Consider the following 123,060-nt stretch of genomic DNA (forward strand, 5'->3'; position numbering starts at 1 on the left):
CATTTCAGGTTGATAGTTTCCAGTACTGGGAAGGGGGGAGGAAGAGAGAGGCAGAGGAGACATTCAGCTGCAAAGCATCTTCCAAGGAAGCAAAGTGAAGCCTGGATAGGGTCAGCCTGATACAGCAGGCCACACTTGAGGTATTCAAAAATCCAGGCCTCAGTGCCTCCAGACTGGAAGTCTGGAGCTGAACTCTCTCTAGAGTTCTCTAGCATATATAGCCCCAAAAGGCAATCAAAGGAGCATTGGCAGTACCAGCCCATGTACCTAATCCCTAATCTTTTTTTTTTTCATTTACCTAATTCCTAATCTTTTTTTTTTTTCCCCTTTGGAGAGGGGAAGGCAGGGCAATTGGGATTAGGTGACTTGCCCAAGCTCACACAGTAAGTGTGTCAAGTCTCTGAGGTCGCATTTGAACTCAGATCCTCCTGACTCCAGGGTCAGTGTTCTACTCACTGCACCACCTAGCTGCTCCCCCCCAATTCCTCATCTTTATCAATGTTTACATATTGAAGGAATCTTTAATCAAAGTATGGGAAGGGACCAGGCAAGTTTTCATAAATAATTCTCTATAACAAACCACATCTTTATAGTCACACAATTGACTGAAAAGTACTGAGAAAACAAAATCCCATTGTTTATTTTCTGTCAATTAACAACAACAACAAAAAGCGACAAAAGAACAAAACAGAGTCTTAAAGGCGCTCCACCAACAAAGAGTCTCTCATGGGTATGTTAATATCACAGCTTTCTTGACTGTTCATTTGCTCTTTGATTAATAACATCCAGTGAGACATAAAACAAGGAGATACACGCCTATGAATATGCCTGTCATGATCATGGACGATGTCTTTGCCAAAGTCCAAAAAGAAGACGGATTCTTGATATAGAGTAAGATCCACTGGATGCTCTCTGGCTCATGAATGATATTGTGCTGATTATATAAAGGCCCAGAACACTGCAAGGCTTCCTTAGCAATGTCCATAATTATTCCAAGGAGATTGGCCTGACGATTCAAACAAGAAAAAAAAATCCACCAGATACAATATGCCTATTGTCTAGATTATAACATGCAGCTGAATGACTAGTCCTCCAAGTCATACATCATTATACATAATTGGAACAGGAACTGCAGATGGATTTTGAGTTGTATCTAGACCCAAACAGGGGCAAGAAAGTTATGTTACTGTTTTTGTCCTTGGTTTTCGAAAAGGACCAATGACATCATGGAGTGATATCTTGACTTGCGAATGAATTGAATTTAAGTGAGGTAGAGGTGCGCATAAGTCACCAGCCTCACCCTCTCCTCCAGAGTCATCTCCAGTCAAGTGCAGTGGCAAGACAAAAGTCAGGACAGCTGGCAATGGCCCAGAGGGGCAAAAAAGTGGATATATTTGGAAAACCATGCAGTACTTTTAGTGGCCAAGATGCTTCTTTGGAGCAAAGTCTCATCATTTCAGCACCAATGTCATCCTGGTGATTCTGAATGGTTGTGGATTTTAACCTTAGAGATATTAAAATTGCCAGTGGCCCAAAAGGCAATGCCAAGATGCATGGTGGGTAGAAATAATAATAACAGCTGCTATTTGAAAGTGCTCTAATGTTTGTACAGTACCTTGTATGTTTCATCTCATTTGAGTCTCACGACAAACCTGCAAGGTGGAGGCTACTCACGTTATGATTTTTATTTTATAGACGAGGAAACTGAGATAGTGAGAAGATCAGACAAGTGGCACCTAAGGTAGAATTTGAAACCAGGTCTTCCATTCTCCAAGGCTTCTATTCACTGCACAACATTGCCTCTCCAGTAAACTGCGCCATATTTATTTCCATTAGTCTTTGTTCAGTCAGTTTTTAGTTGTGTCTGACTCTTCATGACCCCATTTGGAGTTTTCTTGTCAAAGATACTGGTGCAGCTTGCCATTTCTTTCTCCAACTCATCTTACAGATGAGGAGACTGAGGCAAACAGGGTGAAGTGACTTGCCCAGGATCATACAGCTAGTAACTGTCTGAAGACAGATTTGAAGTCAAGAAGATGTCATCCTAACTCCAGGCTGGGTGCTCTATCCACTGCACCACCTACCTGCCCCCTTTCTATTTATGACCAAGGCTCAAGAAGTGGCATAAGGAATATCATTTTAAAAATGTGATTGGAAAAGAGGTGGGTAGATCATAAGGCAAAAGTAATGAAGAGACAGATGGATAGCCTGAGACCTCCACAGGTACCCTTGAAAGGTGAACACACCAAAAGGAAGGTTTCCTACATACTCAGTGCATCCATTGTGAAGAATCAACAGGAAACATGGATAAGAATCATACGGAAAGTATGAACGAGTTGTGATCTGCACCAATGGATGGAATACCCACATTCATGAGATCATAGATTTATTGAGGTATCATTTTTATTATTGTAATTATTTTAGTTTTTACCTTCATGGGGTTGTTATTGGGAAAACTCTCTGTAAACCACACCTTGCTACATAAAGCCTATTACTTTCTCATTTTAATTCTTAGTTCAATAATAATATCTTTTGAACTATCTTTCTTCCAAGAAGCCTAAAGTATTTCCTAGTAATTTTCTTATGTCGTAAAAATCAAATAAATAAAAGTAGAGTTTATTATTCCCACTTGACATGTGTGGAAACTGGAACATAGAGAGAATAAGAGGTCCAAGTTCATAAACAGCTGACGTTAAGACAAGTAACTGGACTCTTCTAATATGCTTATTTTTGCCTTCTGTATCTGTGGGATTAGTCTTTATTTTCTTTTGTCCTGGTTTTCATGGAAGCACACCATCAAAACATCAACTGATAATGAGGAAGATTTGGGAAACCTATAGGGCCCCGGAAGAAAAGAAAGAGGAATAACAAGGAAGGAGAATAGTTTGTGGGTAGATTCACCCCAGGCAGAGCTAAATGGTACTGAATCAGCCCCAGCAATAACAAAAGGGCAAACTGGGACATTGAAAGGACTACTTCCCTTCCAGACGAATTCACAAAGAAGCTTATGCCCTCGTTACCATCTGAAAAATGCTAGTTGTATGTCATGTGTGCCTTTGTGGCTTATGACCTAGTTATCAGTTCAAGCCTATCTTCACATTCCATCTCATTCTCAACATCAGTTTTTATACGGGCAAATGTCATTCCTATCAGAACTTGCCCTAGTCGAAGACCGAACAGGTGGTTGGCTAAATTGTGCAATTTCAGGGTCAAAGGGAAGCATTCCTTTTGTCTGTCAAATACAGGCTCTCTATTACTCACCAGTTTATACTTGAAATGCTTCATTCCTCTAGGCAAGGGTTCTTAACCTGGGTTCTGGAAACTTAAAAAAAATTTTTTTGGATAACTGTATTTCAATGTAATTGATTTCCTTTGTAATCCTATCTGTTTTATTTTGTGCATTTAAAAACCAGCTCTATTGAAGCAACCACCAAAGCTATCTGTGACACAAAAAAAGACTGATGATCCCTTGTTCTAGGGTAAACCAAACAAGGATTTTGCCCTCTTAAAATCACTGGATCAAAATTGAAATCACAGGGTGATATCTTAACTTGCACATGAATTGGATTTAAGTGAAGTGGTTGCACAAAGTCATAAGCCTCACTCTCTCTTCCAGAGTCATTGGAGTCCAGTGGCAAGACAAAAGTCAAGATGACTGGAGATGGCCAGGGATGCAGTGGATGACCTTGAGTCTTCAATGTCTGACCAAGCTCTAAGCACCTCACAGTGCCTGCTTCAGCTGCCTTCATAGGTGTTGGAATGAATTGTTCTCATCTACCTGTTCTACCAGGGAAGTCTTCACATGCTTGAGGCAGACATTTTCTTAACTCACTGACAGGTTTGAGGTCTGTTGGTTACCCTCAACTGGTTGAGGGGTACATGGGGTGTTCAGGGAGGACTAGCACCTCTAGCATGAGGGCTGCTGAGCCCTTTTCAGTAATACTCATCCATTTTTGGTGTTGACTTTCACCCAACTCTCACCTGTTGCACCAAGAGGCTGTAGCATGTGCAGCAGCCACACCCTGGCAAAACCATCTTCCCAGACAGGCTAAACCAAGCCTTGCATGTAGAGTTTGGGGTTCTCCTTCCCCCCAAAATGACAAAAAAATTAGATGGAACTTGATCATATCTTCTTTAAACCAAATTTCTCTTGTTTTTAATCTACACCCTATTCTGGTCCAAATCAGCTTTGGACCATGACTATGAACTTATTTATTTACCCCTTCTACTAAGACCTTTAGATTTATTTATCCTGGTTCATCCCCAGCAAGCATTTTGTTTGTTCATGATTCAGACTATGCTCTTTCCCTCCAGGAAGGTTCTCTCCCTTTGGGTCTATTCCTTTAGTCATTTTAAGGGGACAAATGTCTGATGGTTTTTTTTACTTCATAAAACAAAACAAACTACACCTGAAACTTAGAAATGGCAAAGCTTCCTACTGTCTCGCAGGTCTTCCATGTGGGAATTTCCAGATGCAAAGCTATCCCATAGTATAGCATTCCAGCAATGGTGAGACCAGACCTCTTAGAATCCAGGCTACCCCCAAGACTAGCAAAACCTTTGCAGCCCCGAAGGAAGAAAAAGAAAACAGGTTTTTAAAAAGGCTCCTGAAATAATTGGCATCAGCTTCCCTTGCTTCCAAAAGCAAGGTGGAGTCCTCCACATCATTTTACTACATTCTTTCATTCATCCAACAAACATTTATTAAGCACCTACTCTGTGCCAGGCACTGTGCTAAGTGCTGGAAATGCAAAAAGAAGCAAAAGGTGGTCCCTGCTCTCAAGCAGCTTACAGTCTAATTGGAGAGACAAAGGACCTTTCTGGTGTGGGTATTCTGGAGCCAGTTGAAGACTGTTAAATTTCCAGTGTGAATATTCACACCTCAGACATGGGCAAATTTTTTTTAAAAAATATTTTATTATTTATTTAATATTTTTAGTTTTCAGCATTGATTTCCACAAGATTTTGAGTTACAAATTTTCTCCGCATTTCTACCCTCCCCCCCACTCCAAGATAGCATATATTCTGATTGCCCTATTCCCCAGTCAGCCCTCCCTTCTGTCACCACATCCCCCCCCATCGCCTTTTCCCTTACTTTCTTGAAGGGCAAGATAGATTTCTATGCCCCATTGCCTGTATATCTTATTTCCCAGTTGCATGCAAAAACAATTTTTTCTTTTTGTACATCTGCTTTTAAAACTTGAAGTTCCAAATTCTCTCCCCTCTTCCCTCCCCACCCACTTTCCCTAAGAAGGCAAGCAATTCAATAGGCCACACATGTATCATTATGCAAAACACTCCCACAATACTCATGTTGTGAAAGACTAACTATATTTTGCTCCCTCCTGTCCTGTCCCCCTTTATTCAATTTTCTCCCTTGACCCTGTCCCTTTTCAAAAGAGTTTGCTTTTGATTACCTCCTCCCCCTATCTGCCCTCCCTTCTATTGTCCCTCCTTTTTTATCTCCTTCCCCCTTCTTTCCTGTGGGGTAAGATACCCAATTAAGTGTATATGTTATTCCCTCCTCAAGTCAAATCCAATGAGAACATGATTCACTCATTCTCCCTCACCTGCCCCCTCTTCCCTTCCTACAGAACTGCTTTTTCTTGCTACTTTTATGTGAGATAATTTACCCCATTCTATCTTTCCCTTTCTCCCCCTCTCAATATATTCCTCTCTCACCCCTTAATTTGATTTTATTTTTTTAGATATCATCCCTTCATATTCAAGTCACCCTGTGCCCTCTGTCTGTCTGTCTGTCTCTCTCTCTCTGTATATATATATATATATATATATATATATATATATATGTGTGTGTGTGTGTGTGTGTGTGTGTATATATATATATATATACCCTTCAACTACCCTAATACTGAGGTCTAATGAATTACACACATCATCTTTCCATGTAGGAATGTAAACAAAACATTTCCACTTTAGTAAGTCCCTTATGATTTCTCTTTCTTGTTTACCTTTTCATGCTTCTCTTGATTCTTGTGTTTGAAAGTCAAATTTTCTATTCAGCTCTGGTCTTTTCACTGAGAAAGCTTGAAAGTCCTCTACTTTATTGAAAATCCATATTTTGCCTTGGAGCATGATACTTGGTTTTAATCCTAGCTCCATTGACGTCTGAAATATCGTATTCCAAGCCCTTCAGTCCCTTAATGTAGAAGCTGCTAGATCTTGTATTATTCTGATTGTGTTTCCACAATACTCAAATTATTTCTTTCTGGCTGCTTGCAATATTTTCTCCTTGATCTGGGAGCTCTGGAATTTGGTGACAATATTCCTAGGAGTCTTCTTTTTGGGATCTTTTTCAGGAGGTGATCTGTGGATTCTTTCCATTTCTATTTTACCCTCTGGCTCTAGAATATCAAGGCAGTTCTCTTTGATAATTTCTTGAAAGATGATATCTAGGCTCTTTTTTTGCTCATGGCTTTCAGGTAGTCCAGCAATTTTTAAATTATCTCTCCTGGATCTATTTTCCAGGTCAGTGGTTTTTCCAATGAGATATTTGACATTGTCTTCTGCTTTTTTATTCCTGTGGTTCTGTTTCATAATATCTTGATTTCCCATAAAGTCACTGGCTTCCACTTGCTCCAATCTAATTTTTAAAGTAGTATTTTCTTCAGTGGTCTTTTGGACCTCCTTTTCCATTTGGCTAATTCTACCTTTCAAGACATTCTTCTCCTCATTGGCTTTTTGGAGCTCTTTTGCCATTTGAGTTAGTCTATTTTTTAAGGCGTTATTTCCTTCAGTATTTTTTGGGGGTCTCCTTTAGCATGTCATGACTTGTTTTTCATGGTTTTCTCGCATCCTTCTCATTTCTCCTCCCAATTCTTCCTCTACTTCTCTTACTTGCTCTTCCAAATCCTTTCTGAGCTCCTCCATGGCCTGAGACCAATTCATATTTTTCTTGGAGGCTTTTGATGTAGGCTCTTTGACTTTGTTGACTTCTTCTGGCTGTGTGTGTTGGTCTTCTTTGTCACCAAAAAAAGATTCCAAAGTCTGAGTCTGAATCTGAGTCCATTTTTGTTGCCTGTTCATGTTCGCAGCCAACTACTTGACCCTTGAGCTTTTCGTTGGGGTATGACTGCTTGTAGAGTAGAGAGTACTTTGTCCCAAGTTTGAGGGGCTGCGCTGCTATTTTCAGAGCTACTTCTACGTAGCAAGCTCTGCCACACCCTCGTTCCTTCTCCCCCAAGAACTGCCCACCAGGATTGAGGCCCAGATCCAGGCAGGGCAAAGCAGGTTTGCACTTCCACTCTAATCCACTGCTTAATTCCTCCTACTGGGTGGGCCTTGGGCCAGAAGCAACTGCAGCTGTAGCTCTGGAAGCAGCCTCAGAGCTGCCCCCAGGGCAGTGGCTGACCACAAACTCCTTTCACTCTGTCCCCACAGTTTTTCCCACTAACCTGCTCTGTTGTCTTTGGCGTTTGTGAATTGAGAAGTCTGGTAACTGCCACAGCTCAATGATTCAGGTCCCTATGGCCTGTTCCGCCCATCTGGTTGGTCCTGGCGCAGCCCACATTGGGCTCTGCTCTGCGATAGACCCTTTCCAGTGACCATCCATGCTGTCCTGGACTGGAGCCCTGCTTCCCTCTGCTATTTCGTGGGTTCTGCAGCTCTAGAATTTGTTCAGAACCATTTTTATAGGTATTTGGAGGGATTTGGGGGAGAGCTTAAGCAAGTTCCTGCTTTCCAGCCACCATCTTGGCTCTGCCCCTCCAGACTTGGGCAAATGTTACAAACCAGGACTTGCTTTTTGTTGATTGTCTAGACTTTTTATAGTGAGGAGGAAAATGTTAATAATGCAAATTAAACATAAAACTATGTCATGTACATGCATAAATATACATATATGTATGTAAATATATACCTATACATGTGTGTATATACTACACACATATGTATATATAAGTATTTAAATATATGTATATGTAAGTATATATACTCTAATATACTTTATATGTGTATATGTACACATACACTATATTGTACATATGTGTGTATGTATATATTATATATGTCTCTGTGTGTATGTGTGTGTGTGTGCATTTTTTTAAGGGACCCAGTAGTTAAACATTTATCAGCATATCCTTGTTTTCAGGGCTCCTAACCTAATACACAATCTATTTAGACCTCCACCCTCAAGGATTCCTCAGCTTGGACAAGTAAACCTTGACTGTCATCTGTCATACAAAACAGGCTGCTTCAGGGCCACATCCTACCTCACAGACAGAAGCTCTTTAGTGTATAATAGGAAGAGATTTCTTTAGGAAGTCAAGAAGAAACTTCTGACTCTTGTTTTTGATCTGTACTTGCTAAGTACAGCAATTTACTTGCTTAATTCAGTGTAAGGGACAAACCATAGCATGGTAGGCTATGCCAGCTTCTTCTGACCCTTCAGCAGAGATCAGAGGTTAATAGATTGAGAGTTAAGAAGGACCTTAAAGGCTAGCTGGCCTAACCCCATCATTCCATAGAGGAAGAACTGAGTCCAGAGGAATGCAAAAATTTGTCCAAGGTCACCCCATTAACAAGTGGCAAAGCTGCATTTTCAACCTCAGGCCTATGATCTTTTCATTCTCTCGACTTATGGAATAGCACTGAACCAGTAGATTAATTTGAGGAAAGCTTTTTTGTGATGAATTAGCCCAAGTGAGCTAACTTGGTTAAACTCATCCAGCAATATGCCTATACTGAGTTCTTCCTTTCCTAGTTCCCTTTTGCCTCTGGAATAAAATTTAAAAAACAAACAAACAATTTGACCTAGTATTTAAGGCCCTCTACAATTTGACTATAATTTACCTTCCAGATTTATTTCTTAATCCTCTGCCCACTTTTACACATTCTATATTCCAGCTAAATTGGACTACTCTTGCTCTCCAGACTAAATTCCATCTCCTATCTTCAGGTATTTGCATGAGCTATTCCCCACCTCAAACATACTCCCTCCTCATCAGAATCCTTTCAGAATCCTTATCTGCCTTCAAGGATCAGCATAGATACCACCTCCTCCATGAAGCCCTCCCTGATCTACTCTCATTATTAATGTTTTCTCCTTGCTTACATTTTTTTCCAGGGTACTTTTTTTCTCACACATGACATTCCATCTTCTATCTCCATGACTTTGCATAGGTTGTCCTCCATGTCTAAAATCCACTCCTTCAACATCATGTTGTTGTTGTTGTTCAGTTGTTTTCAGTCATGTCTGACCCTCTGTGACACCATTTGGCATTTTCTTGGCAAAATACTTGATTGGTTGGTCATTTCCTTCTCCAGTTCATTTTACAGATGAGGAACTGAACCAGACAGGGTTAAGTGATTTGCTCAGGGTTACACAGCTAGTAAGTGTCTGAGGCCAGATTTGAACTCACGAAGATGAGTCTTCCTGACTGCAGGCCTGGTAGGTACTGTATCCACTGCACCACCTAGCTGCCCCTTCTATTTCACAGAACCCCTGTTTTCCTGCAAAACTCACTTCAAACGCTACCTCCTACGTAAGGCCTTGCCTGGTCCCCCAGATGCTACTGCTACCCCCTTCAAAAAAATTATCTTGTATTTATTTTGCATATATTTTCCATATGTTTATATAGTACTCTCTCCCAGTTCAGACTCACACTTACAGGTTGGGGCCCCTCTGAAGGGTGGCTTCTATCCAAGGTTCTAAAAGTAACCTTTGTTGGTGACTATAACCCTAAAAACTATCATCATTAGTAATAATATTCCTCATGGTAGTGGGAGGAGCATTGAAATTGGAGTCTGGAGTCCTGCATCCAAATAATAATTCTGCCACTCAATGGCTAGGACAAGTTACTTACTCAAACTCTCCTTTGCAAGATGGGAATAATAAGTGAGGACTGTATAGCACCATCTAAATGTAAATTATTATTATTATTAGTTATAGTTTACCAAGTGCTTTATACACATCACTATTTGATTTCCACAAAAATCCCGGGCAAGAGGCGGGAAGGAATTAGTATTCTCCATCTAGTGGAAAAAGAACCTGAGGTTAAGAGAAATCAGTGAACTTGCCTAAGGCCAAGTGACTCTTAAGTGGACTAGGCTAGGATTAGAATCCATGGCTCAGGTCTCCTCTGTCTCTTAGGTAGTCCCACACTTGTAAGTACCTAAACTGACCCACCTCAAGAGCTCCCAGGTTAAGGAGAAAACATTGCAAGTAACCAGAAAGAAACCATTCAAATATCATGGAGCCACAAGCAATCAGGGTCACACAAGATTAAGTAGTAGCAGCAGTAGTAGCAGTAGTAGCAGCAGAATTGGCTAAATGGCAAAGAACTGCAAAAGCCCACTGAAGAAAATAATTCCTTAAAAATTAGAATTGGACAAGTAACAATCAAGAAACAATAAAACAAAGTCAAAAGAACGAAAAAAAATAGAAGAAAATGTGAAATATCTCATCAGAAGAACAACTGTCCTGGAAAATAGATTGATGAGAAATAATTTAAAAATAATTGAACTACCTGAATGCCATGATAAAAAAAAGAGCCTAGACATCATATTCCAAACAGTTATAAAAGGAAAACTGTCCTGATATCTTAGAACCAGAGGGTAAAATAAAAATTGGAAGAATCCACCAATCCCCTCCTGAAAGAGATTCCCAAATGAAAACTCCCAGGCATATTATAGCCAAATTTCAGAGCTCCCAGGCCAAGGAGAAAATATGGCAAGTAACCAGAAAGAAACCATTCAAATATCATGGAGCCACACACAGTCAGGGTCCTACAAAATTTAACAGCTTCAACATTAGAGTGAAGGACTTGGATCATGATATTAGAGAAGGCAAAGGAGCTAGAATCACAATGAAGAGTAACCTCCCCAGTGTAATCTTTCAGGGGAAAAAATAGATATTTAATGAAATAGAAGAATTTCAAGCTTTCTTGATGAAAAGACCAGAGCTAAATAGAAAATTTGACATTCAAACACAAGACTCAAAAAAAGCACAAAAAGGTAAACATGAAAGAGTATCATAAGATACTTAATAAAGTCAAACTGTATATATTCCTATAAGGGAATATGATACATGCAAGTCCTAAGAACTTTGTCATTATTAGGGCAGTTAGACGAGAGGGCATGTTGATTATGTTGAGATGATTTTTTAAAAAATGAAGGGGTGAGAAAAAGAGAGGTACTTGGAGAAAGGGGAAGGGAGAGGCAGAATGGAGGAAATTATCTCACATAAAAGAGGCACATAAGGAAGAGCTTATACAGTGGGGGTTGGGGGGAATGGAGGGGTAGAGGGTAATGTTTGAATTTCACTTGTATTGGAGTTAGTTCAAAGAGGGGGAAATATATATACATATATATATATATATATATATATATATATATATATATATATGTACACACACACACACACACACACACTCAGCTGGGTAAAGAAATCTATCTTATCCTACAGGGAAGTAAGAGGGGAAGGGGAAATGAGAAAGTGAAGGTGATAAAAAGGCAGGTGAAGGGATGCAGTGATCAGAAGCAAAACAGATGTTTGAGGAGGGGTAGGATAAAAAGAGAGAGAGAAAGATAAATAGAAGAAAGGATGGAGGGACTACACAGTAATCATAACTAGGAGGAGGAGCAGGAGAAGGAGGAGAAGCAGAAGGAAGAAGAAGAGGAGAAGAAAAAGGAGGAGAAAGAGGAGAAGGAGATAAAGAAGATAGAGGAGGAAGAGGAGAAGAAAAAGGAAGAGGAGGAGGAAGAGGAGAAGGAGAAAAAGAAGGAGGAGGAGGAAGAAAAGGAGAAGAAGGTGTTTCCTTAATAATGACAAAGGTCTTAGGAGTTGCATGTATTATATTCCCATATAGGAATACACACAGCTTAACTTTGTTAAGTTTCTCATGATACTCTTTCATATTTATATTTTTATGCTTTTTTGAGTCTTGTGTTTGACTGTCAAATTTTCTATTTAGCTCTGGTCTTTTCATCAAGAAAACTTGAAAGTTCTCTATTTCATGCTTTAAGATTTACGAAGCAATTTACTTACAGGGTATCCCAAAAGTCTTAGTGCATTTCTAAGCAAAGTGTCTCATTTTATCCTCACAACAAGCCTCTAAAATATTATCCCCATTTCAAAAATTAGGAAACTTAGGTTGAGAGAAGTTTAGTGATTTGCACAGTCATTCAATTAAGTGTGTGACACAGAATTTGAACTAAGGCCTTCCTGACTATACATCCAGCACTCTATTCACTGTGCTTCTACTGTGCCTTCCAACTTTTTCAAAAGTCTGAGTGCTATCTGTCCCTATGACAGACAACATGTCAGTGCCCTGAGGATCAGGCTAGATCAGTCTAGTTCAGGGATGCTTATCATTGAGAGACTGTCCTTGAGGGTTTGATTTGTTTTTATTTTACTTTTTTTTTTTTTGTTAGAAAAGCTCATGAAGAACCATCCTTGATTGATCTATTAAGACCTGGAGGGGTTGTGATCTGATGTCCTGGAGAAAATATCCAAGATGAAATCACAGCTCTTTCTGATCTCCTCAGCCAGACTGTGAGTTCCATGAGAGAAGAGACAGGGGATAGGGTTTTGTACTTGGAATCAGGAAGACCTAAATTCAAATCCCACCTCTAACATTAGCTAGTTATGTGACCATAGACAAATTACCACTCTGAGCTTCATTTTCCTCATTTGTAAAATGAGGAGAATGGTACTTCAAATGAAATCACATAAAACACTTTGCAAGCTTTAAGGCATAAATGTCAGCTAGTATTCTTTGGTTTTCTTCCAAGTAAATAATAAATGCCCAATAAATAGTTACTGATGGAAAGTCTTGCTTCCTTCTCAAAGTCATCAATTTGCATTAGTCTTAGCTCCCCAACTAGCCAAGAGAAAGTTTCCTATAGTGTCTTTAGGCATCTTTTGATAAGTCAATAATAAAATTCTCTATTGTGTATATCTTTGCAATCATTTCATGATTCATTGAAGGGAAGAAAATTTGGCAGTAAACGGTAATTTTAGACAATATTGTCCTGTCCACATCCACTTCGTGACTACCATCTAGTCAGGAAAGAAATCCTCTTTGTGTCATTTTAATATTGTAATTTGACTGATTTTTCCACCATTAATGAGATTACTATGACATTAAAAAAAAACCTCTTAGCTATGTTTTACATAAAGATATTCTACCAAGTGTTTTGGTTGCATCAAAGCTTTGTTTTTCCAGGACTGTAATCCACTGAGGTATGAATAAAAAGATATAAAATTGCACTGCAAAGAGTTTATGAAGGGTAAGCAAAAATACATAGGGGAAAACATGTGCAGAAATATCTTACCTGGGTAGCATTCAACTACCAGAAAACTTGAGAATCTTTCAAAGCCAAGGAAATTAAAAAAAATTCCAGTGAACCAAAACAGACTTCAAGTTTATGTATTTTACCCATAGGAGAGATCCCCAAGGCCTTACTCATAGCCTTTTTACTATTATTTTATATATAACTTAAACAGATTTAGCTATCTAGTCTCTAACTCCACAGAAGGGTAGAAGCTTCAAATTAGATGGTAAGGAGAGATTTCCATACTTTGATGAATCTATGATCTCTTAAATGTGGGTACTCCTTCCGACTGTGCAGAGTTCAAGACATCTGGTCATGCTCTGTTCTGTACCTCCTGTCTGTCTACCCCTTGGTCCTCCACTGAGGTACTGCCCTTGAGAGTGAAAGATTTGGGTTTGTACCTTAGATGATCTGTTGAAGGCTATGGAGGTATTTAGCCTGGAAAAGAGAAGTCTAAGCAGGGATGTGATCCTTCTTTTCAAGCCCTGGAAAAGAGGCACTGTGGGAGAGAGATTAGCTTTGTTGTTTGTAGCCTGAAGGCAGAACTAGGAAGAATGGATGGAAGTCACCAAAAGGCAAATTTAGGCTGGCTGTCAGGAAAAATAAAACCCAGCTGGCAGTTAGGCATGCCTCAGGATTGTCTGAACTGGAGGTCTTCAAGGAAAGGCTGGATGACAAACTGGGTATGCAAAAGGATTCTTTCAGGGAAGTGTTGTTCAGTTGTGTCTGACTCTTTGTGACCCCGTGGACCATACTGTCCTTGGGGTTTTCTTGGTAAAGATACTAGAGAGGTATGCCATTTCCTTCTCTAGTGGGTCTCCATTTTATAGATGAGGAACTGAGGCAAACAGGATTAAGTAACTTACCCAGGGGCACACAGCTAGTAAATCTCAGAGACCAAATTTGAATGCAACTGTTTCTGACTCCAGGCCTTACACTCTATCTGCTGTACCACCTAGCTGCCTCCAACAGGTGGTGGCGGCGGTGGTGGTGGTGGTGGTGGTGGTTGAGTCATCTTCAATTTTTCCGGACCTGTCCTGTAGTGTCAATATATAACCAACAGGCCTCTTTTTTTCCAGTCATGCATCTCTCCAACAATACTCTTGATCCCTCTCTGCTTGCTTATTTCATTGTAAAATATTGCAGCAATTTCAGCCCATATATTTTTCTCTGTTACCCTTTTTGATGACTCACAGCTTTTATTCTTTGGAGGCTGTAGTATTTCTTCACTTAAAATGATATCTCTTCACTGGAAGTATATTAATGTTCAAAAGGTGAGTCTTTGTTTTGTGGAGAAATTTGAGGTAATTAAAAGTACCACACGATGTACAAAAGACAATCAACCAAACCTTCTCCCCCTCCTCCTATTCAATTTTGGGCCCAGTTCATTGTTCAGTTCTTTCCCGCGATATATGTAACAATGGACAACCTCTATAGGTTCCTATATAACTACATACCATAGTCTGCAGAATAGGAATTCTTCATATGTTAGTTTCTTCTTATGGGACTAGATAAGCTGAACTTTTTTGAGTGATTATAAATTTCATTTAGGAAGTTCTATAGTGTTCTGAGTGTTGATGCAATCAGTAAACCATCATTCACAAATGGGAGAATCTGGGGGATCTCATTAACCATAGGGAATTGCTCTTCCATTTAGAATCTGTGTTAGACATGCTCTGTGGTGCTGTTTATTTATCTTTGTAGCTCACTTGGCATCTAAAATCAGAGAATCAGCAAACAACCTCTGTTGTAACATCTTTCAAGGAATTTTGTATGCTTTTAATAAATACATGGGAGATACTATGCCAGAGGAAAGCCCTTCAGACAGTATTTTGCTGTACAGAATCAAAAAACATTTTAATAGTCAACAAATGATGAGTATGGTGGAATCTCGTAAGTATCATCACCCTTGGTCAATTGTGTGATTGCAAAGTTGTGGTGTGCTGTAGAATGTCCTTTGCAAAAGCCAGCCTATTTCCTTCCTATACCTTCACCAATGACTTACGCATTGATTATTTTCAACAAATATTTTATAGACATGGGAAAGGGAAAGTAGGCATAGAGATCAAGTTATTAATATTTTCTTGGTGACTATTTGATTTAAGAATTTGTTAATATTTGATAATAATGTTGTAATATTTTTCCCCAAAAGTATGTTAACTGCTTCACTTTCAGATAACTTGAAAGTCATTCCTTCAATGTCCTCGAAAATTGTGTTTCTCTGACACAGACCTTCTTTGTATACTTGCTCTAGGTCAGATGCTCTTCCCCTTTTATTCCCTACAATGCCCTTTCTAATATTCCTTGTACAGCTCATTGGGGCCAGTTGTGTTAGCATGCAGATTTGGTAGCTCCCCGATTATTAAGAAGGAACAGAATTTAAGAATACCTAGAAAGACCATGCTGTGTCAGTAGATACAAAATATATTTTTAAAAATTCACAAGGCAAAGAAAATAGAGACAGGATGAAAATTTTTATTCCAAAATAAAATTGTAATAATTTTTTCATCAATTGATGTGCCTGATCTTTCTAGTGTTAAAGAAAAAAAGTTTCTTTAAAAAATTTGTCACATTTTGATTTTTTTTTAAATCTATGTGTTGTTCTTTCCAATTTCCTCCTTAAAAGTTCTTCACATGCTTTGACTTAAGTGGGTCTCTCACCAAACTATCTGTGAAACTGTTTTTCACTTCATTGTGTCTCATTGTTTATGAAGTGGTAATATTTGTATTCTTCCACCATAATCCTCTGCCACACTTTATGAATGAGTTTATATTCTTATGTAGTGTATGTGTGTGTGGCCTCTGTCAAATAGAGACATACAGTTGGCCCATATGCAGCATGGATAGATATCTGATCTGAGATCTAACCCATCTGTCTCCAAGGGAGTCTGCAATTTCCACCTTTGTGAAGAGTAATGGAAGAGTTATAGGCCTGGAGATTAGAGAGGGGAGGGTTAGGAACAATCCAGGACCTATCTCCATAGCTACATCATGTCCACTTCAGTTTCTTATCTCCAAGAAACACATCAGGCTGGATTATATCTATCTACCATATAGCAAACATATGTTGTATGAGGTAAAACAAGGGTTCAAAATAAAAGTCACTTTCTCTGATCTCTCTCAAAGAGAAGGTAATAGTTAACTTATTCTCAGAGTTCCCTCTCCCCAAACAATACTTATACAAAAGACCACCACAAATAGCTTTTGTTGCTCAGTCATGTCAGACTCTTCATGACCCCTCTTGGGGTAGGTTTCCATGGTAAAGATACGGGAGTGATTTGTCATTTTCTTCTCCAGCTCATTTTACATATGAGGTCCTGAGGCAAACAGGATTAAGTGACTTGCCCAGGGTCACAGAGCTAGTAAATATCTGAGGCCAGGTCAGAACTCATGAAAATGATTTTTCCTGATTCCAAGCCTAGTACTCTATCCACTCTACCACTTAACTGCCCCTTCACAAATAGCTAGTAAATTTCTTTATCAAAGTAAATAGTAAATAAAAATCAGATCAGGGTTGATAATAGAGGATATCACAATAAATGAGCTCTTTGACTTGAGAATGATAAAAAATGACAGGTCATTTAGGGAAAGAATGTCATCATCAAGGTAGTCCATTTTTAGCAGTATCTAGGGTTGTGGGTTCTGGGAATCAAGGGACATGTTGGGGGTTAGCTTCCCCAGGTATCTGTCACTCCAAAGAGGTCTCTAGTCTACTATTCAAAAGTCCAAGCTTGCCTCTCTAAAGCAATGGTTGGCAAAATCCAGCTCACAGACCAAATCCCTCCCACAACCTAGGAGCTTAAGAGGGGTGTTCTAGAGCAGGGGTCTGCCAACTATGGATTGAGGGCCAAAGCAGGCAAAGGGCCAAATTTAAATTTTAAATGTATTAAATTTTAAAATATTTTAAATAGAAGTAGATAAGGTTTTATTGTAATAAAATTTATTTTGAAATATATAAAAATGAGCTAGAGAAGGAAAGGGCAATGCACTTCAGTATTTTTGCCATGTAGAGTCAGACACAATGGAATGACAGTAAACCATTTTTAGCTTACTGGCCATACAAAAGTGTGCAGAGGGCCAAATCTGGTTTATAGGCCATAGTTGGTTGACCTCTGCTCTAAAACACCTCTCTTGAACTTTTCAAGATATTTGGAGACTCCCTGTTTTCCAGACCTAAGGCTGAGCATGCGGGCTATGTCCTGAGCTTGGCATAACAACAATCCTTTGTACTCACCCTCTGGATAATCTTAGCCACAGCAATATACCAAAATTGTTTCTGATCATGAAGCCCTGCTATAAATCAAACTTGTTACATTGTTGCTGTTACCCCTCATTGTCAGGGCTACATCTTACTGTGTAGCCATAGGTATAAATATCAAGATCCCCGCACACTGCCTTGGGTTCCTTCCATTAGGAGTGGGGCTCCACCACAAGCATCCTTGCTTGCAAACTGTTTCCCTCACTTCGAAATTAAATTTCTGTTTGATTCCTGACTCTCTGGTCTCTAGTCTGCCTTGTCTTCAATTACCCATAGTTTAAAAGTCAGCTCTATCCGGTTGACAAACTCTTTCTTTGAAGTGTCTGCTCCCTAATGCAGCTGAGAGCCATCTCTCAGGCAGGAATTAATGCGCAGTTGTCCCTCAGGAAAATCACACCAGGCTTGGGTTGGAAGGGGGTGCTATATTCAGGACCATAGATTTTGAACTGGAAGGAACCTTAAAGGTCATGTAGTAATCATTTTACAAATAAAGAAACTAAAACCTAGATTAAAATATGACCATCATATCTCTCTATTTGGCAAGAAAATAAACGATTTGCTGGCTGATGTGATTTTCAAGCTCTTTGGATCTCTGCCTTATGGTAATTGATTTACATTGATTCAACTTCCTGAGGGTAAAAACAAAAATGATAGTCTGTGTCAATGTCTGGTCTTTTATCCATTACCCAAGGCCAAGTTGAAGTTGTCTAAATTATGTATCTTATCTCTTCATTTTAGTTATTTCTTATGTGGTAATTTTTACTATTTCCTATAATTCATTTATTTTAATCTTTGCTCTAATAAAGCAATGGCCAGACTGTACTCAGTTCAGAAATCACTCTCACAACAATGACCAGTTGTTTTCTGCTGATTATAAAAATAATCAATTTCATTTTTTTGTATTGCTATTTAGTGATTACTATGTAGAGTAACTCCTAACATGGATGTGGTACAGTGGAAAGAACAATGGATATGGAGTCAGAGGACCTGGATTCAGGTCCCAGCTCTACCACTAACCTCCAATGTGACCTTAGGAAAATCACTTTCACACTCTGGGCCTCAATTGTTTCATCTGTAAAATGAGGGGGTTTGACTGGATAATTTCTAAGGTCAGTTCCAGTTCTGATGTGATTTTATGCTACCCCTAAAAAATATTCATGATATATAGTCATGAGGTTTCTGTCTGATCTACAAGTCTTCGGCTCTCTCATTTCTTATTCCTCGATCATCTTTCCCTATGTACATATACAGATGCATACTATCCTTCCCTTAGTATTGAAGTCAACAGACGTTAAAGTATGTGTTGATTCATTTTGGAAAGTCTTAATAGAATTTTTCTATATCCTCATCTTTTTCAATAGATACTGGCATGTGAACTGTGATTATCTTTATGGTACTCTTTTTCACTGCAGTCCAAGATGGCCAAGCATCTATGAGATTCTTTTCCTGTTATCTTTGGACACATTGTAAAACCAACAACCATGACCTCCTTTACTTGCCTATTTAAAGAGAATCTTTGAGCCATTCTTCCATTTAGGTGTAACTTCTTTTTTACTCTAATATCATTTATAATTATTCCCTTCTCCATTGCAACTTTCCCCATCAAGGTTTTACCATATTACAGTTTTGATATAAGCTGGGTTGGCATAAGAAATTAAATAGGAATTTGGGGGGAGTTTGCAGAAGCCATAGGTGACATGCAAAGGCCAGCAGATGACACAGAGAAATAGTTAACCCAAATCTTATAATAAGGTACTATAAACACCCCATGAAAGAAAAAGAAAAAATTTAGACTTCTTCTCTGATAGGAAGGGAGGGCCAAAATACTTTATACAGATTTTCTAGATCCCAGGAGTACCACACCCCTAACCTCATGATGTAGAAGGGTAACTATATGGTAAAAATGTCAAGATTGGGATAACTTGAGTCCTCCAGTAGTGAGCCCTTGGTCACTGGCCAATATCTCACACTTAGAGTACCAACTGTTTAGATAATATTTATAACCTCATGGCAGCTAGGTGGCACAGTAGAAATAACCAGGCCTGGAGTCAAAAAGACCTGAGTTCCAATGTGGCCTCAGACACTCACTTGCTGTGTAACCCTAGGCAAGTCACTTAACCCTGTTTGCCTCAGTTTCTTCACCTGTAAAATGAGCTGGAGAAGAAAATGGCAACCCACTTCAGTATCTTTGTCAAGAAATCCCCCAAATGGGGTCATGAAGAGTTGGACACAACTGAAAGATGGCTGAGCAACCATAGCCTTGTGATATTTACCACCTCTTGAATTTTTTTAAAAAATGTCATTATTGGGGCAGCTAGGTGGCACAGTGAGTAGAGCACCAGCCCTGAAGTCAAGAGGACCTGAGTTCAAATCCAGCCTCAGACACTTGACACACTAGCTGTGTGACCTTGGGCAAGTCACTTAACCCCAATTACCCTGCCTTCCCCCCTCCAAACATACACACATACATACACCCCATTATTCCAGTGCAGAAGTACAAGGGACTGCACAGGACTGTGAGTCATATTGTATTTTTATTTGTTTCATGCGTTACTATGGCCAAAAGTTCATTTCCAAGTGGCCAGATTACTGGTGATGAGCCTTTATGTACTTAGTATTGAAAGTAGATATAATTTGTTTCTGGGCCACTATTTGTTTTTCCTAAGAAAACCAAACAAAGTCAGAAGTAGGGAAATGATGCAAAGCAAAAATTTTTTTTGTTGTTAATTCATTTGTTTGTAGTTTGTAAAATGCTAAATGTTTTATGGGCTGAACTTGGTGACCTCTGAACTCCCTTTAAGCTCTCAATCTATGCTCCTACGACTGGATATAAGATTTTACTCCTTATTTTGCGTATTTGGTTGTCTTTTTTAAAATGTTTCCTAGGGTTATAATAATTTTTTAAGGTATGGAGAATAGGTATGACATCAGTGAGAAGTAGTAGATAGCAAAGGGGAAAATGGAAAAAAAAATTTTAAAGCAGATGGATGAACTAAAAAAACCCAGACATTTATATTTAACAGCCTTTAAAATCTGAAGTCCTTAAGTATAAGAGCTAACAAATTGCCCTATATAGCCATACACCTTAAGAGGTGATGAGAACACTGCATAGCATTACAACACAGTCAAACAACCAGTATTCATAATGGTGACCTTGCATCATCAAGGCAAGGTTAAAATTACATTCAGTATCTTCTATTTAGTAAGACAAGTGTCAGAGCCTGACCATAAGGCATCCTGAGTTAAGGAGTTAACTAAGGCAGCTGAGTCCTGGTCAATCTGATCATAACTAACATGGCAGCTGAGTCCTGGTCAATCTGATTATAACTAACATGGCATAAATAGGACTTTTCCCCAGGGTGCTAAAATCCAGAAGGCACCTTTTCTTCCCTCTGTCATCATCCCTGTGCCTCCTAATGTGGACAACCAGTGGTGTAGGAGATATCCATCCTCAGGCCATCACACCTAAAGTCCTATCACAGAATCTTAGAATTGGCTGGAGCCTGAGCAGCTATCTAGTCCTCCCTATACCCAAATAAGGATTTAAGCCATCTGTGTTGTAGGCCCACTACAACATGCCCATAAAAGTAATATTTCATAGGACCCTGTCATATTGACTAGCTTTATCCTGTCCCTGGTGGGTGAGTCTAGTTTTTCCTTCAAAAGCATTTAAACTGTCCTTGAGACTTAATTGGCTAAGTCAACTAAGGTTTGGGACATTAATATAACTTCCTAGTCACCTGACTACAAAAAGGGATGTGAAGATCTCCAAGTGCTTCCTCAGGCTTCTGACAATGAGCCATCTCGGGCAATTCAGAGGCAGGGAAGCTGCTTTTTAAATGAATCAAGTCAGTATCCTTGTGGAATATCCTTTACATGCTAAGTGAATTTCCTTTTGTTAACTGCCTAATATTCCACGTGTGGCTCATTTTATTTCAATTTTAAACTTGAGGTACCTGGCTGGATTGGCCAGTCTTGGTTTGTTACCAGTACATATTCCCTACCTCCTTTTAGCATATGGATTCTATCTGAAGTCCCCCAATGAAGAAGAACCCAACATCTCACATTCCATTTTTTGGATAGCTCTAATTGTCAAGAAATTTTCCATGACATCAAGCCTACATTTTCCCTTAAAATTAAATCTGCCATGTCACCCATCCTCTGGGGCCTGCCTTCCAACTCAAAACTAGGTGTTCCATTTATGCTCCATTCTACCCTGTTGCCAGAAATTAATTTGCCCTGGTTATATTTATGTCTAGTTAGGGCTTTTGCCCCAGGTGCATTTGTGGCTAGTTATGTCTCCCTGGTCCACCCAGAGTTGAGAAAACAATTTGGGAAGCTGGAGAAGTCCTAACACCTTGTAAGTCTTCTTGAGTTGTGTGTCAAATTCAGGCAAGACAGGGAATTAAAATTCTGAGGGAACAAACATCAAACAAAACCAACTACCAGAGTCTATGAAATTTTAAATGTAGAACTAAGAAAAGACAAACTGAGAAAGCTAAATGAAAAAGGAAAGTAGAACCATAGATCAATCACAGTGAAACTAGATGGGCTTCTCAAGGATGGGTCACTTGATGAGACAAGTTGTTGTAGGGTCAGTCTGTTTTTGATGGAATTATGGATGCCCTACACACTCCAACATCTTAAAAGGTCCATGGTTCTCTTAAAATTGAATGCTGATAAATGGAAGCTTGCGACTCATTTTAGAAAGGGTTGCATCCAAAACTGTTTTTCAAAATGTTCTTAAATGTCAGTTCTTAAAGTAGCATCTACTCAACTATTCAGAAACCTTGACTCTCCTGAATAATTTCTTCCCTCAAGGCTTCTAAATCACTAAGGTTTGATAGAAATGGTACAATATCTTGCAATATCTCTAAACTGTAATCTCTATAGAATTAATGTTATAAAAGATGTTGAAGGGGTCCAAATGAATTACCCTAAGGGTAAGGAGAGTATTTTAAACCTTTGCTGAAAACTATGGGGCTTGTAGTCCCTTTGCTTAGCCTGGGACAAGATGGAAAGAATATCACAGTATTTGGACTGTATTGGGAGGCATTACACAAACCTGTGAGAAACTTGAATTGGTCTGGAGTAGAGAGAGTCCAAGTAGAGAGAACCAAGGAGTCCAGATAGCTGAGCAACAGAGGTAGTAGAGGTAACCAACATATTCCCCCTCCATGTCTCCTGAGGAGCAGAAGAAAAAACGGTGTTGGAGGATTAGCAAAATAGCAACTGCCTCTGCTCACAGAAGCTTATCCTTTGTGGCTTGAGCTTCTGATTAGGGGGAAATAACCTCTTTGGGGAAGGTGTATGAACTGAACTCATTCTCCTGGGCAACTGAGAAAACTCAAGTGTTTTTCTCTATCCAACTCTGCTCAAACCTGCTTGGTCATGATCAGGCATCCATTTGTGATTCTGTTCGTTGTTATGTCCTAAGCTCCTCCTTTATGCTGAATTTGCTCTCTCTCCACATAAATTTGTGGTTGACCTAGAAATGTGTATTTCCTGTGCGTATTTTAATCACCTCCAAAGAGTTCAAATGAGGGAAGCCTTTGGCTCTTTGGCTTCATAGAATTTAACTGTCTGGGAAGATTCTTTTCCAGTTTGGCAGCTAGATGCAAGCTAGGGGCAGGAAAAAGTATTATTTTATTTTATCAATAATTCTATAAACTTCCCATAGGCGGGACTTTGAACCTGGGATTCTTCTTTGTTCCTCTAGAGAATTTATCCTTTTGTTATAATATGGGTACAGCTAAGTCTCCGAATCCCAAGGATGGTCCAGAGAGGAAGAGAACATGGTGCTTTTAGGCAAAAATTATCTGCCCCTCAACTGAAAGGAAGGAGTTTAAGAAAGAGGGGTAGATAACAGAAAGGAAGGTGCTACCTCCACTCAGCCCATAAGTGGCCACAGATGGGATCTGGAAGAATTCAATTCTTCCTACTCCCAGAAAGGAAGAGAAGCAAACACTCCTTAGCCTTCCAACTTTGACTTCCAAAGCAACACCTGCAGCTTACAATACAATTGCTATCGTACACTTACAGGGTATTTCACCTCATCACTCACAATCCTGCTACAAGATAAAGGTTTATCTTACAAATAAAGAGAGCTCTACAAAGACTGAAATCGATACATATAGGTTTTTATTAATATGACTTTGACATTACAGTGGTAATTTTCATATAATAGTCTGTCTTCCAGTAAATCAAATCATAAAGAAAAACTAGAAATCAAAATTGTCCACACAGAGGGATACAAATATAGCCCACTATAAAATTGTCTGGACTGAGGACCTTACTTTCATACTGTAACATTCAAAGTTCCAAAGTAATATTCCAGTTGCTAGAGATCAGCACAGTGCTTACCACTCCCTATTCTAATTCAGACCTGTATGTGCCCCTGTCTCGGGTCTCTCCCTCCTTCCAAAACCTCAGATACTTTACTTCCCCTGTTCTCCACAAATATTCCCGATGTTTGTCTCTTTCCAAGGACCTAGAGACCCCCTTCCACTCCTGAGCCAGAATTCACAGAGCTGCCATCCCTGGCTTCACTGAGTACTTAGCTCAGGCCTTCCTTTCAGTTCTATTCCTCAGGGCTGCCCTAAACTTTCTGCTCAGGTGCATACCAACTTCCCCTCCAGACCTAAGGAACTTATTGCCCCTTTATAACATTCTTCCTGTAGAATTAGTAATTATGTTCCTTCCTCTCCAGGCTGTACTCCACTAATGTCTCTCCCCAGGACTTTGTCTACCATTCCATGACACCTCTTCACCCTAGAAGCTCACTATACTACCCTCTACCCCTGTGGCCTCTCCTTCCGATTGGCTGGTTCCTCCCAGAACCTCCACTTTAAAAAGGAGGCCCAGGGCCACCATGTCTCCTTTCTTCTCTACGTTTCCCTCCTGACTCTCCCCAGGATGTTGTCTCCCATGCCTCATGTTGGGGAGCTTCATCTCCACCTCCCACCCTTTACAGCTCCCTTGTATGTGTTGTCTTCCACCCCTCAGAATGGGGGCAGGAACTGCTTCTATTTGTATTGTCTTTCTTTCTGCTTCTATTTGTATTCCTAGGCCTAGCAAAGTGCCTGGCATGAATAAAGTACTTAATAAATGTTTACTTGCTTGCCTTGTGTTCATCTAAAGTTATGGTCTTTTGGAACCATTCGATGACGTTATTCACAGAGTGCCTGCCATGTACTTTTCCAGACATATATCAATAGTGCTTTAATAGATATGTTTTTAATCTGGACTGTTGTTGGTGTTCTATTCATCCATGTATTCTGATGCAGGAACGGGAGCAGCACATACACGACACTCTTCAGTACAGACACAGAAGCAGACATCTGTCAAGTCAAAATTGATCACCTTTGGAAAACAACAAAGCAAACACCAGATGGTAAAAGCCTTGGCCTGTGAGGTGTCCAACACCGTCACTTTTCATGTCGAAGATCAGCACTTGGAGTTGACTACAGCGGTAACTAATCACTTCCTGTAAACAACAAAGACAGCTGGAACAGGAGTGGAATGGGAGAGGAAAGAGATGGGTGGGAGGGCCTGAGAGGAGCAAGTTGCAGCTAACTAAACCGATATTCAAAAGGAATAGGGGAGAGGTGCTGAGAACACATAAATAAGTCTATAGCTCTTGGGGGAGGGACAGGAGATCCAAATGTATTATCTATCCCTTTTCTCCTACTGCCACTAGAGAGGGAGTAGAAGACATTTTATAATAACCTATTCACCACAACAAAGAGGGAACTGATGGGATTAAGCAGTCAATCAGATATTTATTGGGTATCTATTAGATTATGTGAGATATATCACCTGACCGGCATGGTAATAGACACTGTGTGGAATACAGTAGATGACATATTCCTTGCCTTCATAGAACTTCCAGTATAGTTGAGGTTATTAAACTAATACACATGAAGGAATTTTTTTGTTGTTGTTAGGCATTTTCAGTTGTGTCCGACTTTACTTGTCTGATCCCATTTGGGGTTTTCTTGGCAAAGATACTGGAGTGGTTTGCTATTTCCTTCTCCAGTTCATTTTACGGATGAGGAAATAGAGGCAAACAGGGTTAAGTGACTTGACCAGGGTCACACAGCTTGTAAGTGTCTGAGGCCAGATTTGAACTCAGGTAGATGAGGATTCCTGACTCCAGGCCTGGCCCTGTGCCATGTAGCTACCTTATAATGGAATTTGGAGAATAATTTAGTATAATACTGATTATAAGTGGGAGGAAAAACAGTGCTCCGCACAGGGAGAATAGAAGTGTGGATTATGGTCATTCGAATTTGTAGGAGACTAGGATTTGAGGGGTTAACTGAAGGGCTCTAACAGCTGGGGTCCAGGTGGGGACAGCAGAGATCCATAGCTAGAAGGTCCTGAGAGCTTCAGTCCTTTTCAGCTTTATGGTGTCCACGGTGGGAAAGGGAACTGATTGTTACCAGATGTTGATGTGGCCAGACTAAGCAGGATCCATGTGAGTCAAAGTTGCTCTTGGGGAACTGGGAGATCAGGCTCTGAGAAAGGAGAAAGACTCTGAGTCATCAAATTCAAGAGAAGTCTAAAGAGGGAAATGTGAGTCAGCAGGTCAGAAGTCAATATGAACATGCTGGAGGAAGAGATCTGGGCTCCTGAAGCAAGAGCAGTCAGAAGCAATTGACACTGTGAAAACCACATATGGCAACCAGCTATTGCCCTCAGGTGAATAAGTCGGGAGAACAGGAGTGAAAATGGAGGATGTATGCTCCAATAAGGGCCTATTCATCAGTGGAAGATGGATAGTTGGTGCCATATGATGACAGCCCATATGGAGAAGATCTGAATCATGATTTAAATGATATGGAAAGTGCATAGTAGTACCCGTTTGGGTTTTGTGGAGCTATTTAGGAACTCCCCAATTAGAGGGAGATGACTATCCAGACTGGTGGTGGGGAGGCCAACTTCAATTTAATAGTCTATCTGCGGAGCTTCCAAGGAAAGTGGCCATGTGCAGAACTCACTAGAGGCTAAAGATAGCAATCAGCCCTGGCCTGTCTATAAACCCAGATTTGAAACTGACTGCAAACCACTGGGTCTGAGGAAACTGAGGGTACAGAACCAAGAATGGTTCACGGCAGAAGTGCTAGGCCTGTTGGTCAGGGTGACATCATGTTCCATGGGTAATGAGTGAATAAATTAGATGTAGCACTGCATCATACCCACAGTTCCTCATCTGTAAAATGGGGACACATTGAAGAAGGAAATGGTGAACTAGTCCAGTATCTTTGCCAAGAAAATCCCATGGACAAGTCCATGGGGTCATAAAGAGTCAGACAACCGAACAACTACAAATGTTGGTTCAGGGTAGACTCAAAAGAAAGTAATAGTAAGAGTTCCCCCAAGCAAGAAGCAGCCATAGCCTCAGCAGAGGGCCTCTTCAGCAGTAGTGAAGTACATATATGTAATTTGTTTGACATTCCAGAAAATGGTGTTATATGCAGCATATGAACTCTATGTTTAGCCTATTGTATGCAATTCTGCTATGGGATGCTACGTGCTACATGTTTGCTTGTGACCTCTGCTTTTGGTCTACTATGTGCAACTTTGCTATACAATTCTCTGTATTAAGTCTATGTGTGTCACCTATGTTTCTATTATACTGACTGAAACACTAATATTGAGTGTTATATACCATGAACTTGTCTGTAGCCTTTGTAGCCATAGGATCATAGAATTAGAAATGGAAGGGATCTTCAAGATCATTGAATCCAAACCCCTCTTTTTATAGATAAGGAAATTGATAATTTCCTGTGACTATATTTTACTTGCATACCTGGTATAATTTACTGATACTGTAGTTTTTTTACTCAGGGAAGATTTTTAAAAGGTGAGAGTTTTTGGTTTATTTTTGTTCACTACGGTGGTAGGTATGCTGAGTAATGGTCACCCGTTCCAACCCTCTCTCACCAGGGAAGGTTTAAGGTAATTTGCACAGCCAAGTTGCAAGCTGCCAGAAGCATGATGGGAATTGAAAAGTAAGAAAAGCCACATGTGTATTCATCACCAGTCTAAGGAGGATTCAAAAGAAGGTCCAGGGGTGGGGAACCTGCAGCCTCAAGGCCACATGTGGCCCTCCAGGTCCTCAAGTGCAGCCTTTTGACTGATTCCAAGTTTTATTGAAGGGGATTTGTTCGGTAAAGTTTGGATTCAGCCAAAGGCCCTCACCTGAGGAGCAAGAGAGTCACATGTGTACTTGAGGCTGCAGGTTCCTCACCCCTGGTATATATAGCCTGTGTCCTGAGGTATATAGCCTATACTCTGGGAGGTGGGGGGTGGGGGTGGGGAAGAGGTGAAAGTAATTCACCCTCACCCAGATAAGAGTGAGTACTTGGGAACTTTCTGCAAGGAAGAAAGGGAGTGTTGCAGGACATGGAATTAAGATCTTAACAACCACTTGGTGATGCTTTTGTATATCAGCCAAGTATGGTAGAGGCCTGGTGAGTTAAGAGTTAAAAGTGTAGCCCTGAGGTATGTTGACTCAGTGCCCCTAAGTGGTACGGTGGGTAGAGTATTGGGCCCGGAGTTGGGAAGATCTGAGTTTAAATCCAGCTTCAGACACTTACTAGCTGTATGACCCTGGGCAAGTCACTTAATCCCTATTTGCCTCAGTTCCTCATCTGTAAAATGGGGACACATTGAAGAAGGAAATGGTGAACTAGTCCAGTATCTTTGCCAAGAAAATCCCATGGACAAGTTCATGGGGTCATAAAGAGTCAGACAACCGAACAACTACAAATGTTGGTTCAGGGTAGACTCAAAAGAAAGTAATAGTAAGAGTTCCCCCAAGCAAGAAGCAGCCATAGCCTCAGCAGAGGGCCTCTTCAGCAGATGGTAGCTGCAGCTTGTCAGAAAAGCTGTGAAACCACCTTTCTGAAGCAGAAAGCAGTGAGATGGATCTGCAGAATCTGGACGTCAGAGATTATAAGATCTTCACATTAGAGACCTCTTTGCAGGACTGTGATGATAAGGTCGCAGGAATGGTCATGCATAGTCACGGGTGGCTGATGGAAAAAATGTACGTGTAGATTGTACATGCACTAGGGCATCGAAGCTGGTGAACGACTGTGAAATTGTGGATATTGTTGCATCATCAATAGGTATGGTGAAGTTCTGAGGATGTTAGGGACTGAAACAGAGCAGAAAAACCATGAACTGTATGTTAAAAGTCAGTATCAAAGTGGAAATGAGTTCTGGGATATAGTGATGATGTCAGGAGTAATAGAAAACTGAAGGAATGATTTAAGAGGGTTGTAGAGATGTCATGGATCTCAAGTGAGAAGTAAAAAATAAAGGATGGAAATCCAATAGTCTAGAAATAGCACTAGGGAACAAATGCAGAAGAAAGTGAGGCCTCTTTGGGAAAGATCTTAATTCAAATTAATTCCACCAGCATTTGTTAGTCACCTACTATGTGCCAGGCACTATACAAGGTGCTAGGGATCCAAAGACAAAAATGAAATTGATCCTGCCCTCAAGGAGCTTATGTTCTAGCAGGGATAGGTAAGACGTAGAGAGATAACTATGAGAAAAATAAAGATATGGTTAATACATTAGAGCAATTTCGTTTAAAGCCCTTGACCTTGGGTAACTACGTGGTACAATACATAAGATGCCAGGCCTGGAATCAGGAAGACTCATCTTTCTGACTTCAGAACAACTGAATAACAATGAAATTTGACCTTTCAATTTATTTAAGGAAGAAATAAATAAGTGAGTAAAATTCAGGGTTGGGGAACCTGCAGCCTCGAGGCCACATGTGGCCCTCTAGATCCTCAGGTGTGGCCCTTTGATTGAATCCAAACTTCACATAAAAGGATTTGTTCTGGAAGTTTGGATTCAGTCAAAGGGTTGCACTTGAGGACCCAGAGGGCCACATGTGACCTCATAGCCACAGGTTCCCCACCCTTGGGTAAATCATCATCACCACAGTAGAGGCCCACTTGCTAGCAGGGGATTTGGAATTTTTCAGGGGAAATTCAGGCTTCACTTATGGCCAAGAGGTAGAGAGAAGTAAGAAATGGGAGTAAGCTAAAACTGATTCTGCTCCTAAGAGAGTGGGAACTGGACAGGATACAGTAACAGGGTGTAAGGGTCGAGAAGACAAAAAGAATAGTAGATCAGATAGGAGTTGGTGTGAATGGAATGAGTAGATGTAGAGGGGAATCATGCGAAAACAGCAAGAGTGTAAAGTATGGATAATGGGAAAGAAGGCTGCATTCATGTGGGAACCAAATTAGAGCTCCATCAGAGCAGCGAGGAACTGAGCAACGAGACTGACCAAAGTTGCTTCAGTGACAGGCTTATTAACAGGAGGATGTGTCAGAGCCCACTAACTAAACAAGGATTGCGGCAATTCATTTCACAATGCTAGTTCATGGCTGCTGGGACCCTGCCCTTTAAGACAGATTTGCTTCTTAGGATTTTTGTAATTTCGGGTAAATGTAAATATGGCGACACATCTTTCCAGTAAATATACACACATACATATATATGTATGTATATATATGTATATATATACATATATATATATACACACACACATTAGCAATTGCTCACTGGCGCATCTCATTAATATGGAACACCCCAATACATGAAGCACTAAACACAAGGCCACTAATGAATGTCAGTCTCTTCACTACACCTTGTTGTTGTTGTTGGGTCATTTCAATTACGTTCTAGTCTTCATAACCCCACTTTGGGTTGGTTTATTTGTTTTTTTGGCAAAGAGACAAATAAAATAGCAAAATGGTTTGCCATTTCCTTCTCCAGCTCATTGTATAGATGAAGAACTAAGGCAAACAGGGTTAAGTGAGTTGCCCAGGGTCACACAGCTAATCAGTGTCAGAGACCAGATTTGAACTCAGGTCCTCCTGACTCCAAGGCCATCACTTTATCCACTGTGCCACATTGGATTAGATGACCTCTAAATTACCCTCTAGCTCTAAGTCTATTATTTTAGGTGAGCGTTTCTGATTTAGATGACCTATAATAATTAATATAGTCTCACAACCATTTCCTTCTCTAGCTCATTTTACAAATGAGGAAACTGAGGCAAATGGGGTTAAATGACTTGTTCAGGGACACACAGCTAGTAAACGTCTGATACTGGATTTTTTTGAGAGAGATCTCAGATGTGAGCTCTTTATAAAATTGTTCCTGGAGGCACCAAGGCAGGGACTTAACATTTTAAGAAGAAAAAATCTTGCAAACTCAGAAAAATAGCAACAATTCAGAAAGCTGTGTGTGTAGGGAGTAGTGAATCTACCTCCAGAATGTTGGACTTTCTTCCACAGCAATGAACTGTTTTGCCTTTTTTTTTTGTCTAGACTTCTGATTTCATCAGTGTAGGAACTAATGTAGCTCAGGGTCACATTTGTAACTTACAGCAGGGCCTCTGAACCTGGGGTCCATTGATTTTTTTTAAAAAAATATTTTGATAACTGTATTTAAATATAATTGGTAACCTTTGTAATCCTATGTATTTTATTTAATGCATTTTAAAACATTCGGTCAAGGGGTTCATAGGGTTTTCTAGATTACCAGAACAATCCATGACACAAAAAAAGATCAAGGATCCCTGATTTAAAGTCTTAGAAAGTTGCCTCGGGGTACTGAGAAATTAAGAAGCGACTTGCTCAGAGCCACACAGCTGATTTATTCCAGGGGTTATACATGAATCCAGGTCTTTCTGCCCTCAAGGTCAGGATGCCTATTTATTGCATCACACTGCCTCTCCCTACCTCTTCTAACCCCCAGCTTATACCCTAATGATATAGACCAGTCAGAAACAGGCCCCATTTTGCTGAGAGGAGGGATGGAGATTTTTGTTGTTGTTCAGTCATTTTCCAGTTCTGTCCATCTCTTTGTGACCCCATTTGGGATCTTCTTGGCAGAGATACAAGAGTGGTTTGCCATTTCCTTCTCCAGCTCATTTTACAGAGAGAGGGAGATAGGTACATAAATATAGTTAGAGTGACAAATGACTGACTCCAAAGTAATTCTGCCAACTCCCTTGTTTAGCCTTATCTGACAGTGGTCAGGCCATGTCTGGAGAGTCCACTTTTTGTACCCATGTAGCTTCATCTCCCATGGCTAGACGAGGAGAGAGCCCAGAAATTAGCAGCAAAGCAGATGGGCTTATGTCCTCCTATAGGTTGCCAAAATTATAATATGTCTACATAATCTCTATATTATTTCATATACCTTCTAATTAGAACCCTTTAGTGTGAAGCTTTGTCTGTGTTTCTTGTTTCTAATCACACTAACACAAGTTGGCATTAAAGGTGGCAACAAGTGGCTCAGCATAAAGTAGAACCTTTTTGTGGGAGCTTGCTCACGGCCTTGAAAGAATGTTTAACATTCCAGGGTTAAGGTTACCGTCCTCCTGCCCTGACTCAGATACTGCAGCTGAAAAACAAGGGAGCCACCACCACCAACATGAAGGACACTGGAAATTAGCTCCTCATAACCCTGGAGAACTGGCTCTGACCCTCTCCACTGCACAGATTCCAACTCATCCTGACTCCCTAGGTGGATCTAAGGCAGTGATAAAAACAGATCAATTAATTGGTGATGCTATTGTCATCTTTCTGAATTTGTTTGGCCTTCAGTCCATTTTGGTTGCTTAAAAAAGAGAAATCAGATGCTTTCCCTGAGGGAGATATTTGCCAACATACTCTCTCTGAAATGAAACTACTAAGAGATTATAAACTCTGCTTAAGATTTTGCAGAGATTATGACCACAATAAAATAATGATTGACACTGACATATTAGAGAAGGCTGATGAAGAACTGGTGCTGCAAATAATATGCAAGAAGTGCTAGAAAGAACAAGAAAACACATCCCAGTACCTCACCCAATCAGTATAAATTCAGTGGTTTCAGTGATTTAAAAAAACAACAATTTATTTTTCATATACCTTAACCAGTCTGAGTGTAAAGATGGACAATGGAAGGCTGGATGTGTGGAACTGTTTCATTGCAAATGTCTGGAAAACAGTCCAAAATAAAAGAAAAAGTCCAAATAAAACATGCAAGCAGAAGAAATGCTGGCTTACCTACTGTAGAAGTTTAAATCATATGCAGAGATGTCAAATGCATTGGCTCCAATGATGATTATTTTGGGACAGAATAAGAATTTTAATAGGAAAGAAATAAGATGTCAACCCACAGAAGCTCTGCCAATACTGGATTTAAACAACCCATGGCCTAGAGCAAGTACCCCAAACCAAAATTATATTAAAGATTTATTCAGCATTTCTTTCTTAAGAGAGAATGTCAAAACTTAGCTTTGTGTTTGCAATCAGACTCAGAATTTATGTTTCAAATAACAATTTTTTAAAGAATATAGAATACTTATTTGAACTACTAGGTAGTAGGGTCCTGGAAGAAGGAGGAAGTGATTGGGTCAAGGGCCCAGGGACAGAAGTTAGCTTTGGAAATGAAGATGGAAATCTTGTCTTTTTATCCCCAACCCCAGAGCAGTGCCTAGCCCCATGCTGGTTGAATTGAATTGAATGGAGTTGTCAAAAGAAGAGGAGTTTGGTGAAAAAATAATATTGAGATAGAAGGGAAGGAAAGTGAAGGAGCCGACATCCAATAGCCTTGATCTCAATAAAGTAAGAGTCAAGGTCATTTCCTGAGAGTGAGAAGGACTAGAGTAGGAATGGGGGCTGGAAAAGAATGGGAAAGATGTGGAATACTCATCATAGGGAATATACAAAGGAATGATCAAGAGATCAATAATTGAAATTCTAAGTAGCAGTGAGGGCCCATTTGAAATTAGAAAGCATGTACTTGTAGTGGGATAGGTCAGTAAAATACCCTGACATTTTCTAGCAATGCTCTTTGTCCCAGAAGAAAGAAGACAGAAAATAGATGATTGGAGTGATCCAGTTTTGGATATTGGCACAAGCTGGAAGTTTAATCTTTATCCCTAACATGGAAGAAGCTGCAAAACATGATGATGTATCAAGGCAAGTCAACAAGCATTTATTAAGTTCTTTCTCAGTACTCTCAGCACAGTATTAGGTACTAGGAATATAAAAGAAAGACAGTCCCTGCCCTTGAGAAGCGTACATTCCTCTAGAGGCAATCTGTGGATTCTTTCAATTGGCATTTTGTTTTCTATCTTCAGAAGTTCTAAGGGGTTTTCTTGTATTATTTCTTGATTATGGATTTTTGACAGGTTTTTTGACCTGCCATGTCTTTTTGGGAGACCTATAATCCTTAACCTGTCTTTATACATCCTGTCTTCAAGATTAGTATGTTTTGCCTGTATGAAAATCATATTTTTCTTTTAAAGTTGTTGCCTTTTGTTTCTCTTCTTCCAGATTGTCCTTAACTTCTGTATATTTCCATTCCCAATAAGTTATTCTCTCTTTTGTTCCTTCGATGACATTTGCTACTATGGATTCAGGTTTTTCTATTCTGCCAATTATTTTTGCTGTGCAGGAGATAAATTCTGTTTTCACAATGAATCAACCTCCAGAATGTTGGACCTTCTTTCCCAGAAATTAATTATTTTGCCTTTTTTTTTTGGTCTATACTTGTGGTTTCATCAGTGCAGGGACTAATGTAGCTCAGCATCTCATAGCTGGTATATTCCAGAATTTAGACTTGAATACAGGTCTTTCTGACTCCAAAGCCAGGCTGTATATTTATTGCACCATGCTGCCTCTCCCTACCTCTTCTAATCCCTAGTTTATGCTCTAGTGATGAAGGTCAGTCAGAAACAGGATTGCTGTCTTCAAATATTTGAAGAGTTGTTCTGTGGAAGAGGGCCTTTCTTTTTAGTTGCAGAGAATAGAACCAGGATGGAATGAGTAGTGGGTGCTTAATAAATACTTGTTGTATGAAATGGAATAGAATTGAAATTTGCATAGAGAAATGATTTTGGTTCAATGTGAAGAAAACAAGTTTTCCTGAGGGGAGGATGGATATATATATATATATATACACACACAGATAGAGCTAGAGTGACAAATGACTATCTATGATTCTAGCCCCTGACTCCAAAGTAATTCTGCCAACTCTCTTGTTTAGCCTTATCTGACAGTGGTCAGACAGTCTGGACAGAACTGGCTCCAGCTCAGTGCTGGGCTCTTTCCCTCAGGCTTAGTGGAGCACTGCCCAGCCACACACAGATGTCCTGCCTCAGGTCTCTCTGTTCCTCAGTTCTGTGATTGAGCTCAGATATAGCACAGAGTGACACCACATCACCTCTGAGGCAGGTCAAGTTTCTGCCTTTTCATTTTCTCTAGCAATGGAAATAGGGTGGGTTAGAGTTGTGATCTGTTGCAAGCAGGTAGGTCCACCTATGCAGCTCTGTCCATGGGGGTGAGGGAGCTGAGGGTGCAAGTTAGAGGTTAAGAATAGCCTTCTTTACTATTAGTCCATTAAATTATTACCTTATTTGGTTCTTGTTGCACTAGACCATGGAGACTGCTGAAATAGGTTTCTATCTTGCAGGTGATTCCTATTTTGGATAGGTATAAGATGTAAAGATGAGAGAAACTGTCTGGTCCTCTATTTTGTTGGTCATGTAAGGAAGTTACATTCTGATAGAGAAAGACAACACATAAAATTAAGTAGAAAAGCAGGAGTGGTGGGTGGGAGGGAAAGAAGGTGCCCAAGTAGGGATATGGTGGAGAAAGAAGTCTAGAGAGTCAGGAATGGAGCCTCTTGGAAGGAAGGAAGGAGTGAACATAGCTGACCTGGGCACTTTCCATAAATGGTGTTTTCAGGATGACCAATTAGAGGAACGAAGTGTAGGGGCAGAGGGATCTTCCAGGATGAGCAGATTTTTGTGGCATGGTAGAGAAAGAAGTCCTGGAGAGCCAGAAATGGAGCCTAGAGACAAATGCAGGAATGGAAGTTTATGTGGAGAACATAGGAGTGGAAGAGTAATATATAGTGTAAGGGTTTTGCTCCCCACTTTGAGCATGACAAACATCCAATAGCTGGCTCCAGTCTGCTAGCTACACAATAAAGAGGAGCCTTTTTGAATGGCTGTGTAGCTAAAATGGAGGTGCATTCAAAAGGTACCAGTTAGTAAGGACAGTCTCTTCCCAGATTCATTGGCATTGGAGAAGGATCAGCTGCTGAAGGTTTATGGTTATGGAGGGGAGGGGAGGTCCAGAGGGCCTCTTTCATTTTGAGCTGTCATAAAGCAAAAGAGTACAGGGTTCTGCTATTGCTTCTGTCACTGTTGTGTCTATCTTCTTATTTTTAAGCGAAAGAGACTGGAGATGTCTACAACTTGTAATCTTCAAAAGAGAGTGGGGATAGGAGAAAATAAGGAGAGACAGAGAGAGACTCAGAGAGAGACAGAGACAGAGAGACAGAGACAGAGAGCACTACCAGGAAGTCTACAAGCATAATCCATGTCAGGTTTAATGGCCAGCCAGTCCCTCATTGATGCCCTGAGGAACAATGTTTAGGACCCGGTCTAGGAGTGTTGGGACACAGACTCATCTAAGCAGCTCTCCCTTATTTGGAAGTGAACTTGGTGGGGCAAATGCTATGTAGAAAACTAGTTAAATTTGAGCCCTCTCTGCCCAGAAACTAAGGTGATATAGGGGATAGTGTGCCCTGTGGTTTTGAGGAGAAATGTGTTGTATTTGATTCTTGCTATATCTTCAAAGTAAATATCCCTTTATAAAAGCTAACTGTTATTAACTGGTTATGTGATACTGGCTAGTTAATCTCTGGCACTTAAGAGTGGGTAGAATAGACCAGAAAAGAATCTCAAGCCAATAGCTTAGAAAAAGATACCCATGGTCTTTTGGGGGTACTTAGAACCCCAAGGGGAGAGATATAACCAGCCTTACTTTGGGAGAGCCAAATCACAATATTAGTAAAAAATAAAAAAATCAGTGTACTCCAGAGACCAATGTTAAAGTGGGTGAATATGAAAACAGTCCAGTTGCCAAAAAGTGGGCTAATGGCCTAGTTAAATTATTAAATATAGAATCCCAGAGTTATGAAGGACTTTAGAGATCAACAGGTCCAACTGTACCTGAAGCGTGAATTCCCCTTGAGAAGATCCCCAGCAAGCTGTGGACCAACAGGCTTTTGAATAACTCCAGAGATAGCGAACTCATTTCCTTTTGAAGCACATTTCATTATGTGATAGCTCCAATTTTTATACTTGTTTTCTTCACATTGAACCAAAATCATTTCTCTATGCAAATTTCAATTCTATTCTATTTCATACAACAAATATTTATTAAGCATCCACCACTCATCCCATGCTGCTTCTATCCTCTGCAACTAAACAGAACAAGTCAAGGCCCTCTTCTGCAGAACAACCCTTCTAATATTTGAAGACAGCAATCCAAAATTTCCCCTGAGTTTCCTGTTTTCCAGGCTAAACACCTTCAGTTCTTTTAATTGATCCTTAAAAGGCATATTCTTGAAGGTTTAGATTGTAGTGGTTGAGCAGTTAGATATCCTAGTGATGGGGAAGGAATCAGTTTGTGGGATAAAGATTATAGGTATAGAGCTAGAAGAGACCTTAGGGGCTATCTGGTTCTGAGGCCTAGAGTTAAGTCAGAGGTAGGTTTGGAACACAGATCCTCTGACTTCAGAGTCAATATTCTTTCCACTGCTCTACAGGTAAAGGGTTTCTATCATCCTTTTATAATCACAGAAGATAAGAAAATACCTATGAGATAATTTCCCATTATATCAAGTTTTTACTGTATATAATTTTTTAAAGGAAAAGCAATGGAATTAGACATGAGTTGAACTATGCTATAGTCATATCCCTAGAATAATTAAATGATCAGATTTTCAATTTAGGCCAAGTGCAGAATATTTAATCTGCATTAGTAGAATACTTGAGAAAAAGAAATCACATGAGATTTCTTCTATTTAAATTCCCCTCTGGGGCAGCGAGGTGGCATAGTGCATAGAGCACTGGGTCTGGAGTCTGGGAGACTCATCTTCCTGAGTTCAAATCTGGCCTCAGACACTTATTAGCTGTGTGACCCTGGACAAGTCATTTAACCCTGTTTGCCTTAGTTCCTCAACTGTAAGACAATGGCGAATTAATCCAGCATCTTTGCCACGAAAACCCCAAATGGGATCACAAAGAGTTGGACATGACTGAAAAAAATGACTAAACAACAAATTCTCTTATAAAAAGATAGCATTTTGTCCTGCTTCTCCAAATGTTCTTTTTCAATTACTCTTTGTGAGTTTTATTATATACATATAGTAGGGTCTGGGGTTGGAGGTGCTTAGGTAAAGAAGAAAATCTTCTCTTTGGCTTCCACTCTTGTGGGAATAGAGCCAATTCCTTCCCAAGTCCTCCCTTCAGATTTCTCCTATGAGGGTGACTTTCCCTAAGTTGATGCCTTTGTTCTGCCCCTCCAGGAGGAGAATTTCTTTGACTTTGCTGTGGGAGTAGACAACAGAAGGAAAATTTGCCTGAGGGCTGCTACTTGCAAGGAAACTTCCTCCCACTTCTAATCATCAAACCTCCCTACCACTTAAAACTGCTTTCTCTTGGTTCAAGTTTTGCCTAGGGTAACAGGTACAGATTCACTCAATCTTTCTCCTGCTATGGGGAAGTTATATAATATAAATAAGATTCTCTTTCATTTAGCTCCAAAGCTCCCAGTCGGGAAGATCTTTCTAATTTCCAACAAAGTCTATTTTCTGTTTCCTTCTCTCTGAATAATAAACTAGTTACTTGCCCTCCTCTCATACACACTATTCCCAATAATGAGACATATACAGATCAGAAATTGAGATGGCGGATCATACTTTTATGTTGTAGCTTAATACTATATGAACAGAAATGTAAAAAAATATTAAGGCATAGTTAAATTTCGGACCTAACATAAGCTCTTCTAGGCAGGGAGAGGGGGGAGGAGAGATGGCTATCAGTACCATGGAAAGTTCAGCAATGACTAGTCTACCCAAACATATCTCTCATTATTGACCTCAGGCTGTTCTCCCACCAGTTGAAGTGGTCAAGCTACAATGGATGGATCAAATAGATCGAAACAAACTGAATTTCTATCCCAATCATGAGGCTTCATCAAATGTTCCAAATCTTTTGATAGAGGGTGCAAAAGGGAAATGCATTCAGAACAAGTGAGAATAATTAGGTTCCTCAGAGGAAAATACTTTATAGGAGAAAAAGTATGAAAAGATCCATTGAAGACTGTGTTAAAGACAATACCTTCTTATTGTATAAGCAGGTTGAAATAGAACTGAAAGAAACTGCCTAGATTTCCTAACCTGTCATCATAAATTGCAAGATAATTTAATACTAATTTTAGAGAACAAAAATGCCACATTCCTTTTCTTGCAAGGAATGTAATTCAGTAGAATGTTGAGAAGGTTCAAGAATCATCTATTCATGACTGATTATCTACTTAAGACATCTGAATTCTTTAATTTCATTATATTGCAGTTTTCTTCTATTCAAAGTACACTGGTTCAAATATACATACTTTCAGTCCCAAAATGCTTGCTATTAAATGATTTCACTGAAGGTTTAAACAGGGTAGATAGGCCAGAAAACTAAAAATGATTTTTATATACCCTCACTGTCCTGACTGTAGGTACAGTGGATTCCTCTCTCTCATGAAAACTATAGTATTGATGTTTACTGCATATGAATTTTTAATTCCATAAAACCCAGGGAGTCTTTGTGATCATGTGATGAAAGCACCTTGGTAAGAATTGAAATTTTCCTAGTCTTCTTGATACGTCACTTGAAAACTAAAAGCTTTTTTTTAATTTCAGAATAAGAATCTAGTCATTTAAAATAGAAATATATCTTGAATGGAATTGTTTAGGAGCTTTATATTCTAGGAGACACCTTCTAGTTAGTGCTTAACTACTTGGCTTGATGTATGACTCTGGACTAGTCATTTAAAACTTTCTGAACCTCAGATGATTTTTAAGTCTCCTTCCAGAAATAAAATTCTATTATTCTAATAATAATAGTATTTATATAGCATTTTAGGTTTATGTATTAGCAAGGCAATAATCACAATACAGATGATAATTGTCAAAAAGCCTATGTGGTTCAGTATCGCAAAATACAAGAGACTCTCCATGTAGAAGGTAGAAGTAAACCATTTATCCAGACACCAGAGAACCAGATCCCAAAACCAATAAGCCCAATCCATCATGGCAGCAAAGAATTCAATACACAATATCACAGCAGAGAACCACTCCATCTCACAACCTTCCCGCCCCCTGCTGGGGCCTTGCCACCGACAGTCACTCACAGCACTGCTAGGACACAGCTGCTCTCTACCACATTTCCTGTGACACACTTTCTTTTTCCTCTCAACAGGCTCCTTCTACCACATGTGACTTAGGCTGCGTGTGATGTAAGCAGGTCACATGGCCTGTTAATGGGTGGGAAAGATCTTCAAATCTAAATTGTCATTACACTCAGCCCGAAGATCTTTCTTATCCATTCATTACATAGGTCAATGGGGAAATCAATGAGAGTTTTAGGATAACTGGTGTCAACAGAACTTTACAATAATATAACAGGGATAACACAAGATCAGCATATAAAATAATATCATCATTCCCCCCTCAACGAATGGGGCTCAAAATCTTGAAACAACAATGTTGCTTGCAGCTGCTGTGGGGGTGTAAGACCAATAACACCAGCACACAGGAGGGCTGCTAGCACAGGTTGTTTGATCTGCTTTTCTAAAGGAAAGCAACTTTAAAGGGGTCAACAATCTTACTTTAATCAAACATATATATGTATATATGTATGCATGTATGTATATACATATGTATATCATTCACTTATTTCAGAGGAAGTGTCAGCACCCTAAACTTCAGAGCAAATGCAAACAGAAATTACAAGCAGAAATTATATAAACAGAGCAAATAACACAAATCAACAGACAGGCTTCTAACTGTCTGTCCATAGCAATACATACATAGTTACTGGAGAGAAAAGCAACAACATCTGGGTTTTCAAAGTTGGGTGGCTCCTTAACAGCTGCCCAGAGTCTCATCTGGCTACATCACAGGAACACTCTTCCCATGAGTGAGCTCCAAAGCAATATGCTAACCTCCAAGTATATATACCCTTTTTCAGGTCAGAGGGCATTACAACCCTCGTGATCCAGGTTCATGTGACTTAGCTTCTATGTGACTTAAGAAGGTCATATGGGCCAATTAATGCATGGGAAAGATCTTCCCATCAAGCAAAAAAATACATTAACAATACAGTTTAGAATATTATTTTATCTTCACAACCACCCTGGGAAGTAGATGCTACTATTATCCCTATTCGACACACAGAGAAGCTGAGATTAAGCGACTTACCCAGGGTTCACACAACTAGTAAGTGTCTGAGGTTTGATTTAAACTTCCTGACTCCAAACTGTGCTCTATCTACTATGCTGCCTAGCTGCCTCATAAATGAGATTCCTGATGTGGTTTTTCCCCCTTATACAATTATCTAGCTATTTTAACATCTTGCTCTCTTTGATCATCGATAACCTTATCGGCTTAACGCACTGCTGTTTTTTTGTTCCACACTGGTGATGCTTTTCTGTAACTATCAAATCTGGATTTCCCCCAAGTCTACACAGGACTGTAAATTCTCTATTCTAATACTGAATGTATCTATTGTTGTACCTACAGTATTTGTCATCTTCTGCCTATTTTTTTTAATTTCATGAAGACCTTCAACGTACTATTTTGAGACCTGGCCACATTTGCTGGGAAGTGACTACTTAAATATTTCTTCCCTAAAGACATTTATAATGGGATTCCCCTGGCAAAAGTAGATGGGATTTTTTAAAAATTGGAACCATCTTAGAAATGGAATTACTTTTGGTAATTGCAGATGAATTTTCCTGAATGGTATGGATGGGGAACAAAGTGGCAATCAAAATGAAGAGGGAAAGATGTTATCTTTTGAAAACACACTCTATTGTAGCACTTCTGAGTATGTTCTCAGTTGCATTTTTCTTTCCTACATTCCTCTTTCTGCTTAAATATTTCATAGCTTCTCTGTTTCACCCCAGTGATTGATGCTACAACAGTTGTATATATCATAAAATAAAAAGGAGAGAATAAAAATGATGTGAGAATACATTTGGAGCTGTAACAATAATTCACAGGGCTTTAAGGTTTGCAAAGCACTTTACAGACTATCTCATTATATCCTTATCTACCTGGGAAGGGAGGGGGGTACTTTTATTTTCCCCATTTTATAGACAAGGAAACAGATGGACAGAGGTTAAGTGACTTGCTAAACTAACAAATATCTTAGGTCACATTTGAACTACGGTCTTCCTGACTCCAGGCCCAGCTTTCTGACCAATGGGCTGCCTCCTAGGCTCTCTAGGGAATTCTCTCTCACTGGGTATTCACAAATGGGGTGTATGTTTGACACTGTAGTGCTAGGCTATCTCTAGAAAACTTTCATTATGGAAGATAGTCTAACATGGGTTTATTTCTGTTATATAACTGAAAAATATTAAAACTGGTATTTAAAATTCACTCTATAAACTATTTGTCTCATATAGAAACAAAGTTATTTTTAAAAACTATCATTTCATAAAAATTTAAGTTTTGCAAAATGCTTACATAAATTAACTCATTTCATCTTTAGAGCAATCCTTTGAAGTAGATACTTGTAAGTATTATGACCATTTTACAGATGAGGAAAGAGGCTCAGGAAAGTTGAATTGTATAATTGGCAATTGGCACCTGAATTTAATTTTTTCTTTTGCTTTTAAAGCAAGATGGAACAAAACTTTTCCAACCTGCACCAAAGGTTTCATGAATATGGCAAATAATGACTACGCCTCCAAATTTATGGGGAAAATGCCTTAAAGTAAATAATACTAATACATAGTAGTAGTAAATGCCTTTACTTTGAGCTAATTGTATTTATTAGCCAAAAATTAAAGAAAAGGTACTGCTAGGTGGCGCAGTGAGTAGAGCACTGGCTCTTGAGTGAGGAGGACCTGAGTTCAAATCCAACCTCAGACACTTGACATACTTACTAGCTGTGTGACCTTGGGTAAGTTATTTAACCCCAATTACTTTGCCTTCCCCTCCAAAATAAAATTAAAGAAAAGTTCATCAGTGGGAACTTCAAGAAGTATGACTTTGGGAATACAGACCATAAAGTACCTTGAACCTGAGAGTCGTCACCTCTTGGAGAACCAAACTCATATAACTCGTATAAGTGCTGAATTGGAGATGTAGCCATTGGGGAAGTGTTACAGTTACTACAGTTACATCCATCCCCTCTTTGCTACTTACACAGCTACCACTCTAATTCAGGCCCTAATCCTCTCTTGCCTGGACTATTGAATAGACCTCCTAATAGGTCATCCTCTTACCAGTTTCTTTCTTTGATAATCCATCACAGCTGCCAAATTGTCCCTGGTATCACATACAAACTCTGCTGTCTAGCATTTAAAGCCTTCCACATTCCAACTCTAAGTTACCCTTTTGGGCTCATTACATATTGTTCCATGTTGTAGCCAAACATGCTTACTTGCATTTTCCTGTACATGGCATCCTGTATCCCATCTCCATGCCTTTGCACAGGTGCCTGAAAAGCACCTTCTCCCTCCTCACCACTACCTCAAAGAATCCTTAGCTTAACTTCCAAGTTCAGTCCAAGTCACCTCCCAAAAGGCAACCTTTTCTGATTCCCCAATTTATTATTAGTGTCCTTGGAAATTACTTGGAATGTGTTTTATATTTAATTTTTCTAAGTACACGTTGGTTTCCCTCTAATGGAGTATAAATTGTTTCATTTCTGCATTATTATACCCAGCTTTTAGCATAGTTCCTAACTACACACTTGTGGAATGAATAGACATAGAAGAAAATCCAAATTCTTCATAGTGGCATTTAAGGCTCTACATGAGCTTGCCTACTGAATTTCTCATTATTGCCTAACAAAACTTCCATTCCAGCCAGATGAATGTCTTTCCTGCATCCCTTCATACCATGTTCATTCATAGCTCTAAACATTTTTGCTCATGCTATGTACCTTGTCAAGAATGCACCCTATCTATCTAAATCTCACCCATCTGTAATGGTAATGTAAGTTTGAAGATCTTCCCATCCATTAATAGGCCCATGTGACCTGCTTAAGTCACATAGAAGCCCAAGTTACATGAAGCCTGTGGTGGGAGGAGTTTGCTTGAACTGGTAGAACAGGCAGGGTGGAGCAGAATGCAGTTGGTCAGAACAGTTAGAGCTGAGGGTGAGAGAGGAAGCAGCTAGCTGTGAGTTTTTGTTTGTGGGAAGGCCTTGGTAATGGCAGTGCCCCCTGCATTGTTATTGTGTGTGGATTTCTTTGTTGCTGTGATGGATTTGGCTTTCTGGTGTTTGAATAAATGTTTTGGTTCTGTCTTCCATATAGAGAGTCTGTTATATTTTGCAATTCAGAACTATGCCAGCATATTCATGATTGCCATCAGTTCTGTGACTATTTCATTGGCAACATATTATCTTTTATTCCAATCCTAGCTTCCCCATGAAACTTTCCCTGACTTGTGGATCTCCTCCCTGGAACTTACATAGCATTTGTTCTATAGCACTCATTTGGCCAATTAATCATTTTCATTGCAACTTTTTTCCAAGTGTGTATGACAATACAAGCTGCCATGTATCTAGCATTTTAAAGCTTGCAAAGTGATTTACTTATATCATCTCATTTGAATGTTATGTTATCCTCATTTTGTAAATGAGGAAGGCTTAAGGACATTAAATGACTTTATCATAATACCACAGATAATAATGATTGGAGATAGAATTTGAAACCAGGTCTTCCTCATCCACAAGTCCAATATTTTATCCATCCTATCTTTAGTGATTTCTAAACTACATCATAAACACCTGAGAGACTGGGATAACATCTTATACTTCTTTTATATTTTACTCAGTACCAGTATAATATTGTGAACATAGTAGGGCACCTCATACTTACAGAATTATTGAATATTTAGTGAGATTGCAAAGAGATGTGAGCAATAAAGGTCAAATTTCCCTTATCTAGGGCTTAAGTAAATATGATCTCATTCACATTATAACATGGGGGAGGGGGAGGGAGGATTGTTCACTTCCTTTAAAACTGGCCACAAATTGTTTTCCTGATGAATTTATAATTTAAAAAATTTAAAAAAAAATCATACTGTGTTACAAAATCAGTCATCCTGTAAGTATGGAATGATACTTCTCCTTTTCTAATTTGTGTGTGTGTGTGTGTGTGTGTATTTATGTGTTTTAATTTTAGCTTTAGAGGATCTGTTACTATCAATTCAGGTACCTGAGTTCATTTCAGTCAAGTTGATCTCAGTATCCTTTAAGAAGGAATAAAACATTCCTATTCGGAGCTAAAGTTTTCACTAGTGGTGCCAAAGCTATGGTTGTATGGCAAGTTTCTGACAAGTTTTGGAAATTAAGTTGTGAGGGCAAAAATCATGTTATCGAATGAACCCCCCATAAGAATAGAAAAGCTCTTTAGTGCTCTGGGAAGTAGAGGGAAAAAAACAGTCATCTGGAAGTTTAGTTAATAATTTTTATAACATTTCTATATTTTAATGTAATTAAAGAAATAAATTTAGAAAATATCCATAACTCTCCAATACTATTTAATTTTACAAGAAAGTTAATATAGTCAATAGTTTGAGATCTTCCTATATGTAAAAGTAGGCATTACACTATTAATTTTAAGAATCACCAGAGATGTTCAACAATTACTTCATACAATAATGGAAGTATAATGAAGGAAACATTGGCTTTGAAGTCAGAGGACTTAGGTTCGAATCTTCTGACATAGCCTTGGGAAAATCACTTTAGCTTGCCTGGACCTGTTTACAAATCTTTAAAATGAGGGGGGTTGGACTAATTGGCCTCTGAGGTCCCTTCCAGCTTTAAATCTACTACTACACTAAAAATCTTCCTCAATAGCTTGATTCTTTTAATTCAGTTTCCAAAAAATGGGGAAAATAATGGCGGCTACATTCCGGGATCATTGTGAAGATAAAATGAGATAATATTTGTAAGGGTCTTTGCAAACCTTAAAGTGCCATATAAAAGCAGTTATTGGCAGGTAGGTAGCATAGTAGATAGAGTACCAAACCTGGAGTCAGGAAGATCTGCGTTCAAATGTGGTCTCAGACACTTACTAGCTGGGTGTCCCTGGGCAAGTCATTTCACCCTGTTTGCCTCAGTTTCCTCATCTGTAAAATGAGCTGGAGAAGGAAATGGCAAACCACTCTGGTATTTCTGTCAAGAAAACCCCAAATGGGGTCCTGAAGAATGGGACATGACTGAACAACAATGAAGATGCCAGGCAGAAACAGAAAACACAAAGTTAGAAAAGCAATAAATTGCTTTAAATAAGGGACAAGTGGCCATCCTGGCATTTAGCTAGTAATACAGTGAAAGGGAGTGCCAGATTTAAAGCTGTTGCACCAAATTCAAATCCCAGGCTCTGATGCCTACAACCTCTCCAGGACTCAGTTTTCTTATCCATAAATTAAGGGTTTGAGTCAAATCAGTAAACATTTATTAAAGCAGGGACTGCAGGAAGTACTGATTAAGCCATATGACCCTTAAGGTTTGGAAGTAAAGTGGTTCCGTGGTTAGACTTAAGAAACAGGAAGACCTGAGTTCAACTTCTGCCTTTTAACATTTATTAGCTGTGAAACCTGATGCAAGTTATCCTGCTTCCTCATCTATAAAATGAGAAAAATTGGGCTTGATGGTCTCTAAGTCCCTTTCAGCTCTAAAATCTATTACCTCCCTGTTCTTAATTTTGCATCTATAAATATGTATATAATACATAATGCACATGCACATGCATAGATAGATGTGAAATTAAGACTAGGATTTTAGATACTTAGATGTGTGAGTATATGTATGTATGTATGTACATATGTATATAAAAATCCTGTGTGGGTTTGTTCTTAATCCTGGTGATTTTAATGTTATGCGTATGATGTATGACTATATAATGTGTATATGTGCCATGCAGGTTATATATGTCTACATGGGTTATCAAACTATATAAAGACATGGCTCTTAGATGACAGAGGTAAATGTGACCTGAGGTCTAGGCTGTCTCTGAAGAGTGGAGGAAAGGCAGGGTAGCCCTTTTACCACCACCAGCATGCTGGCTGGCAGAAGGTGGGGGGTGGCAAGGGGCAGAGAGGCCCTCACAGTGCCCTTAGCCTGGGGACTTTTTCCTCCAGTCTCCAAGAAGGGTACAGGACTAGAATTATTTAAAGTATTTATTTATTGCCACCCCAAATATTGCTGGTCTAGGGGTATAATTTTAGGTATTCAAAACAAGAACCACTCTCTAGTTAGCTCTTAAAGGGTTTGCTTGGCCTTTTTCTACTATGTACCTATTGATCTATTTGGCATACCTCTAGTTTTTGGAGGAAAGACTAAATGAATAAAAGCTTACACTTGGAGGACTTTGAAAAAATAGGGTAAAGATGCACGGACCTTCTTGTTACTTCCAGTTATTAACACTCTCTTGAAGTTACTTTTTATTATTTTACATTTATTTTCATGTGTACATGTATTTTTGGCAGTATCACAAACTCCTTGGGAGCTGGGACTTTCATTTTTCTTTGTCTTGAACAAAGAAATTTAATGGAGAGGGGGAGGAACCTTAAAGACGATCCAATCTGGCCCAATCCCTTCCTTTTACAGATGAAGCCAAGACTTGGGCTTAGTGACTGTCCAAGGTCACATGGGTGGGTAATAGCCGAACTTGGGATTCGAACCCAGATGCTTAGACCCTAGAGCTAGTACTCGGACGCAGGAACGAAAAGATGCACTGAAAAGGAACTCCCCACCCCCACCCCGCCCCCAGACAGCTTGAAGCCCAGGAAGTCCAGAAGCATTTATTAAGCACCTACTAGGCCCTGCGTTTAGCGCCGGGGATAAGAAAGCGAAAAGACAGACACTGTCTCAAGAAGCTCGTAGTCTAATGGGGGAAGACATTCACGTACAACCAAGATATACTCAGGATAAATTGGAGGTAATTTCGGAAGAAAGATATTGAATAAGATTAGGGAATAAAGTTGAGGATATAAGTTAAAGATGCAAAATGGAATGAAAACGACTGAAAAGGGCACACAGGATGGATTTTACTAAAGCGGGGGCTCAACCTGGAATCGATGAACTTAAAAAACCGTGGTAAGTGGATTTCAATAGAATTGGTTTCCGTTGCCGTCCTATGCATTTATTCTGGCTTAGGCTTCCCGGGACTGCTCCGGGCACCTCTTCTGGCCGCTCGGACTCGGCCCCCCGCAGGCGCTGCCTCGTCGGGCTTCTCCCCTGATGCGGGTCCACCAGAAGACTAGTATCTCCTTGGGCCGCAGCCCGCAGCGGGCGGACTACGTTGGGGAGTGGTTCCAACGGGCTCCCCCTGGTGAGGAGTCAAACGCGCCAGCCCAGCTCCCGGACAGCCGGCGGGGCGAGGCTGGAGCTGCCCCGAGCACCTGCCCAGCGGCGGCAGGTCCGGAGGGTCCCAGCCCAAAGCCCGGAAGCCAGCGGCGTTCGTCCGTAAAGAACGAGGTATGGAAAGACAGATAAAGAAAGGCCAGAGCCGGTTCATAAGTTACCCAGCGGCGGCCGACCTGCAGCACCCCGAGACTGCGAAGCTGCTGAGGCCGGCGCCGCCAGGTGGGGGCGAGGCTTCCAAGGCGTCCACGGTCTCGAGGCAGGACCGCAGGGTGGGGGAGGGGAAAAAGGAGGGGGCGTGGGGTAGAGCAGAGGCGGCGCCCCGAGATGCACCGCTGGGGAGCGTTAACGGCGCTAACTGTGCTTCAGGACAGCGCGGGCGGGGGCCGGGGAAGGGAGAGCCGTAGAGGTGCACGCGAGGACTGGAGAGCGGCACCCCGGGCAACCGACGCCTTCTGGAAGCTCCGAGGCACCGGGCCGAGGGGGCGTGACTCCGCCGTGACGCAGCGGCGGAGCACGCGGGGCGGAGGCTGGAAGGAGGAGGAGGAGGAGGCGGAGGCTGGAGAATGGCAGTAGTCGGGAGGAGCCGCCGAGGTCGGGCCGAGGAGGAGGAGTCCGGGAAACTGGCTGCCTGGACCCCTCCTCCACACCCACCCCCCTGCCCCATCTGAGAGGCGCCTCCGCCCGTCGGACCCCTCCCCCCGTACTTCCTCCTGCCGCCGCTGCCGCCGCCGCCGCCGCTGGGAGATGGGCCTGGCCGCCAGCAGACAGCGGTTCCCCGGCCCCTGCCGCTGTCGCCTCCGCGCTTGAGTTGAAGGTATCGGGCCTCCGGGAGGGGACGGCAAGGGAAGGGAGGGGAACCCAAAGAAGGGCGTCCCTGGCGCTGCGGCTCCCTCTCCAGAGCTGAGGCCGCGGATCTTCCTCTCTCCGGGACGCCCTCGGGGAGGGAGAGGCCGGGGAGTGCCCGGCCGGCCTCGGGTTTTCTGTTTGGTTTGGTTTTTTCTGGGTCGGCTCTCCTCGGACCGGGCCGACGCCCTGCCGAACCGGGGGGAACCGCCCCAGGAGTCCCATCGGCCCTCCCCGCCCGTGCTCGCCCAAGGGGTCACCCCCCGGCAGTATTGTGACGGGAAGGGGGGCAGCGTCTCCCCTTGAAGCGCTTTCCCCAATCTCCGGAGGGAGGGGAGACCTGAGCGGCGGCCGCCGCGGGGAGGCGGCGGGGGCGGAGCACATTCCTGGTGGGTGAAATCGGCTCTAACGGGACCGCTTTCCGGGTCTCGTCGTAAATTCGCAGAGCCGGGTCCACCCCTCTCCCCTTGCTTCTCCCCCCACCCCAGCTGTCGGGTCACCCCAAGGAAGGAAGGCGGGGGTCAGAAGGGGAGAGTGCTGCGGGAGATGCCGGCGGCCACGGAGGTGTTCCACTGGGGTCTTGGAGTGCCGGCCCCCCACCCGGCCCAGGGCCCAGTGGACATCACGCCTCTACCTGGGCGATTCTCGTTTTTCCTACCAGCTGCCCTAACGTCGCTTTCGTTTCCTAGCTCCTTAAGGGAAGAAAAGGCCAGTTCAGTAATTCTGGGACAGGGTCAGTCACTGGGGAGAGGAAGTAGCTTAGGCTCTCTATATATGGGAGAAGCGTTTACTTTTCTCCATTGAGATTCAGAGCTGGAAATAGGTAGGAAAGACGCCTTATTCGGTTTTTCCCTCTTACTACTCGGAATTTCTCCTATGTTCTACGAAGTGTTAACCCTTGAGAGTGCGGAGAGTGCTCCCGCACTGTTCAAACATAGATTTTCACTGGCAATACGAGTTGCAAATGCTGGTAAGCGATAGAGGCATATCAGATCAAACCTTCTTAGCCTTTCCGGTTGTCTTAGATTGATTGTAAAGGTTCCTCCCCGTGACATTTTTCTGTGGGAAAGTTACAAACCATTTTTTTTTGTCTTTCAGCATTCATGTAGATGTACAGTTCTACTGGTATCCATTTACATTTTTTAGTTTTTGAACGAGGATGTTGTCGAAGTTTTGTTCCCAACTTTTCCATTCACTTACACTAGGATCACAAACTGGGCCTTGCCTTTCTTGCAGAAGTAGAAACAACACTATGTTGGTGAGCTCACCAGGAAAAGACTTTCATGCCTAGCTGGTGACTTCGAAATAAACATTATTATTAAGCTATTCATTACTCTTTCTATGTGAAATTTTGTTATTCAGTACTTAGGAGTCTGAGTTGAATTAAAGTTTAAAGACATACCTACCTGTTTAAAAAGGGGGGAGATTACCTTAGGTTGAACTCGTTTTCAAAAGCTCATTTTTATAAAGCAATCCATGAATAGCTCCTTTTAAGAATATAAAAAGGGTGAAAATTTTTGTTTGAGGATAGCTTATTTTTTATGAATATGATAGAATTGGAAAGCTTGCTAAAAAAGAAAACAACAAAAATCTCCACTCCCTCCAGAAAAACACATCAGAAGAATGTAAGAATTCTTTTGGTGATTAAAGTGAAATATTTAGGCGGCAGCTTATTTTCTTTTTTGTTTATCTTTTATTAGTCTACCCCCATTTAAACTTTGTTCTGTCCTCCTCAACCCATCTTGAAGAGAGGGCTCTCTGGACTCAGCTTCATGATACATCTTCTTATTGGGATTAACCCATAGTTAATCCATAAAAATGTTTAAATTTTAAAATCTTCATGTAGATCATTCATAAGGATTATGAAAATATGCTTTGTTTTAAAAATCTCCCTGTCTAAAAATCTTTACATTTGGAAATTGATGTTAGTGTCATAAATATTTCTGAATTCATACTAGACCTTAGTCATATTAACTTTACCCTGTGACTTTTTAAAGACTTAAAAAAATTAGATCTGAAACAGGCAAATTAATTATTTTATTTTTGGTTGCTTCAACTGGGTATTAATTTTAGTACAGAGGTGGTATTCTTTTGTTTTACCACGCATTGAAATATTTAGTATTGAAGTTGTTTGCCTGACTTTGGTGCTGAATGTGAGCTTAGCAAATCACTTAACTTTTGAGTGGTTTTTCATTTTACTGAGCAGGATTATATTATTTCCCCCAGAGCATATGAAATAAGTCTTAATAAATGTCTTGTTTTTTATAAGATACTTAAAGAAGAAAAACATGAAAAGAAAAGTAGTTTATAAAATTTCAGTGTACTTGGTTGGAATCATATAGTGACATTTTTGTTGTTGACAAGCCAACCCCTTGGGGCCTTCTCCTTTTTATGTGACTAAATTTAAAGAGTCTAATGTTTGTATTGTAGAGTTGCTGGATGGATTTGGAATAGGGCATTTAAAGGAAACATTCTTAGGGCTCGTGTCATATTATTTTAATTTTTTCTGGTAGCTCATTCTTTGATCTTGAAAATTTAGGCTTAACACTGAATACCAGTTTTGCTTCTAATCATATTTTGGTTTTGTAGCAAAGAACGTTGAGTTCAAAAATTGAATATTGGTTCATTTTTCTGTGTCTTTCATAAAATTGATAGACTATTTAAAAGGTTTCATTCATGTAGCTTAAATTTTCTTAGTATCTCTGTGCTGTGACTTATAGAACAGCTTTGTCACTTCTTTTCTCAAATAAAGTTCCCCAAAACCTAGTATAATGTTTTGTACATATTAGGCACTGTATAAAGTGGCAGTGGGATGAATAAATGAATTCCATTTCTTTCTGCAGGCTATTAAGAACATAGTGAGTGACTCTTTATATTTTTTATATATCTCTGAAGCCACTCACAAGGGCCTTTTCATTTGTCAAATATACTCTGGTTTCTTCCAGACAAAGCATATGCTTTCATATCTTTAAGGTCTGGAGACAAAATCAGGCCACTTCTGAGTATAAGCAGAGTAAACTAATCATTTCTGAATTTATCTTCAGCAACATAATGCTCTGTGTTTTGCAAACTACCAGGTCAAGCAGAAATACTTTAATAATTGACTAAAAAGAGAGTACTCTCATATATGGAACACTTTAGTGCTTAGAAGCTTTGGTTTGACTCCTGTTCAGCAAAATGTTAATCTGATTACTGATAAACCCTTCTCTACAACAGCTAAATTTTCCATACTTAATTAAGCTGATGGTTTGGTGAGGGCTTTGTCCCCTTTCACAAGCTAATTTTACCTTCATTATGTTTATATTTTCAGTTTTAAGATGTCACTTCTTTGTTAGCTGAAAGAAGATGCATAAGATCAAAACAATACACATATATAACTACACCTGCGCAGCTGAAAACAAGAGGGATGATATTGCTTTGCTAGATACATCTATCTATTCCAGATGGTGGTAGACTTCAACCAAAAAAGGTAATGAGATATTTTGAATGCCTGTCAACTTGGTTGTTTCACTTTCCTTTTGATAACTTCCATATTTATATTTTCTGCATTTAAAGTATGAAAAACTTGTGGTTTTTCAAGTACACTAAGATTAGTATTTGGGTTTGCTTTCTTCATAGCTTAGATAACTAAGGAATAATCAGTTTGTTCTCTTGGTGGCAACAGTGTTCTATGACATTGGCCTTGAAAGTGTTCTGGAAACCTTGGTGCTACCGATAACAATTAGTCTTTTGCTTTAAAAAGTATTCAGTGAAATAATGGTTAATTATAACTATTGTATGTATTTGGAGAAGTTTATATGGGAGAGTTTGAGACGCATAAGTAGCATAACTTGAGTGTTTAATGCGTTTGCATATTGATTTATTGTGAAGCAAAAAGCTGCTATCTCATTAATAGAATCATAGAATGTTAAATCACAAAGAAGCCTTAGACAATCTTGTCTAAGCTTTTTGATTTAATAGATAGGAAGCTGAGACTCAGAGAGATTAACCAATTTATCCATAGCCACAGCTGGAACTAGAATTCAGGTCTCTAGATGGGCTTTGGGGCCTAAAAGGTAGTATGTACATTATGCCAAATTGCTGTTTTTGGGCTCTCCCTTGTTCCAAAGACCCCTGGATTATATATAGCCCCAACTGACTGCTTGAGCAGAAGAGGCAGTCTGATGGAGATAAGCCATAGAGAAGGAAATACATGTTAGGGATGGTATAAAAGGGAGTGTAAAGAAGTTAGAGAAGAACAATAGGAGAAGCTTGCCGTATTAGGCTTCTAGATAAATACTATCTTGTATTTGTACATCAGATCTCTCCATCTGCATATAAGGCATCTCTAAGTTAGATCATGCCTATGTGTTCCCGAGGCATGTCCCTTCAGATACCAAAGTTGTTACTCAGTTAATCTGATTTTGATGCTTCTTTTCATTCTCTGGACTTTGGAGCTTCACCACCATGCCTCAGCTGCCTCCTCCTCTCTTTGTTCTTGAGGCTCTCTTCTCCCATTGGTGAGTTCTTCCAAAGGACCTCTATTTTGAGGGAGGGCCCAGACCAGCTATTTTCGTTATTCAGACCTTGTCACGATTCCTCCCTTACTTTCTGTGCATGGATACCTTCCGCCTTTTCTTTTCGTATATGTAGTCTTCTCCCATCAGTATGTAAGTTCCTTAATGGCAGGGACTGCTTTTCTTTTTGATATTTTTTGTATTCAACAACGATAGCAACACTCATTAGCATGGTGTCTGGCATATAAGAAGTACTTAATAAATGTTTCTTGACTTGAGTGTGACACATTTCCAAATAGAGAAAAGTAGCAATACCAAAGTACTTTCATTCTTAATAATTTTATTTTAAGATGCATTATAAAAATATGAGAAAATCCAAATGAGGCCAAACAATATGCAGTGTTACTTATATTGCACATAAGTACCAATTAACAGTTGGCAATAGGAATTCAGGAGGGCATGTTTAGTCAGCCTGAGCATTGGTTTTTAACCATCTATCCCAGAGGTCTTAACTATGTTTTGTGGGATGGATCTTTTTGGCAGTCTGGTGAAACCTATGGGTCTCTTTTCAGAATGTTTGTTGCTTATATTCATAATAGAAGGAAATGCTAAATTTTAATTAGTGATTAGTGAAAATAAAGATAATGTTTTTACCTGACCAAGATCATGGGCCCCCTGAAATTTGTCCACAAACCCTAGTTAAAGAATTCTTGATCTAGCCTGATCTTTCTAGTTGAAGGATTTGTGGTAAATAAGTAGCTTGAGTTTTTTCATCTGAAACCTTAAGATTCAGAATCTTAGTGGGAAGATCCAGTTTCTAACTGCCTTTCTTGCTGCCAAATAAAATACTGTTCAAAGGTGTGTGGTACTGATATGAATAAAAATATGTCTCCCTTCTAAACCAAGGGTGCCATTTGAAAGAATCCTGTTGATACTGGAACTAGATGGGCAGGTATAGCTAGGCAGGTAGGTGGTGAAGTGATACATGATTCATCATATCGTATTACATACAATACAGTACGTACATGATACATCTTCTGCTCGTTGGGATTGACCCATAGTTAATTTAGAGTAGATAAACTAGACCTAGAGTCAGGAAGACCTGAGTTCAAATGCAGCCACAGACACTTAGGACCCTGGGCAAATCTCTTAATGTTTATTAGCCTCAGCTTCCTCAACTATAAAATGAGGATTATAATAGCACCTATCTCGTAGGATTCTTAGACTCAGTGCTCACAATGATTATTCATCAATTGAGTTATTTTCACTAACACTGTGCCAGCACATAGTAAGAACTTCATGAATACATATTCCCTTCTACATTCTTTTTTATGTCAAAAATATATAAATAAATGCTGGCTGTTATTTTTAAAATTTTTATTATTAAAAATAGGTCTTTTTTATTGTTTGTACATTACGATAAATGCCAGAGGAATCTTTAAGCTGGCCTGATATAGTTTGCCGAAATTTCTGGAGCTATACCAAAAAATCCTCAGTAAACCAAAAGAATTTATCCTTGTGTGTTGCTGATGGTATCCAATTATGTTTATGGTAGGTATCAGAGACAAAAATCTTTTTGAATCTTAGTATTCTACTAGGACTACCAGAGGAAGTGCTGCAAGGATAAGCAGGATTGGGAAGTAAAGATTATATATACTAGTATTATTAATTTTCTCCCTCTCTTTCCCTCTGGCCTCGCTACTACTATCTTAATATTTAGAGTATATATTTGTACTTACACTTTCATTATTTTGGAAGTGAAATCCTCACAGAAGGGTTGAGAAAAGCGTTAGTTTGGATTTTTGTACTTTTTAAAATTCCCGGCATTAAAAAGATCAGTGGAATTACTTTACCCTTGCACATTCACAAAAAATCTCATAGGGCCCAAGAAGGTTTTTTGTTTATTTTCTTTTAATTAAATATGAATGTGAATTGAGGTTCAAGGAAACTCTCTTTCAGTCCCTAGGACCAATATGTGACAAGGCACAGAGGAAGGACTGGGAGAAAATAGGAAAAAGTAAAAATGTTAGCCTAGTTAGAAATAATTTTCTAGGTGGATGTGAAAGGCCTTAGTCTAGGACAGTCTGATCAGTTAAGTATAGCTTGATAATAGTGTCTTTCAAAGACACTGCAAGAGTCCAAGAGGTGATCTCCTTTCAGTAGGTTAACACGGACTTGGGGATTTTTTTTCCCATACTGTATTTGGAAGATGATGAACATTTCCAAAAACCAAGAGACATTTATGTTAACTAAAACATCTGGTTTATTTATGTATTCTGTGTATTTTTCTAACAAATACACATAAACATGTACTTTTAAACAAAACAAATATACTTTTAAATTTTAACTAATTTTGTTTATGTGAAAAATGTTTGGTGTAAAAAATAATTTCAGCAAAATTAATCTGGAAAGATGAAGATATAGTAACTAAAATGCTTAGGGAAAGGGTAGGGTGTTTTGGATGATTGGATAGTCTGAATAATGTAGGGTTAACCACTTTTAATCCTTGAAGATACTAAGTCTTTCAGATGTAGTGATATAGTATACTAAAAACAAATTTTTGGGTAGAGGATATTTTTTCTCAATTATAGAAAACGGTTTTGTATATGAGAGGCCAGACTTTGATCCCAGATGCCTTTTTAAATTTTTTTTTTATTTTTTAGACTTGGTGCCATGAATAGAGTGGTAACCTTGGAGTCAGGAACACCCAAGTTCAGATCCTTCCATAGACATTAGCTGTGTGATCTTGGGCAAGTCACTGAAATGTTTTTCACTCTCAGTTTCCTAATCCGTAAAATGAGAAGGATGCATTTAGTGGGCATCTCATTTCCAGCAGATAGCCCCTTTTACATCCCCCCATCCCCCACCTTCTCCCTCTCTCTCTTTCTCATTTTCAGTCTCTCCTTATCTCCTGGATGCTTCCCTACTATCTATACACATCCACGTCTTCCCTCATTCTCAGAAAACCCTCATTCAATTCATCCATCCCTACTAGCTATTGTCCCATATGCCCTCTTCCCTCTAAACTACGTGAGAAGGCCATCTGCAATCATGGTTTCCACTCTTCCTTTTTTCCTCTCTTCTTAACTCTCTACATCCTGACTTCCTACCTCATTGTTCAATTGAAACTGTTCACTCCAGATTCAATGGTATTTTCCTCAGTCTTCATCCTTCTTGGCCTCTGCAGCATTGGTACTGTCAGTTACTCCCTTCCTGACGCTCTTTTCTCTCTAGGTTTTTGTGACACTACTCATTGAGGTTCACCTACCTGTCTTGACAGCTTCAACTCATTTTCCTTTGCTAGATCTTTATCCAAGTCATGTCCTGTAACCCCGAGTGTCCCCCAGGGCTCTGCCTTGGCTCCTTTTCTCTTCTCCCTCTATATTGTTTTCTTAGTAATCTCATCTGCACTCATGGATTCAGCTGTCTTCTCTATGCCTACCTCCAGTCTCACATCTCTAAGTGCCTATCAGACATCTTGAACGCTATCCAAAACTGAACTCATTCTTTCCCCCAAAACTTTCCCCTCCTTCTAATTTCCCTATTACTATCAAGGGTATCACTGTCCTCCCAGTCACTTATGCTTGCAGGCTAGGTTGACTCCTCATTCTCACCCACATATCCAATCTGTTGCCAAAGACTGCCAATTTTACCTTTATAACATTTCTTGTATATACCCCCTTTTCTCCTCTGATACTGAAACCACCCTGAGGTTCAGGCCTTCTCATCTCTATTCTCATCATCTCATGCTTGGACTATTGGCAATAGCCTGTTGTTGATCTGCCACAAGTCTCTCTCCACTCCAGTCCATTTTCCATCTAGCTGCCAAATGCCTTTGGCATAGATCTGGCACCCTCATCCCTCCCTCTCCCCACCAAATACATAGTCAGTAAACTGCAGTGGCTCCCTGTCACCTACAGAATCAAATATGAAATCCTGTTTAGCATTCGGAGACTTTCATAACCTGCTCCCATGCCCCCTTTGCCATCTCCTCCCTTTACCCCCCACATATTTAGCTTTCCAGTGACAGTGGCCTCCTTCCTGTTACTTGAACAAGACAATTCAATGTCTTCTGACTCCAAGCATTTTCACTGACTGTTCTTCATGCTTGGAATACTCCCCCTCCTTATTTCCACCTCCTAGATTCCCTGACTTCCTTCCAGTCCCAGCTAAAATCCTGTCAGGAAGCTCCCTTAATTCTAGCTCCTTTATCCTCTGTTGAATATTTCTGCTTGATCTTTTATATAGTTTGTACATAGCTTTTTGCAGGTTGTCTCTCAAATCAACTGTGTGTTCTTCCAGGGCAGGGACTGTCTTTTACTTTTCTTTGCATCCCTAGTGTTTAGCAAAGTTCTTGGCACATAGTAGGTACTTAATAAGTATGTGTTGACTGACTGACTCTAAGATCACTCCCAACTCTAAATCTGTAGACCTATAATCTGTGAGAGTATCAAATTAATTTTTAGTCTTTTTAGAAGGAATTGGACCAAAGGAAGACCATTGTGTTTACATTGAAAAAAGCTAGGGCTATTAAATTGAAAGCTAGATAATCATAACTAGTATTTAGCATTACTATCTTAATCATCCTCATTTTTGTCCTAGTATCCCTGGCACCTAGCACAATGCCTGGCACGTGGTGCGTGCTTAACATAGCTGCTTATTGATCCTTAACAGACCTTGTATAGCTTGCCTACTCTGGGCAAAGGACCATGCTAGGCCCTGGACATACAGAGAGACATAAGACATGATCTCTGCCTTGTGAATCTTTTATAGTACAGCTAGAATATAAGTGCCAGGTGAATGAAGGTGCTTTAAGAGTTGAGAGAAAGAAAAGAATCCTAGTGAGCTTCAGCATTTAAGGGAGGTTGTTTGTTTTTTTTTTTTAATTTTTTGGAGGAAAGGAGATTTGACCCAAGTATTGAAGGTTAGGACTTAGATAAGCAGAAGGAAGGGGAGACCAGAGCAGGGCCAGGGTAATGGAGCATCAGGTGCTGAGAACATTAAGTAGTCCAGTTTTAATGGACTATAAAGTAGGAAAGAGGGGGGTAGTCTTCTGAAAAGAGGTTGGAATTCACTTGTGAAGTATTTAAAATGCTGTAGAAGTTTGTATTTTATCCTAACAGCAATAGGGAACCACTTGAAACTTCTTGAGTAGACTAATAACATTGCTACCCATGCTTTAGAAATGTCTATTTGTAAGATGTTGTTGGAGAGTGGATTGGACAAGGGAAGAGATTGGAGTCAGGGAGACCAATTAAGAAGTTATTGTAAGACATGATGAAAATCTGAAGTAGGAAGCTTTTGAAAGGGGTGGATAGCTATTTTGGAGGTAGAATTAACTGATTAGTTATTGGGGAGGAGGGTTAGTGAGGGAGAGTGAAAGATTAAGGCTAACTTGAAGGTTGTAAATATTGGTGGCTGGAAGGAGGATAGTGCCTTGTATAATACTAGGGAAGATCAGAAGAGAGGTGGGTTTGGGGTAGAAGATTTGAAGTTCTATTTTGCATATGTTGAATTTGAAATGCATATGAGACATTCAAGTAGTGATGTCCAGCAGACTGGGGTGCGTGAAATGAGGATTGAATATGTCGATTTAATAGCCATCTACATAGGGCTAGATAGTAATTGAATCTACAAGAGCCGATGATATCGCCAAGGAAAAAGTATATATAGAGAAAAGGGTATAGGACAGAGCCCTAGGGTATAGCTAGCTGCACATAGAGCAGGGCATGGATAATGAGCCAGCAAAGGAGAGGGTGTCTTAGAAATCTAGTTTAGCCTATACCTGCATAGGAGTCTCTTTCACAGCACATCTGGTGTGATCATTGGGCCTGTGCTTGAAAACTTGAGAGTGATAGGGAATTCACAACTTTCCAAGGTAGCCTATTCCACTTGGGGTCAGATCAATTGAAAATTTTTCCTTTCCATATATGGTGTGGAAATTGCTGTTCAACTTGTTACCTGTTGCTTTTCATTTTGCCCTTTAATCATTCTTCTACCTGATGGCCCTTCAGATCTTTAAAAACAGCTATCGAGATACACACACGCACACACACACACACGCGCGCACACACACACTCTCTCTCTCTCCTCCTCTCCCCCCCCCCCCATCAGGAGGGACAGATGTTTAGTCTTTTTCCTTTTAAACAGTCTAGACATCCTTAGACGGCATGCTTTCAAGTCCCCTCACTGTCCTTGTTGCCCTCTTCTGGACATTTGGCAGTATTCTTCCTAAAATATTTACAAAATATTAAGAAATCAATATTTCTTGTACTTGTACCACTATGAGTTACTATTTAGAATTTAAGTTAATACAGATTCTGTAAACCAGACTTTTCATTAATGTGCTCCCAACTTAGGTTTTATAGCATCATTGGCTCTAGGGCTGGAAGGATCAGTTGAAGTTCTGTCATAAAGGGGCACTCTTATATTTTCTAATAAAACTGGATTTCTGACTCTAGTAGTTTACTTTTCCCCCCTTTATTCGGTTTCTCCTCTTCAGAGATCTTCAGTTTTATGGCTGTGAGATAACTTTTACTTCTTTCTGGAGGAATTGCCAAGTGGAAGCTTATTGTGCTGCTGATATAAGCTAGGTTATGGAATAATACAAATATCTCAAATGAGTGATTTGGATGCAATAGACCTAAAAATCTACCCCTTCTTGGGTAGTAGAACTCTAATTGGATAGGAAAAGTAAGGTTTTTCCATTTCAGAAATCGTTTAAGTATTTATTGTGTTAGGTCTCTAAGGTCCCAAAAAAAAATATTAATAGCTCACATTTTATAGTGCTTTACGGTTCATAAAGTACTTTCCTCATAACAACTGTGTAAGATAGACTATGAAATATGAAGATATACATGCATCCATTATTTAGGAAATAGACTATGAAATATGAAGATACACATGCATATAACATTTAGGAAATAAAATTGTGTTTGTTATATTGACTCTGTGGGCTTGTGTGTGTGTGTGTGTTGTACCTACGTACATACATGTTGTACACTACTTCAGTTCTTCTGGGACTCAAGATTTCCTCAGTATAGTACTCTTCACTCATGAGATTATAATTTATCTTTATCTTAGTGATCTGCTTTCATAAGTTTGCTGCGTGTAGAAAAAAATAATGAAACTCTTGTGGCTGACCTCGTGATGAGTCACTCCGAACTTAGCCTGGTCCTCAGTCAGTTTCCAGTCCTTTTATTGGTAGTCTTTCTAGTTTTCAGGACCTTGTTAGATGTTATGCTTTGCTGCTGTAATCCTTGAGAGTCTAGGGTTACTCCCAAGAAATGATCTGGAAACATCTGCGGGGAGTACTGTAGTAGATGATATAATTATAATAGTAACCAGTTCTCCTTTTCTCGAGTCTCTCTCCACTTTGGTCTATCTTACACACTCTTGCCACAGCTATTTTCCTTAAGCATAGATCTAAACATGTCACTCCCCTACTGAATCAACACCACTGCTTTCATATTGCTTCTAGAATAAAATACAAATTCCTTATTTTATCTTTTAAAGCCTTTTACAACTGTGCCCCAGCCTGTCTTTCATTTTATATTACTGCTGCTTCCACACTCTGCAGTCCTACCAAACTGGCCTTCTTTCCAGACCTCTATTCCTGTTTCTATTTCTTTGCCCTGTAGTGCCTAGACTGTACTGCCTCCTCACCTCTCTGTCTCATGGAATGTTCTATATCTTCAAATTGCAACTCAAGCACCTCCTTCTTTATGAAGACTTTTCCTAACACCCTCAAATGTTAGTGTCCTCCTTTTCTAACTACTTTGTATTTAATCTCTTTATATTCATTCCATATGTGTGTATACACACGTGTGTGTGTTGTAAGCTCTATATGAGTAGGGGTTGCTTTGTTTATTGCATTTGTATCACACGTTTACTGTTGTTCAGACATGTCCAACTCTGCATGACCTCATGGACTTTTTAAGGTTCCATTAGGCTTTTCTTTGCGGTTACAGAAAGCCCAACCACTTTTAGAGTATTTCATGAATATCCTTTGTTCACAAGGCAAAAGTGGGGAGCTTTTGCAGGCTTAAAATGAAGAATGAGATTGGTGATAGCCCGTTTTTGTTTATTTGTACCACTTGGGAACAGAGGTCCCCCGAAATGCAAAATTATATAATCCAGACATTTTTTGGCTTCCAAATGTTTTTAAATTTACTTGTAAACATTTGGGTACATCAAATGTAATATTTCATTTTAATCATTAAAATTTATTGTTACAACTTATTTCAATACAGATTCCCGATGAACAGCTAAGCAAATTGCCTTATAAGGAATATTCCCTGAAAGTATTTGGTTTCACCATTGTTAACAGAAAAGAAAAATGTCTTTTAGTTTTGACAGTGATATTGTATTTGAGCAGTGGGACATGTTTGGAGTTTTTTTGGGTTTTTGTTTTTGTGTTTTTGGCAACTCTATGTTGATTTTGTTTACATTATTATAATGATTATGTGTATTATTCCTTTTAACTCGGTTTTTATAACTCTGTATCCCCTCACACAAGTCTTCTTATAATTTCTCTGAATTCTTCATATTTACAATTCCTTAAAGTGTAGTTGTGTTTCATTATATAATGTGCTCATACATTTTCCAGTTGTTGTACGTATATATTTTATTTCCAGATTTTTATTATAAATAATGCACTATGAACATTTTACACATAGGAGTCTTTTCTTGCTACCAGTAGCTTCTTTGGAATATAGCATCAGTTGTATTAGACAGTAGGGACGATCTGAAAACTTTTCACAGCTCCATTGGCAGTAAATGAGCACGTCAGTCTCCCCACAGCTCCTGCAGAAATGAGCATTCCCACCTTGTGACATTTTTGATTGCTTAGTCAGTCTGAGGTGATACCTCAGGGCTCTTTTAGTTTGCATTTCTCTAATTATTAGTGGTTTTGAACATTTTTTTTTCAGGTGGACATTGTATTGTTTTGAAAACTGTTCTGTGCTTTTCGAATGGTAATTTAAGTACATTTTATTGATGTTTTTTGTCATTATGTCACAGTTGAATGAACTCTTCCTTGTGACAAAAGGAAAACAAGCAAGCAAAACATCAGATATTTGTCACAAGCAAGGATGCGTACAATATGTTCTAGAGTCCCCTGCCTTTCTGCTTTGAGGGAGATTTCCAAATCTGTACCTCTACCGCTGACTTCTTATAATTTCCATACCTGAATCTCCATTTACCTATATCTGTGTTGATTTCCATAAACATTTTCACGCTTAGCATGTCTGAACTTTTTCTTAAAACCTTTTCCTCTGACTGTTCACAATTTTTCTTCCCAAGATAGCACCATCGATGGTTAGGTGGTACAGTTAGGTAGACCCAAAATCAGAAAGATTTGACCTCAGCCACCTTTAGACACTTAACCTCTATCTGCCTTAGTTCCTTCTTCTGTAAATGGGGATAATAATGGCACCTACTCCCAGAGTTGTTATATAAATGCTAGATGTGATCATCACCATCATCACTTGTAGGCATCATCCAGTTTCCCATGTTTAACTCAACAAACACTGTGTACCTACTAGGTTTAAGATACTGTATGTTTATAACCTGAAAGTGATCTTTGACATTTCTTTCTTCTCATCTCTTACGTGTAGTCAGTTAGCTAGCATTTATTATGTGCCTACTGTGTGCTAGGCATTATACTAAGCGTTGGAGATGCAGAGAAATGCAAAAGAAAGTACCTTTTGTCGGGGAGCTCATAGTCTAATGGAGGAGACAGCATGTAAACAACTGTACAAACAAGATACACCAGATAAATTGGACTTGTTTTAGTAGATGAAAGTGCTACACGTGGACTCAGGAAAACCTTGGATTCATATATTGCCTCAGGCATTTAACTGGCTGTGTGACTATCAGTAAGTCATAATCTCCCTAAGCCTCAGTTTCCTCCTTTGTAAAATGGGATAATAATGCCTCCTATCTACCTTGTGGTGTTAGGAAAATCACATGAGGTATACGTAAGTAACAGCTTTTGCAAACCTTGAAATGCCTTATAATAAGTACCATGATCTGTCATGTTTTGAAAGCTTAGAGTTCCAATTTTGCCTATTAATTTTGATGTGAAATATCACAGTATCTTAGGTATTTGTCTTATAGATATGGAATTGGTTAGGGAATATTTTAATATTTTTTAAAAGTGAGCTTCAGTATGTTTCTTAAAATTTAATAGTATTTTAACACTCATTTTGTGAAGACAACTTTTAACACTGTCTTTTAAAATATTTTGAGTTCCAAATTTTTCTCCCCCACCTTCCTAAAAATGGCAAGCAATCTGATACAGGTTATACCTGCGCTGTACAAACATGTAAAATGTTTCCATGTTGGCCATGTTGTGAAAGAAGAAAAAACCGAAGTGAAAATAGTATGCTTTGATCTATACTCATACTCCATCAGTTCTTTCTCTGTATGTGTATAGCATTTTCCATCATAATTTTTTTTGGAATTGTCTTGAATCATCATATTGCTGAGAAGAACTAAGTCAGTCATAGTTGGTCCTTGCAAAATGTTACTGTTAGCGCATACAGTGTTCTCCTGATTTTGCTCACTTCACTCAGCATCAGTTTATGTAAGTCTTTCCAGGTTTTTCTGAAATCTGCCTGCTCATCATTTCTCATAACACAATAATATTACCTGGATAGCATTTTCCATTATGAGTCCTTTGGAATTGTCTCGGATCATTGTATTTCTGAGAAGAACCGAGTTCTTCATAGTTGATCATTGTACAATGTTGTTGTTGTTACTGTGTACATTATTTTCCTGGTTCTGCTCAATTTACTTTGCATCAATTCATGTAAGTCTTTCTAGGCTTTTCTGAAATCTGCTCATCATTTCTTATATCACAGTAATATTCCATTATATTTATATACCACAACTTGTTCAGCCATTCCCCAATTGATAGGCATCCCCTCTATTTCCAATCCTTTGCCACCATGAAAAGAGCCGCTGTAAATATTTTTATACGTATAGGTCCTTTTCCCTTTTTTATGATCTCTTTAGGATACAGACCTGGCAGTGTTATTACTGGATCAAAGGGTATGTACAATTTTGTAGCTCTTTGGGCATAGTTCCAAATTATTCTCCAAAACAGTTGGATCAGTTCACAACTCTACCAACAATGCATCAGTGTCCCAGTTTTCCCATATCTTCTCCAACATTTATCATTTTCCTTTTTTGTCATATTAGCCAATTCTGTGAGGTGTGAGGTGATACCTCAGAGTTGTTTTAATTTGTATTTATCTAATCAGTGGTGATTTAGTACATTTTTTTTTACATGACTCTAGATAGCTTTGGTTTCTTCATCTGAAAACTGCCTGTTCATGTCCTTTGACCATTTGTCAATTGGAAAATGACTTGTATTCTTATAAATTTGATTCAGTTCTCTTCACATTTGAGAAATGAGGCCTCTAACAGAGAGGCTTGCTGTAAAAATTGTTTCCCAGCTTTTCCTTCCCTTCTATTATTGATTGCATTGGTTCTGTTTGTGAGAAAACTTTATAGTTTAATATAATCAAAATTATTCATTGTGCATTTCATAGTGTTGAGCTCCAATTTGTGAAGGCATTAGGTGATAGCATGCTTTCTGCAGTGTTGCTCCACGTTAGTTATCAGTATTCCCCGCCAGGAATCCTTCTGTGCTTGTGTGTAGGTTTAATCTGTTTGAAATTCACTTCTTAGACTAACATCAGTAAACTTTAAAAACAGTGAGCTTTTATCAAAGTTCCTAACTTTGTTTTCACTCTGCCTTTTGAACTTCCTTGGTTTACCTGTATTTGCCAACAAGAACACACTTAATAAACAACCTTTCTGTTGATCTGTAGCATCAGGTTATTGAGTTTTAAGTTGTCTGACTTGTTTAATCCATAAACTTTTGTATATTGTAAGTATTAGACGATAGAAAGTTTTAATTCTGTTTCATCAACACAATACAAATGTTTTCTTAACCCCAAATGACCGTGTTTTAGGAGTAAAGCATGATGTCAGAGGTTGAAATAAAGAAAGGAGAAAAAGAATCTGAGAAAAGAAAAGATAGAGGGCCTCTGCTCAACTTAGCTTTGTAAATAGACTGTCACTGCTAATTTGGGCATAACTGAATTTGGTGTTCTAGAATTGATTGACAGGTGTGATTGATGTTCCTGGAAACTTATTCTTTAGGAAGGGTTAATATTTACTGCTAAAGTTTGTTCTGAAGGTCCTAATCAGGGTTATTGTGTAATGATTTATCAATTACTAGGGATCAAGGAATTGGGATGGGGGAAATAGGGGAAAGGAATAATCATTGGTTAAACATCTGTGTGTCAGGAAGGCACCGTGCAACTATCATTTCATTTGATCTTCAAAACAACCCTATAAGGTTAGGCGCTATTATTATCCCCGTTTTAGACTTGAGTATATGGAGGCAGAGGGTAAATGACTTGTCCAGGGTCATACGGCTAGTAAGTGTCTGAGGTCAGATTTGAACTCATCTTTTCCTGACTCCAGGCTATCTACCCTGCCATCTAGCTGCCTCAAAGAATTGTAAAGCCTCTTTTTAAAAATGTGATGGAGGAATTCAAGTGGGGGATTACCACAAAAGTAAGCTTGTGTTTTGTGTCTTTTGGTATGAGGCTAAATTTTGGACCTCAAGCACAACTCTTTTGCAATTTTAGGGACTTAATTCAGTGTTTAATTCTTAGATGGAAGACTTTACATTTCATCGTGACAACCTGATGAGATTCTTTGAGATCTTGTCATCTGCAAAATTGATAAAATATGCTGTTTGCCTTTATCAAGTCATTCATAAATGTGTTAAAAAAGAATAGGTCCAAGTATCAGAGCCCTGGGGCATTTTACTAGAGGACTCCCCCCCACCTTGAGCTGGCATCAATCACTGCTTTTTAGATCTCATTCCATTAAGTATTGTGATGTGAGATCGTATTTACCTTGCTAAGCTAATATTTCTAAGTTCGATTTGTATTGATACCTATGGTGGTACCAATCATGGGTATCATTTCTCCTCCTCTTTGCTACCATTGCCCCTTGTAGAATACTGAGTACCTTTATTGGTAGTTTCTATGTCTTGCCGGTAGGCCCTCTAAGCTTTTTGATTTAATTGCTGTGATATCTGGGCACTCTTCTTCCTCACATATTTATCATTTAAAGTTTTCTAAATATATTTAATAAAACCTTAGTTTTGAAAGGGTAACATAAATATATTACCATAAAACATTCTATGCTTCTGTCCCAAACTGTCTCTTTGTTAATGACTCTCAAATTGAGCCCTGATACCTTAACCTGCTCTATATTTATATATTTGGTTCAGGCTATAGCTAATACTCTGTTTCTAATCGACTACATAGGGTGCATCAATTTGGCTGTCCTGACACAGGACTATCATATCTATGAAGAAATTGAATTTTTGTTCTAAAACCTATCTTATCTGATGGTATTTAAAAAGATTCAAAGAAAAAAATAAATAGCTGCTCCTTTAAAAAAAAGAAGAAGAAGGTTGTATAATGTGCAGGGCCAGGAGGGAGAGTCAGGGGACACCATTATCCTAAAAAAAAAATTAAACTATGTATGTGAAGGCAGAACCTTCTCCATTTTCTACTTACATTTGTAGAGCAATTTGAGGTTTTGGAGGTTTATCATGAAGAACTTTTCTCACAAAAACTCTGAAATTAGATAATATAAATATTTCCTTAAATGTAAAAAGGTTTACATTTGAGAAAATTGAATCTTAGTGGATATGACTTGCCCAGGATCACATCCCACCAATGGTGTGGTTTTGTTTTTTTTATTTTTGGTTGCATTTGGAGTTTCAAGCTCTGCCTCTCCCTCCCAGTCCCAAACTAGAGAAGGCTAACATTTGACACAGATATATATGTGAAATCATACAGACTTCCATATATCAGTTCTTTCTCTGGAGGTGGAAAACATTTTCCTTCATAAGTCTTTTGTAATTACTTTGAATGTTCACATTGCTCAGAATGGCTTAGTCATTCACAGCTACTCTTTGAACAGTATGGCTTTTATTGTGTACAATATTCTCTTGGTCCTGTTCATTTCACTCTTCATTATTTCAAGCAAGTCTTTCCATGCTTTTTCTAAGATCAGCCTGTTCATCATTTCTTGCAACACAGTAGTATTCCTTCACAATCACATACCACAACTTAGCCATTCCCCTATTGATGGGCATCCTCCTCACTATCCACTTCTTTACTACCATAAAGAGAATTGCTATAAATAAGTTCTTTTCCTTTTTCCCTGATCACCTTGGGAAACAGACGTAATAGTGGCCTTGCTAGGTCAAATGGTGGACACAATTTTATAACTCTTTGGGCACAATTCCAGATTGCTCTCTAAAATGAGTGGATCAGTTCACAGTTTCACCCAAGAGTATATCAGTGTTTCATTTTTTCCACATCCTCTCCAACATTTGTCATTTTCCTCTTCTATCATTTTAGCCAATTTGATGGTGATGAGTTGTTTTAATTTGCAGTTGTCTAATCAGTAATGATTTAGAGCATTTTTCATATGACTAGATAGCTTTGATTTCTTCTTCAAAAAACTGCCTTCATGTCTTTTGACCATTTATCAATTGGGGAATGACTCATATTCTTGTAAATTTGACTCAGTTCTCTATATATTTGAGATATGAGGCCTTCATCCAAGAAACTCTACATTTTTTTTCCCAATTTTCTGCTTTCCTTCTAATCTTGGCTACATTGGTTTTATTTGTACAAATCTTTTTGATTTAATGTAATCAAAATTATTCATTTTACATCCCGCAGTGTTCTCTATCTCTTATTTATTCATGGATTCTTCTCCTGTCCATAAATCTGATAGGTAATATATTCCATGTTCTTCTAATTTGCTTATGATATCTCCATTTATTTCTAGGTCATATGTCCATTTGACCGTATCTTGATAAACGATGTAACTGTTAGAGGTGTTAGAGCCAGGGTAACCAGCCAAATTCTTTTTTTCCCCTACTGTTATCATGTTGCTTTTACCTTATATCTCCACCTCTTAAAAAAGAGGTGGTTTAACTGGAAAGGTATTTTTGGAGGGGGGAGGATAAGGCAGATATATGTCTATATCACTGTCTTTGGGCAGAAGCCTTTGGCACTTGAAGCAGTTCTGGGCAGCCACAGAAATGGGTATATCTGTGTCCTTTTGCCTCTCAGGATACCTTTTTTTTTTTAAACTCTTTTTCCCCCTCCCACTGCACCTGCATCTGGCATAGACTTAACAGCAGGACAACACCTTACTCAGCCTCAGGGCCAGAAGGGGAAGGGTTATTAGCCAATGTGTTGAAGACTTTAAAATCCCTAAGATTATGATATAAATAAAAGTATTCTCTACTTTCTTCTATATGTGATCATTTTGGGCCAAACTGTAAATTGGGGATATTATTGAATATTTTAAAAAATGGCTGCTAGTTGAAACTGATACTGTTTATAATTTAAATTCAAGATCTGGCTGTCATATTCTGTTGAACGTAACATTTTAAAAGCTATCAAAGCCTCAAACTGATAGAAACCACATTTATTGCCACTGTAATTCGGGATAAATGTCCAGACTGAGAGAATAAAATTATTTATAAGTGGTTAAAATCCATAGATATCCAGCAGCATTTTGAAGAAAACCCAAGTTTATAGTTAAATTCCTTTTATGTTCTAATTGGTTTTCTGAACTTCGTGTATATTGGTATTTTTTATATTGTATGTGCTAAATTTATGCTAAGTTTGTGTGTTTTTTAACTTCATATATTGTTGTGATTAAAAATGGTTCCTCTTCTAAGTGAGGAATAACTGAGGGAGAGGATAGTATTTTATTGATTTATATATCCCCTCCCAAGCCCCTTTCCCACTGTAAGAAAGAAAAATTAAACCTTTGTGTAACTAATATGTCAAGCAAAACAAATTCCCACATTGACCCTGTCCATTTTTCTGCCTCTTGAGTCCATTTCCCTACCAGGAGGTGGGTAGTATGTGTCTTTGGGAATTGTGATTTGTCAGAGTTCTTAAGTTTTTCAAAGTTAAATGTGTCTTTAAAATGTTCTTGTTATACAAATTGTTCTCCTGGTTTTTCTCACTTCATCCTTCATCAATTATGTAAGTCTTTTCAGGTTTCTCTAAAACTGCCCGTTTTGTCATTTCATACAGCTAGTTAGTTGTCATTTCATACAATGGTTAGAGTCCTGGGCCTGTAGTCAGGAAATACCTAAATTCACATCTGGTATCAGGCATTACTAACTATTGTGACCTTGGGCAAGTCTCTTAACCTTTGTTGGCCTCAGTTTCCTAAACTCTAAAATGGAAATAATGATAGCACCTGCCTCACAGGAATGTTGTGAGGCACGAATGAGATGTTTGTTAAAAAAACGCTTAAGCACAGTGCCTGGCTCATAAAGTACTAAATTAAATTCTTACTATCTTCCCTTTTCTTTCTTCCTTCCCTCCTACTGCCTGTATGCATATTTAAGTCTTTTCTAGCCTTAAAAAAGAACCCCAGAACTTCCTAGATCCAACTATACCTTCTAGATATCATCCTTGTTCTTCTCTCCTGAGTCTCAAACTCCTTAAAAAGCCATCTATATTCAGTGCTACCAGTTACTCCTCTCTTCTGAGCTGAAGAGAGCTAAAACAGCTCTCTAAAACACCAGTGATCTTTTAATTGTCAGATTTAATGGCCTCTTCTTAGTCTTTATTTTTTCTGCCTCAATTTCCTCAACTGTTTTACAGTTGGAGGTAAAAATAGCACCTACTTCTTGTGGTGGTTGTGGGGATCAAATGAGATAAATAATTGTAAAATGCTTAGCACAGTATCTGGCACTAAAGTAAGTAGCATATAGATGTTAGGTGGTGTTAGTATTATTAGTATTTCCATCTCTTCTCTTTCTCTTTGTTGACCACCTTGTGGTCACTCTGCCTGCGCTCGTGCTCTCTGTCTTCTCTCTCTCTCTCTGTCTCTCGCGCGCGCACACACACACACCCCTACCTCCTACTTCTTTTACTGGTCAGACCTTTGCTCATTCATCATTCACATCATACCCATTAACTGTGGATATACCCCCAAGGCTCTGTCCTATTTTTTCATTCCCTCCCAAGTTCAATTACCATTTCTATACAGATAGCTCCTAGATCTAGATATTGAGCCCTGGTCTCTCCAGAAGTCTAGTTCTTCATCATAAGCCGCTTGTTAGACATTCCTAATTACATGTTCCATTGGCATCTCAACTTTACTATATCCAAAGCAGAAACCCATTATTTCTTTGTCTCCCCGCCCCCCAACTCACACCTCTTCCAAGCTTATATCAAGGACATAGTCATCTTTCCAGTTATTTATGTTCACAACTTTATTGTCATCCTCAATTCCTTTCATCCACCTCACATATCTAAGAGTTGTCAAGTCTTGTTATTTTTAACTCTATGACATCTTTTGGATATACCCACTCGTTCTTCACTACTTATGTGTACACTACCCTGGTTCAGACCCCTCATCACCTCTTACCTAGAATATTTAATTAGCTTCTTATCTGTCTCTGCCTCGAGCTTCTCTCAGCTCTTGACCAACCTTATGCCTTGTTCTAAGACCCAAGCATTGTTACATCCTACTCTATCTCTTTCTGCCGTTTTGAGTCTCTTTTGCTCCATCTATGTGCATGCCCAGGATTCACATGTGGTCCATACACCTTATTGTATTTATGTAGCCTAGGATTCATTTTTAGAAATTATTCTTTTTGCCTTGTCAAACAAAATTTCACAGAGATTGTTGTCAGTATTATCAGTAGATCCTTTCTTGATGGTGACCCTCTACCTCTCCTCCTCTAGCTTTTAATATTCTCTCCTTCCCCTGGTACTCTTAAAGTTCTTTTTAGTTTTTCTTCTTTGTCCACTTTTAGTCCTTAACCTCTTGTTGTACTCTTTTCTTTATATGGAGTTCACATTTCTTTACCTTGTCTGTCAATCAACAGGTATTTTATTTATTAATACTTATTTGTCAGGCACTGGTAAGATCTCCAGGGATACAAAGTAAGGCAAATCACACAGTTCCTGCTCTCAAAGTGCTCACATTCTAATGGTGGAGGTAACACGTAATACATACATACAAAATAAACATACACGACACAGTGTATTAGGGGTAATCTGAGGGGGAAAACAGCAGAGGAGAGGATCAAGTAAGGCCTAGCAACTTGCAGATGTTGGGATTTGAAGAGAGACTTGAAGGAAGCCACGAAAGCCAGAGACTGGAGGTGAGGAGTGGAGAGCATTCCACATATAGGAGGCAGCTCAAAAGCACAGAGACAGGAAATGGAGTATCACATATGAGGAACAGCAAGTAGGAGTCCTTGGCAACCTCATTTCCAGCATTCCTTCTCCTAGCTTTTCTAACCTTATTTTATGTTACTGTAGTTTACATACTTTTACCAAATTGGACCAATTTTTATTCTCAAAATATACCCTGTACTTTTTCTGCATCTTTGTTCTTTGCCTATGGGTCCTGTGTTCCTTTAGTTAGAAGGTATACGTGGACTGTACTCTTTTTCTTTATTCTCTTGAAATTTCTCCTGCCTTGCCCAAGCTCTTCTGGCACACTCCAGGAAGGCATCCTCTCTGGCCACCTACAACTTTACAGGGTCTGCCTTTCTTGTGCCCTTCCCTCTGTCAGTCTCCAGGAACTGTCCTTTATCACCACCACCACCCCTTTTCCAGCCAAAACACAGCTGCCTGATGTCCTGGGACAAGTTCACTTGAGAACAGATTCCTATAGATAGCTCTTATAGAGTTCATTCTTCAATGATAAACCTGCTTGTACCCTGTCATACTCTCCCCATCCCCATGATTCTGAACCACTGATTACCACTGTCCAAAACCCATTCTCCATCCCCCACTAACTGCACCCTTATCCCCATCCCCCTTGATTCCCTTTTCAGTCCACCCCACCCCCAAGCTCCCTATCCCCTTCCCTGTGTTCTCTGGAATGCCTGCTCTGTCAAGTGAAGTAATTTACCTGTGGTCATATACTAGCAGAGGCAGAATTTGGATTCAACTTTTCTAACTCCAAAGCCATTGTTCTTTTCATTATACCATGCGTTTAAAGTTCCTGTTCACATTCTTCTTACAGTCTTACAGGGGAAATACAACATTTATATAAATAAACATGATGTAAGTAAAATGTAGTAGCAAAGGAGAGATCCTGACAAAGTGCTCTAGGATAATTTGAGGAGAATAATTACTTTCAGCCTTAGGGGATCAGGGAAATCTTCCTGAGGTGCTATCTGAACTAAGACTGCAAGGAAGATAATTCCTATGGGTGGAAATGACAGGGAAAGGGGTATTTTCCCAGCTTGGGGATTGACCCCAGACATAGGCCTGGAGTTTCCAGTACCTTCCAGGACCTGAATATAAGTAAATATACCTTAAATATACTCCATTTCATCTTCACTTCTTGTAATTCTTAGTTTCTTTACATATCTCCTGCACAAAGTCTTTCTTGCTACCACCTCTATTTATGTAAATTACTTCTTTCTCTTCAAATTACCTTATATTTGATTGTCTCTATGTTGTATCCTTGGTGCCTGGCACTGTACATTTTTGTGTTTTCGTCTTTGTTTTTATGTAGACCTGTGATTTCATACGTAGGTAACTTTGTGTAAGTAACTCCCAGTGAGATAATGTACTCTCTGCAATTTATAGCCTTAAAGGAAAGTTGTCTGGGACACTGATTTTAAATGGCAAGTCACTCAAGTCGATATGGGTCGGAAGAATGACTTGAGCCCAAGTTTCCCTAACTGTCCTCTCTATCTTCTGCTCTACCCTGACTCTTTTACAGATAAGGCTGTAAAGTTGGAGCTATATTATAGAAGGCTTAACATGCCAGACCAAGGGTTTTTTCCCCCCATAGGCAAGAGGAAATAACTGAAGGTTTTTGAGTGGGGGAGTAATATGATCAGACCTGTACTTTAGGAAAATTATTTTGGCAGTTTTGTGAAAGATTTATTTGAAGAGAAAAGAGATGGGAAATTGGAAGGCCATTATAGTAACATAGACAAAAGATTGAGGTGAGAGTTCCTGAGCTATGGTTGTGGCAGCATGATTTGAGAGGAAAAAGGTTGATAGGAGAGAGTGTAAAGATATAATTAATTTATAGGATTTGGCAAGTAATTGAAATTTGGGTAATGAGGGAGAGCATAAAGTTTCAAGTCTGGGTCACTGGGAATTGCATCATGCATAGAAATACAGAAATAAGGACAGTTTTATGGGTTGAGTTGTAGACATGTTGAGGTGTTGAACTACTCAGATGAATGTAGATCTTATCCGCTGAGGACTTCGCTCCAGTGATGCAGCTCACTTGATGGCGGATGGTTAAGAGATTTAGGGTTGTAACTGAGGGCAGAAAATACATAGATTTGGGGTTTGCAGAGAAGCCGCAAAGCCATAGGGATAGGATGAGATTCAAGGGAGGAAACATAGAATGCTATCAATGTGAAAATTATTTGAAAAACCTAAGTTATATGCATCAAATAATGAGACATAGCATACAAGCTAGTTTTCCTAATAACTAAAGCTTATACCTTACTATATAAAACTTTAGTTTTAACCATTTTTGGTAGAAATATTTCCAAATTTGTTATGCTTTCCCCTGGCTTCTTAAACAATGTACTTCCATCCTATAATTCATCTGTGATCTCATCATTTGTAGGTTCTTCCTCCAGTGGTACAGATCACAGTCTATCCCTGCTATACATAACTCTTGCTCATGCCCTATAAACCATCCAGAGGAATTCCACTTAACATCCTGGGGGCTTTGTTCTTGATCTCTTGACATTATGTAGGAAACTAGTGCAGCACACAGATGTGTTGTTATCCTTCCCTTTGCTATAGAACCAGTCCATCTCCTTTTCCAGTCATATATCTCTGTGAACTTTTACCAGGATTCTTATGTATTATTATTCATTGGAAATATGGTGCAGGTTACCCATTCTCAACGTATATTTCTCCATTGCTCTTTGAGTGACGTGAAATTTTGATTTTTCAGAAGCTGTGGGTATTCCATGACTCAAAATCACAGCATAACTGCTAAAATATTGGTGTTAAGAGTTAGTTTTTATTTCAGGCAAAAGCTTAAGTTTATTAAAAGCACTATACAATTTCCCAAAGGCAGTCTAACCCATGAGTTTCCACCTCTTCAGTTTTGGGCCTAGCTCATTGTCCTTGTGTGATGTCTATCCAAGATATAGGTACTGATGGACCAGTTCTGTGGTCTCTCCATTCAACTGTATGTAATAGTTTGGACAATAAACATCCTCCATCCACTTGCTTTTTCCTGTCTGGATAGTTAGGCTGAACTCTTGAGTGATTGTGAATCTCATTTAGGAGGCTCAGCAGTGTTCCCGGGCTTGATGTAATCAGCACAATGTCACCTGCAAACAGGAGCATCTGGAGGACCTCACCATCCATAGGGAATTCCTTTCCATTTGGACTCTGTGCTGGACATCCTCCATGACAGTGACAAACACCTTTGGTGAGCATATGTCTCCCTGTTTTATGCCTCTTTTAATAATCAGAGGATTGTTAAATATGCTTATTTGTTGCATCTTTCAAGGAATCTTGTTTGACTAACATATGGGAGACACTTTGGAGGAAAGCCTTTAAAGTCTGCATTCTGTTCTCTTGAATCAGATGCTATTTTTTTTAAATTGCCAGTGAATGTTAAACACAGTAGAGATACTATTTGTACCTTTTAGTCAGTTGTATGACTGTGAAGATGTCAACTACTGTATAGCATTTATTTTTGAAAGTCTGTCTCTTCCCTTGTCGTATTTTCATCAGAGATAATCTCAGAGTATGTTTCTGTGTGTGTGTGTGTGTGTGTGTAGATCATCCTCATTAAGATTTTATAGGGATGAGAAGGTAGGCGTATATAATCATTGATGTCTTCTGTATCACTCTTGCAGTTATATTGCCATATGTGATTTTTCCCCCCAATCATCTGGTATCGATCTTCTCCTCTTTCAGTTATTCTGAAAAATGTACTCAGTGCTTTCAAAAATCTCACTTCCAGCATAGATTTGTTCTTTGTGTACTTGGTATGGTTCAGTTTTTCTTTCTGAGTTTTTTGTACCATTTCCACTTCCTCATATGGTATTTTGGGCACTGAGGTATTAGGGTACAGATGTGGAAGTTCTACTGTCATCAGTGATGAAAATAGTATAGAAATGCTGACACATTTCTTCCATTTTTCATATATTAGTCCTCTTATCCCTGAAAGTCTTAAGATGATCTGGCTTAATTTTTTTTTTGGTAGGGCAGTTGGGGTTAAGTGACTTGCCCAAGGTCACACAGCTAGTACATGTATCAAGTGTCTAAGGCCGGATTTAAACTCTGGTCCTCCTGACTCCAGGGCCAGTGCTCTACTCACTGAGCCACCTAGCTGCCCTGATCTGGCTTAATTTGATATCATGTCAGGCTTTTGTAAATTTGTTTTCCCTTCCTATACTCCTTACTGTTTTATGAAATAGTACTACTCTTAATCTTTTACTATCCACTGTAGTGTTTTGTTGATACTTTATGTTGTAGTCATTTCCCAGTACTAGCTCTCCCTCCTTCCCCAATAGAATCATCTCTCATAACAAAGAGTTATAATTAAAGAAAGAAACCAAAACATTGGCCTTGTTAGACAACAGATAAGCCTCATTTTACACCTATGCAGGTCCATCACCTCTCCTCTAATGGGAGAGTAGGAGAAGTATTTCACCATCAGGCTTCTGAATTCAGAATTAGTCTTTGTATTTATCGGAGTTGTGACATTTTCCAGTTTTTTCTTTACATTATTGTGGTCATCGTATAAATTGTTTTCTTGGTTCTCCACAATTTGTGCTATGTCAGTTAATACAAATCTTCTCAGGTCACTTCATATTTGTGATTTCCTAAGGAACAATAACATTCCCTTACATTCATATACCACAATTTCTTCAGTGATTCCTTAGTCATTTGCACAGCCACTTGGTTTACATTTCTTTGTTACCACAAAAAGTGCTGCTATAAATGTTTTTTTTATATATGGGACCTCTCCACTCGTCTGACTTTGCCTAGTAGTGGTGTCGCTTGATCATTATTTATTATTTCAAATTGTTTTCCACAACAGTTGGACCAGTTCAGAACTCCAGCAACAACATAATGTAACTCCCATAGCCTTTCCAGCGTTTACTGTTTTTGTCTTTTGTCATCTTTGCCTGTACGATGACCCTGTGGTAAAAGCTCAGGTATTCTACTTTGCGTTTTTTATTAGTGATTTGGAGTATTATTTCACGTTGTTGTTTATTGTGTGCATTTCTTCCTGTGAATACTGGCTATTCATATCCCTTGACTGCTTAATATTAGGGGATCTGTACAGTTTTGCGGATAAGTTTCCGTCTGAAAACATTGTTCCCCTTAGTCGCCGTGTTTCCCCTCTTGGCCAAGAGATGCTGAGACATTTTTTGAACTCTTTGGCCTCCTTTTGGCAGTTGCTTTATCAGGTTAAAATGCTTTGAGAAATGGTGATAGTTTGTCAACAAGCCTTTATTAAGAATTTACTCTGTGCCTGGTAGTCAATACAGTAATAGCTTCATTTAGTCAGGGGGGAGCTGGTCTAATTTCACTCTATATCATGTCAACTTTATCCTTCCAATTTATTGTTTATTTTTACTTTTTGTCTAACAAGTCGATAGTCTGTATATACACAGCTGGTGATACAGTAGAATGCTGGACTGGAAAGTCAGGAAGACTTCAATTTGAATCCTTCCTTAGACACTTGTTTCCTAATCTGTAAAAAAATAATAATAGGGGCAGCTAGGTGGTGCAGTGAGTAGAGCACCGGCCCTGGAGTCAGGAGGACCTGAGTTCAAATGTGGCCTCAGACACTTGACACATGTACTAGCTGTGTGACCTTGGGTAAATCGCTTAACCCCAATTGCCCTGCCAACCCCCCCCAAAGAAATAATAATAATAGCATTTACCTCATAGGGTCATTGTGAGGAATATATGAAATAGTCATGTAAAGCACTTTGTAAACCTGACAGTATAAAATAAATGCTAGTGATGATGATGATGATGATGTATTAAAAGTGATTCTGACTTCGATAACTATTTCATGTCAATTTAGATGTCCATTTTTTAGTGATGTTTGGTACTCACCTATATCTAGTGATTTCCTCCTGTGTCTTGTAGAATATATTCATCATACCAAAGTGTAAGGCTTCTGAGGACTCTAAAACCTTTGGTCTCTTGGTTTTTGATCCACTACCATATTTTACAACTTTTTTTAAAACTATACCCCCATGCTCATCTTTGCATCAAAGTGATTTAATATTAAGTGCATCTTGGTATTTAAGTAATCATTTAATTAGTTACCGGGGTGTATGGAGTGTTCAAGCAGGACTAGTACCTCTGGTATAAGGGCTTGCCAGCCCTTTACAGGGCTGCTCATCTACCTTTCGTGTCACCTTGGCACTCAACTCCACCTGTGGCTCCAAGGAGCTGTAGCATTCATAGTGGCCACACCCAGGTAAACCATCTGGGCAGATGGGCTAAACCAGGTTGAGGGTAACCAACTGGGTTTTGAGTTAGGGAGGTGTCTATCCCAAGAATGTGAAGACTTCCCCTGGTGGAATGGCTGGTAGAGAGCAGTTTGTTCCAACACACAACATGCAGGAAGGTAGCTGAAGTAGGTACTATGGAGCATTTAGAGCTTGGTCAGACATTGAAGACTCACAGTGGTCATCCACTGCATCCCAGGCCATCACTAGTCACCTTGACTTTTGTCTTGCCGCTGGACTCTGATGACTCTAGAAGAGAGTGAGGCTGACAACTGTGCAACTCTGCCTCACTTAAATTCATTTCATGTATAAATCAAGACATTACCCTGTGTTGTCATGGTCCTCTCTCAAATGAAAAACAAAACAACTACAACAGTAATTAGGTACTTCAGTACTGTGTACTTAGCTACATAGGTACTTAGGGAGATGAACACTGAATATAATACTTAGGTATTCGGTAATTAGGTATTTTGTTGTCGTTCAGTTGTTTTTCAGCCTTGTTTCTCTTTCTGACCCCATTTGGGACTTTCTTAACAAAGGTATTGGGGTAGTTTGCCATTTCCTTCTCCAGCTCATTTGACAGATGAGGAACTGAGGTTAAGTGACTTGCCCAGGGTAACATAGCTAGTAAGGGTCTGAGGCCAGATTTGAATTCAGGAAAATGTCTTCCTACCTTCAGCTCCAGCAATCTATCCACTAGTTGCCCATCATGCCACCTAGCTGCCCTCATTAGGCATTAGGTACTAGGTAATTGGGCATTTAGGTACCTAGGTAATTATTTATATAGTTACTTGGGTACATAGGTAATTAGTTAATTAGATAGGTGTATAGGTACTTAGAGAATTGGACACTTAGATAATTATTTATACAATTAGATGCATTGGTAATTAGTTAATTAGATACTTAGGTGTATAGGTGCTTTGAAACATGGGCACTTAGGTACTTAAACAGGTTTTCACATGACTGAACTGGTTTGAACCTATTGTAGTCCTGATTTGAAGTGGTTTAAACTGGATTGAACCTGTTAGATTTAAAATTATTTGAACTGGATAGAACCCTGTACTAGTAAAGTTGATGTTTACAAGTAGTCTAAAAAACAGAATTGTGCTTGGTACCTTCCATCCCTGTACCACCTCTCTGCCCCTGTTGTTGCTGCTGAAACAGAGCTTTCTCAAGACTAAGGGCCTTTTTGTGTTTTTGTTTCATGGATTGCTTTGGCCAAAAATTTCATGATCTGAGCTACTAGGAATAAGCTTCTTTATAATTAGGTAGACTTGTCTTCAGCCTACAGTCTCTCAGGGACTGTATTTGAACTTTCTAGCATGGTAGAATTGTGGTGCTTTTTAAAAAAAATTATCAATTAGCAAAAATCCCCCTTCTTTCCCTCCAACCCGCCTCATGCCCCAATTGAGAATGAAAGGAAAAGTAAACTCCTGTTACAAATATGTATGTATAGTCAAAGGAAGCAAATTTTCTCATTGGCTGTATTGAAAAAAAAAAAGTCTCATTCTGTGCTGAATCCTTCACCTTTCTGTAAGAAAATGGATAGCATGTTTCATCGTGAGTCCCCTGGAATTATGGTGGATCATTATGCTGATCAGAGTTGTTTGTATTCTCCTGATTCTGCTTGTTTGCTCTGCATCTGTCCATAAAATCTAATTAGGTTTCAGAGAAACCTCTTCATTATTTCTTATAGCACAATGGTATTTCATCAGATATACTGTGACTTATTCAGCCATTCCCCAGTTAGTGGGCACCCTTCTGTTTAGAATTTTTTGACTCTCAGAAAAGAGCTGCTATAAACATTTTTGTACCCCCTTAGTTTGTTTCATTTAGGATTAATTCCTCCCTTAATCTGTGCTCCCTCTTATTCTCAGCCCTTCACCTTCCTTTTCTGTTGAGTAGTGTTATTTCTTTACCCAATTCTGTGTGTGTGTGTGTGTGTGTGTGTGTATGTGTGTATTCTTCCTTTGACTAATTATGAGAGTGAGGTTCAAGTGTCACCCTCTCCTCCCATTCTTCCTTCTTGTTTGTGTAGACTTCTTGCATGCCCCATTTATGTGAGATAATTTTTCCTAACTTTACTCTCACTTTTCCCCACAATATGTTCCTTATTCCCACTGTTTCCATTCTTTTTATGCTCATCAAGACATGATTGAATTACAGGCCATCTATCTATTAGATTCTCTCTATGACCTCTAATGATGATAGAGTTAAAAGGGAACACATGTATATCTTCCCACATTTGAATGTAGACAATTTAACCCATGATTCTCTGTATTCCTGGGTTTACACTTCAGAGTTTCTGTGCAACCAGGTCTGGTCTTTTCATCAGGAATGCTTAGAAGTCCTCTATATTAGAGTTGTCAATAAACACCGTAGAAACTCCTGAGAAATGTTTAACAAAATAAAATTTTAACAATATAACACAGATAATGTGGTTTTCTAAGTCATTATGCAGCCCATGGGAATCCGTTTCTATTTGAATTTGACATTTTTTATTAATTACTTTATGTAACTAAAGGTCCATTTTTCCTCTGTAGGATTATACACAGTTTTGCCAGGTAAATTATTCTTGGTTGAAAGCCCATATACAGTAGCTTTCTGGGATATCATATTCCAAGTTCCGTTAAATCATGTGTGATTATGTAGATTTTTGGTACTTAAATTCTATTTTTTTTTTGGCTACTTAATTTTTTTCTTTGACCTCCAAACTCTGGATTTTGGTTATAATGTTCCTAAGAGTTCTTATTTTGGAGTTTCTTTCAAGGAGGTATCTGGTAGATTCTCTTTTATTTACACACTATTCTCCAGTTCCAAGAGATGTGGGCAGTTTTATGACTTTTTGAGATGTCTTAACTCTTTTAGTCATGGCTTTCAGGCAGTCTCATGATTCTTAATTTTTTTTCCCAGGTCTATTTTATAATTCATTTATTTTTACTACAAAATATCTTATATTTTCTTCTATTTTTTTGAACCTTTTCATCTTTAGTATTTCTTCTTGTTTCATGGAGTAATTAGCTTCTATTTGGTTTTAATTTTTAGAGAGTTTGTTGCATGTGTATCTGTTGTGCCAAGTTGTTAATCTCTTTTGCAGTTCTTTCTTTCATGACTCTCATTTCTTACAGTTTTTCTTCTAGTGCTCTCATTTCATTTATTTTTTTAAACAAATTTAACTCTTAATAACTTTTGGAAATTCTAGTTGAATTTATTAAGCCCAAGCTGTATTTGTCTCTGAAGTTTTGCTTGTAGATGTTTTGGAGTAATTTTCTTTGAGGTTTATGTCTTGAGCATCCCTGTCACTATAATGGCCTTTTATTGTGAGATTCTTTTTTGGGGGGGGGGGTAATATTCATTTTCTATCTAATTCCTGTTTTCAGATTTGTTGTTAGCACCAGGCTCTGCTCATTTCTGGAGGGAATATCTGGGCCTTTCCTCTTGTTTTCTTGGGGTATTGATTGTTGCATTTTTCCAGGCCAAAATCTGATTGCTATAACAGATTCCTGACCTGCATTTGGATCTGCACAACACTTTTGTGGGTTTGCCGCTGGTTGGAAGTCCCAATAGATTGCTGCTGCACTCAGCTAATGTCAGCCAGCTGGGATATTGCTGGTTTAGACAGAGCTGTATCATTCCCTTTACTCTGGGATTCTGCCCAAATTGTTTCAGTGCAGGTTTCTGACTGGACTTGAAGATGCTTTACCCCAGGAGTTCAAGCCACGTAGCTGCTGCTTGCTCCTAGAATTGCTTCTTGCTTGGAATACAGCCTAGCACCCAAGACCACCTCTTATCATGAAATGCCACTCCTTGGCTCATAGCGAGTGACAGAGATGTAAGTTGGCACATGTTTCTTTACCTTACTCAAATTTAGGCCCCTCTTTGCTGAGTTGGGGACTTTTATTTTCCGAGGCAATCAGGTTAAATGACTTGCCCAGGGTCACATAGCTAGTAAGCATCTGGAGTCATATTTGAACTCAGGTCTTCCTGACTCCAGGACCTGTGCTCTCTCCACTGTGCCACCTAGCTGCTCCTGAATCAGGGACTTCTTGCACTGGTATATAGCTTCTCTCTAAGTCGGGATGCTTAGGACTATGTGCCCATAGCTGGACCTCATCCCCAGTGTCCATAGACCTCTCTTTATCTCATCATGCCTTCAAGAGAAGGATATACGACTCAATAGAATTTTTTTCTGGGATTTCATACCCAGGATTCAGTATAGTGCATTTCATTTTTATTTTTTCAATTACACATAAAAACAATTTTTTAACACTTAAAAAAATTTTGAGTTCCAAATTCTCTCCCTCCCTTCCCCTTTCCCTGAAATGGCAAGCAATTTAATATGGGTTATAGATGTGCAATCATGCAGAACATATGTCTATATTGGGTATGTTGTGAAAGAAAACACAGTGCAAAAAAAACAAACAAAAAAATAAGGCGAAAAATGGTATGCTTTTATCTGCTTTCAGACTCCATCAGTTCTTTCTCTGGAAGTGGATAGCATTTTTCATCATGATTCCCTTGGAATTGTCTTGAATCATTGTATTGCTGAGAATGGCTAAGTCATTCACAGTCAATCATTGTACAGTATTCTCACTGTGTACAATGTTGTCCTGGTTCTCACGTAATTGCGTCATGTTTTTTTCTGAAAGCATCCTGATTTTCATTTCTTATACTATAGCGCAATAGTATTCCGTCACAATCATATACCACCACTTGTTCAGCCATTCCCCAATTGGTGACCCCCTCAATTTCCAATTCTTTGCCACTACAAAAAAAGACTGTTATAAATATTTTTGTACGTATAGGTCTTTTTCCTTTTTTTTCCCCTTCAAATCTTTTTGGGACACAAACCTAGTAGTGGGGTCAAAGGGTATACACACATTTATAGTCCTTTGGGCATAGTTCCAAATTACTCTCCATAATGCTTGGATCAGTTCACAACTCAACTAACAGCATAATTTTCCCACAACCCCTCCAACATTTATCATATTCTTTTTCTGTCACATTAGCCAATTTGATAGATGTGAAGCAGTACCTGAGAGTTGTTTTAATTTCCATTTCTCTAATCAGTAGTGATTTAGAGAGTTTTTTTCATGTGACTATTGATAGCTTTGATTACTTTGTCTGCAAACTTCCTGTTCATAGCCTTTGACCATTTATCAATTGGAGAATGACATATTCTTATAAATTTGATTCTGTTCTCTCTATGAGAAATGAAGCCTTTATCAGAGACACTTGCTGTAAAAATTTTTCTCCAGATTTCTTCTTTCCTTCTAATCTTGTCTTGGCTTTGGCAAAACCTTTTTTAATTTAATATAATCAAAATCATTCATTTTACATTTTGTAATGCTCTTTATCTTTTTTTTTTTTTTTGGTCCTAAATTCTAACCTTTTCCGTAAATCTGAGAGGTAAACTATCCCATGCTCCCTTGATTTGCTTGTGGTATTACTCTTTATGTCTAAATCCATGTACCTATTTGGATCTTATCTTGATATACGGTGTGAGATGTTGGTCTATAACTAGTTTCTGCCATACTGTTTTCTAGTTTTCCCAGCAGCTTTTGTCAAAGAGTGAGTTTTTGACAATTCTATGATGAATTCAGTTACAGAAAAGGGTAATATTTATCCTTCTAGAAATGTAAGGAGAAAAGGTGTTTGACTTAAGGTTACAATAATACCAATAGTGTAATGAATCTCTGATTTCTTTAATCTGGGTACTTCAATCACGGAGATTGCAGACTATATACACCTGTTCATCATGGGCAGTTTTTGTGTGTGTTCTTCTGTTTTTGTAAATCTGACACAAGAAAGGAATTCACACAACTTGTGTATGTGACTGCATGTGTTTGTGTTTGTTGTGGGTGGAGTGGAGAAGATTCCACATGTTTTCTAGATATTACCTAGGTCCCTGGGCTCAGAATCCAGAAGTTGGTTACTTGATGATAAATTCTTAGATCATGGCAATCCAGTAACAAAGAAAAATAAAAGTACTATATCACAAAAAAAAGTGAGTTTTTTGTCGCCAAAGCTTGGATCTTTGGGTTTACTAAACATTATATTGTAATGTATTGTATACCTTATCTATTCATTGATTCATATTTCTCAGCCAATACCAGATGGTTTTGATGATTACTGCTTTATATTACAGTTTGAGATCTGGTATTACTAGGTCACCTTCCTTCACATTTATTTTTCATTGATTCCCTTGATATTCTTGACCTTTTGTTCTTCCAGATAAATTTTGTTATTATTTTTTCCATGGCACTGAATAAGTAAATTAATTTAGGTAGAATTGTCTTTTTTATTACATTGGCTCAGCCCACCCATGAACAATTAATATTTTTCCAGTTGAGGTCTGACTTTATTTGTATGAAAAATATTTTGTAATTGTGTCCATATAGTTTCTAGGTTTGTCTTGGCAGGTAGACTTCCCAAGTCTTTGTCTACAGTTATTTTAAGTGGAATTTCTCTTTGTCTCTTGCTGCTAGACTTTCTTGGTAATATATAGAAATGCTAATGATTTTTGTGAGCTTATCATTTTATATCTTGCAACTTTGCTAAAGTTGGTAATTATTTCAGCTAATTTTTTAGTTGATTCTTTTGGATGCTCTAAGTATACAATCATATCGTCTGCAAAGAGTGATAATTTTGTTTCTTCTTTGCGTATTTGAATTCCTTCAATTTCTTTATCTTCTCTTATTGCTGTAGCTACCATATCTAGTACAATATTGAGTAATAGCAGTAGGAATAGGCATCCTTGCTTCACCCTGATCTTATTGAAAAGCTTTTAGCTTATCCCCATTACAATTAATGCTTGCTGATGGTTTTAAATAGATACTACTTATCATTTTAAGGAAAGTTCCATTTGTTCCTGTGCATTCTAGTGTTTTTAACAGAAATGGGTATTGTATTTTGTCAAAAACTTTTTCTGCATCTATTGAGATAATCACATGATACCTACTAGGGTTTTTTTATATGATCAATTATGCTGATAATTTTCGTAATATTGAACCAGCTCAGAATTCCTGGTATAAATCTCACCCAGTCATAGTGCATGATCCTTGTTATACATTGCTTTAATCTTCTTGCTAGTGTTTTATTTAAACTGTTTGCATCAGTATTCTTTAGGAAAATTGGTCTGTAGTTTTCTTTCCCTGTTTTTGCTCTTCCTGGTTTTGGTGTCAGTACCATATTTGTGTTGTAAAAGGAATTTGGAAGGACTTTGCCTACTTTTTTACATAGCTTATATAGTATTGGAATAAATTATTCTTTAAATGTTTTGTAGAATTCACTTTTGAATCCATCTGGTCTTGGGGATTTTTTTCTTAAGGAGCTCGTTTATGACTTGTTCATTTTTTTAAGATAGGATTTAATTATTCTGTTTCCTCTTCTGTTAATCTTGACAGTTTATATTTTTATAAATATTCATGTTTTTCACTTTTAGATTTTTAGATTTATTGGCATATGTTTATTGGCAAAATAACTTCTAATAATTGCTTTAATTTCATCCTCATTGGTGATGAATTTACCCATTTCATTTTCAATACTGATATTTTGTTCTTTCTTTTTTTAAGTCATATTAACCAATGGTTTGTCTATTCTATTTTATTTTTTCATAAAACCAGCTCCTTAGTTTCATTTATTGGTGCAATGATTTTCTTACTTTTAATTTTATTAATTTCTCCTTTGATTTTCAGGATTTTCAACTTGGCATTTAACTGGGATTTTTTAATTTCTTCCTTTTCTAGTTTTTTTTTAGTTGATCATGTATTTCATTGATCTGTATTTTATTGATGTAAGTGTTTAGAGATGATAAATTTTCCTTTACTACTTTAGCTGCATCCTATAAATTTGGTATGTTATCTCATTGTTGTCATTCTCTTTAATGAAATTATCATTTCTACGATTTGTTCTTTGACCCACTTATTCTTTAGGATTAGATTATTTAATTTCCAATTAATTTTTAATCTGTTTCCACGGCCTTTATTGAACTTAATTTTGATTGCATTATGATCTGAAAAGGAAGCATTTAATATTTCTGCTTTTCTACTTTTTATGCCCTAATACGTGGCCAGTTTTTGTGTAGGTGCCATGTTCTGTTCCTTTCTATTCCATTCACTTTTCTCCAGAGGTTTATTATATCTAACTTTTAAAAAATTCTATTCATTTCCTTAACTTCTTTCTTGTTTATTTTTTTAGTTAGATTTACGAGGTCTCCCACTAGTATAGTTTTACTATCCTATTTCCCCTTGTAACTTGTTTAACTTTTCCTTTAAGAATTTGAATGCTGTAGTGTTTAGTATTGATGTTTTTATTTCATTGTCTCTGGTACCTTTTAGCAAAATGTAGTTTCTCTGCTTATCTCTTTTAATTAGATTACTTTTTGCTTTTGCTTTGAGATCCTGATTGCTACCTCTGCTTTTTTACTTTAGCTGAAGCATAATAGTTTCTCCTCCAGTCTTTTCCCTTTACTCTGTATGTATCTCTCTGCTTCAGGTGTGTTCCTTGTAAACAATATATTGTATTTTGCGATACACTTCCATTTTATGGGTGAGTTCATCCCATTCACAGTTATGATTACTGTGTATTTCTCTCCATCTTATATTCTTTCTCTTTGTCTCTGTCTCTCTCTCTCTCCCCCTCTCTCTCCCCCTTTCTCCCTCCCTCTCTCTCTCTCCCTATCCACCCCGTCACTCTGCCCCTCTCACCCCTTCCCTCCCTTCCCTTCCTTCCCTTCATCCCTCTTTCTCTTTGCCCCATCTCAAAATTGTTTTGCTTCTGACTACCACCTTCCCCAATCCTCCACTTCTTTTATTCCCCTCCCTTCCGACTTTACTGTAGGATGACAGATTTCTATGCCCAATTGCATGTTTCTGTTACTTCTTCTGTGAGGCAGTTCTTATGAAAATAAGGTTCAAGCTTTGCCTACACCCCACCCTACCCCACCCACACTCCCTTTCACTGTAAAAGCTCTTTCATGTGAGATAATCTATCCCATTGCACCTCTCCCTTCCCCTAGTACATCTGTTTCTCTTAACTTGTTTTTATATCAAGCAAGCACACTATCATGAGACTTATGTGAAAATCAGACTTATTACAAGAGAAATGAACATGCATGTAGAACCCAAAGGGTTCCCAGTCTTTACAGAAGTTTACATTTTTATGATAGCAGGACAAAGGGAGGAGGGGGGATACCAGGAAGGGGAGTGACATGGGAGGGGGAACAGTGCAGCAAAGGTGGGAAAAAAGACAAGATCATTCCCCATGGGGAGGAACAAGGTGATGGCAGAAGCCTTGTTCTTTTCCCTTGGGAACTGCTAGATTATGAAGATAGGAGAGTCTGCTTATCTGGATGCAAAGGGTCCCAGCTGCACAAGCTGTGTCCCAGCCTGGCACAGACTGGCTGGTGCCTGTCTTGCCTCCCAAGGACACAGGGAATCCATCTTGGGATGCAACAGCAAACTGTGTCAGCTCAAGGGGAGCTTCATCCTTGACATATTCAGGATCTCCTGCATGATCTGGGTCCAGTGTTTCTGGAAAATATGGCAACTCAAAAAGACAAGTTCAGGGGACCCCTTAATAGCCCCTAACAGTATCATCCCATCATAGTTAAGGCAAGCCCATGCATGCCCTTTATGTCTATACTCCTAAACTCTATAACTCCTTCATAGGCATTAAAAGTGTCATCTTCCCATGTAGCATGTAAACAGTTTAAACCTTATTAAATCCCTTATTATTTCTCTTTACTGTTTACCTTTTCGTGCTTCTCTTGAGTCTTGTGTTTGAATGCCAAATTTTCTATTCAGCTTGTGGTCACTTTATCAGGAATGCTTGAAGGTCCTGTACTTTTTTGTAGATTTATTTGGAGAAGTTAGGGATCAGGATGTGGTGGGGTTGGGGCATTGGGAGAGAGCTTTCTCCCAGCTGACATAGCTTTTGAGAATCCAAGTTAATCTCTATGCCATGAAGAGGCATCACAGCAACACTTTTGTGCAGTTAATATGACATGACGACAGTGTGAGAGATTTTGCATGGTAGTATGTGATTAAATTCCAAATAAGTGATATTCATTCAGTAAATATGAACACACTTTGAGCAGAACAATGTGCTAGATATTAAGGAAGTACCAAAGTTTGAGTAAGGCATAGACTTTGTGTTCAAAGATTTTTCAGTTTAATATGGTGATAAAATACAAACAGGTAACATAGTATATATATACCTCATTACATGATAAATATATTAGATAGTTTTGTAGTGTGACATGTTATAAATTTCAGAAGAGAGAAAGATGAATGTTGGTTATTGAAGAATGATGCTTCATGAGAGTAGTGAGATCTGAGCTATATAGGCCTTGAAGGAGAGGGATTCATTTTGGATAGCTAGAGAGGATGGAGGAAGATAATTTAGACAGTGGAGGATTTATAAACATACATATAAGAAAGCATATGGTATATTTAGGGAATAGGAATAGTATGAAAAGCAGTTTCTAGCTGGGGTATGGACCTTTCGTATAGTTCATAAAAACAAAATTTAGAAAAACTGGTGGTGACCAGATCATGGGATAACTATATAATTGTCTGTTTTCTAAGGTGATTTTTTGATAGTGATGATTACATTGTCCTTGTATAAGTGGACCTTATATTTGTTCGTCTCCTTTAAACCCCAAATTTGTTTTGAAACCACAGGAGTATTTGCTGACGGTTTAAAATAGAAGGGCAATTTTTATTTTCTCTGATAAGTGCTTGCCACTTTCCACCTCTACCCCCTTCTGCCTCTTGCTCAGGAAGTAATAATCAAATCAGCATGACTATTGCTACTGTGAATGGTTGTGGCAGTCTTCTCCTGTGACTCAGAGTCCTGGAAATTATTTTGCATATATTTTTGTATATAATTTTTTCTTCACATGTTGTTCCCCCTAATAAAACATAAACTTGTTGAGGGCAGACACTATTTCTTTTTGTCTTTGTCAGTGCCTGGCACATAGTAGGTGTATTTAATCAATGCTTGTTGAATTGATTTCTAAAATGTGGCATTAATATGTTTGATTGACTTTTGATTTCAGAAAGCTAGTGTTTCAAGAAATTAATTTTAGAAAAAGCCTTCATATATCAGAAGATGGCAGAGAGATCACAAGATTTCCCTCCCGTGTGTAGGGAGTGACCTTGTCTATAGAGCACTAGACTTGGAGGTAGGCAAAATAATCGTGAGCTCAAATCCTGCCTTAGACACTTCCTTAGCTGTGTGACCCTGGAAAAGTCACTTAGCTTTTCTCAAACTCAATTTCCTTATCTATAAAGTGGAAATAGTAACAGCACCGATCTCAGAGGGTCTTTGTGAGGAATAAATGAGATAATGCATGTAGATACTTTGCTATCTTTAAAGAACTATATAAATTCTGCCTGCTACTACTACGGTTGTTGTGGTTGTTTGTTAGCCCATACCTGTGATTTCATTGGTGTAGGAGTATGGGTTCTCAGGGACAGCTCATCAGCACCTGCTCTACAATTTATAGATTGAGAGTTGCCTGGGTGTACTAAGAGGTTAAATGATTTGCTCTGGGTCATGCAAATCAAACTTGAACCAAGTTCTTCTTGGCTCTAGCACACCATGTTGTCTGTTAATGAATTGTTCATATCATAATCATTCTCGTATGTGTGTGTGTATTCAGTCATTTTAGTTGTGTCTAATTTGATCCTTTGTGACCCCATTTGGGGTTTTCTTGGGAAAGAAACTGGAGTGCTTTGCCATTTTCTTCTCTGGTTAATTTTACAGATGAGGAAACTTAGGCAAATAGAGTTAAGTGACTTACCCACAGTAAGTATCTGAGGCCACATTTGAACTCAGGTCTCCTTCACTCCAGGCTTGAGTCTTTATCCACTGTGTCACCTAGCTGCTGTGTGTGTGTGTGTGTGTGTACACAGCTAATAAAATTGGCCTGGTACCTCCAGTGTACATTCTTTCCTCTTGTTTCAGCCATCCTTATTATTTTACTTTAAGATGGCATTTCAAGTAAGCATTTTCATTTGGTAATATTGTTACTACTTAGAAAATAGAGCATGAGAGATGTGAAGTGGACTCGTCACTAATATGCTATATGGGTGTGGCTAAGTTATTTCATTTCAGAATCTTGGTTTTATCATTTCTAAAATGATAAAAAAATGGAAAGATAGTGGAAGGTTCTACTAGATGATTTTCAGGGCCCCTTCCAGCCCTTAGTATTTTATAGTTTTATTTTAGTTCCCTGTGATTATTTTGGAATTTTATTTTTCTCTCATTCTCTGTCCCCATCAGCATGTCAAAATCATTTATTTTAAATAAGTATCAATCAGAATTTTTTAAACAGAGGGTACTTTAAAACTCACCCTGAGTCCCCTCAGGGGATTGTGTCATCAGCATGTGGAACTACCTATGTGGAAATTCCCCCTACCTATTCTAAGTTGCTTTGGAGCCTTTGGTGATAAAACTAGTATGATTTTGAGGCAAGACTTGAACACCCAGATCATCTTAACTCTAAAGCTAGTCCTATAGGCCCTGGATCTACTACACTGCCCTGTCATAACCTTTGTGCTTTCTCAGAAGTTCTGTAGCTTTATCACTTTCTCTACATCTCATCTCTTCGTTGTATCTACCATTATCTTCGTATTTCCATTTTTACTGGTATCATTCTAGTGTCCTTACCTGTGAAGTAAGGATAATAACCTACCTTGCTTATTTTCTCATAGTTTTGTTGTAGGGATCATATGAAGTAATGTAGCATGGGATTTCAAGTTTAAAGAAAATTTGCATAGTTTTTTCTGTTTACATTTAGTTTCACAACAGGTAATGGAAACACTAAGTTATTTCTAGAAATTAATTCAAATTTTAAGAAATAAAACTAATATTATAAGAACTTATTGGCAATATAGAAAATTTTATGGGTACAGAGAAAATAAAAACTTTTCCAAGAGCTTTTTCCCCATCCTTCAGCTGACATTTTGATTGAATTGGATGTGATCTTTAAAAATAGATTTTTTATCATAAATGTGTTAAAATATCACAGAATATTATAGCTTGTAAAACAAGCAGGACTTAAATATAGAGTTTAATTTCCTTAATGGTTTTTGGTTTTTATTTACATTTTCATAGTGACTAACTTTACATAGAATTAAGTTAATTCTTATTATTTTTTCCTCCACAGATCATCTGTAAGAACAATCACTTGGAAATTAAAAACTATTTTGAAAGTTCTTCATCAGGAACTAAGGATAATCTCACATCATGGCCAAATCTTAATGCAGAGAAACAAGAACAATGACTGATCACTAAATAATGATGAGGGTTGTGTGTGAACACTGACCCTGATTCAGTTGTAATGAGTATTCTAGACATGAGTTTGCATCGGCAAATGGGGTCAGATCGGGACCTTCAGTCTTCTGCCTCATCTGTGAGTTTGCCTTCTGTCAAAAAGGCACCCAAAAAAAGGTCATTTAGGTCATTTCTATTTAGGAAGAAAAAGGACACCAAACGTAAATCAAGGGATCTCAATGGCGGGGTAGATGGAATTGCAAGTATTGAAAGTATACATTCTGAAATGTGTACTGATAAAAACACAGTTTTCTCCACATATACCTCCTCTGACAGCGGAACAGCTATCAACAGCAAACAAAATGGAGAATTTATGGAGTGTCCTTTGTGCCTTTTGCGGCATTCCAAGGAAAGATTCCCTGATATAATGACCTGTCATCATAGATCTTGTGTGGATTGCTTACGACAATATCTGAGAATTGAAATCTCTGAGAGTAGAGTTAATATCAGATGCCCAGAATGCACCGAACGATTTAATCCCCATGATATTCGCTTGATATTAAGTGATCATATCTTAATGGAAAAATATGAAGAATTTATGCTTAGACGGTGGCTTGTTGCAGACCCTGACTGTAGGTGGTGCCCAGCTCCAGACTGTGGGTAAGAAAGTAATATTGGGATTTTTTTTGTTTTTTTTTCCTACCTACCCCATTAAACTTTTCTGTGGATGAAATTAAAATTGCTGAATAAAATTGCTGAGATAAAACATTCACCAAAGAATATCACTTATTAAAATTTTATTCCATTTGAAATAAATGAGAGGGCTTTATTTCAATAACTCCAGGTGTGTCAAAATGTAAAAGGTTCAAAGATCCTTGCATAAATAACCCTTAATAATTTGGAAAGAGCTTCAGCAGTGGAAGGTAAGGTAGAGAATGTAGGAGGAAGATGCTAGCAGAAAACAAAGTTTCCCTCTGCCACATAGCAAAGTAACGAAATGTTTCTATTTAAATTACTACAATAGTTGGCAGTGATGCTACTTCTAAGTAGTATACAGTATAGTTTCTTTCAGATCAACATACATCAAAGTAAAACACTTCTATTTTAAGTGTGTTTCAGTGTTTCACATAACAGTACATTGTTTTTCAGTAAGAATGAAAATTTAATACAGTATTTTTAAGTGTGTTGAAATAGCCTATATCACGTTAAATATGTTTATTGTAATTCACTATAAATTAAAAATAAAATCAAGCTTGACATTTCTTATCTGGGTCTTTGGACTCACCTTAATGTTCAAAGAAATTTCAGATACAGTAGATTTATAGCGATCTATCCTAAAAGCTAATTTATCTGACACTGTCTGTTGGAAATTTTTATTAACTAATTTGCTAACCATGACACCCCATTTTCAGATCCCACTCAGTAACAAAGTTTATATGCCGTAGAGCTATATGCTTTAGTTTTCTTTCATGTCATTTTTGGGGGGCATGTGCTTACATTAACTAACAAAGGAGTGACATAAAAATTATTTTTTGTTTTTGCTTTTTTAATTAATAACTCCCACCTTGAAATATATTTATACTTTTTTTCTGTCAGATACTTAATATTTATCATGTCCAATATTTTAAGCACAGGGGAAAAGAGACGAGGAGATGTATGAAATTATTTTAGCATATGTATAGAATATTCATAGTAATCAGTCACAATAAGCATTTATTAATTGCTTACTGAGACTGTGCTAAGTGCTGGGCATATTTTTAAAAATTCAAAACAAGAAATTAATATTCTAATGGGAGATAAAAGATATGAATAACAATGCACATCATAGAATTAACTTACCATATGGATTCATCCTGTGAGAATAACCTCTTGGGTTTTAATACAGAAATTATGTCACTATTAAATTGACAGTACAATACGATAGTGATTTTTGGTTTTGGTGACTTAATATTCTTGCAGTGATGAGGAGAGGTAGAATTACATATTCATGACTCACTATGATTTTTAGCTAGGTAATGTCAGCTGTAGACATGGTTAATAATGAAGATAATAATAATCTAGTATTTATATAGTGCTTCAAGGTTTGCAAAGCATTTAAATGTATGTTTCATGTACTCATGCCAAGTCAAATGGTTTGTGGCTATTACATTGAAAAATGCCAATCCAGAAAACTTAAAGCAAATATATGTGGAATTAAAGAGAAACAGGATGTGATTGTGCCCTTTATTATGTTTCTCTTTATATTCTCCAACAATCCCACTCTTGATGGGAGGAAATTTAAGAATATATTTACCTTAGCTAATGTGGCCTTTTTAGAAGAGAGGTAGAGAGGAAAAATTGGGAAAAGAAATGAGAGTAATGCAAGATAATCATGAAAAAAAGTCAATAGCTTGGTAAAGGAGGCACAAAAAATATTGAAGAAAATAACACCTTAAAAAACAGAATAGGTAAAATGGTTAAAAGGGGAACAAAAATCCACTGAAGAAAAAAATTCCTTAAAAAGCAGAATTGACCTTATGGAAAAAGATTTACAAACATTCACTGAAGAAAAGAACTTAAAAAGTAGAATTGGCCAAAAGGAAAAGGATATACAAACGCTCACTGAAAAAAAGAATTCCTTAAAAATTAGAATTGGGCAAGCGGAAGCCGATTCACTCCATGAGACATCAAGAAACATACAAAATCAAAAGAATTTAAAAAAAAGAAAATGTGACATCTCATTGGAAAAACAACTGACTTGGAAAATAGAGCCAGGCAAGATGATTTAAGAACTATTGGACTACCTGAAAGCCATGATCAAAAAATAGAGCCTAGACATCATATTTTAGGAAATTTTAAAGGAAAATGACCCTGATAATCCTAGAATGAGAGGGTATGATGAAAATGGAAAGAATTCACTGATCACTTCCTGAAAGAGATCCTAAAAGGAAAACTCCCAGGAATATTATAGCCAAATTGCAGAGCACCTAATCCAAGGAGAAAATACTCCAAGCATCCAGAAAGAAACAATGCAAGTATCGTGGAGCCACAGTCAGGATAATACAAGATTTAGCATCTTCTACATTAAAGGATCAGAGGGCTTAGAATATGATATTCTGGAGGGCAAAGGGTAGGATTACAGCCAAGAATCACCTACCCAGCAAAGTTGAGTATATTTCTTCAGGGGAAAATGGTTATTTAAGAAAAAGAGGACTTATAAGTATTCCTGATAAAGTAGCAGAGCTGAATAGAAATTTTGACATTCAAACAGAAGACTCAAAGAGAAGCTTAAAAAGGTAAACAGGAAAGACAAATCGTAAGGGCAATAAGATTAAACTGTTTACATTCGTACATGGGAAGATGATACTTATAACTCTTAAGAACTTTATCATCATTAGAGCAATTAGAAGCTGTATACACAGAAGGCAGGAGTGTGAGTTGACTGTAATGGGATGATGTCTAAAAAATAAAATTAGGGGGTGAGAAAGAGTGATGCACTGGGAGAAGAGGGAATGAGAGAGCTAGAATGGGGTAAATTGGCTCATATGAAAGGTGTGAGAGGGCTTTTACGGGGAGGGGAGGGGATGGGGGAGTAGCAAACAGTGCTTGAACCTTACTCTTACTGGAATTGGCTTAAAAAGTGAATAACATACACACTTCACTTGGGTATAGAAATCTGTCTTACCCTACAGAAAAGTAGGAAAGGAAGGGAGAGGGATTAAGAGAAAGGGGGGTGGCTGATAGAAGGGAAGGCAGATTGGAGGAGGCAGTGGTTAAAAGCAAAACACTTGAGGGACAAGTTGAAAGGAGAGAGAGAGAGAGAAAAGAATAGGAAAAAATAGGATGGAGGGAAATGTACAGTAATCATAACTGTAAAAACATTTTTACATCAAGTTTCCCTGATAAAGCCTTCATTTCTCAAATATATAGAAAATTGAGTTGAATTTATAAGAATACAAGTCATTCCCCAATTTGGTCAAAGAATATGAACAGGAAGTTTACAGATAAAGTAACCCTGAAAAATTCTCCGAAGTTTTCTGTTGATTAGTGAAATGCAAATTTAAACAGTTCTCAAGTACCATCTCATACCTATCAGATTTGCTAATATGACCGAAAAGGAAAATGACAAATGTTGGCAAGGATGTGGGAAAACTAGGATGCCACTATACTGCTGGTAGAGTTGTGAACTGATCCAACCTTTATGCAGAGTAATTTGAAACTATGCCCAAAGGGCTATAAAACTGTATATACCCTTTGATCCAGCAATACAACTACCAGGTCTGTAACTGAAGGAGATTTAAAAAAAAAAAAAAAGGAAAAGGACCTATATGTATAAAAATATTCATAGTGGCTCTTTTTTTCCCCAATTTTTTTTAACATTTTTATTTAAAGTTTTGAGTTCCAAATTCTATCACTCTCCCTCCCTCTCCGCCCCCCTCTTTGAGATGGTAAACAATTAGATATAGGTTATATATGTGCAATTATCTAAAACATTTCCGTATTAGTCATTTTGTACAAGAAGAAGCAAATAAAAAAAATGAAAGTAAAAAAATAGCATGCTTTGTTCTGTATTCGATTGATATCATTCTTTCTCTGAAGGTGAATAGTATGTTTCATCATTAGTCCTTTAGGATTGTCTTGGATCATTGTATTGCTGAGAAAAGGTAAGTCATTCACAGTTCTTCATCAAACAGTATTACTGTTGTTAACTGTGTACAACATTCTCCTGATTCTGTTCACTTCACTCTGTATCAGTTCATTTAAGTCTATAGCAGTTCTTTTGGTGGTGGCAATGAATTGGAAATTGAGGGGATGCCCATCAGTTGGGGAATTGCTGAACAAGTTGTGGTATATGGTTGTTATTGTGCTATAAGAAATGACATGCAATATACTTTCAGAGAAATCTGGAAAGACTATCCACCTTCAGAGAAAGAACTGGTGGAGTCTGAATGCAGATTCCAGCATTCTTCTTTTTTTACTTTATTTTTCTTGGGTCTTTTTTAAGTCTGTTTTCGGTCACAATATGACTAGTATGGAAACAGTTTTGCATGACTGCATGTGTGTAACTTAGGTCAAATTGCTTAACCCCTCAATGAGGAGGAATGGAAGGGAGGGAGAGAATTTGGAACTCAAAATTTTAAAAAACGAGTATTAATACTTTTTTACATGTAATTGGGGAAATTTTTTTAAAAGAGCAATGTGATTAAACCATATGATATGACAACCAAAAACCTAACTTATTATTTAGTTGCATTTGAGAAGCAATGTTTTCAATGTACCCTGATCAAGCTATACCTAGAATTGTTCTGTTCTAGGTAGCACTTTTTAGGAAAGACATTAGGAAGTTGGAGAACATTCCTAAGATGTGATGAGGATGATGAGGGACTTAAAAATAGGAGAATATTAAAGTGAATATGTTAGAATATCAGGGATGTTCACACTAATAAAAGAGATGACTTAGAGAGAACCTCTAAGCTGTATTTTAAGCTTTTGAAGGACCCTCCCCCCATATAGAAAAGAGATTAGACTTGTTCTTTGTTGTTGTTCAATCACATCCAGCTCTTCATGCCCCTGTGGACCATACTGTCCATGGGGTTTACGGGGCAAAGATACTGGAATGGTTTGCCATTTCCTTCTCCAGTGGATTAAGATTAAGTGACTTGTCCAGGTCATATAGCCAGTAAGTACTTTGAGACTGAATTTAAATTCAGCCTCAGGCCCAGCGCTCTATCCACTGACCCACCTAGCTACTTCCTAGACTTGTTCCCTTTATCTCCAAAGGGCAGAGCTAGGAGCAGTGTTTGAAAATTGCATAGTTACATTTAGGATTGATGTTAGGGAAGACTTCATAACTTTTAGATCTGGGCAAAAATAAAATAGGCTACTTTGGGAGATAGTGAATGCTCATGTAAAGGCTGGATACAAGTAGGTAGCTCTTCATCAGAGAAAAGGAAAGAAAGCAAGCAAATCTGCCATACTTAAATGTAGTTTAATGTAACAGACATGGAAGTAGCATGTAGACTAAGATGTGGGTACAGAAGCTTTGTTCTTGGAATTTAAACTAGGTTAAAATATCTGTTTACCCCTTTGTTTGACAGGATTGATGATGCAGAATGGTACAGTGGAAGAAACACGGATTCTAGAGTCAGCAGAATTTGGTTTGAATGCTGACATTGCAATTTATTACTTATGTAACCTTGTAGAAGTCACTTAAACCTCTGTGGTCCTCAGTTTCTTCATCTGTAAAATGAAAGGGAGTATTGGACTAGATGACTTCTGAGATCCCCTCCCAGATAAGAACCTATGGTCATTCTAGGGAATGAGTCATTGATTCATTCCACAGCATATTGACAACACATACTAGAAATTGGTGCCCTAATTTATTGGGGGTGGTGGGGGGAGGCATTCAGCAGTGTTAAAACGAAACCTATCAAAGCCACAAGGGGCAATAATTCTTTTAACTAATACTGATATTAAATATTTCCACAGTGGGCTGAATATGCTGGTTTTTGCCATTTTCACGTTTATTAATTAGATGATTTCTAATTTCTTTACATATAACAAGAGAAGCTATATTTTTAAAAATCTTAATACACTAAATGTTATACCAAGTATAGAAAGAACAATTTCAAATTTTCCACACAAAAGTAATGCCTTTTCCCTTAATTTTTTAAAATTAATTTATTATAATAATGTAGTAAATTAATACAATTTAAATTTCCTTTAGGAAATTTAAAATTTAATCTGCCCATTGATTTCCATTTATAACTTGAGCCGTATTCCCCCAAAAAATAAATGAACCTGCCCCAACATCTAATTTTTAAAAAGCACATTTAGATATCCTAACATTGTCCAGGAAGCAATCAAAGAAAGATTGCATACAAGATTGACAAAATATAAAAGCATAGCTCTCACACAAAACCCTTCCCAAGATAAAGTTATGGTCATCTGCATGGTCAGTTCATAATAGATTTGCACATTCACTGAAACTATATTTACATTTAAATATAGGTAATTCTTATCTTGAGAATTATCTCTGACTTTATGGGATTTGATTTCTATTAGTAGCTAGAAAAACAAATGACAACTACCTGGTTAGTTAAAATAAACATTTGTTTCCAGGGCTTTTTATTTTTGTTTTTCAGAACTAATGGACAGTGTAAAACTGATTTCTATTGACATTGTTACTGTCTGCCCTATTTTTTTTTAAATGGAAGAGAAAGACCATCACTTATTTTTTCATAGAGAATCTAGTCTAGCAGTCACAGACAGCTAATTAGAAAGCTAAAAATTTAATACCCTAAGTCAGTTGTCAAGTTGGTTGGGCTTTTGGACAAAGATGGAAAGGGGAAGTATGACATAATCTTTTTTGATATCTATTAAGAAAAAAATAGTTTAGCACTTGATAGCAACTAGGTGTTAATTGAAGTTGGAGTCTTTTGATCAGTATAACTAGCTTTATAAATTTGTATGTTTAATAATATAAAACTTGTATATATTCCTGAGAACAAATTTTTTTTGGTTATTTTTTAGTTGTTTCAGTCATTTCTAACTATGACTCCACTGGGGGTTTTCTTGGCAAAGATACTGGAGCGGTTTGCTCCTTCTCCAGCTCATTTTAGAGATGAGGAAACAGAGGTAAATAGGGTTAAGTGACTTGCCGAGGGTCACACAGCAAGTAAATGTCTGAGCCTAGATTTGAACTCAGGAAGATGAGTCTTCCTGATTTGAGGCCTGATACTCTATCCACTGTGCCACCTATCATAAAGTATTAAGAGAGAATCCCATTGGCACTTATGAGATTAATCTGCAGAAATAAAGCATATATGATTACAAGGGTCTATGTTTATGGCATTTTCTTGAAAATAAGTTATGGAATAGACATCCTTTTAAACAGGTAAAGGTTTAGAAAGCACTGAGCTTTTTTTTTAGGTTCATTTGTTCAATATAGCTTCTTAAAGGAAATGTTATGTATTTGCTAATACAATAATCACAGATAAATTCGTACTACTATCCTGTTCATCTTTAGAATGATGTTGGGGAAAAAAAAGTATGCTCTGGCCTCATAAGAAATAGGCTGGGAAGTGGAGTTGCGGGGAAGGTAGAGTTTGGGAAGCATGCCTTAGTGGAAAGAGCCCTGGTTTTAGAGTCAAATGATATGGATTCAAATGTCATCTCTTCTGCTTACCAATTTTGTGACCTTGAACAAATCACTTAGTCTCTCCGAAACTTAGTTTCCTCATCCTTTTACAGGAGAGAATGGGCTACCCAGGGGTGAATAACCTTCGGCCTCCAGGCCACGTTCCCCATCCCTGGAAACTGATCTCTAAGGTTCTTTTCCAGATCCAAATCTGTGATCCTGGGGCTTTAAAGTATGAAAGTAGGTAGCATCCATTCATTTATCTCTCTTAATAATCATTTAACTTAAACATTTGTTTGTGGGCAATTTGCTGGAAATGAAAATTGTTGCAGAGGTAAAATTATAATTAATTTTTTTTTAGTATTTTGAATTTCTCTTGTATTAATGTATGTATTTAATCCCCATCTTCTCATCTTGATTCTTCAAGATACGCTGTGATAGCATTTGGCTGTGCCAGCTGTCCAAAATTAACTTGTGGACGTGAAGGCTGTGGAACAGAGTTCTGCTACCATTGTAAACAAATTTGGCACCCAAACCAGACCTGTGATGCTGCCCGACAGGAAAGAGCCCAGAGCCTTCGTCTGAGAACAATACGTTCTTCTTCCATTAGTTATAGCCAAGAGTCTGGAGCAGCAGGTATTTATGCCCAGTTATCTTTAAAATGTTTGGAAGATGCATAATTTATTTCAGCAAACAGCAATACAGTTCATCGGCTTTGGATTCTCTGTTCCCCTTCCAATGTCCAGATTGTTGTGATATGGCATAGGATTTCTGTCCAGAAAATACTTGAGAAAATTTTATATGAGGAAATACTTTCATTTTTTAAAAGTTATGATTGGAAAAAAATAAAATAACGATTGTCTTTTAAAAAACAAAACAAAATAAATGCCATGACAGTTTTTATACTTGGTAACTAAGAATGGTCATAAAGTTGTACTCATAGTATGTATTGGTCTTTTGGTCAGGCTTAACAAAAACACCATTTAATTGAGAGGTGGATTCTGACCATGACACCATTATTTACAAATTACTATTCTTTTTTAACAAAAGAATGCTAATTATTATGTTTTTTTTAAAGGCCTAAATTTGTACAAGAAAAGATACTTTACCTAACTTTTGAAATACTTTATTTCAGTAATTACAAACGTTATGGGGTGTGTGTGTGTGTGTGTGTGTGTGTGTGTGTGTGTGCGCGCGCGTGTGTGTTAAATTTACAATTGTCTCATCTCCACTCAAGGATATTTAAGCATACTTAAGGTTGAGAGTTTAAAAATCCAAATCCATACTTGCAAGTCGTGAATTTGAAATTCTTTGAGGGTTCATCTGTGAATAGTGTATTTATCCTCCATGTCCAGTGGGAAGAACATTTTCATAAGCCATAGCATCCCAAATTCATATTCTCTGGCCCATTTCAGTGTTTATCCTGCAGGTCTTTGTAAGAGGCTCATGCTACTTTGAAACTACTAGCACTATCATTGGCAGATCTGTGGGGGGAAATATTTTTACTTGCACGTTTGGGGAGTGAAAATCTTCAAAAGTATTTTGGTATTTTCTTGAACTTCTGAAATGTAAAATGTAACATTTGTCAAGTTGTGTGTACCCAGATATTTTTTCATTATGTGTGGATTTGCTTGATTCTATTCCCTCAGTTCAAAAGTATGATAAAACCTCAAAGTATTAGTAGAGACCTGAAGTAGTTGTTGAAGGAAGATGAACTGAAAATTAGCTAAGCAGGTGCCTTTAGGGGCCCACTTCAGGAATGACTTGCCCCTTCTCAGTGTAGGGTAGGATCCATCAGAAACAGCATCATATAATTTGAGTTTTAAAAGAAACCTAGTGGCCATCTACTTCAGTTCATACTGGAAAAAGATCCAGACTATATCGTATCTGACAATATCTGATCATACACCTCCTGCTTAAAAGAGAGGGAACCCACCACCTTTTGGGACAGAATAGAATAGGAGGGAGAGTTAGGAGTAGAGGGGGTAAAGAGGAGTTCCTAATAAGGAAAACTTGTTTACTAGTGGGTTTGCATGTACCTGAACTATGTATGTATGTGTGTGTGTATATACACACACACATACATATTTATACATGACATCTATATGTACCTGTGTGCATAGGTGTGTATGTATGCACAATTAAGTGACATGATTTTTATTTTAAGAGACTACATAATTTATACCTCTAAATGTATTAATTAGTCCCCTGTAAAGTTGCCATCTTTAAAATCTGCACACTTCTTTCAGTGATCCTCTCATTCAAAGCATTTCTGAAACGATTCTTTTGAGATTACTTTCAGAACTTGTGTATTTTCTTTATTTTGGGGGGAAGGGGAAGTATCCTTGGAGACAAATTTTATCCTTTGTGAGTAAACTTAATTGTTAGAAATAGCCAGTAGCAACTCAATGTCAAATCTGTTGAATAAGACTGATTAAATGGAACACGCCAATTCCATGTCTTGGCCAAAAATGAGAACTGTTAACTATAAAATAAGAAAACTGGCTTCCCGTTGTGGGAAGTTAGGTGACCTTGAACACAGTTCCAAGAATTCAGTAAATATTTTGAGGAATAGCAGTATCATTTAAATAAACCTCTCAAGGTAATAATTTTTAAAGGTCTGACCATGTCACCATCATACTCAAACTCCAGTGGCTCCCATCCTGCATCAGTGACAAACTATTTGGCCTTCAAAGCCCCTCATAACCTAGAAAGTCAGTGGTCTCAGTTTATACAGTTTATTCAGAAATGACTCCTAACATCAGTAACAAGTTTTTTCCTGTCTCTCGAAATGTAATCAATTTCTTTTTTGTAATTATATTGGGTCCTCGACATGTCTGATATCTCCTCACCCTTAAAGAGATTAGTCTTGTTATACAGACCTTAGGTTACAAGCCTAACCCCTCTCATTCCTTACTCCTTAACCATGTTTAGTAACATCTTTTGCTATCACTCCCTATGCCTACCTTTGCATTGAGTTCAAGGAGTCTTAAAGTATATGACGATTTAATTTTGAGAGTCTTACTGAGTCCAGATCAGGCTATTAGTTTGTGACAAGATAAGCCACCACCACCTTTCCTAGCCCTTTTTTTAATACATGGCTCAGTTTTTTTCTCTACACTAATGGCTTATATTTGGGGACTTCAATATACATGTCAACATCCCTTCAAACACCCTGGCTTCCCAGTTCATTAACTTCTTCAACTCTCAGGACCTGCAATTTATTTGTTTATTTTTTGGGGGGGAGCAGGGCTGTTGGGGTTAAGTGACTTGCTGAAGGTCACACAGCTATAGTACATGTGTCAAGTGTCTGAGGCCGGATTTGAACTCAGAGCCTCCTGACTCCAGGGCTGGTGCTGTACTCACTGCGCCACCTAGCTGCCCCCATGATCTGCAGTTTAACTAGCTACCACACACAGGGACTGTCCTAGCTTTGATCTCATCATCACTCACAGATGTCCTATGTCCATCATTTCTAACTCTGAAATTCTTCCACACGACATGACTTCCTAACCTTCCATTCTCTCTGTACGCCTCATCCATCCTAAACCTCTTCATCCTTCGTGACCTTCTGTCATTTTACACCTCCTTGCCATCCCAGTACTGCTCTGGGCTTCCTTCCCTTCATAATCTTGATACTACAATTAGGCAGTTCAACTTTATCCAATTCTCTACCCTCAAATTCTTTGCTTCCTTGTTCTACTGCTTCTTATCTCCCTTTAAAACTCAACTCTAGATTACTTTCCACCATCTGTCTTACCTTCTGTTTGCTGAATTCTAGTGGAGGAAGTCACACAACTATGCTGATTGGATCTACCACAGATTTTTAATATCTAATCTCAATTGGGTCTTCACTGCTGCACAATAATTCCTTTTCTTTTCTGTGATTAACTATCACAACTCCCACAATGTATGTTCTAAACCTTCTCTTCTCCCCTCAAGCCACTAAGTCTGCACTCTGAGTCCATCACCTCTCTATCTAGGGGTGCATAACATGTTTCATCCTGAGTCTTTTGGAATTGTGACTTATCAGAATCCTTAAGTCTTTGAAAGTTATTTATTTTTATAATATTGTTTCTGTATAAGTAATTCTCCTGGTTGTGTTCATTTTGCAACAGTTCAAAGAAGTCTTCTCAGGTTTTTCTGAACCCAGTTCAATTCAGTAAACATTTATAAAGTTCCTAACCTGGGTCAGGCTCTGGGGATAGAATTAAGAAAAAGACATAGTCCCTTCCAAAGACCTTACAACCTAATAGAAGAAGACAGCATACAAAAGGAAGCTGAAAGGGGTAGGGGAGCCACCAGTCGGTACCCAGCCAGAGGATAGATACACTGTTCCCCTGGAGTTGAAGACAAAGCATCTGATGGAGAATGGACTACCAAGAAGGTTGTGAGCCCTCTATAAAGGAAGGCTTTGATGAAAGGAGTTTAATACTCTTGCTTTCTAGCCTTCTACTCTGAGGAGAGAGGCAACTGAGGAGGAGTTGAGAAAAAGTTATAGAGTATCAAAACCTGACTCATCTTTTGTAGTGATTTCTTACAACACAATAGTATTCCATCACATTCATATATTATAATTTGTTCAGCCATTCTCTACTTGATGGGCATCTCCTCAATTTCCAGTCCTTTGCCACTACAAAAAGAGCTGCTCTAAATATTTCTTGTGCATTTCTCTGGGATATCGACCTAGTAGTAGAATTGGTGCGTCTAAAGGTATGCACAATTTGATATTTTTTAGGGCATAGCTCCAGGATGGTTGGACACAAATGGTACATTATTGTATCTCTTTTCCCATAGCTCCTCCAGCATACTTCATAGTTGTTTTAATTTGTGTTTTTCTGTTAGTGATTTAGAGTGGTTTTTCATATGCTTATTGATAGCTTGGGTTTTTTTTCCTCTAAAAGCTACCTGTTCACATCCTTTGGTCTTTATCGATTGAGTGATGACTCTTTTTATTATAAATTTGACTGTTCTCTATATGTCTTAGAAAATGAAACCTTTATTAGAGAAACTCACTGAAAAGATATTTTTTTCAGTTAACTTATTCTTAAAACAACTCTGATGTCTATTGTGCTGTGAAAGGTGACCCTGAATTATCTAAAGTTTGCTGAGCAAAGAATCAACTCTGGAAAGACTAAGAATAGGCACAGTGATACTCTATGGTGTGAGGGCTAAAAGTTTGTCATCAGATTGGCTATGGAATAATGACTTTTTCTACTCTAACAAATTACAAAGATGATATACTAAATCATAGCTTATGGTCTGTGTTGGGGGGAGAACCCACATCCATCAGCAAAGTTAATTATTGAAGTAAGTTCTTAATATGAAACCTCACCTCCTCTATAGCTGTCCCTAGGACTTCTCTTCATTTCCTCATTCCTATTCTTTTTGCTCTTGTGTTATTTGTCGTCTTTTATCATACTTTTATCATAGCTTTGTATTTCAGAAAGGAGGGGAAAAGTACTTTATAAATTAAAAAATGTATTGAATAGTGCATCAGTGGAAAGATTTAGGTATATGAGTATCTTCATTTCAAATATTAATCATCAAGGTTCTATTAGAAATTTTATTGGGAACGATTATTAATGTAATTTGGTATATTTTGCATATCAATGAAAGTTTATTTTTTTTCTTAATAAGCTGATGATATAAAACCATGTCCACGATGTGCTGCATACATAATAAAGATGAATGATGGAAGCTGCAATCACATGACATGTGCTGTCTGTGGTTGTGAGTTTTGTTGGCTGTGTATGAAAGAGATTTCAGATTTACATTATTTAAGGTAAGTTTAAGGTGATAGTTATATATAATTTGAAAACAAAATAGCATTAAAAATTTTTCTAACTAGTGTTTTAAAATTTAGATTTTGAAAATGCTTAAAGTGATTAATTTTTCTCTAATTCACTAAATGGTAGAATAAACCAAATTTATTTAGTGATATTAATAACCAGCAAAATTTCTAGGAAGAGCATTTTTTGTAATGACACGTTACATTGCAGAGTGCTAGCCTTGGAGACATGGGTTCATATCTGTCTTATGACACTAGTATGTGACCATAGTCACTTAACCTTTCTGAGCCTCTGGCAAGCCTTTAAGATTGAAAGTTGTAAATAAGGATGTTTTTATTATATCACAGAAGAGGCCTTATACTCTGATTATACTGAATCTTAAAAGTCCTTTTAAAATTTCTTGTATTTTAACTTTTTGTATTTTAAAATTTTTTGTAAAAAAATTTTGGGAAAAAAAATGCCCACAAAGAGGATATAATGTGTATATATCTAATATGTGACTATGAAAGTAATACTTTACTACTTGAGTAATAACTAAAGGTTTCTTGGATAGTTGAGTGCTAAGGACCAATTCCAATTTCCCTTGTGCTATACAACCTACTTTTTTGTTTTAGAAAATCTTTGGTTGTATAAAAAAATAGCAAAACTTTAAGGGAAAAGTTCCATAACCTATCTGATAGTCACTGCTGTAATCTTGTCTAATAATTATTCTTGGGTTTTCAAATTAGAGTTGGTTTATTTTTCAATTCATTTCATTAGCCCTTCAGGATGTACTTTTTGGGGAAAGAAACCTTGGAGCCGTAAGAAGAAAATACTATGGCAGCTGGGAACACTCGTTGGTGCTCCTGTAGGAATTGCTTTAATAGCTGGCATTGCTATTCCTGCAATGATTATTGGAATCCCGGTGTATGTTGGACGTAAGGTAAAATGCACAATTCCTTATTTGATATCTGGCTGTTGTTTTTTTCCTCACTTCAGGATAAACTGTTACTTAGAAGATTATCAGTTTCAAAATCTTATGCTCATTTTGTTTATCAGGAGAGAAATGAAAACTCTAGTAAATTTTCATGCTAAGACAAATTTCAGTATTTGAAAAAAGCCAGGATGCCCAGTCTTTAAACTTCTTTACCTCAATTGTACCCTTTGAAAAAAGCCATGTTGGGGAATAGCAATTCTAAGTGAGTTTATTTATTAAGGTTAATACTTGAAACATCATGTCAGCAGACAACATTGAGAAAAAATGGACCTGTTACTATTTCACTTCCAGAATCCAATGTCCAGTGCTTTAAATTCAACTAAACAAGTAGTTATTAAGCACATAGCTGGCTCATTCGACTTGGTGTCAGGAAGATCTGGATTTGAATCCTGTCTCATTTAATTGCTAGATATGTGACCCTGCGTAAGTCATTTAACCTTTCTGGGCCTCAGTGTTCTCATTTCTGAAAAATGAGGGAGTTGGACTTGAAGACTTCTAATGTTCCTTCAGCTCAAAATCAGTAATCCTGTGATGTGCTATGTGAGTTTCCATGCTGGGTTCTGGAGACACAAAAAGAAAAATAAAACAATCCAGTCTTCAGGAGCTTATATTCTCCTGGGGAGCATAGCAAATATACAAGTATGATACAAATGTTTTATTCTTTTAGTCAGTCATTCAATAAATTTCTATTAAGCACCTACTCTGTGCCAGGAATTGTGCTAAGCACTGGGGATACAAAGAAAGGCAAATGACGGTCCCTTTCTTAAGGAGCTTACAGTCTAGTGGAGTAATCCATCACTTAAAAAGAAGCTTAGGGGGTGGAGAAGACAAGTTCTGCAGCCAGGTGGGAAATGATGTGGCTGTCTTGGGACTCTCCTTAAATGAATGATCTGGAAGGATGTCCATCTTCTCCAGCCAGAGGGAAGGAAGAAGGAGGATACTGAGGAGGTGTGAGTTTTAGAGTAAATGTGATTTTGCAGAAAGATGAGTTTCTAGAAATAATGATGGAGTCTAGGAGAACAGCCCAGTGGGAAATTGTGGTATTCCATATGGCCTTTTTATCACAAGTGTTAACATATGAAAGCAATAGTTTTTTCTTGGGTGAATTTTGAGACTTTTAAAATTTAATCATGCTTATAAAATCTAAAACAGTTTAATTTTTTAAATGGCTATTTTGGCCTAAAGTGTTAGATGTAAGTTATTACAGAATTAATTACAGAGTTGGCAGAGCATAGTTAGTTGGCAGAATGTCTGAAAAAGATGCAGGGATTCTAATAGAATGAAAATTCAATATGAGGCATCAGTATGATACGGCAACCAAAAAAGCTAATGGAGTCTTGGGGGCTGCATTAGTCCTCTTCATCTGCATTAAGAGCCATAGTTTCCAGGAATAAGGAGGTACCGCAGTGCTCTTGTACTGCTTAGACTATATCTGAAATATATTCAGTTCATTGACAGTGAGTTGAGGAGCAGTCTAGAAGGATGGCAAAGGGCCTCGAGTCTATCTCCATCTAAAAACTGGTTAAAGAAATTGGGACTGTGTAGCCTACACAAAAGGACATTCGTGGAGGACAAAATAGCTGTCTTCCAGTATTTGAAGGGCTATCATGTGGAAGAAGAATTAGAATTATATTTTTCCGAGGATCAGCTTAGTCATAAAATCTCAGAGTTGGGTGTGACCTCAGAGGTCATCTAATCTGACCCATACCCAAGCAGGAATCCCATTTACAAAAAATAATGCCCAACAAATAATTAGTCACCCAGCCTTTACATACAATCATCTAATGATGGAGAGCATACTATTTCCCAAAGCAGACAGTTCTATTTTTGACAACTCTGATTATTAGGAAGTTTTTTTTCTTATTATTTTAACCCTAAAATCTGTTTCCTTATAACTGCCTCCTCTTTTTTCTTGTTCTGCCCTTTGGAGCCAAGCAGAATAAATCTAATTTCTCTTGCCATAATAGCCCTTCAGATGCTTGAAAAGTGATCTTGTCCCCCATAAGTCTTCTTTTCTCTAGACAGAATACCACATTTGAATTTCTGTATGGCATGATGTTAACCCTTACTATTCTTATTGCTTTCTCAATGCCTTTCCTGAAATACTGCACAAAGAACGAAATATAATCCCAGTTACCGTTTTACTGAGACATAGTATAACTATATTTTTAAAGTAATACTTAAATAATACTTGAATTATTCTCAGTTACAGTTTTTCATTTCATGTGCAGGACTTTATACCTATCCCTACTAACCTTCATTTTATTAAATTCAATCCACCTTTCTAGCCTATTGGCCCTTTTTTAGATCCTTATTCTGTCATCTAACATGTTCCTCTCAACTTTGGGTTGTTTACAAGTTTAAGTGACTGTATTCTCCCTTGTTCTGTATAACACTTGACTGTTAAGATTACTTGTAATACTGTTGACTTAACAGAGTTTATAGTCCCCTTAGTCTTTTTCACATAGACTATTATTACCATTTTTTAACCGAAGTATAGGTGTATATATTTATCCTTGTTAAATTTAATGTTCTTCGATTGGGCCCGTTATTTGAGACTCTGGGGATTTTTTTTGTTTTTGTTTATTTTGGATCCTTCCCTGTTTCAGTTCATATCATGCATAAATTTGTATCATAATCATGTCCTTAAGGCATGACCATTACGCCTTCAGTCCTAGTTTTTCTATAAGGATGTTGAACAAAATAGAAATCTTCCAAGCACTTCATTAATTATTATTCCCTGAGTTATTGTTCAGCCAGTTCAAAATCCACCTTAATTGTACTGCAGTCTGGCTTACTTTTTTCTAACTTGTTCAAACAAATATCTTAAAAGATTTTTGTATGATGCTTTGCCAAAATGTGTGACTTTCTTCCAGTCAGAATCAGAAATGGTAAGTCTATCCTGATTTGTTCTTGATAAAACTAGGCTGGTGTATGGTGAACCACTGAATACCTTTCTAAGTGTCCATAAACTATTCCTTCAATGTAACCCAATTTAGAATTCCACCCAGAATTTCAATTCATGTTAGTTCATCAAATACCCAATTATGTGTCTGACATATAAAGTGTGATGTTAGACACAAATCCTTGCTGTACTCAAGGATCTTACAGTCTATTGGGGAAGAGAGTGAACAGAAGGCAAATATTCAAAAAAAAAACTTTGATACAGAGGAGAATGAGATATGCACAGAGAAGTATAAGCCGAGTGCTGCGAGATATTTGAGGATCACTTTCACTTAAAGGTATCAGGGATAGTTTTTCATAGAAGAGGTGGCATTAGAGTTGAGCCTTGAAGGAAGGGAATGGTTTCAGTAGTCTGAGATATCAGTGTGGCAAGAAAGAGAAACTGATGAAGTATCTTAAGGAGTGAATAGTTCTCAATGTCACAAGTTGCAGAGAGGTCAGGGAGAATGAGGACAGAAAAAGCGCTGTTTGTAATGAGGTCATTAGTTGTTTTGGAAATGTCTGTAACATAGTGATAGGGATGACAACCATATTGAAAGGGGTTGACAGTGAAAAAGTGGTGAGGAAGTAGAGGTAAGGGGCATGGACTAGTATTTCAAAGAGTTGTGCATCAAAGGAAGAAGAAGATGACATTGATAACTTGAGATGTATCAGTCAAAGGAAAATTTTTTTAAATGATAGTAAATAATAATAACACATATATAGTGCTTTAAGATTTACATATCACTTTATATACATTATTGCGTTTTGTCCTGACAACAACCCTGTCAGGTGGGCACGACAGGTATCATTATCCCCATTTTTACAGATGAGAAAACTGAGGATTGGATTGTGATGGTACCTAGTCACACAGCAAGTAAAAGTATGAGGCAGAATTCAACCTCAAGTCTTCCCAATCCCCAAGCCCAGAGCTCTGTTCATTATGTATTGTTATCTCTGTAAGAAGATTTGAGTATATTTGTAGGCTAAATCGCTGGCCTATAGTTTGAAGAATTCATCCTCATCTTTGGTTTGAAAATTGGAATATTTGTCCATATCCTGGAGCACCTTTCCCATTCTCTATCTTTTTTTTTTTTCAAAGAACATTGACAGTGGTTTTTATCACATAAAGAATTACTTTATTACCCTCGAATGTAGATCATTTAGGCCTAGTAATTTGAAGAGCAAGGAGATCATCTTTTGATTTATTTGGGCTTCTAATCCTCAGTAACTCTTTTTGTTATCCTTCCCAATCCAAGGGTTAGCTACTAGGTGAGAAATATGACCACAGCAATGGAAGAATCCTATCCTCTAAGGCATGAAGAATTTTATTCTCTGTACTGGTGAAAGGTATACTAACCATACTAACAAAATCCCAAATCTTTCAAAGTATCGAAGCATATAGTTGAGAAATATTTAAAATTTAGTGGTGTTCTTTGACCTTTCAAGGTCCCAGCCCACACCCTCTTATACCCCTCCCCCCATCAAATCCTTTACACTTCATATGCAGGGCTGGTGTTGTTATTATGCAGATTATAACACATCAAAACATGGTTTATCTTCATTCACCAAGACATTGCTGTTACACTTATTTATGAGGTGTAGATACATTTTTCTGAGCACATACAGTAATGCTATTCCAGCTTTGTTTTTCGCAGTTCTTACTGGCTAGCATGCTAAAATAAAATATAAGACTCTCTCCTGAACCCACCTGCCAACAAAGTACACAGACTATGCTTCCTAGGTTAGCCCCAATAAGGGGGTGTGATGCTACCCTTATCCACCTGCATATTTTGACAGCCTGAAGTATATTGTCCAAAAGAGGTTGTTAGGACAAGAATACTACCTATAGATTGAATGCTAGCTTAGAAGGTTGGAGTAGAAGTGAGGTTCTATAGAGATTGTATTGCTTTAAATATGGTGAAAGCTGTCTGCTGTCTATTTTCCTGCCAAATAATTTCTAATTGAAAGTATCAAGTATAACTAAGTAAGTTTTGGAGCAAGAGAGGACTCGTTCTCATCCAGTGATTCTCTATGTGTGATGCTGTGCTAGATCTGTTACAGTCATACAGAGCTAGTCTGCGCCATCCAGGAGCTTTACTTGAGCCTTTCTTTTCTCTCTTCCTATTCCAAGTAGCTGAGCTATAAATTTGGGCCAGGATCCCAAGTAAGTTGTCTTATCTTCTTTCACATAAAGGCAGTAGAGGAGAAAGTGGCTCTCCAGTAATCAAGGCATGGCTGCTACAACATTTTCTGAAGGTTAGCAAAGAAGTGAAGGCTTTTTTGGCAAACATCTTATAAGTGTCTATGTACTAGTTAAGGATCCTAAAATAGGATGAAACCCATACAGTTTAGTTTACTTGGAAGTTTTCCAATATTATATTTAAACATCTAGTATGTAACCTTGTTGAAAATAAACTTAGTTTTTCTAATTTACTGAGTATAAAAATTATGCTACCCTCTAATCAAATAGTTATATGGCTCACTTTTTATTAGAGATTTCATTAATTAAAAAAAATTTAAATACTTAGGATCAAATAACATGACTGTATCATAGTGATGGTGATGCCAGTCAGATTGAAAGGAGTTGAAAGTGAAAAGGTGGTAAGTAAGTAGAGGCAAGGAGCGTGGACTAGTATAACTAAATAACATGTTAAGTCACTTTTATAAATTACTTTTTCTAAACTATTAATTAGGGATAAAGTAAACATTTGTGAAAATGCCAAGAGAGCTTAGATTTGCCTTGCATTAGTGACATTCTTTTTTTTTTAATTATAAAAATGAGGAAATATTTTAACTTTTTAGCAGGTCTAGACCTATTCCATCTAAATTGAATATGTAATGTGTCTCTTCTCCAACCATTTCTCCTTCTTTCTACTTAAGATTCATAATCGATATGAAGGCAAGGATATTTCAAAACACAAACGGAATTTGGCCATAGCAGGTGGTGTGACATTGTCCGTAATAGTGTCTCCAGTCGTAGCTGCAGTAACTGTAGGTAAGCAAATACTGAACACCTTCAGATACCTCGAACTTCAATTTCCTTAGTTTTGAGGAAATTATAAAATAAGGAATTTTAAAGGTAATGTTAAATACAAAAGGTTCAATTTGAAAATGGTAAAATATGCCTTTTGTATAAAAATTATCAATAATTTATGTGTTAAGAAACATTACTTTTTCATATTTAGTGTAGAGACTGGAACTTAATTCCAGTGCAGATTGTTAAAATTTTAGTGGAATAAGTTATTTTTGTATACATATCCAAGTTTGAACTCTGGCACTTTTATTTTTACTCATCATCCTTTCAAAATGCTTTCCAAATCTCATTTTTTTCAGTGTTTTTCTTTTTGGTTCATGATGACATTTAATTTAAATTCTCTTTTTTTTAAGGCATTGGTGTTCCTATTATGTTGGCTTATGTTTATGGAGTCGTTCCAATATCTCTCTGTCGAAGTGGAGGTTGTGGAGTGTCAGCAGGCAATGGAAAGGGAGTCAGGATCGAATTTGATGATGAAAATGATATAAATATTGGTGGAACAAATATAGCAGTAGGTAAGCCTTTTAACCAAAGGAAGCATATTACCTGACAGTAAATGCATGAAAGTGATCAAGTGCGATCTAGAGTCAAGATGTGAGTTTGAATCCTGGCTTTCCCATTTACTCTCCCATTTGACTAAAGACAAGGCACTTTAATCTTTTAGCAATGGCTTTCTCATCTGCAAAATCTGGAGGATTGAACAAAATGAATTCAAAGATCTCTTTCAGCTCTAAATCGGAGATGAGCCATAAATGATAGAATCCTACCTCCCTTTGTATTTATTTGGACTAATTTGAATGCAGGCCTGTTTTCTAAGTAAAAGTAATTCCAAAATAAAACCTCTTAGGAAAGGGGCATGCAACGTAGTCCAAGTTTACATCAGTTTCCTAGGCTTCCATATTCAATTTAGCAAGCCATTATTAAGCACCAAATATGTGCCAACTACAAGGATCAAAAGACAAAACACAACAGCTTCTTCCCTCAAGGAGCTTCTGTTCAACCAGATGTCACATCTCAACACTGTCATATTGAACTTGTAGTTCATTAAAACTCACAGATCTTTTTCAGATCAGCTGATAACTAGCTATGCCCTTCCCCACATTGTACTTCTAAAGTTGATTTTTTTTAAACTCATGAGTAAGACTTTACATTCACCCCATTAAATTTCATCTTAATAGATTCAGTCCAGCATTCTATCCTGTCAAAATATTTCTGAATCCTGACCATCATTGTCCTGTGTGGAAATTGTTTCTCCCAGATTTATATTTGCAACTCTTACAAGCATGCTCTCTATTATTTATCAAGTCATTAATAAAAATATTAAGTAGCGTAAAACCATTAATGACTATTGGATAGTTCTGTCCTAGTCACCTTCAAGCCAACCTAATCATCAGTTCCACATATCTCCCATCTTTTTCGAAGAGCAAGATGAGAAACATTTATCAGGTGTATTTTCTTTATCTTTCAATTGAGTGACAGTGTTAAAAAAGGAGACAAGTTTAGTGTGGTATGACCTGTCCTTGAGGAAACCATGTTGACTTTTGTAATCAGCACTTCCTTTTCTAGATGTTCCCTAACTGTCTTTTTAATAACATTCTCAAATTTTGCCTAGAATTGAAGTCATGTTCATTGGCCTGTAGCTTGAGGATTTGAATTCCTCAGGGGCAGCTAAATGCTCTTCATACCTCATCAGAAAAATAGAATCAGAATAAGATTCCAACAGCTCTTTCTTTCCTTCATTGTCAATTATTGCCCATCTTTATCACTGGTCTCCCTTCAGACTTCGTTATCCCTGACATTTCTGCAGCATTTAACACTATAAACCTCCACCCCTTCTTTGATCATATCTCATCCCTTGGTTTTTGTGATATTTCTTTTTTTCCTCTTACAGGTCTATTTCTACTTTTCTAACCTTTTTCTTGGATCTCCTGGAGTGCTTTCTCTTTCCCTTTATTCTATGGGAGTATTCTACTAAAACTCTGTCCTTTACTCTTAATGTCTCATCTATGCCTTCTCCTGACACAATCAAATCTATTACTTTGGTAGAATATTCCCCTGCATTTGAGGTCCAGTCCCACACTGAAATCTTGTATTTGGATACATTTCCTAAATGAGAGTGATAATCTATACTTGGATCTACTGCTGTTACCTTCAACTCAGTGCTTTCAAAACCAAACTAACCTGCTCCATAAAACTTGGCCCTTCTGACTTTCCTGTTGCTATTAATAGCACCATCATTCTCCCAGTCACCCAGGCTTAAAATGTCAGTCATCAGTCTTCTCCCACATCCAGTAATTTCCTAAATTCTGTCAGTTGTGTCTCTGAAGTCTCCTGGCATGAGTGGTCATGCACATGGCCTCCTCACCTGCATCACCTCAAAATAGCAATAAATTGGCCAAATACACTAAAAGAACAATAATAAAAAAAATGGGTAAGAAATTTTCACAGGGGAAACTTCACAGAAAAGCCAGTGGAAATAAAATAGAGAACCTTTTATAATGAATACTGTGGGGTAAAATAAATAAAGGAGAAATCTCTTGTAGAAAGAAAATATGAGTATAACAACTACATAGACACTCCCTTCCAGAAGAAAGAATAGAACAGTAAGAACCTTCCAGGGAGGTTTAAAAGCTTGACGAGAGAATTAAAGGAAGATAAAAGGATAGAAATTAGATCTTTTGAAGAAAACTTTATCATTCCTTCTTTAAGCAAATTAATGAACCTTCTACCTTATGTTATCTTGTCAAGTGTAGTGTATCTATAAATTTGTGTTTCATGTAGACATGAATCCTTCAGAAATAAATTAAAAGAATTACAATATTTAGGTCAAAACCAGTCAGTCTTTTGAGAGACTTAGTCAAATCCTATCTCGTGGCATTTTCTTAATTATATGTTCATCAGTATTCATTAGTTGTGCTGTTCATATAAGCATTTTATCTGCCTCCATCTATCTTACCTTGGAATTTCATTTTTACCTTGAAATTTTCAGCAGTTATAATCAAACTCATTTCAATTTTTTTTGAAAATGTTTTTATTTAGATGCGACTTCAGTAGCAGAAGCACGCCACAACCCTAGCATAGGGGAAGGCAGTGTTGGTGGACTGACTGGTAGTCTGAGTGCTAGTGGAAGCCATATGGATCGAATAGGAGCCATTCGGGACAATTTAAGTGAAACAGCCAGCACTATGGCACTAGCCGGAGCTAGTATAACAGGGAGTCTATCAGGAAGTGCAATGGTCAACTGTTTTAACCGGTAAGAAATGTTCTCTTCGCTGTGGTAACCATATTAAGCTGGTTATGGAATCATTAGAGCTTAAGGCATTATCGATGAAAATTATCTCATCAAATTGAACTGCTCTTCAGTCTATAGGTTAACATTTGCTAATAGCATAAATCCCATAGATTTAATTTATCAGAGTTTTTAAAAAATAATTCTGATTGACAAAAATTAATCAGCATTGTAATCTGACCCTTTTATAGATCAGAGTAACACTGCTTTTGTGTTCTAGATATTGGAAGCTAGAAGTAAAGCATACTACCCTGCCAGTTTCTCAGAACAGAAACATTTATGTCATAGTTCTTTTATGAATTTAGTATTGAAAATTTTATATTCTAAGTTAGTATTGAGTACCGGACACTGAACTAGCCTTTTTGTGTCTTCATTGTCAGTAATTGAGTAAATATTTATACAGTATTTAAAATAACAAGGTATGAAAAATTTTCTAGGTGACTATCTTACCTTTTCTTCTCTTTTTGATTCTACATGGCTAATTCAATATTTATTACTTGTGGCTTGCTGTTCTTTTTTTTATTAGCCATGATCATATGTAAATCTATCTTTTTAAGTAGAAGTATTACGAGCATTAAAAAGTATTATAGAATAAGTTAGAGTTCCTATGTTACATAACTTTTATCAGAGTTCTTGCTCTTAAATACAAATATATTTTTTGCTACAGTACATATCATTTGGATCATTTGTAAAATACATATAATTCATTTGGTCACTTTTAGCATAGGATATTTTGGCTCACTGTTGCTGCAAAATGTTATTAATTCAAAATTGATCCTAAGTGGAGTTATTTTGAAAGAGAAAGATTACAAGATTCTAGAGTTTGAAAATGAGAATAGAGTAACTTAAAATTCTTTCAAGATTTATTTCATGTTATGAGTGCTATAAGTGAGTATCCTGCTCAGCATTTAGCTCATTATCACCATCACATCTGAACTGATGGTACGGCATTCTTGTGTTTCAGTTGACTTAAGTAACCAAATAAGATTTGCTCTTTTAAAAACTAGAACTTTGGAATCTAATTTTGTGATTGTTTCTATAGTAACTATTCTCGTTTACATGGCTGAATATTTTACTTCCACAAAAGAGTTGCTAATTCTTAACACATATAATAGTGCTGCCATTGCATATAACTTTGAATTTTTCTTATTTGTATTTTTCCCCACCTCCCCAAGGTTGGAAGTACAAGCGGATGTACAGAAAGAACGATACAGTCTGAGTGGAGAATCTGGCACAGTCAGTTTGGGGACAGTTAGTGATAATGCCAGTACCAAAGCAATGGCGGGATCCATCCTAAATTCCTACATCCCATTGGACAAGTAAGGAAAAATTTAGTTTAAAATTAAGAAGAATAAATTTATTAGATTAATTTTAAGAGAACTAAATGATCAGTTTGCATATTGATTCTTCTCAGCAAATTTCTCACTTTGGAATGGAAATAATATGAAATTATGTAATAAAATTGCCAAAGCAAAAAAGAAAAATTATAAAATTATAAAAGGAATATAAGGAACAAAGCTTTTTTTTTTTTGTAAGACAGTTGAGGTTGTAGCATAGAAGTGGATCTTCCCCAGTCTTGGTACTGTTGATTAGGAAGAAACTAGGGTTTGGACAGCTGGGTGGTGCAGTGGATAGAAAGCTGGGCTTGGAATCAGGAAGACTCATCATCTTCCTGAGTTCATATCTGGCCTCAGACTCTTTATTAGCTGTGTGACCCTAGGTAAGTCACTTACCCTTGTTTCTGTCGGTTTTCTCATCTGTATAATGAGTTGGTGAAGAAAATGACAAACTACTCCAGTGTCTTTGCCAAGAAAACCCTAAATGGGGTCACAGAGTCAGACACAACTGAAAAATGACTGAACTAGGCATTGGAAGAGAAAAGGCCTTGTTTAAAGCCAGTAGCTTTTCTAATACCTTTGAAAAAAAAATTAACCAAAAAAAAAAAAAAGAAGAGAGACCTTTGGTACCAGCCAAGTAAAAGTAATAAAAGCAAAAAAACTCATTTTGGTTAAGTTGTTTCTGAATGGAATTTTAGCATTTCTCATACCACTTTGAAGTGATTTTTAACCATTGTTATCAAATTTTACAGCTAATTTATTAAAGTTAATTTCTTTTAGCCTTAAATCAGATGTTTATATGCATTATGAATTTTATGTTTCAGAGAAGGCAATAGTATGGAGGTACAAGTCGATATTGAATCAAAACCAGCCAAATTCCGACACAATAGTGGAAGCAGTAGCGTGGACGATGGTAGTAGTGCTCTTGGCCGTGGTCATGCTGGTGGTTCATCTGGTGCTGTGCCAGAAGGTAAATCCAGTGCCACCAAGTGGTCCAAAGAAACAGCAAGCAAAAAACCTAAAGGTAAACTGAGAAAGAAGAGTAGCATGAAGATAAACGAGACCAGAGAGGACATGGATGCACAGCTATTAGAACAGCAGAGCACAAACTCCAGTGAATTTGACTCTCCATCTCTCAGTGATAGCATTCCATCTGTAGCTGACTCCCACTCGAGTCATTTTTCTGAATTCAGTTGCTCTGACTTGGAAAGCATGAAAACTTCTTGTAGTCATGGTTCCAATGATTATCATACACGTTTTGCTACTGTTAGCATTCTTCCTGAGGTAGAAAATGACCGCCTGGAAAACTCTCCCCATCCAAATGGCATTCCTGTGCTGACTACCCCTGCTGAAGTTCCACCATTGAGCTATATTGCTGAAGAGTGTGGGAGCAGTGTGACAACAGCCAGTGTAGATCTCTGTTTTGGTGGGGGACTAAAGGAAACAAATAACAATGATTCACAACAGGTTATGGAATTAAATACTACAATTCAGACTGAAATTTAGGCCTGTAAGTGCTGCAAGATATTTACCACTGAACAGTCCTATTGGAGCTGGTTGAACCACCTGTGACTACTGTAAGTTTCAAGTTACCAGCAGAAGCCAGGTTTCATAATAATGATTCAATTAGATTTTATATGTAACAAGGCAAAATGCTTCATGTGGATCTTAGTTATCAAACTCTGTGAAGTGAAAGGAAGCTTTAAAAGTGCATTACAACTGGACAATAAACCATAAGATGAAAGCTAATGTTTTGTGTGTTTGCCACAAAACTCTGCTTTAAAGTACATACTTGTGTATTCAGATAGAAATTTGGCTTAATTTATAATGGATATATAAAAAATTAATGTAGTTCTACAACATTCTCATGAATACTTGAGACTTTCTGATAAATGGGTAGTGGCAATTTATCAAAAACCACTAAGGGATATTGTTTAAAAGAAACATGAGTCTCCCAGGATCCTTGCAGATTATTCTACAATAGCTGATGTCCTTTATAACATTTCTACTCATAACTGGGCACAATTTTTTTTTTCCCTTCTGGGATAAATCATATGCAGTGTCGCTATACAGAGCTTAATGCAGCCCATTTACTACTGTTTGGATACTTGTACACTTTGAGCAATGTTATGGCAATTTTTGCACAACTTTGAAATAGAGAAACATGGTACGTGGCATATCTTGTATAATGTTTATATCACCTTACTAGAAAGGTATAATGGTAATTAAGTAGACAGACAGCAACAAATAATGGTAAGATATATACAGAATGTAAAATAAGACTCCATTGGTTTATAAGCATTTTAAAGAAACAGTTACTTTTATCATCAAGGGGAAGAATGTGCCCCACTGATTCTCGGTGCCTTTGGAATAGGCTGGGTTGTAAGTGCCTGGTTGTTTGAGGATTTTACCATGTTGTTTTCCAGAATGTCCCCTTTGGCCACCTTGGATTATAAAGAGAAACTACAGAACCTAAAATGACTTGGGTAGATAGGGAAACACATAATTCTTATTGCTGCTGATGTTGAAAAAGTATTAGCCTACCAAAGACTCACTCAGGCTTTAGTGGACAACCTTTACATAACAGCAGTTTGCAAAACACATGCCCATCTCCAGTCATTGAATCAAAGCACAGTGCAGTGCTTGTACAAGTATAAAAGGCAGATTCCCAGTATGGCCAGCTTAATTCCCTTTAACTTTTGCTTTACAAAAGAAGGTGACTCCGGCCAAAATGCATGCACTGTTAATTTTCCTGCCTAATTCACTAAATTGCAAGGCAAGTGATTCTGAAAAAAAATAGTAGTAAAAATGTTCTCACTTCTATGTTTCTTGTAAGTATTGCCATTATGGTGCTACCGAGAGTTTTGGTTTGGTTAAAAAGAAAAATGCCATGGGCTGCAGTCCTCTTCCATGATTCTTCCTTACCAGTTCCATTAATATGCTTATAACACTAGTGCCAGTTATGTTATTTGATAGTGCTTGTTATGATATTTGTATATTTGTTTGCAATCCAATTTTGCTCAATAATATGCGTGTAAACTGCATACCTGAAATAAATGTAAGTACTAATATTTTATTGTCTTTTGATTTGTGCATAAGCTTCTTTTATAAGATCAGGGATGTTCACTTATTATGTAGAAGTTTTCATAAAGATTGCCAGCTATCAAGATATTTCTAATTCTGAGCCCAAAATTACAGTCTGACCTCAGCAGGTAGCTAGCCAAAAGGATACTAGATGAGGGTAAAATTGTTAAACATCACAGCCCCAAGTAGAGACTGGAGCACTCCACCTGAGGTCTCCTTCCAGGTTGACATCCAGTTATTCGACTAGTTCCAGATGCACAATGTACTATCATGTTGCTTACGTATTATTCACAAGAATAACATGAAAGGTCCTATTAAATGCATTGCTAAAATGTCGGTAAACTAAACAGCATTTCGTCAATTTACTAGTTTAATCCATCAATAAATGCAGTAAGGTTAGTATGTCATGACCTGTTCTTGATGACATTTATTTTTCTCTCCTATTGAGACATTTGTCTTTCTCTAATGATGCAATGTTTCTCCCATTCTCCACAGCCTCTGTGCCTGACAGTGGCTCACCAACTGCACCTGACAATTGTTAGTATGCTAGAGTGAAGTTCTTCTAAACTAGGTGACTTGACCTCATCACAGGCCGTGAATTGTGCTTTCTTACTATTAGCTCCCTATTGGCCATATTTGGTCTTTCCAAGATACTATGTCTCTTTCCCCTAAACTCGCTAAAATATGAGATGAGATGTCATGAGATAGAAGGAACAGGAATAATTTGCCCAACTGTCTAGCATTCTTTTTTTTTTTTATTGGCAGCAATCTGATTGAAGTGACTTACCCAGGGTCACACAATTAGTAGGTGTCAGGTAGGATTTGAATTCAGGTCCTCCTGACTCCAAGGCCCATGCTCTATCCACTGGGCCATCTGGCTGCCCCTAGCACTCTTTCTTACCAAATAATAAACAACTGTCAACCCCTTTTCTCAAAGACCGAAAAATGAATTTAAGAGTTTCATTTTAACATAAAACATCAGCACTGTATTAGATGTTGACAACTGCAACCCAAAAGAACAAATACTCACTTGGCCTCCTTGGATCCCTTTCAACTGCTATGTGTCTATAAAATGAGATGTGCTTTGCCAATGGTAGTTGCTAAGTAAATGTTTCTGAATGAAAATTAACTAATATCAAATACTATTTATCCCTGAGGCTTTTGTTTGGTTGGTCTTTGCTACTGGATGAGGTTTCTGCAGTCATTAGATGCCACCTGATTTATACTCTCAGGCTTCATTGTGTATCGTTTTTTCAGTTGTGCCATCTGCTGGAATTTGGAAATGTATCTATGTGTAGTGAATTTCTTGGAAAGATATTCAAAATAGTGGAAGGTGACCTGTATTCCAGCAATTCTCCAAATCGTTCTCAGCAGACCAATTTTGTTGTTAGATTCCCAGCCTTTTCTGTTAAACACCTGACCCAAATTCCAACTTAAATTGTCAAAGTTTTAACTTCTTTAGTTGTTTGTTACTATACCTTCATAATGTTCACGAGCCTCATTTTCCTGCCCACCAAATAATTTAATTGCTGCTTTTTTCCCCCCTTCTAAATATACTTGCCCCATCCCATTTCATTCCAGCCCAGCCTGTGGCAAATCTTTCTGAAGCAAGCACGTTTTTAAAGGATTTCTTAGTATTGGTGTATATATGCCTGTGACTTTAAATGTTTGTCTGCCTTTTAGTTGCCTTTAACTTTTTCTCTAGCATGTTATATACATTGCTCTTGCTGTTTTCTCAGTTTGTAGTTTTCCTTAAATTCAATACTATAAACAGGCCCCCTAGATCTGTTACATAAAAGCATTCTGTATGTAACAGCCCTTGTGGAATAGCACATCGCTTAAAAGGTTTACAGAACAATTTTCTCGCCATCCTTTGAGGGTGGTGGTACAAACTCCATTTTACTGATGAGAAGATGGAGGCTCTTAGGATTTAAGGGACTTGCCCAGGTGAGGTCATGCTGCTAGTCTCTTAAGGCAGAATTTGAACCCAGGACTCCTTACTGATAGAGCCTGTGTTCTTTCCATTACACCATGATGACTCTCAGGAAAGGAACGCGAACATGCAGGGACATCATCGTCATTGTTAGAACCTGTCAGATCTGCTGATCATGGTTATTTTTTACATCTCTCCTGCAGTTGATCCTACCCATTCAGAATTTATTCTTAGATTTAGTCTTTACTCACATCTTCTTCCTGGTATTTTTGTTTAATTTTAATTTGTCTCAATATTCGAGCCTACCTTGACCTTGAAACTTGAAGATCCACAGTTAATAAACCTCCTGCAAGCCAAAGCTGGCTGGTTTTAAGTTTCTTTGACCCCTATCCTGTCTCCTGGGTAGGCCAAGCATTGAATAAAACCTTTTTTTGTACATAACAGTGACAACTGGTCAATACCAACTTATATTTTGTCATGGAAAGTTAGGCTTGTAGAATTTTGTGAAATTGTCACAGAGCTGCCTAGTCTTAACACCGATAGGATCTTAAATGGGAGGAATTGTTCTCCTGCCGGGCAAGTGTAAAACACCCCTTGTGCTGTTTACCTGATGATGAATCCTGCTCCTTTTCTTAAGAGCCATTGATGGCTGCCTCCTTGTCTGGGGGATGAGGTAGAACCAAGGGCTTTAACCAACGACTAAACTCAAGCCGCTAACTAGCATATTCATTATACCTTCCTTGAGGACAAAAACCATGCCTTTTAGTTTTCTGTGCCCCACAATCATGAGGACTACAACATAAAGCTTTTAAAAGTGATTGACTTGAAAAGCAAGGGGATGAGGGACAAATGCTTTGGTCAGGAGGAGGCCACAGTGGTAATGTTATGATGATGGTTCTCTGAATGTACTGTCAGGTCACTTCAAAATAGCATGCCTTTAAGATGTACAGCAGAAAAACAATAAAGGTACTTGAACAAGGTTCTCTATTACTCTTATTGGGAGAAAACACTACATTATAACTTGTGAATGTATAATAGTACATGTCTCCCGGGGATGGTATAGGTATTGTTTTTCCCCTTAAACAAAAAGATTTTATTCTTCTAGCTAGATAGAGAATCTCATTTTGGATCTTATATTTTGGTGAGACTTACTACACAAGATTATTTTGCAATTAGCCAGTGAAATGTTTACATATTGCATTCATTATCTATTGATTAAACTAAGATCATAGGAGCATATATTTGGTGATAGAAAAAACGAGCTTAGAGTCGTTTAGCTCAATGAC

General features: G+C 38.0%; 1 protein-coding gene across 5 annotated transcripts; it reads left to right on the forward strand.

Moving 5' to 3' along the window:
- The first annotated feature begins 47,530 nt into the window (after positions 1–47,530).
- Positions 47,531–119,838, forward strand: RNF19A (ring finger protein 19A, RBR E3 ubiquitin protein ligase). 5 transcript variants are annotated; one of them, XM_036755025.1, is made up of 12 exons: positions 48,553–48,869; positions 52,209–52,367; positions 74,778–74,925; positions 91,158–91,924; positions 99,811–100,019; positions 105,024–105,168; positions 105,935–106,097; positions 111,978–112,092; positions 112,485–112,646; positions 115,171–115,384; positions 116,596–116,739; positions 117,582–119,827. In XM_036755025.1, the coding sequence occupies exons 4-12, from the start codon at positions 91,332–91,334 to the stop codon at positions 118,261–118,263; spliced, it is 2,427 nt and encodes an 808-aa protein (XP_036610920.1). In that variant the 5' UTR covers positions 48,553–48,869; positions 52,209–52,367; positions 74,778–74,925; positions 91,158–91,331; the 3' UTR covers positions 118,264–119,827. The 5 variants fall into 5 exon arrangements, with proteins under 5 accessions (XP_036610894.1, XP_036610927.1, XP_036610911.1 ...); XM_036754999.1 differs by lacking the exons at positions 48,553–48,869; positions 74,778–74,925 and adding an exon at positions 47,531–47,785 and having other exon boundaries at positions 117,582–119,824; XM_036755032.1 differs by lacking the exons at positions 48,553–48,869; positions 74,778–74,925 and adding an exon at positions 47,974–48,166 and having other exon boundaries at positions 117,582–119,824.
- Positions 119,839–123,060: the final 3,222 nt, after the last annotated feature.

The sequence above is a fragment of the Trichosurus vulpecula genome, chromosome 1, assembly GCF_011100635.1.
Source record: "Trichosurus vulpecula isolate mTriVul1 chromosome 1, mTriVul1.pri, whole genome shotgun sequence".
In the NCBI taxonomy this organism is placed as follows: Eukaryota; Metazoa; Chordata; class Mammalia; order Diprotodontia; family Phalangeridae; genus Trichosurus; species Trichosurus vulpecula.

Bases quoted from the DNA above. Each gene is read 5' to 3' on its own strand.
- RNF19A (XM_036754999.1), top strand. From the start codon at position 91,332: ATGAGTATTCTAGACATGAGTTTGCATCGGCAAATGGGGTCAGATCGG. The intron at 100,020-105,023 runs GTATTTATGCCC...TTTCTTAATAAG, and splicing joins CCAAGAGTCTGGAGCAGCAG to CTGATGATATAAAACCATGT. The intron at 105,169-105,934 runs GTAAGTTTAAGG...TCATTTCATTAG, and splicing joins TCAGATTTACATTATTTAAG to CCCTTCAGGATGTACTTTTT.